A 144179-nucleotide genomic window follows, 5' to 3' on the forward strand; every position below is an offset into this window, starting at 1 on the left:
ACAGTAGATCTAGCTGGTCTGTCATAATATAATAGAGACAGTAGATCTAGCTGGTCTGTCATAATATAATAGAGACAGTAGATCTAGCTGGTCTGTCATAATATAATAGAGACAGTAGATCTAGCTGGTCTGCCATAATATAATAGAGACAGTAGATCTGGCTGGTCTGTCATAATATAATAGATACAGTATATTTACCTGGTCTGTCATAATATAATAGAGACAGTAGATCTGGCTGGTCTCTCATAACGTAATAGAGACAGTAGATCTAGCTGGTCCGTCATAACGTAATAGAGACAGTAGATCTGGCTGGTCTCTCATATTGTAATAGAGACAGTAGATCTAGCTGGTCTCTCATAACGTAATAGAGACAGTAGATCTAGCTGGTCTCTCATAACGTAATAGAGACAGTAGATCTAGCTGGTCCGTCATAATATAATAGAGGCAGTAGATCTAGCTGGTCTGTCATAATATAATAGAGACAGTAGATCTAGCTGGTCTGTCATAATATAATAGAGACAGTAGATCTAGCTGGTCTGTCATAATATAATAGAGACAGTAGATCTGGCTGGTCTCTCATAACGTAATAGAGACAGTAGATCTGGCTGGTCTCTCATAACGTAATAGAGACAGTAGATCTGGCTGGTCTCTCATAACGTAATAGAGACAGTAGATCTAGCTGGTCTGTCATAATATAATAGAGGCAGTAGATCTAGCTGGTCTGTCATAATATAATAGAGACAGTAGATCTAGCTGGTCTGTCATATTATAATATAGACAGTAGATCTCGATGGTCTGTCATAATATAATAGAGACAGTAGATCTAGCTGGTCTGTCATATTATAATAGAGACTGAAGATCTCAATGGTCTGTCATAAGATAGACAGTAGCTCAAGCTGGTCTGTCATAATATAATTGAGACAGTAGATCTAGCTGGTCTGTCACAATATAATAGAGGCAGTAGATCAAGCTGGTCTGTCATAATATAATAGAGACAGTCGATCTAGCTGGTCTGTCATAATATAATAGAGACAGTAGATCTAGCTGGTCTGTCATAATATAATAGATACAGTATATTTACCTGGTCTGTCATAATATAATAGAGACAGTAGATCTGGCTGGTCTCTCATAACGTAATAGAGACAGTAGATCTAGCTGGTCCGTCATAACGTAATAGAGACAGTAGATCTGGCTGGTCTCTCATATTGTAATAGAGACAGTAGATCTAGCTGGTCTCTCATAACGTAATAGAGACAGTAGATCTAGCTGGTCTCTCATAACGTAATAGAGACAGTAGATCTGGCTGGTCTCTCATAATATAATAGAGACAGTAGATCTAGCTGGTCTGTCATAATATAATAGAGACAGTAGATCTAGCTGGTCTGTCATAATATAATAGAGACAGTAGATCTAGCTGGTCTGTCATAATATGATAGAGACAATAGATCTGGCTGGTCTCTCATAATATAATAGAGACAGTAGATCTAGCTGGTCTGCCATAATATAATAGAGACAGTAGATCTGGCTGGTCTGTCATAATATAATAGATACAGTAGATCTGGCTGGTCTTTCATAATATAATAGAGACAGTAGATCTAGCTGGTCTGTCATAATATAATAGAGACAGTAGATCTAGCTGGTCTGTCATAATATAATAGAGACAGTAGATCTAGCTGGTCTGTCATAATATAATAGAGACAGTAGATCTAGCTGGTCTGTCATAATATAATAGAGACAGTAGATCTAGCTGGTCTGCCATAATATAATAGAGACAGTAGATCTGGCTGGTCTGTCATAATATAATAGAGACAGTAGATCTGGCTGGTCTCTCATAATATAATAGAGACAGTAGATCTAGCTGGTCTGTCATAATATAATAGAGACAGTAGATCTAGCTGGTCTGTCATAATATAATAGAGACAGTAGATCTAGCTGGTCTGTCATAATATGATAGAGACAATAGATCTGGCTGGTCTCTCATAATATAATAGAGACAGTAGATCTAGCTGGTCTGCCATAATATAATAGAGACAGTAGATCTGGCTGGTCTGTCATAATATAATAGATACAGTAGATCTGGCTGGTCTTTCATAATATAATAGAGACAGTAGATCTAGCTGGTCTGTCATAATATAATAGAGACAGTAGATCTAGCTGGTCTGTCATAATATAATAGAGACAGTAGATCTAGCTGGTCTGTCATAATATAATAGAGACAGTAGATCTAGCTGGTCTGTCATAATATAATAGAGACAGTAGATCTAGCTGGTCTGCCATAATATAATAGAGACAGTAGATCTGGCTGGTCTGTCATAATATAATAGATACAGTATATTTACCTGGTCTGTCATAATATAATAGAGACAGTAGATCTGGCTGGTCTCTCATAACGTAATAGAGACAGTAGATCTAGCTGGTCCGTCATAACGTAATAGAGACAGTAGATCTGGCTGGTCTCTCATATTGTAATAGAGACAGTAGATCTAGCTGGTCTCTCATAACGTAATAGAGACAGTAGATCTAGCTGGTCTCTCATAACGTAATAGAGACAGTAGATCTAGCTGGTCCGTCATAATATAATAGAGGCAGTAGATCTAGCTGGTCTGTCATAATATAATAGAGACAGTAGATCTAGCTGGTCTGTCATAATATAATAGAGACAGTAGATCTAGCTGGTCTGTCATAATATAATAGAGACAGTAGATCTGGCTGGTCTCTCATAACGTAATAGAGACAGTAGATCTGGCTGGTCTCTCATAACGTAATAGAGACAGTAGATCTGGCTGGTCTCTCATAACGTAATAGAGACAGTAGATCTAGCTGGTCTGTCATAATATAATAGAGGCAGTAGATCTAGCTGGTCTGTCATAATATAATAGAGACAGTAGATCTAGCTGGTCTGTCATATTATAATATAGACAGTAGATCTCGATGGTCTGTCATAATATAATAGAGACAGTAGATCTAGCTGGTCTGTCATATTATAATAGAGACTGAAGATCTCAATGGTCTGTCATAAGATAGACAGTAGCTCAAGCTGGTCTGTCATAATATAATTGAGACAGTAGATCTAGCTGGTCTGTCACAATATAATAGAGGCAGTAGATCAAGCTGGTCTGTCATAATATAATAGAGACAGTCGATCTAGCTGGTCTGTCATAATATAATAGAGACAGTAGATCTAGCTGGTCTGTCATAATATAATAGATACAGTATATTTACCTGGTCTGTCATAATATAATAGAGACAGTAGATCTGGCTGGTCTCTCATAACGTAATAGAGACAGTAGATCTAGCTGGTCCGTCATAACGTAATAGAGACAGTAGATCTGGCTGGTCTCTCATATTGTAATAGAGACAGTAGATCTAGCTGGTCTCTCATAACGTAATAGAGACAGTAGATCTAGCTGGTCTCTCATAACGTAATAGAGACAGTAGATCTGGCTGGTCTCTCATAATATAATAGAGACAGTAGATCTAGCTGGTCTGTCATAATATAATAGAGACAGTAGATCTAGCTGGTCTGTCATAATATAATAGAGACAGTAGATCTAGCTGGTCTGTCATAATATGATAGAGACAATAGATCTGGCTGGTCTCTCATAATATAATAGAGACAGTAGATCTAGCTGGTCTGCCATAATATAATAGAGACAGTAGATCTGGCTGGTCTGTCATAATATAATAGATACAGTAGATCTGGCTGGTCTTTCATAATATAATAGAGACAGTAGATCTAGCTGGTCTGTCATAATATAATAGAGACAGTAGATCTAGCTGGTCTGTCATAATATAATAGAGACAGTAGATCTAGCTGGTCTGTCATAATATAATAGAGACAGTAGATCTAGCTGGTCTGTCATAATATAATAGAGACAGTAGATCTAGCTGGTCTGCCATAATATAATAGAGACAGTAGATCTGGCTGGTCTGTCATAATATAATAGATACAGTATATTTACCTGGTCTGTCATAATATAATAGAGACAGTAGATCTGGCTGGTCTCTCATAACGTAATAGAGACAGTAGATCTAGCTGGTCCGTCATAACGTAATAGAGACAGTAGATCTGGCTGGTCTCTCATATTGTAATAGAGACAGTAGATCTAGCTGGTCTCTCATAACGTAATAGAGACAGTAGATCTAGCTGGTCTCTCATAACGTAATAGAGACAGTAGATCTGGCTGGTCTCTCATAACGTAATAGAGACAGTAGATCTAGCTGGTCTGTCATAATATAATAGAGGCAGTAGATCTAGCTGGTCTGTCATAATATAATAGAGACAGTAGATCTAGCTGGTCTGTCATAATATAATAGAGACAGTAGATCTAGCTGGTCTGTCATAATATAATAGAGACAGTAGATCTGGCTGGTCTCTCATAACGTAATAGAGACAGTAGATCTGGCTGGTCTCTCATAACGTAATAGAGACAGTAGATCTGGCTGGTCTCTCATAACGTAATAGAGACAGTAGATCTAGCTGGTCTGTCATAATATAATAGAGGCAGTAGATCTAGCTGGTCTGTCATAATATAATAGAGACAGTAGATCTAGCTGGTCTGTCATATTATAATATAGACAGTAGATCTCGATGGTCTGTCATAATATAATAGAGACAGTAGATCTAGCTGGTCTGTCATATTATAATAGAGACTGAAGATCTCAATGGTCTGTCATAAGATAGACAGTAGCTCAAGCTGGTCTGTCATAATATAATTGAGACAGTAGATCTAGCTGGTCTGTCACAATATAATAGAGGCAGTAGATCAAGCTGGTCTGTCATAATATAATAGAGACAGTCGATCTAGCTGGTCTGTCATAATATAATAGAGACAGTAGATCTAGCTGGTCTGTCATAATATAATAGATACAGTATATTTACCTGGTCTGTCATAATATAATAGAGACAGTAGATCTGGCTGGTCTCTCATAACGTAATAGAGACAGTAGATCTAGCTGGTCCGTCATAACGTAATAGAGACAGTAGATCTGGCTGGTCTCTCATATTGTAATAGAGACAGTAGATCTAGCTGGTCTCTCATAACGTAATAGAGACAGTAGATCTAGCTGGTCTCTCATAACGTAATAGAGACAGTAGATCTGGCTGGTCTCTCATAACGTAATAGAGACAGTAGATCTAGCTGGTCTGTCATAATATAATAGAGGCAGTAGATCTAGCTGGTCTGTCATAATATAATAGAGACAGTAGATCTAGCTGGTCTGTCATAATATAATAGAGACAGTAGATCTAGCTGGTCTGTCATAATATAATAGAGACAGTAGATCTGGCTGGTCTCTCATAACGTAATAGAGACAGTAGATCTGGCTGGTCTCTCATAACGTAATAGAGACAGTAGATCTGGCTGGTCTCTCATAACGTAATAGAGACAGTAGATCTAGCTGGTCTGTCATAATATAATAGAGGCAGTAGATCTAGCTGGTCTGTCATAATATAATAGAGACAGTAGATCTAGCTGGTCTGTCATATTATAATATAGACAGTAGATCTCGATGGTCTGTCATAATATAATAGAGACAGTAGATCTAGCTGGTCTGTCATATTATAATAGAGACTGAAGATCTCAATGGTCTGTCATAAGATAGACAGTAGCTCAAGCTGGTCTGTCATAATATAATTGAGACAGTAGATCTAGCTGGTCTGTCACAATATAATAGAGGCAGTAGATCAAGCTGGTCTGTCATAATATAATAGAGACAGTCGATCTAGCTGGTCTGTCATAATATAATAGAGACAGTAGATCTAGCTGGTCTGTCATAATATAATAGAGACAGTAGATCTGGCTGGTCTCTCATAACGTAATAGAGACAGTAGATCTGGCTGGTCTCTCATAACGTAATAGAGACAGTAGATCTGGCTGGTCTCTCATAACGTAATAGAGACAGTAGATCTAGCTGGTCTGTCATAATATAATAGAGACAGTAGATCTAGCTGGTCTGTCATAATATAATAGAGACAGTAGATCTAGCTGGTCTGTCATAATATAATAGAGACAGTAGATCTAGCTGGTCTATCATAATATAATAGAGACAGTAGATCTAGCTGGTCTGCCATAATATAATAGAGACAGTAGATCTGGCTGGTCTGTCATAATATAATAGATACAGTATATTTACCTGGTCTGTCATAATATAATAGAGACAGTAGATCTGGCTGGTCTCTCATAACGTAATAGAGACAGTAGATCTAGCTGGTCCGTCATAACGTAATAGAGACAGTAGATCTGGCTGGTCTCTCATATTGTAATAGAGACAGTAGATCTAGCTGGTCTCTCATAACGTAATAGAGACAGTAGATCTAGCTGGTCTCTCATAACGTAATAGAGACAGTAGATCTGGCTGGTCTCTCATAACGTAATAGAGACAGTAGATCTAGCTGGTCTGTCATAATATAATAGAGGCAGTAGATCTAGCTGGTCTGTCATAATATAATAGAGACAGTAGATCTAGCTGGTCTGTCATAATATAATAGAGACAGTAGATCTAGCTGGTCTGTCATAATATAATAGAGACAGTAGATCTGGCTGGTCTCTCATAACGTAATAGAGACAGTAGATCTGGCTGGTCTCTCATAACGTAATAGAGACAGTAGATCTGGCTGGTCTCTCATAACATAATAGAGACAGTAGATCTGTCTGGTCTCTCATAACGTAATAGAGACAGTTGATCTGGCTGGTCTCTCATAACGTAATAGAGACAGTAGATCTGTCTGGTCTCTCATAACGTAATAGAGACAGTAGATCTGGCTGGTCTCTCATAACGTAATAGAGACAGTAGATCTAGCTGGTCTCTCATAACGTAATAGAGACTGAAGATCTCAATGGTCTGTCATAATAGAGACAGTAGCTCAAGCTGGTCTGTCATAATATAATTGAGACAGTAGATCTAGCTGGTCTTTCACAATATAATAGAGGCAGTAGATCAAGCTGGTCTGTCATAATATAATAGAGACAGTCGATCTAGCTGGTCTGTCATAATATAATAGAGACAGTAGATCTAGCTGGTCTGTCATAATATAATAGAGACAGTAGATTTAGCTGGTCTGTCATAATATAATAGAGACAGTAGATCTGGCTGGTCTCTCATAATATAATAGAGACAGTAGATCTAGCTGGTCTGTCATAATATAATAGAGACAGTAGATCTAGCTGGTCTGTCATAATATAATAGAGACAGTAGATCTAGCTGGTCTGTCATAATATGATAGAGACAATAGATCTGGCTGGTCTCTCATAATATAATAGAGACACTAGATCTAGCTGGTCTGCCATAATATAATAGAGACAGTAGATCTGGCTGGTCTGTCATAATATAATAGATACAGTAGATCTGGCTGGTCTTTCATAATATAATAGAGACAGTAGATCTAGCTGGTCTGTCATAATATAATAGAGACAGTAGATCTAGCTGGTCTGTCATAATATAATAGAGACAGTAGATCTAGCTGGTCTGTCATAATATAATAGAGACAGTAGATCTAGCTGGTCTGTCATAATATAATAGAGACAGTAGATCTAGCTGGTCTGCCATAATATAATAGAGACAGTAGATCTGGCTGGTCTGTCATAATATAATAGATACAGTATATTTACCTGGTCTGTCATAATATAATAGAGACAGTAGATCTGGCTGGTCTCTCATAACGTAATAGAGACAGTAGATCTAGCTGGTCCGTCATAACGTAATAGAGACAGTAGATCTGGCTGGTCTCTCATATTGTAATAGAGACAGTAGATCTAGCTGGTCTCTCATAACGTAATAGAGACAGTAGATCTAGCTGGTCTCTCATAACGTAATAGAGACAGTAGATCTGGCTGGTCTCTCATAACGTAATAGAGACAGTAGATCTAGCTGGTCTGTCATAATATAATAGAGGCAGTAGATCTAGCTGGTCTGTCATAATATAATAGAGACAGTAGATCTAGCTGGTCTGTCATAATATAATAGAGACAGTAGATCTAGCTGGTCTGTCATAATATAATAGAGACAGTAGATCTGGCTGGTCTCTCATAACGTAATAGAGACAGTAGATCTGGCTGGTCTCTCATAACGTAATAGAGACAGTAGATCTGGCTGGTCTCTCATAACGTAATAGAGACAGTAGATCTGGCTGGTCTCTCATAACATAATAGAGACAGTAGATCTGTCTGGTCTCTCATAACGTAATAGAGACAGTTGATCTGGCTGGTCTCTCATAACGTAATAGAGACAGTAGATCTGTCTGGTCTCTCATAACGTAATAGAGACAGTAGATCTGGCTGGTCTCTCATAACGTAATAGAGACAGTAGATCTAGCTGGTCTCTCATAACGTAATAGAGACAGTAGATCTGTCTGGTCTCTCATAACGTAATAGAGACAGTAGATCTGGCTGGTCTCTCATAACGTAATAGAGACAGTAGATCTGGCTGGTCTCTCATAACGTAATAGAGACAGTAGATCTAGCTGGTCTCTCATAACGTAATAGAGACAGTAGATCTAGCTGGTTGGGGATCATTCAATATTCCCTTTCTTTTGTTGTTCAGTGAAATCATCCCATGTGAGGAGTCAACACATTTAATTAAAGTTCAATTCATAACTAAATCGTTTTTTAAATTTCTATTGGAAGGATTTTATAATTTGCTATTATGTCTTCTTATGATGAGGTAAAAGGTTTATGTTTCTGTCTCCATATGATATGGTAAATATATCCAAAGCAAAAAAACATCTACATTTAAATGGTATTAATATTAATTTGCATATATTTCCATTAATTCCCATATATTCCCGTTAATTCCCACGGAAAGTTTCCACCTCTGAATATTCCCATAAATGTGCAACCCTAGTCCAAACACATCAAGACAGTTGTGAGGAGGGCACAACAAAGCCTATTTATTCCCCCTCAAGAGACTGAAAAGATTATCCTCAAAAGATTCTACAGCTGCACCACTGGTTGCATCACTGCCTGGTATGGCAATTGCTCGGCCTCTGACCGCAAGGCACTACACAGGGTAGTGCTTATGGCCCAGTACATCACTGGGGCCAAGCTTCCTGCCATCCAAATCAAATCAAAACAAATTTTATTTGTCACATACACATGGTTAGCAGATGTTAATGCGAGTGAAGCGAAATGCTTGTGCTTCTAGTTCCGAAAATGCAGTAATAACCAACGAGTAATCTAGCTAATAATTCCAAAACTACTACCTTATACAGACAAGTGTAAAGGGATAAAGAATATGTACATGAAGATATATGAATGAGTGATGGTACAGAGCGGCATAGGCAAGATGCAGTAGATGGTATTGAGTACAGTATATACATATGAGATGAGTATGTAAACAAAGTGGCATAGTTTCAAGTGGCTAGTGATACATATATTACATAAAGATGCAGTAGATGATATAGAGTACAGTATATACGTATACATATGAGAAATAATGTAGGGTATGTAAACATTATATTAAGTAGAATTGTTTAAAGTGGCTAGTGATTTATTGTACATCAATTCCCATCATTAAAGTGGCTGGAGTTGAGTCAGTGTGTTGGCAGCAGCCACTCAATGTTAGTGGTGGCCTTGAGATAGAAGCTGTTTTTCAGTCTCTCGGTCCCAGATTTGATGCACCTGTACTGACCTCGCCTTCTGGATGATAGCGGGACTTGTATACCAGGCGGTGTCAGAGGAAGGCCCTAAAAATTGTCAAAGACGCCAGCCACCCTAGTCATAGACTGTTCTCTCTACTACCGCACAGCAAGCGGTACCGGAGCGCCAAGTCTAGGTCCAAGAAGCTTCTAATCAGCAAAATGCTTCTTAATAGCTTCTACCCCCAAGCCATAAGACTCCTGAACAGCTAATTAAAGGGCTACCCAGACCCCTCTTTTACACTGCTGCTACTCTCTGTTTATCATCTATGTGTAGTCACTTTAATAACTCTACCTACATGTACATATCACCTCAACTAACCGGTTCCCCCGCAAATTGATACTGTACCGATACCCCCTGTATATTGCCTCCACATTGACTCTGTACCGGTACCCCCTGTATATAGCCTCCACATTGACTCTATACCGGTACCCCCTGTATATAGCCTCCACATTGACTCTGTACCGTAATACCCTGTATATAGCCTCCACATTGACTCTGTACCGTAATACCCTGTATATAGCCTCCACATTGACTCTGTACCGTAATAACCTGTATATAGCCTCCACATTGACTCTGTACTGGTACCCCCTGTATATAGCCTCCAAATTGACTCTGTACTGGTACCCCCTGTATATAGCCTCCACATTGACTCTGTACCGGTACCTCCTGTATATAGCCTCCACATTGACTCTGTACCGGTACCCCCTGTATATAGCCTCCACATTGACTCTGTACCGTAACACCCTGTATATAGCCTCCACATTGACTCTGTACCGTAATACCCTGTATATAGCCTCCACATTGACTCTGTACCGTAATACCCTGTATATAGCCTCCACATTGACTCTGTACCGTAATACCCTGTATATAGCCTCCACATTGACTCTGTACCGTAATACCCTGTATATAGCCTCCACATTGACTCTGTACCGTAATACCCTGTATATAGCCTCCACATTGACTCTGTACCGTAATACCCTGTATATAGTCTCCACATTGACTCTGTACCGGTACCCCCTGTATATAGCCTCCACATTGACTCTGTACCGTAATACCCTGTATATAGCCTCCACATTGACTCTGTACCGTAATACCCTGTATATAGCTTCCACATTGACTCTGTACCGTAATACCCTGTATATAGCCTCCACATTGACTCTGTACCGTAATACCCTGTATATCGCCTTGCTATTGTTATTTTAAGCTGCTGTTTAATTATTTGTTACTTTTATTTATTATATTTTTTCTACTTATATATTTTTTTACTTCCTCATTTTTTTCCCCATCCATCATAAACACCGGCTCTTAGAGCCAGCTCTTATAAAACCACTAAACTACGTGAATATTATATTAGGGGCGTGTTATTCCAGGTATGGATTATTTTTTTAAATACATTTTGTCATTATTTTGTTTTCTGCCACGCGATGCCCAATTTGGAAACCATAAACGAGAACTAGTTGATAGACAAATTATAAAACCATTAATTTCCTGTTTGACCGAGATTAAAGTAAATACGATTTATCCATAAACACAAAGGACCCTCCACCGATGGACTCCATGGCTGCGGTTCAAACTCTTAAAAGACACACTCTCGTCCACCGCCTTATGCTCTTGGGGGAATCCCCGTCACCATCTTGGAGGGTGGTCCAAATGATTAGCCAAGCAAGGGAAGTTTGTAACGTAAGCCCTCAGCCATCGTTTTTAGTCGGATTTGTGAGTGTACTAGTGATGGGTCATTTGCAAATGAGTCGGTTCTAAGAGCCGGCTCTTGTAGGTGAATGTTTGGAGCCAGCTCGCATATCAGCAGAGTCAAATCTATTTATAAAAATATACAAAAATTAAGATTTGAATAATCAAAACATTTAAATGAATAGAATTAATTCAAAGAACAATTTTTTTTAAATAATAATATAGGCCTAATTGCTCAAGCGCACACATTCGTTTTGACTGTCTGCTCAGACTAACAGCCGCACCTGTTGTTCCTGTCAATCAGACACGCAGTGTCAACCAATGAACCAAATATGTGTGAGGGAGGGCGGAGCCAACTCACTCAGTCACACACTTAGCAACCGAGGAGAGAGAGAGGAAGGACAGCTGTGTGAGGGAGGGCCGAGCCAACTCACTCAGTCACACACTTAGCAACCAAGGAGAGAGAGAGGAAGGACCGCTGTGTGAGGGAGGGCCGAGCCAACTCACTCAGTCACACACTTAGCAACCGAGGAGAGAGAGGAAGGACAGCTGTGTGAGGGAGGGCCGAGCCAACTCACTCACAGTCACACACTTAGCAACCGAGGAGAGAGGAAGGGCAGCTGTGTGAGGGAGGGCCGAGCCAACTCACTCAGTCACACACTTAGCAACCGAGGAGAGAGAGAGGAAGGACAGCTGTGAAAACAACAGCTGGAAAATGAGTGGAAGCACAATAGCATTTGGATGCATTTTAATAATGTAGACAATGTTTGAGCACAGTGTAGAATTTTCTAAAACAAAATCTCATTTCAAGCCGGTTCAATGCACAACCTACATCGTTATATGAGAACTGTGCACCCAACTGCGAAGATATCTGTAGCGGATCTTCAAGAAACTAGCGGGCCTGCTAGTGATAGTGGTGGAGCCAGCACCTCCACACGTGGAGATGTATCCACTCAGTCAAGTAGGCCTACTCCACGACCCACAGCAACGCAGTCTTCTATGGACCAGTTTATGCCAAAGTCTATGTCTGTAGCAAAACAAGGCTAAATTAATATTGCATTGGCTAAAATGATTGCCACCGATTTCCAGCCATTTTTTATCGTGGAGGACAGAGGTTTTTAGAAATTATAGCAAAGTCTAAATCCAATGTACACAATTCCAAGCAAGAAAACCCTTTCAAAATCACTTATTCCACAACTGCATGAGAGCACACAGGCTTCAGTGTGGGAAAGAGTCCAAAAAGCTACTGCAGTTTGCCTTACCACTGACTGCTGGACATCAAGGGTAACCACTTCTTACACGTCAGTTACGTGTCACTTCATTGAAGATTTTTCGATGTCTAGCTGTCTTCTAGACTGCTTTGAGTTCAGCGACAGACACACCTCAGAGAACTTGGCAGAGGAACTGTTGAGTGGCCAGAGAATGGCAAGTAGATGGAAAAGTGGTCGGTTGTGTTAGCGACAATGCAGCTAACATAACCAAAGCCATGAACATTTTAAAATGGAACCATCATCCATGTCTTGCCAACACAATCATCCTGATTGTAAGAGATGCTCTGAGGGTGATGAAGTCCACTGTGGACAAAGTGAAATCAGCTGTGGAATACTTCCACAGGAGCACAGTAGGTGCTGAAAAGCTAAAGTCGACACAACGCCAGATGGGGATGCCTGAGCTGAGGCATCAACAAGACTGCACTACAAGGTGCAATTCAACATCGAATATGTTGAAGTGGTTTCTTGAGTCAAAGGATGCCATCATCTCTACCCTGGCCATTGTCAATTCACCTGTTGATGCTCTGACCCAAGAGGAATGGGAGGTGGTGGAGGAGGAGTCTTGGAACCCTTTGAGCAGGTCACTATGGAGATCAGTGGAGAGAGGTACAGTAAGCAGTTATTACTACATCATTATTTAATCCAGTAGTATATATGTATATGAGCAGTAGATGAGAATGTAGTATCAGTAGACAAAATATGAACCTGAACTAATAAGTTACTGTTCTCTCTTTTCAGCTATGTGACAGCCACAAAAATGATACTCCTGTGTAAGGGTCTGCAGCGACTCACAGCCAGCTGCCAGAGAGAAGCAAATGTAACCACGGGACATGCGGCAGAGTTGATGGACACCCTATGTTCATCAATGGACAGAAAGTTCCACAGAATGGAATATAATCACGTGCTATCAGAAACCGCTGCACTTCACCCCAGGTTTAAGAAGTTTGCCTTCAGTGACGCCAGAGCGATTGACGAGGCTCTTCAAAGAATATCCTCAGCAGCAGGGAGGGACAGCCCCAGCAGCCAGCTGGCTCAGGCACCAGGGCAACAGGAAGAAGAGGGATCAGATGGAGCAGAAGCACCAGCAGTAGTGCCACAAACGTCTGCTGTTTGACAAGAGAGCAACTGGGGGATGCAGCACGAAGGAATCCCTCAGCAGATGCCATAATGGAGGTCCGATCCTGTTTGGAGGAGCCCCTCCTCCAAAGATCTGCAGATCTTCTGAGCTGGTGGAAGAACAAGGCCTCTGTCTCCCCACGGCTTACTAAAGTCACGACAGGGAGACTCTGCATAGTGGCCACATCCGTTCACTCTGAGAGGGTCTTCTCGAAAACGGGACAAATTACGGAGAGAAGAAACCGCATCAGCCCCTTGAAAGTCGGGCAGCTTGCATTTCTGAATGCAAATCTCCCATAAAATAAAAATCTGGTCAGCGTTGCTGTGTGCTGCTGGTTATAACATGGCAATGAAGAAGAGAGAGAAAAGAGGGACCAGTTGAATGTTTTAACTGGGATGCTGCAGTTTTGCACATTGTTATGTATTTTTCTTTGATATCGTGCAATATTCTATTATTATGTTCAGATTGTATTAGTTTTGAATGGTCAGATTTATATGCACTTTGTTTATATACATTAAACAGTTATGTTTTAAATGCACATGTTTAATAGCATTATTTTTTTTATAACAAACCAAATGCATTTTTAAATACATTGTGGTCAAGGTATGATTTCATGTAATAATTTAATTAGAATTGTTTTAACACCAATCATAGTCAAACTATCGCAAACTGTTTGACTTGAAAAAATACAAAACATATATTTTTTAAAGAGCCGTTTGGGATCCAAAAGAGCCGGCTCACTGAAAAGGTCCGGAAAGCCACTCCGGGGCCTGAAACTCCCCAGAATTCAATTCGTGACGATTGAACATCCGCTAAGAAAAGTCTGCGAAAACTTAAAAACAACATCAATGGTGAAGTCAACATACAAGTGTAAATAAAAACGAATGCAAATCATTTCGAAATGTTGCTACTACGTAAAAAAGTAAATATGTTTTTGTTTGGTTATCTTTCGGAAATTGTAGAAATAAAACATTTCCCTTCAGAAGTTCCAGCTAGGCAGGATGACGTTGGTTGGCTAGCTATCATACAGTATGCATATATTAATAATTATATATTTAATATAAGTAGACATGCACTCATAATTGATTGTAGCGCTTATGAAGTGATATTTAATATAAGTAGACATGCACTCATAATTGATTGTAGCGCATATGAAGTACCCACAAGCTACCAGTGGCTGAAAACACAATCATGGCGGGATGTCGAGTGACGAATTTCCGGGCAAGGCCGGTCCATTTAAAACCCATTCATCCCTCCCCCTGCAAGTGTAAACTCGTCAGACGTCATGATACATCATCAGAAGTGTCCACTTAATTTGAGGGCTAAGGGGAGAAGGGGTGTCTTTTTAAGTGTTTGAACTTCAGACCATTTCTTTGTTGTGGCTTGTGGAAATCAAATCAAAGTTTATTGTTCGCATACAAATATTTGCAGGTGTTATAGGTGCAGCGAAATGCTTGTCTTTCTAGAAACATTTTTTTTATCAAGATACTTTTTCACGTGTTAAACTGCCCATTGTTTTACCTTTCTGTATTTCTACATTGGCCTTGTTTCTTTCTAAAACTGTTTTTAGAATTGTGCTAAAATAAACTTTAGAATGTATCAGCTATGAATCTAAGGTCTTTCTTTCAGCCAATTGGAAGCAAGCTATACCTTAAATCCCTCCCACCTCTGCAAAAAAACGGAAATTAGGACCACTAACACAAATCTGCTAGTTGTGTCAAGTTGGATTATATTTCTCTGAGACATAACTAAATCAGGTGGGCTATCTATTACAAACATCGTTTTCATTACAGCAGAAATATTAATATTTTGATGGCCAAGATATCATTTGACGGGTTAGCTAACCATTCATAAATGTAGCTTTTCAGTAGAGTCACGTGCTATTTGCTAATCGGGATAAACTATTTTAGTTTATATCAATTATTTGATAAATAATACAGCTATGTGTCAAAAAACGTTTTTTTTTAAATTATAGTTTAAGGGATGATCTATGGTTTGATGTCCCATCTTAATCGGATAACCGACAGGACACTGACACTGCAGTCAGGTGACGGGACAGCGAGGTGCTTTTACCAACGCGGGTGTATAAAACACTAGGAACACGTGTTCTTTCCCCGACGATTGACCAGGTGAGCGCTATGATCACTTCAATCAGTGTAGATGAAGGGGAGGAGACAGGTTGGAGACACATTTGTACAATATACACATAATATTACATTTGTAATGTCTTTTTTCCTTTGGAACTTCTGTGAGTGTAATGTTTACTGTTCATTTTTGTTTATTTCACTTTTGTATATTATCTCACGTTAACATGTTTACCATGCCAATAAAGCCCCTTGAATTGAATTAAAGAAAGAGTGCTTAAGACACACCCTCGCCTTATGCCCTTGGGGGAAACCCCGTCGCCATCATCTTGGAGGTACAAATGATTCGTGGCCATCTTGTCTAACAACGTTACTTAGCCAGTTAGCCCTATTGAGTTATAATGGGCTTGCGATATACAGGTAAACAGGCCAAAATTAACACAGCATGTATTTATTAAAGTATCAAGATACAATATTGTAGTCAAGCAACATAGATGTGAATAGGCAACATTTACTCTCGCTTTCAGCTCAAAAAATGTCCGCCATTGATTTCAATATATTTGCATAATTTTTTACGTGTTTGCGTCATATTTATTTGCATACTTTAGGCTGAAGCTTGCGTCGATGTATGCTTCAAAATATTTAAAAAGGGACTATGCATTTGAGAAGTACCCTCCGTGCTCCGGTTCTCATAGTTTGATTTGGACCCCGACCATCCTGTGCTCAGCACGGTAATATGTATTTTGAGAAACATTGATTGTGTATTTGTGCAACTGGGTTGCAACGTGCCATTCATAGAGTGAATGTGCAATACAAAATATTTAAGTGCCTTTGAACGGGGTATGGTAGTAGGTGTCATGTTAAAATCTTCCCGGTGTGAAGTACTTCCTATTTTGTGTGTGTGTGTGTGTGTGTGTGTGTGTGTGTGTGTGTGTGTGTGTGTGTGTGTGTGTGTGTGTCTGTGTGTGTGTGTGTGTGTTCTGAATGTGACATCATGCTGTAAAAATTCTCCAGGTGTGAAAATGTTCCCAAGTTGTCCAAAATTGAAGGGTTATCCAGATCGTTTTATGTCTCGTTATCACTTGACTTACCCCCCTAAAATTGTAAAAAGGACTTAGATAAGATTTTTCATAATTGTATTTGGAGGAGCAATCCTCCCTATCTACAGAAATATATTCTCAGTTATACCCAAGAACAAGGAGGTTTTGAGGTTGAAATAATACTTATAAAATAAATTGGATTCTGAAGTATATTTGAAGCAGAACAGTATTTGGAATGTCTTCCCTAAGTATTTATTTGACTGTTGGTGTTTAGAATTTCTGCTTCGGTGTAATTTTGATGTTGATAAAATCCCAGTAAAATTGGCCAAATTCCATAAGCAGGCACTTTTAGCTTGGATGTTAGCGTATAAAGTTTCCCCCTCACAGATACTTTCTATGGAACAACAAAGATATCCAATTTGTATAGTCTCTTTTTTTTTAAAATTATTATTATTTTTACTTATGTGAGAATACAATTATTTTGGTTGGTCAGTTACTGAATGAGGATGGATATCTACTCTCATATGGGGAATTTTTTGATACATTTAGAATTCCAATAAACCCGAAAGAATATGCAATTGTTTTTGATGAATTCCTCTGTGGTTGATGTAAGTAACATTTGATTTACATGATAATATATGAATTGGCAATATTAACAATCTCAAAGATACATGTAGTAATAAACAGATTAGGAGTATTGTTAGTGATACTACACTTCCCCCAGCAAGATTATTTTGGTTGAATATCTATGGTGATATATAATTGGGGTTTTAGCAAATATTGTATCAGTAAAGGAAGTTTCCATGGTAACAAGGTAAAGGAAGTTTAATTTAAAAATGTTACATATTTATCCTGTGAAACATGTTTTGGAAAGATTTCAAGCTGAATATTGACTGTAATTGTGATTTCTGTGGAATGGAGAAGGAGACCATTTTTCATTAGTTTTTTACCTGTATTTATAGTGTCATTTTTGTGATTGACATACAGGTCTTTGTTACAAAGGAAACAGGGCAGGTTGTACAATTTAATGGTTTTGATATGTTTATTTTAGGAATTCTGACATTGATAAGATGTAGTATATTTAATTCAACTGCTAATAATATTAGGTCCATTTCATATTCACAAACTCAAATGGTCTAATTCAAAACCTAACTTTTTTTCACTTTGAAAATGAATTTAAACAATATGGAAAACATCAACTACAAAAAGGAAATTAAAACTTGTTTTATTAATGAATATGATTTTTTTGTTTAGATCCCTGGCAATGTAAATGGTTTGCATGTGACTATTCCTCGTTTGTTTGTTTATTTGTTTGTAAAAAAAAAAAAAAATGTATTTATTGACGGCCTCTCTTTTAAATTGCATATTCAACAATTTACAAAAAAATTGAAGCTGAAATTGGGATTTTATTTTAGGAATGAGGCCTGTTTTTCTTTTGAAGCCAGAAGGAGGCTAGTATCGTCTACATTTATGCCTTTACTAGACTATGGGGATATTTTATATAGGAATGCTTCCGCTCAGTGTTTGAGATCAATTGACACTCTTTACCATGGCACTTTGAGATTTATTTTAAACTGCAAAACCCTTACGCACCACTTTGTATACCAGGGTTGGCTGGCCTTCTCTAGTCACTCGTAGGCTCAGTCACTGGTATACTTGTATTTACAAAGCCATTTTGGGTTTATTACCTTTTTATTTGGGCATTTTTATTGTTCAGAAATGTGGTGGGTACTCTCTTCGTTCGCTGGACTTTATCCTGCTAACTGTTCCAAATGTCCCAACTGAATTTGGTAAAAGGGCTTTTATGTCCTCTGCGCCATCGTCTTGGAACACCTTACAAAATACTTTTAAACTGGAAGAACTTGTCCCGATTGGTGTTTTTAAATCACTGATGAAGGATTTTGAGACTGATTCCCTGACCTGTCAATGTTTAATTTGCTGTTTTTGATTTTGTTATACTCTTGTGAATTCTATGGTTTTTACTAGATTACTTGTAGTTTTTCATGTTGTTTGTCTGTAATTTTTGTAATGACTTGGTGCTGCCTATCTCGGCCAGGACAATCTATTGAAAAATAGATTCTAAATCTCAATGAGCCCTTCCTGGTTAAAATAATAATAATACTGTCACACTCTGACCATTATTTGCATTGTTTGTTTCTATGTTTTGTTTGGTCAGGGTGTGATATGAGTGGGCATTCTATGTTGGATGTCTAGTTTGTCTGTTTCTATGTGTTTTGGCCTGATATGGTTCTCAATCAGGGGCAGGTGTTTGTCGTTGTCTCTGATTAGGTAGCCTGTTTTGTATTGTGGTTTGTGTGTTATTGTCTCGTTGGGCATAGCGTTACGTTCGTTTTGTTGAGCTGTTCGTCCTTCAATAAAAGAAGAACGTATTCTAATCACGCTGCACGTTGGTCTCCTCTTAACGACGATCGTGAGAAATACATTTTTAAAAAAGTACAACAAATTATGTCACAATCACACCACCATCATAACGAGTAGGAGCTATTTCACGCTGGGAAGATTTTTTTTTACACGACACCAGGCACACCAGGTTTGAGTGTGTCAAGAACTGCAACGCTGCTGGGTTGTTTACGCTCAACAGCATCCTGTGTGTATCAAGAATGGTCCACCACTCAAAAGACATCCAGACAACTTGACACAACTGTGGTTGTAGTCAACATGGACCAGCATCCCTGTGGAATGCTTTCGACACCTTGTAGAGTCCACATGGACCAGCATCCCTGTGGAATGCTTTCGACACCTTGTAGAGTCCATGCCCCGACGAATTGAGGCTGTTCTGAGGGCAAAAAAGGGGGGCAACTCAATATTACTAAAGTGTTCCTAATGTTTTGTACACTCAGTGTACACTAGCGTTGTTTTCAACAGTATTTGGTTGCACAAAAACAGTACCTGGGAATCCATAAGTTAAATACAATTCCTTTTCACATTTGGAAAGTCTGTTTAATAATACAAACCTTTTAGATATTTTGTCTCAAATTCCCCCCTGTCATAATAACCACCGTCCTGCCCACTGGCACAGTAAGTTGACATGGAATTGTATTTAACTTGTGGCTTCTCAGGGACGGTTTTTGTACTGCAACCCAGTACAATTGAAAGCAACACAATGCATTCAGAAAGTATTCAGACCCCTTCCCTTTTTCCACATTTTGTTACTCTACAGCCTTATTCTAAAATGGATTAAATGAATACAAATTCCTCATCAATCTACACACTATACCCCATAATGACAAAGCGAAACAGGTTTTTAGAAATGTTTGCAAATGTCTAAAAAAAAAACTAAAACAGAAATACGTTATTTACATAGGTATTCAGACTCTTTGCTGTGAGACTCGAAACTGAGTTCAGGTGCATCTTGTTTCCATTGATCATCTTTGAGATGTTTCTACAACTTGATTGGAGTCCACCTGTGGTAAATTCAAATGATTGGACATGATTTGGAAAGACACACACCTCTATATAGGTTCCCACATTTGACAGTGCATGTCAGCAAAAACCAAGCCATGAGTACCAAAGCCATGAGTACCAGAGAAATGTCTGCAGTATTGAAGGTCCCCTAGAACACAGTGGACTCCATCATTCTTAAATGGAAGTAGTTTGGAAGCACCAAGACTTCCTAGAGCTGGCCGCCCGGCCAAACTGAGAAATCGGGGGGAAGGGCCTTGGTCAGGGAGGTGACCCACGATCCCTCTGACAGAACTCCAGAGAGAAGGACAACCATCTCTGCAGCACCCCACCTATCAAATCAAACAATTTGTCACATGCCCCGAATACAACAGGTTCCTTAGAGTGAAATGCTTACTTACAGGCCCTTAACCAACAATGCAGTTTTAAGAAAAAAGAAATAAAAGTAACAAATAATTAAAGAGCAGCAGTAAAATAACAATAGCGAGGCTCTATACAGGGGGTACCGGTTTACTGAGTGTCTTCCGTCTGGCCTTTATGGTAGTGGCCACTCCTCAGTAAAAGTCACATGACAGCCCGCTTGGAGTTTGCCAAAATTGCACCTAATGGACTCTGACCATGAGAAACCAGATTCTCTGGTCTGATTAAACCAAGATTTCTTTGGATTGAATGCCAAGCGTCACGTCTGGAGGAAACCTGGCAGCATCCCTACGGTGAAGCATGGTGGTGGTACCATCCCTACTGTGAAGCATAGTGGTGGCAGCATCATGCTGTGGGGATGTTTTCCAGCGGCAGGGACTGGGAGACCAGTCAGAATCGAGGGACAGATTAACGGCGCAAAGTACAGAGACAAGTACAGAGCTCTCAGGACTTCAGACTGGGGTGAAGGTTCACCTTCCAACAGGACAACGATCCTAAGCACACAGCCAAGACAACGCAGGAGTGGCTTCTGGACAAGTCTCTGAATGTCTTTGAGTGACCCAGCCAGAGCTCGGACTTGAACCCGATCGAACATCTCTGGAGAGACCTGAAAATAGCTGTGCAGCAACGCTCCCCATATAACCTGACAGAGCTTGAGAGGATCTGCAGAGAAGAATGGAAGAAACTCCCCAAATACAGGTGTGCCAAGCATGTAGTGTCATAAAAAAAATAACTATTTAATCCATTTTAGAATAAGGCTGTAACGTAACAAAATGTGGAAAAGTCAAGGGGTCTGAATACTTTCCGAATGCACTGTATGTAAATACACTGGTGTTGCTGAAAGTACCTATCAGAAGCAAGACCACCACCAAGGACACAGAGTCTGTTGATGGGGGTTGGGAGGGAGATGTGTTGCTATTGGCTGGTGTAAGTACCTTGGAATGATGAGTGGTAGGTAGGTTGTAGCATAGACAAATACTCTATATAAAGGGCTTAACCTTTTAACCCTGGCAATTTGACTGCTAAACTAATGCACTCACTATGGCTGCCAGTCCACCCATTATACCATCAGTGATTTGAATGGAGAGGCCTGTTAGATGATATTTCTATGATTCGTAGTGTGTAGACTACAAGACTGTCAGCTCTCACTGTTGTCTCTGTATGTATTGCAGGGCAGACCAGTGTCTGAGTTTATGGATGATAGACGGGGTGCCAGAGTAGACTCTGGTGGGGTGTGACTGACTACCATGTTTGGGTTGAACTCTGGTGGGGTGTGACTGACTACTATGTTTGGGTTGAACTCTGGTGGGGTGTGACTGACTACCATGTTTGGGTTGAACTCTGGTGGGGTGTGACTGACTACCATGTTTGGGTTGAACTCTGGTGGGGTGTGACTGACTACCATGTTTGGGTTGAACTCTGGTGGGGTGTGACTGACTACCATGTTTGGGTTGAACTCTGGTGGGGTGTGACTGACTACCATGTTTGGGTTGAACTCTGGTGGCGTGTGACTGACTACCATGTTTGGGTTGAACTCTGGTGGGGTGTGACTGACTACCATGTTTGGGTTGAACTCTGGTGGGGTGTGACTGACTACTATGTTTGGGTTGAACTCTGGTGGGGTGTGACTGACTACCATGTTTGGGTTGAACTCCGGTGGGGTGTGACTGACTACCATGTTTGGGTTGAACGGTAGGATTTAAGGAGACTGTCGGCTCTTACTGTGTTGTCACTATTGAAGGGCAGACACTAGACAGACCAGTAGGTTATTGAAGGGCAGACACTACACAGGTTGGCTGATATTTGGGGAGACCTCTTCTATGATATGCTCCTCATGATGTGCAATATAATTGTTTTGCACCATTAATGACTAAATCATTCCAGACTGTAATTATTTTGCTTATTTATGATATAATAGTCGCCCTGTCATTTAAGTAATCTTCGTAAGGTGAAAAAACAAGGCTTTGCCTAGTGAATTAATTTAGACTTCCTTTGACATTGATACAGCCTGAAACTGATAAACTGCACCGTTTTGGATTTGTGAAGTTCAAATAAGTATATTTTTGTAATTCCTGATATATCATCTTGCACATCACTATATCATCAATGTCAAATATCATGATATTGAATTTAATCATATCGGCCCAACCCTACAGACCAGTGCCATGGCTGCTGACATCACTATCCGAAGATACCAGGAAGATGACAAGGAGATCGTGAAGGAGATCTTCACCATGGGGATGAGCGAGCACGTCCCCTCCTCCTTCATGCACCTCCTCAAACAGCCCCTGACCCAGATGATCCTGATGGTCACGTTCTGCGCCCTGCTGGCCAGCTCCAAGTCCGTCCTGCTACCTGTAGTAGGGGTCACTCTCCTCCTGGCCGGGGCCAAGCAGCTGGTGGGCTACCTCTTCAACAGCTACATCGACACCTCCCTGAGGAAGGACCTCGGCCGCATCCAGGAGACCTACCTGGAGAACAAGGACTCGTGTTTCTGGGTGGCTGAGAGCGACGGCCGGGTGGTGGCAACGGTGGCCTGCCTGCCCGCGGAGAGGGAACCAGGCTGCATGGAGCTGAAGAGGTTGTCTGTACGTCGTACACACCGGGGGATGGGCATCGCCAAGGCCCTCAGCAGGACAGTGGCAGACTTCAGCAGGGAGAGGGGCTTCCCTGCGGTCGTCCTCTACACATCTGTAGTGCAGACTGATGCACAGAGGCTGTATGAGAACGTGGGCTACACACGGGTCAGAGAGTTCGTCATCCCTGAGCCCATCGCCAAAATCACCAACTTTACCCTGATAGAGTACAGACTTGACTTACTGCAGGGGGGAAAATAGGAAGAGGACTAGACTTACTGCAGAGGGGAAATAGGAGGACTTACTGCAGGGGGGAAATAGGTTGAGGACTTATTGCAGGGGGGAAATAGGTTGAGGACTTATTGCAGGGGGAAAATAGGAGGACTTACTGCAGGGGGGAAATAGGTTGAGGACTTACTGCAGAGGGGAAATAGGAGGAGGACTGGACTTACTGCAGAGGGGAAATAGGAGGACTTACTGCAGGGGGGAAATAGGAGGACTTACTGCAGGGGGGAAATAGGTTGAGGACTTATTGCAGTGGGGAAATAGGTTGAGGACTTATTGCAGTGGGGAAATAGGTTGAGGACTTATTGCAGGGTGGAAATAGGTTGAGGACTTATTTCAGGGTGGAAATAGGAGGAGGACTGGACTTACTGCAGAGGGGAAATAGGTTGAGGACTTATTGCAGTGGGGAAATAGGTTGAGGACTTATTGCAGGGTGGAAATAGGTTGAGGACTTATTGCAGTGGGGAAATAGGTTGAGGACTTATTGCAGGGTGGAAATAGGAGGAGGACTGGACTTACTGCAGAGGGGAAATAGGAGGACTTACTGCAGGGGGGAAATAGGAGGACTTACTGCAGGGGGGAAATAGGAGGACTGGACTTACTGCAGGGGGGAAATAGGAGGACTGGACTTACTGCAGGGGGGGAAATAGGAGGACTGGACTTACTGCAGGGGGGGAAATAGGAGGACTGGATTACTGCAGGGGGGGAAATAGGAGGACTGGACTTACTGCAGGGGGGAAATAGGAGGAGGACTGGACTTACTTCAGGGGGGAAATAGGAGGACTGGACTTACTGCAGGGGGGGAAATAGGAGGACTGGACTTACTGCAGGGGGGAAATAGGAGGAGGACTGGAAGGACAGTAGGACGGACACCCACGCTGGCACACACACACACATCTACAGTACATTTGGAATGTATTCAGACCCCTTGACTTTTCCTTATTCTAAAATGGATCCCCAAAAAATGTTCCTCATCAAATCTTCACACAGTTCCCCACAATGACAAAGTAAGAAGAGGTATTTAGATTTTATTTTGCCAATTTATTAAAAATAGAAAACTGAAATCACGTTTACATAAGTATTCAGACCTTTTACTCAGTACTTTCTTGAAGCGTCAAAGAAGTATAAGGTTTTAAAGTGAAACATGAAAATGAAAAACAATGTATTTTTAAACAATTTTTATGTTCGCTTGAGTGTTACCTTTTATTCATTTAATGTGATTGTTAAATTAACCTAAAAAAATAATAATTCGGTGCGACCATGAATAAAAAAAATATATATATAAGGTTTTCACACTGTTATTTCAAGCAAATAAGAGTAAAATATTAAAATTAAAGAAGTTATAAGGTACAGTATAATAAATATTATTCACGTTTCACTGGACAAATCTTCATTTTGAATGACTGTTAACTACAACTTCTGTTAAATAAATGAAAAGCGTATAACATTTTGCTGAAATGCGTGTTTTATTTTATAGACTGAGCTTCTCTGCATTTTTGAGACTTTAGCATAATTGAATTGTTTTTTTTTAATATTAAAAACACTGGTTGATCATTGCTGGTCACTCCGCCTGACTATTTTGTTATGATGTCATTTTTTAAGGCAGATCTCTCTCTCTGTTTCCCTCTTAATCAAACACACAAATTAAGATGTGACGTGGTTTCTTATTCAACAACAATTTAATAATTAATAAAATACCAAAAAATGTGGAGACGCGTTCTGTCTTCGAGAGATGAAGGTACTTTGGTGCGAAAAGTGCAAATCAATCTGATAAAATAATTTATATGTTTAAAGATAATGATTAAATAATTCCACTCTGAAACCATATAATTGTATGAAATGTATTAGAGTCATAAAACTATAATTTGATGATTTGTGTAGTTTTAGTCAGAATTAGAACAAGGGCCTTTTGTTCCTTTTTAGTATGTAAGCAGGGTGCATGTGGGAAACAAATGATAAGAGGAGCTATCGACAGACAAGCTGGACCACTGTGTTCCTTACAGGATATTCTGTCTCCACCCGTGGAGGGGAGAAACTGTTAGGCTTGCAGAAAATTGTGTGGATATATTGAAGCAACATCTCAAGACATTAGTCAGGAAGTTAAAGCTTGGTTGCAAATGGGTCTTCCAAATGGACAATGACCCCAAGCATACTTCCAAAGTTGTGGTAAAATGGCTTAAAGACAACAAAGTCAAGGTATTGGAGTGGCGTTCACAATGCTACCAAATACTAATTGATTGTATGTAAACTTCTGACCCACTGGGAATGTGATGAAAGAAATAAAAGTTTAAATAAATCATTCCCTTGTCACGCCCTGATCTTAGTGTTTTGTGTTTTCTTTAATATTTTGGTCAGGCCAGGGTGTGACATGGGTTTATTATGTGGTGTGTTTTGTCCAGGGTTTTTTGTAGGTTATGGGATTGTGGTATAGTGGGGTTGTCTAGAATAGTCTATGGCTGCCTGGAGTGGTTCTCAATCAGAGGCAGGTGTTTATCGTTGTCTCTGATTGGGAACCATATTTAGGCAGCCATATTCTTTGAGTGTTTTGTGGGTGATTGTTCCTGTCTCTGTGTTAGTTTGCACCAGAATAGGCTGTTTAGGTTTTCACGTTACGGTTGTTGTTTTGTATTGTTCGTGTTTATCTTTATGAAAGATGTGTGAAGATAACCACGCTGCATTTTGGTCCCTGCTACACCTCCTCTTCAGAGGAGGAGGAAGAAGAAAACCTTAACATCCCTCTACTATTATTCTGACATTTCACATTCTTAAAATAAAGTGGTGATCCTAACTGACCTAAAACAGGGAATTATTACTAGGATTAAATGTCAGGAATTGTGAAAAAAAAAGTTTCAATGTATTTGTCTTAGGTGTATGTAAAGTTCTGACTTCAACTGTATGTTTTATATTTTTTAAAAATGTTCAAGCTATAGTTTTAATATTGCATGGTACAGTTTTTTAGTAGTAAATATGTTTAAAGGTCTGTACAGTAGCCATTTCCGGATTAACATTTTGGAAGAAAATATATTTAATTATATCTTACCCATAAGGAATTAAATCTCTCTCTCTGTATCTGTCTGTCTTGCCGATATGTTTCTCTCTACACACGAGCCATGGCGGGGTGTGTGTGTGTGTGTGTGTGTGTGTGTGTGTGTGTGTGTGTGTGTGTGTGTGTGTGTGTGTGTGTGTGTGTGTGTGTGTGTGTGTGTGTGTGTTGAAGGTCTATGAAATAACTGTCTTTAAACAGTGGGGTCCTGTGACGTCCGAGGATCTCATGACCTCTGAACTTCCAAAAGACTTCTCGGCATATCCACATGTAGGGTCAGCAACAATTAAAAACAATGTCAGAAACCATTTTTTAGTTATTCTCGTGAGGTCTTCTGGGGTGGCTGTCTCGATCAATCACGCCATCCTCTTTTTGAAATGGTAATTGTTCTCTTTAAGATGGGCCCTATACTGATGGGCCCTATACTGACGGGCCCTATACTGACGGGCCCTATACTGACGGGCCCTATACTGACGGGCCCTATACTGACGGGCCCTATACTGACGGGCCCTATACTGACGGGCCCTATACTGACGGGCCCTATACTGACGGGCCCTATACTGATGGGCCCTATACTTATGACGGGCCCTGTACTGATGGGCCCTATACTTATGACGGGCCCTATACTGATGGGCCCTATACTGATGGGCCCTATACTGACGGGCCCTATACTGACGGGCCCTATACTGATGGGCCCTATACTGACGGGCCCTATACTGACGGGCCCTATACTGACGGGCCCTATACTGATGGGCCCTATACTTATGACGGGCCCTGTACTGATGGGCCCTATACTTAAACAGATCTGTTATACCCCCTTTAATAGCGTTTTGATACACAGGGATAAATCAGGGGCACACAGAGTGTTTGATGGCCATCAGCCCAGAACAGTATGAAGACCGAACAGCTAAAACAATCCTTCCTTCCTCATGGATATTTTTGAAGGTGAGTTGAATATTTAATGGGATGTTTGTATATAGATGTATATTATTTAAGAATGATATGTATTAATTGTTTTCATTGACGGATGTTTTTATTTTAATGAATGCTATTTATCCATTGAGCAGTAGCCATTGTTTTTATTTATACTGTTTATAAACAATAGCTTCTGCCTTCTTAGGGTCTATTAGAAACTATGATTAGAAACTTTGATTAGAAACGATCATTAAAAACTATGGCTAACTATGTTCAAACTATGATTATAAACAATCATAAGAAACTATGGCTAACTATGATAATAAACTATGAAGCCCTGTCTGTCTGTCTGCCTGCCTGAACTGTCTGTCTGTCTGTCTGTCTGTCTGTGATGATCTAATATTTCATTGTGTAATATTACTCCCAATGTATACCATTTCTCTCAATTTATACCATTTCTCTCAATGTATACCATTTCTCTCAATGTATACCATTTCACTCAATGTATTCCAAGGTAGCAAATATTTAACAACATTTCAGCGTTTTGTATTGCAACAGTTATGAAAGACAATGACATCAAATTTTTAGGCAATTATTAATATAATGTGTTGCATAGTGTGCATCTGTGATAGCTTTATGTAATAGATCCTCTCTCGCTCTCTCTCTCTGTCTGTCTGTCTCTCTCTCCCTCTCTGTCTGTCTGTCTGTCTGTCTCTCTCTCTGTCTGTCTCTCTGTCTCTCTCTCCTCTCTCTCTCTCTCTGTCTCTCTCTCTGTCTGTCTCTCTCCTCTCTCTCTCTCTCTCTCAGGCTATGAAAAAGACATGACATTGACTCCTGAGTGTTGAACTTTTGCCCACTCCATAGCCACCCAGGTTATTATATGACCCTGATGGTCATCTACGCAGGTTGGAACATTTTGAACATGTACTCTTTAATGTCCACTCAGCACAGCCCTCGGAGCATGGTACCGCTCTAGGTTTAACTCTTCTAGGGAGTGTTTCCTAGAGGCTGTGCTTCGGCATATCCACTGATAGACTTTTAGACTGGGTATCTGTAAACCACTTGTGTGACAACTGCTTATGCAAAAAGGGGTTTTAAGAAATACATTTGGTTGATTGACAGATTTGTATTATTACAAAAATAATATAACAATATTATTATAATTATTATTATTATGTTACAGGTGAGACGTACCCAGAAATGTCAACGTCATGTCAAGTGCTCAAATCTGTACACCAGCCCCATACAATCACGTACAGTAGCTCCAACTTACAAGAATGTGTTTACAAGACAGTGATGAAAACAGTTTATATGAGCTCTAATTCAGACATAGAATTTATATATATATTTTGATACCCTTACCCATTCAAAACTGTTGTTACAAAATCACTTCTCGTTGTGTTCATTTCAAGGTTACAAAATCACTTCTCGTGTTCATTTCAAGGTTACAAAATCACTTCTCGTTGTGTTCATTTCAAGGTTACAAAATCACTTCTCGTTGTGTTCATTTCAAGGTTACAAAATCACTTCTCGTTGTGTTCATTTCAAGGTTACAAAATCACTTCTCGTTGTGTTCATTTCAAGGTTACAAAATCACTTCTCGTTGTGTTCATTTCAAGGTTACAAAATCACTTCTCGTTGTGTTCATTTCAAGGTTACAAAATCACTTCTCGTTGTGTTCATTTCAAGGTTTCACAAACCGAAAACAACTACGTAGTTATGTTTCTCGGACTAACACGCTGGGGAGTTTCCTATTTACTAAAGAACAATCATTAAGTCAAAACACAAACAATTATAATATCATTTGTGTACGTGTCATTCTATACTGAAAACAGGTACATTCTGAAAGATTTGATAACATGTGATAACACATGTTTTGTTCATGTCTCAATTTAGCATAATACTGTTTATTTTATATTTTACTTCAATTGTAATCTTTTTGTTGTCTCATACCATGCTAATACACTAACAAGCAACGCAAACAGATGTGGAATTAACCCCCCCCAAAAACAATTGTGTGTCTTTATGGATCAAGGATTGATCAAGAATACTAATAGGCAGGATCAGATCCTCTTTCCTATTCAGGCATCATATAATACACAGCCACATGCAAATCCATCAACTCCACCAATAAAACATTGAAAACGTTAACATGACTGCTGGCAATGTCATTATTTTTGTCACCATCCATCGATGGTTGAATTGTGTTATTGTTCTTTGCACCGAGCTTCCAGTGGCTGGAGCCAATCAACGTGGCAAATTAAAAATACCCAAAATAAAACGTATGCGAAAAGCTGTGCTGTTTTTCGTTGTTATTTTTTTGTTGTTGTTACAACAACCATGTCTTCCTAACATTTGCCATAACTAGTAAGTCTTACATCCTGAATGCATATGGGCTACCAAATATGCACCTGGGGACACATGGGAGGGGTGGGAACACATGCCCTTCTAAGTAATTGACCCATAAGAGAACACATGACCAAAGCAAGACATGATCCATATATAATTAAATTACATTATTATTAATTAGAAATATCTCATTAATAAACAAATGTTTGCATAACCAAAGAAATGAAAAATATCTCCAATATGGTTTTTAGCTACTGTATATTATCATACAATACTACACTTTAATTCCCCTTAAAATGCTTACATGTATAATATATCTTTCTAAATATATATATATATATTTTTAAACTGTTTTCATATAAAATAAGGCATTTTTCTCCTTGATCAGGATTCTCTCTCTGTGTGTCAACCCACAGCTCGTAACCTGACACCTACCCTGCAGCCTGGACACACACACACACACACACACCCTACCTTTGAGGTACGTAGACAGAGAGCCTGATATTTCATTCAATGTAAATTACATTTTTGAAATCTTTAGTACCGAAATGAATACATATTACACGTTATTATTGAACCACACTAAATATACGTGTTTATATGTAATTATTTTTGTATTCCTTTCTTAGAGAAAAGGGCCTTGTTGTAAACCAACATCCGTCTCGTATGTTTTCTTTTCTATGATAGATCAACCTTCTTAAGGCCAAGTTATGTCTTGACGACAGCAGACGTTAATGTTCACGATGTTGGAAAAGATTTTCCCCTCGTTTCATTATTTCAAGGACTTCAAAATAATCTCCCCATCTAAAGCAGAAAATACCAATTAAGTGATTTGGTTGCATTTGAACTATTTAATTCGGCACAACCTAAAATTGTCACTTTGGAGTCTGGACTATATGCCACTGAAGAGATTCTTATGGCATTCAAATCATCTCGACCGCAGACTCCCTCTTCCCCAATGCGTACCCTGGCAGGGATGTTCCACTCAGGGCCTGTTTGATTTGACATAGAGCAAGTCTTATCTCAAGCCATTCTCTCATCTGCAAGGCGGCATAAAAACTCCCTGTTTTTGGTTGAAAAAGGGTGCTGAGGCAGCTGTTTGTGAAAACCTTCACCGCTGAATGTACCCCCATATGTCCGTCCGTCGTATCCAGCACACCATTAAAACAATCAGGGGCCTCACAAAGAATGGCATCGATGGTTTTGTCATTGTGTTCATGACACGAAGGACACAATACACCGACAATGTGTCTAGGAGCCATGTTTTATGTAGATTATCTCTCCTGAGGTTTCTTGGCGCTCGTAGTGTTCACAGCTCTTACTTTTACTGAGACATACCCTAACCCCAGAAATGACTGTTTCATATACAGGCTCCCCAAACAGCAGATCCATAAGTTCACTACAACATTTCCCAACTCTTTCAAATGTTCAACACACATTCCACAGTTCAACAAGGTCACATCAATCATCAGGAAAGCTTTATTGCAAAGACATGCTTTACCCTAACCAGCTGCTCTATCAGGTTACATAAGCACTCACTCGATAGCGTGAGAACATCCGGACAGGATGTACATAAATGGACATAACCACGTGATACATAAAATAGGTCATCAATCACTTTTGGACACATGCCATCTACTGTATTCTCGCTCTCGTGTTTCTTGGCCCAAGCGAGTCTCTTCTTCTTATTGGTGTCCTTTTAGTAGTAGTTTCTTTGCAGCAATTCGACCGTGAAGGCCTGATTCACACAGTCTCCTCTGAACAGTTGATGTTGAGATGTCTGTTACTTGAACTCTGTGAGACATTTATTTGGGCTGCAATCTGAGGTGCCGTTAACTCTAATGAACTTATCCTCTGCAGCAGAGGTAACTCTGGTTCTTCCTTTCCTGTGGCGGTCCTCATGAGAGCCAGTTTCATCATAGCTCTTGATGGTTTTTGCGACTGCACTTGAAGAAACTTTCCAAGTTCTTGAAATTTTCCAGACTGACTGACCTTCATGTCTTAAAGTAATGACGGACTGTTGTTTCTTGTTGTTTCTCATTGTTTCTCGTTGTTTCTCGTTGCTTATTTGAGCTGTTCTTGCCATAATATGGTATTTTACCAAATAGGGCTATCCTCTGTACACCGCCCCTACCTTGTCACAACATAACTGATTGTCTCAAACGCATTAAGAAGGAAAGAAATTCCACAAATTAACTTTTAACAAGGCACACCTTTAACAAGGTTCATTGAAATGCATTCCAGGTGACTAACTCATGAAGCTGGTTGAGAGAATTCCAAGCGTGTGCAAAGCTGTCATCAAGGCAAAGGGTGGCTACTTTGAAGAATCTCAAATCTAAAATATATTTTGATTTGTTTAACACTTTTTTGGTTGCTACATGATTCCATATGTGTTATTTCATAGTTTTGATATCTTCAGTATTATTCTACAATCTAGAATATAGTCAAATTAAAGAAAAAACCCTTGAGTATGAGTAGGTGTGTCCAAACTTTTGACTGGTGCAGTAGGTGTTCCTTTTGTCCAGATGGGGAAGGGAAGTGTGGAGTGCAATTGAGATTGTGTCATCTGTGGATCTGTTGGGGCGGTATACGAATTGGAGTGGGTCTAGGATTTTCGGGATTTGATGGTGTTCATGTGAGCCATGACCAGCCTTTCTCACTTCTTTGTCCACAATAATGCAAAGTTTAAAACAACTAGGCACTTGGAACTGGAAAATCTCTGACTACAGTGCGTTCAAGACAACTGGGAACTCGGGAAAAAACGAGATCCGACTGGATTTGATTTTTTTGGCACGGTTATCCAACTCGGAATTCCAACTCGGGCCTCTTTCTAGCTCCTACTTTCCGACCTGAAGATGACATCATATTAGACCTAGTTTTTTTTTCTGAGTTTCCAGTTGTATTGAAAGCACCGTAATAATCTCATCGTGTCGGCTATACGTGCGCTCTAGCCAACAGTGTGCAGATCGAGATGTTGTCTAGAGCACACTTGCAGTTGTGGAAACTCAATTCTCATACTTTAATAAAAGTAAAGATACCTTAATAGAAAATGACAAGTAAAAGTGAGTCACCCAGTAAAATACTACTTGAGTAAAAGTCTAAAAGTATTTGGTTTTAAATATACTTAAGTATCAAAAGTAAAAGTAAAAGTATGACTCATTTAAAATTCCTTATATTAAGCAAACCAGACGACATAATTGTCTTTTTTATTTTTTATTTACGGATAGCCAGGGTCACACTCCAACACTCAGACATCATTTAAAAACAAAGCATTTTTGTTTAGTGATTCCGCAGAGGCAGTAGGGACGACCAGGGATGTTCACTTGACAAAAGTGTAGAACTGAACCATTTTCTGTCCTGCTAAGCATTCAAAATGTAACGACTACTTTTGGGTGTCAGGGAAAATGCATGGAATGAAAAGTGCTGTAACGGTTTTCTTGGTGAGAAGGAGAGTCGGACCAAAATGCAGCGTGTAGATTGCGATCCATGTTTATTCAACAAACGAAACACGAATCTAAATACAAACGTAACGAAAACCAAAACAGCCTATACTAGTGTAAACTAACACAGAATAAGGACATCAAGACACTAAGGACAATCACCCACGACCAACTCAAAGAATATGGCTGCCTAAATATGGTTCCCAATCAGAGACAACGATAAACACCTGCCTCTGATTGAGAACCACTCTAGGCAACCATAGACTTTGCTAGATAACCCCACTAGCTACAATCCCAATACATACACACCAACACCCCAAGACAAAACACACCACAATACAAAAACCCCATGCCACACCCTGGCCTGACCCAATACATGAAGAAAAACACAAAATACTTAGACCAGGGCGTGACAAGTGCTGAATTTTCTTTAGGGATATAGTGGAGTAAAAGAACAGATACCCCCAAAGAACTACTTAAGTAGTCATTTAAAGTATTTTTACTGAAGTACTTTACACCACTGTGCACTTGCCAATACCTGTGAGAGAGAAATGAACATGTTTACCTGTTTTGTTTAATATTAACAACTATACTTAACAAAAATTGATTTATGCCATAGAATGAGTTGGTGTTTCTGTACTGTGAGGTACCAGGGATGAGATAAGAGCCTCGTCTTGGGGGCCAAACTCTGGTTTCCATACAATGAGAACAGTCTTTACCGCAGATACTGTCTGCTGTGAATTAGTCATTTCTTTCATACAAAATCTAACCCTTTTGACCCATTCCACACATCTGTTGTTTGTCATGAACATTCAGGAGGATGTACTTTGCTGTAAAATGCTGTGGCTCAAATATGCTCGTTGGGCTCTCAACGATTCATCTAAGGGTGGTTTGTCGACCAGCTTCATTATTGCAATAATTAATCGCCGTTATAAGATCTGAATAAAGTAATTGCCTGATTGGTGATTGGCCTTGTCTCTCCTCATTATTGATTAGTATTTCCATGACATACCAGAGTGGGTACACTCGCTATATAACGCAAAAAAAATTTGTGAGAAAATCATCGGTAGAGTTTAAAATGCGATGAAAACCTATTTACCTTCTCCGCTATGCAATCTGGTTTCCGAGCTGGTCATGGGTGCACATCAGCCACGCGCAAGATCCTAAACGATATCAGAACCGGCATCGATAAAAGACATTACTGTGCAGCCGTATACATTGACCTGGCCAAGGCTTTCGACTCTGTCAATCGCTTGTATTTTTTATTCACTACATGGGAATTTATTCGCAAAAAAGTATTTTCAAATGCACTATGTCATCACGCACAGCCTTTTATCTGCCACAAGTTCATTTGATGGATACACATGTCTGGTAGGAAAATTAGAATTTTTTTTAAAAATGAGGATTTTTGAATATTCGCATGAAAATCGGTTGCCAGTTGGATGGAAACAAAGTTTTAGAAACAATTTATTTGCAACTCTTTAATTGGGGCAGCAGGGTAGCCTAGTGGTTAGAGCGGTGGGCCAATAACTGTAAAGGTTGCTTGATCAAATCCCCAAATCCCTGAACAAGGCAGTTAACCTACTGTTCCTAGGCTGTCATAAATCAAATCAAATGTATGTACATCAGCTGATATCTTAAAGTGCTGTACAGAAACATAGCCTAAAACCCCAAACAGCAAGCAATGCAGGTGTAGAAGCACGGTGGCTAGGAAAAACTCCCTAGAAAGGCCAAAACCTAAGAAGAAACCTAGAGAGGAACCAGGCTATGTGGGGTGGCCATACATAGCCTCTTCTGGCTGTGCCGGGTGGAGATTATACTAAATAAGAGATCATACTAAATAAGAATTTGTTCATAATTGACTTGCCTAGTTAAATAAAAGGTCAATTACATGTCTTCCTCTCTGGCTGGTTGCCACAACATTGAAATTGTCTATATTGTAAAAATGTATGAAAACTAAGATTGGCTTTCTTTTTTTCTATTGTAAGGTTAAGCATAAGGTTAGCAGTGTGGTCAAGGTCAGGTTAAGCATAAGGTTAGCAGTGTGGTCAAGGTCAGGTTAAGCATCACATTTTTAAGACAAATGTATGAAACTAAAATGAGCTTTTTTTTTCTTAATGTAAGGTTAAGCATAAGGTTAGCAGTGTGGTCAAGGTCAGGTTAAGCATCACATTTTTAAGAAGATAAAATCTATAAATAGGCGAGGGCGGGGCTATGACTTTGTGCTTGTGGTAACTAGTCGACTACTAGGCTAGTTTCGGTTCTCCTCGGAGCAGAGGGGAAATGAACACGTATGGAGGAGGTGTGTGGGGGGGGTGACTTTGTGGCTGTGGTAACTAGTGACTACTAGGCTAGTTTCGGTTCTCGGAGCGGAACGGACACGTATGGAGGGGGGTATGACTTTGTGGCTGGGGTAACTATGGAAGGGGGCGGTTCGCTACGCAGCAACGTGTTGGCGTCATGTTAAATGGTCGATGAGTCATGACAACGCGGAAAAAGAGGAACAAGGAAGACGTTGAGTTTCAAAAGGAGTCTGTTTCTGCCTAATCAACCACCACAAATTAATCAAATCATAAAATGTCTCACTTTAGAAAGAGAGATTGGAAACCAGGTAAGATTGATGATGAGCTAGCTTGAAATTGTCAGTTTCGTCGCGTAACCAAGGATAGGTAGCTAGCTATATAACACCAACGTTAGCTAGCTAACGTTAGGCACTACTGAATTTAAGGTAACCTTATTAAGTTAACAAACTTCAGCTCCAGTTTTCTTCAGCTTGTGCACTAGCGTGTAGGAAGGAGCAGGTGGCTCTAGGACGAGGTGGTAACACGTAAACATCAACCACGCACGTTAATAGAAAATTGTTGTCATTCTGAACATAATTAGCTAGCTATGCCATTTAACGTTAGTTGTCGAAGATGCGCACATAGACATGTGGTAACATTTCCTGAAGTCTCTGATCATATTTTCTCTTCACATCATCAGATCATGTCATCATGCAGGAGAATCCACACATTTTGCATACACACGTGAGTTGTGTGTGTGTGGTTCCCAGCTACTGTATTTAGTTAGCTATATAGCCTCATGGGTCCCAGCTACAGTATATAGTTAGCTATATAGCCTCATGGTTCCCAGCTACTGTATATAGTTAGCTATATAGCCTCATGGTTCCCAGCTACTGTATATAGTTAACTATATAGTCTCATGGTTCCCAGCTACTGTGACCAAAATCAACTTGAATCTCTCTCACCGACAGGAAGCTATGGTGGATCTGATAAATGGACGAACCACTAATTACACCTTTATGGACGCCTTTAACTATGGCCTGTTGGGTAAGAACATACAGTTCTGAGTGGTACTCTGTTCCCTATAAATGTCTAGATTGATAAGAAATACTGTTTAGATAGTACATTTTTGTTAAGAAATCTTTGAATGATTCAAGTCATATGCTGTTGCTGATAGCAAGGTCATGTTCAGGTCAACTCAGAGGCTGTGTCCAAAACGACACCCTGTTCTCTATGTAGTGCACTACTTTAGACAAGAGCCATGTGGACCCTGGTCCCCTATGCAGTACACTACTTTAGACAAGAGCCATATGGACCCTGGTCCCCTATGTAGTACACTACTTTAGACAAGAGCCATATGGACCCTGGTCCCCTATGTAGTACACTACTTTAGACAAGAGCCATATGGACCCTGGTCCCCTATGTAGTACACTACTTTAGACAAGAGCCACATGGACCCTGGTCCCCTATGTAGTACACTACTTTAGACAAGAGCCATATGGACCCTGGTCCCCTATGTAGTACACTACTTTAGACAAGAGCCACATGGACCCTGGTCCCCTATGTAGTACACTACTTTAGACAAGAGCCACGTGGACCCTGGTCCCCTATGTAGTACACTACTTTAGACAAGAGCCATGTGGACCCTGGTCCCCTATGTAGTACACTACTTTAGACAAGAGCCACGTGGACCCTGGTCCCCTATGTAGTACACTACTTTAGACAAGAGCCACGTGGACCCTGGTCCCCTATGTAGTGCACTACATTGGGAATAGTGTTATTTGGAACGTTGACCTAATGAAAGGCCAGGTGAGGGGACCTACATGTCTGGACTTGTCTGCCTTGTAAGGATGTAGACCTAATGTGAATTGTCATTACACAATACTATATATTGATTTAGTTCAGCATTTCCTGGTCCCGGGGACCGCAATTAGTACACATTCTATTTTTTCTCTCGCTAGCTCTACACAGCTGACTCAAATAATCAAAGCTTGATGATGTTGATTATTTGAATCCCCCTGTATAGTGCTACTAAGGACAAATATGTGCACTCTTTTGGGTCCCCAGGACCAGGATAGCTCCTTTGGGTCCCCAGGACCAGGATAGCTCCTTTGGGTCCCCAGGACCAGGATAGCTCCTTTGGGTCCCCAGGACCAGGATAGCTCCTTTGGGTCCCCAGGACCAGGATAGCTCCTTTGGGTCCCCAGGGCCAGGATTGCTCCTTTGGGTCCCCAGGGCCAGGATTGGGAAAGACTGCTTTAGTTCATCAACAGATATGAATTATTGTTGTCCATTGCCATGCATTTCACCTCATATTTGATTTCCAGGTCTTGATATTGTCAACCCCTTCGTGGGTGACTATATTGACGATGAATACGACGATGACAACGACTATTATGATGACAAAAAACGCAAAGATAAAAAAGCCTATTGCGGTTTTACACACAATTTTTTAGGGCACAGTAGCTCGAAGCTACCCTTAACCCCCCACCCATGTATAAGACAACTCACTCCTGAGGTAAGATGCCAAACAACTTTTTCAGTCAATCACATCATTTTGTATTACATTCAACATAGAGGATGTTTTTACTGAGAATAACTTTCCTTTTTAGGAGGCTGAAAAAAACGGCAGGGAACTAATAGAAGAAGAGAGCAAACTAAAAGAAAAGGCAGAAAAGAAAAGACTTAAAAAGAAGGTTAGTGTCTGTCTGTAGTGTCTGTCTGTAGTGTCTGTCTGTAGTGTCTGTAGTGTCTGTCTGTAGTGTCTGTAGTGTCTGTCTGTAGTGTCTGTCTGTAGTGTCTGTCTGTAGTGTCTGTAGTGTCTGTCTGTAGTGTCTGTCTGTAGTGTCTGTCTGTAGTGTCTGTCTGTAGTGTCTGTCTGTAGTGTCTGTCTGTAGTGTCTGTCTGTAGTGTCTGTCTGTAGTGTCTGTCTGTCTGTAGTGTCTGTCTGTAGTGTCTGTCTGTAGTGTCTGTCTGTAGTGTCTGTCTGTCTGTAGTGTCTGTCTGTCTGTAGTGTCTGTCTGTCTGTAGTGTCTGTCTGTCTGTAGTGTCTGTCTGTCTGTAGTGTCTGTCTGTCTGTAGTGTCTGTCTGTCTGTAGTGTCTGTAGTGTCTGTCTGTCTGTAGTGTCTGTCTGTAGTGTCTGTCTGTAGTGTCTGTCTGTCTGTCTGTAGTGTCTGTCTGTCTGTAGTGTCTGTCTGTCTGTAGTGTCTGTCTGTCTGTAGTGTCTGTCTGTCTGTAGTGTCTGTCTGTAGTGTCTAGTGTCTGTCTGTCTGTAGTGTCTGTCTGTAGTATCTGTCTGTAGTATCTGTCTGTAGTGTCTGTCTGTAGTGTCTGTCTGTCTGTAGTGTCTGTCTGTCTGTAGTGTCTGTTTGTAGTGTCTAGTGTCTGTTTGTAGTGTCTAGTGTCTGTCTGTAGTGTCTAGTGTCTGTCTGTAGTGTCTGTTTGTAGTGTCTAGTGTCTGTTTGTAGTGTCTAGTGTCTGTCTGTAGTGTCTAGTGTCTGTCTGTAGTGTCTAGTGTCTGTCTGTAGTGTCTGTCTGTAGTGTCTAGTGTCTGTCTGTAGTGTCTGTCTGTCTGTAGTGTCTGTCTGTAGTGTCTGTCTGTAGTGTCTGTCTGTAGTGTCTGTCTGTAGTGTCTGTCTGTCTGTAGTGTCTGTCTGTCTGTAGTGTCTGTCTGTCTGTAGTGTCTGTCTGTCTGTAGTGTCTGTCTGTCTGTAGTGTCTGTCTGTCTGTAGTGTCTGTCTGTCTGTAGTGTCTGTAGTGTCTGTCTGTCTGTAGTGTCTGTCTGTCTGTAGTGTCTGTCTGTCTGTAGTGTCTGTCTGTCTGTAGTGTCTGTCTGTCTGTAGTGTCTGTCTGTAGTATCTGTCTGTAGTATCTGTCTGTAGTATCTGTCTGTAGTATCTGTCTGTAGTATCTGTCTGTCTGTAGTGTCTGTCTGTAGTATCTGTCTGTCTGTAGTATCTGTCTGTCTGTAGTGTCTGTCTGTCTGTAGTGTCTGTCTGTCTGTAGTGTCTGTCTGTCTGTAGTGTCTGTCTGTCTGTAGTGTCTGTCTGTCTGTAGTGTCTGTCTGTAGTGTCTGTCTGTCTGTAGTCTGTCTGTTTGTAGTGTCTAGTGTCTGTCTGTAGTGTCTAGTGTCTGTCTGTAGTGTCTGTCTGTCTGTAGTGTCTAGTGTCTGTCTGTCTGTAGTGTCTAGTGTCTGTCTGTTTGTAGTGTCTAGTGTCTGTCTGTCTGTCTGTCTGTCTGTCTGTAGTGTCTAGTATCTGTCTGTAGTGTCTGTCTGTCTGTAGTGTCTGTCTGTTTGTAGTGTCTAGTGTCTGTAGTGTCTAGTGTCTGTCTGTCTGTAGTGTCTAGTGTCTGTCTGTAGTGTCTGTCTGTAGTGTCTGTAGTGTCTGTCTGTCTGTCTGTAGTGTCTAGTGTCTGTGTAGTGTCTAGTGTCTGTCTGTTTGTAGTGTCTAGTGTCTGTCTGTCTGTAGTGTCTGTGTAGTGTCTAGTGTCTGTCTGTAGTGTCTAGTGTCTGTGTAGTGTCTAGTGTCTGTGTAGTGTCTAGTGTCTGTTTGTAGTGTCTAGTGTCTGTCTGTTTGTAGTGTCTAGTGTCTGTCTGTTTGTAGTGTCTAGTGTCTGTCTGTTTGTAGTGTCTAGTGTCTGTCTGTAGTGTCTGTCTGTAGTATCTGTCTGTAGTATCTGTCTGTAGTATCTGTCTGTAGTATCTGTCTGTAGTATCTGTCTGTCTGTAGTGTCTGTCTGTAGTATCTGTCTGTCTGTAGTATCTGTCTGTCTGTAGTGTCTGTCTGTCTGTAGTGTCTGTCTGTCTGTAGTGTCTGTCTGTCTGTAGTGTCTGTCTGTCTGTAGTGTCTGTCTGTAGTGTCTGTCTGTCTGTAGTCTGTCTGTTTGTAGTGTCTAGTGTCTGTCTGTAGTGTCTAGTGTCTGTCTGTAGTGTCTGTCTGTCTGTAGTGTCTAGTGTCTGTCTGTCTGTAGTGTCTAGTGTCTGTCTGTTTGTAGTGTCTAGTGTCTGTCTGTCTGTCTGTCTGTCTGTCTGTCTGTCTGTAGTGTCTAGTATCTGTCTGTAGTGTCTGTCTGTCTGTAGTGTCTGTCTGTTTGTAGTGTCTAGTGTCTGTAGTGTCTAGTGTCTGTCTGTCTGTAGTGTCTAGTGTCTGTCTGTCTGTAGTGTCTGTGTAGTGTCTAGTGTCTGTCTGTAGTGTCTGTAGTGTCTGTCTGTCTGTCTGTAGTGTCTAGTGTCTGTGTAGTGTCTAGTGTCTGTCTGTTTGTAGTGTCTAGTGTCTGTCTGTCTGTAGTGTCTGTGTAGTGTCTAGTGTCTGTCTGTAGTGTCTAGTGTCTGTCTGTCTGTAGTGTCTGTGTAGTGTCTAGTGTCTGTCTGTAGTGTCTAGTGTCTGTGTAGTGTCTAGTGTCTGTGTAGTGTCTAGTGTCTGTTTGTAGTGTCTAGTGTCTGTCTGTTTGTAGTGTCTAGTGTCTGTCTGTTTGTAGTGTCTAGTGTCTGTCTGTAGTGTCTGTCTGTAGTGTCTAGTGTCTGTCTGTGTAGTGTCTAGTGTCTCTGTCTGTCTAAATCAAATCAACATTTATTTGTCACATACACATGGTAAGCAGATGTTAATGCGAATGTAGCTAAATGCTTGTGCTTCAAGTTCCGACCGTGCAGTAATATCTTAACAAGTAATCTAACCTAACAATTTCACAACAACTACCTTATACACACACGTGTAAAGGAATAAATGAGAATTTGTACATATAAATGAGCGATGGCCGAACGGCGTAGGCAAGATGCAGTAGAGACAAATGAGATGAGTAATGTAGGGTATGTAAACATTATATAAAGTGGCTAGGGATACATGTATTACATTAAGATGGCAAGATGCAGTAGATAGTATAGAGTACAGTACATACCCTACATTACTCATCTAATATGTATGTAAACATTATATAAAGTGGCTAGTGATACATGTATTACATCAATATGCAGTAGATGGTGTAGAGTACAGTATATACATATGAGATGAGTAATGTAGGGTATGAAAACAGTATATAAAGTGGCATTGTTTAAAGTGGCTAGTGATACATTTATTACATACATTTTTCCATTATTAAAGTGGCTGGAGTTCAGTCAGTATGTTGGCAGCAGCCACTCAATGTTAGTGATGACTGTTTAACAGTCTGATGGCCTTGAGATAGAAGCTGTTTTTCAGTCTCTCGGTCCCTGCTTTGATGCACCTGTACTGACCTCGCCTTCTGGATGATGGCAGGGTGAACGGGCAGTGGCTCGGGTGGTTGTTGTCCTTGATGATCTTTGGCCTGCCTGCCTGTGATATGGCCTTCATATCACACTTCCTGTGATATTGGGTGCTGTAGGTGTCCTGGAGGGCAGGTAGTTTGCCCCTGGTGATGCGTTGTGCAGACCTCACTACCCTCTGGAGAACCTTACGGTTGTTGGTGTCTGTCTGTCTAGTGTCTGTCTGTCTGTAGTGTCTGTCTGTCTATTGTCTCTGTCTGTCTAAATCAAATCAAATTTTATGCCAGGGTTCTCCCCCAGATCTGGTCACTCTGCCAGGGTTCTCCCCAGATCTGGTCACTCTGCCAGGGTTCTCCCCAGATCTGGTCACTCTGCCAGGGTTCTCCCCAGATCTGGTCACTCTGCCAGGGTTCTCCCCAGATCTGGTCACTCTGCCAGGGTTCTCCCCAGATCTGGTCACTCTGCCAGGGTTCTCCCCAGATCTGGTCACTCTGCCAGGGTTCTCCCCAGATCTGGTCACTCTGCCAGGATTCTCCCCAGATCTGGTCACTCTGCCAGGGTTCTCCCCCAGATCTGGTCACTCTGCCAGGGTTCTCCCCCAGATCTGGTCACTCTGCCAGGGTTCTCCCCAGATCTGGTCAATATGCCAGGGTTCTCCCCTGATCTGGTCACTATGCCAGGGTTCTCCCCTGATCTGGTCACTATGCCAGGGTTCCCTCCAGATCTGGTCACTATGCCAGGGTTCTCCCCCAGATCTAGTCACTATGTCAGGGTCCTCCCCAAATAAGAGGGGTTGCTGTGTCACCTTGTTGGCTTGGCTGTGCCACTATGTAAAGATTTCACAGCAAATTAAACTGATATTTAGTAATAATAGGCTGCACATTTGGACACAGCGTGCTCAGGATGCTGTCAGGTTCACCTTGGGGTCATGATAGGGGCTGAACCAAATGTTTGATGTATTATAATAATTGATTATGCTTATGTTGTATTAATAGAAGGGGAAGGGTTATAAGACCCCTCCCCCTTACATGTATAGGGTTCTAGACTACAGATTAACTATATATGTATATATGCATTATAAGGTTTAATAATGTTCCACAGTTGTTTTCTAGTCTCTGCCTCTTATAAAGAAACGGTCTGAGAGATGTGTGACTGAGACAGAACTCTGCAGGGGAGTGAAAGAGATAAGAGACTAGTTAGACATTCTACTGTAAATCCACTTGGGGAGTGGACATTAACTGCTGAGTCTTCAGATAACACTGAAACTATTGTTTGAAAAGCTGTGTAGGCGTGGGTTTGGTCTCATGAGTAGAAGGTAATGACTTAGGCAGTGACAACACTAAGATATGACTGCAGGCATTATAAAACAACTTGGACCCTTTACTATTTTGCAGAACTCACTCGGAAACATGTGTGCTATGTTCCTGTTGTCAACCACTGTCTGCAATTGCATTTATTAAAGGTTTTTGATTTGATTTCCTTAACTTCTCTAGGATATGTGGGATGGTAGAGTCCTGGCAAACGTCCAGTGGAAATGCAGAACGCCAAATTCAAATAAATTACTATAAAAATCACACATGCAATACACCAAATTAAAGCTACACTTGTTGTGAATCCAGCCAACAGGTCAGATTTCAAAAAGGCTTTACGGCGAAAGCAGACGATGCTATTATCGGAGTAGCCTCAGCAAACAAACATGGACAATCATACTTCGCCCCGCCAGGCGCGACACAAAACTCAGAAATAACGATATAATTCATGCCTTACCTTTGAAGATCTTCCTCTGTTGGCACTCCAATATGTCCCATAAACATCATAAATGGTCCTTTTGTTTGATCATTTCCGTTGATATATATATATATATCCAAAATGTCAATTTATTTGGCGCGTTTGATTCAGGAAAAACACCGGTTCTAACACGCGCGACATGGCTACAAAATATCTCAAAAGTTACCTGTAATCTTCGTATCACGAAAGTTGTTTGAAATGTTTGGACAACTTAAGGTATTTTTTTAAAATGTAAATAATCAATAAAATGTAAAACGGAATAAACAGCGTATACCGGAGGAAAACAAAGTGGAGCGTGCTTTTCAGGTCACGCGCCTCTAACAAAGAGGTCACTTCCTTCAAGCCTCGTTCTGATCAGTGCTACTTCTTCATTTCTCAAAGGAAAAACCTGAACCAATTTCTAAAGACTGTTGACATCCAGTGGAAGCGATAGGAACTGCAAGCCAGAAAACATTCTGAATGGTTTGTCATTGGGGTTTCGCCTGCCAAATAAGCTCTGTTATACTCACAGACATCATTCAAACAGTTTTAGAAACTTCAGAGTGTTTTCTATCCAAATCTACTAATAATATGCATATCTTAGTTTCTGGGCCTGAGTAGCAGGCAGTTTACTTTGGGCAAGCTTTTCATCCTGACGTGAAAATACTGCCTCTTATCCCAATGAAGTTAAAGATATTGTCTGAATGCTAATTTCACCAATGAGCCAATGATTGACAAGGAACAAACCCCAACAATGCACAGAGTATAGCGTTGTACAATTTCTCTGTAACGGCTGTCAAACAAAAGTCAAATGACCAAAGTTGCTAAACTTGCCAGATAACCTCCAACGAATTACAGAATATCTCCTATATTTACCTAAATCTAGTTGATTATACTCCGAGTTGCGCAGCGATCTAAGGCACTGCATCTCAGTGCTAGAGGCGTCACTACAGACACCCTGGTTCGAATCCAGGCTGTATCACAACCGGCCGGGATTGAGAGTCCTGTAGGGCGGCGCACAATTGGCCCAGCATCGTCCGGGTTTGGCCGGGGTAGGTCGTCATTGTAAATAAGAATTTGTACTTTGACTTGCCTAGTAAAATTAAAAGTAAAATTAAATACTGCCTGTAGTGTCTGTCTGTCCCGCCTGTAGTGTCTGTCTGTCCCGTCTGTCTGTCCCGCCTGTAGTGTCTGTCTGTTCCGCCTGTAGTGTCTGTCTGTCCCGCCAGTCGTGGGATGCAAGTGGTCTTCACCCTCCAGAGAACCACCTGTTGTTCTCATGCAGGTATTTCTCTCTGTTCTCACCTCCCACAGCGACAGAAGGAGAGGAGACGTGCAGGAAAAGAAAAGGAGCCTGTAAGTATGTTTCTGTTCCACTTTCACTATACTGCACCCCACTAGTGGAGAGTCTTTCACTATACTGCACCCCACTAGTGGAGAGTCTTTCACTATACTGCACCCCACTAGTGGAGAGTCTTTCACTATACTGCACCCCACTAGTGGAGAGTCTTTCACTATACTGCACCCCACTAGTGGAGAGTCTTTCACTATACTGCACCCCACTAGTGGAGAGTCTTTCACTATACTGCACCCCACTAGTGGAGAGTCTTTCACTATACTGCACCCCACTAGTGGAGAGTCTTTCACTATACTGCACCCCACTAGGGGAGAGTCTTTCACTATACTGCACCCCACTAGGGGAGAGTCTTTCACTATACTGCACCCCACTAGTGGAGAGTCTTTCACTATACTGCACCCCACTAGTGGAGAGTCTTTCACTATACTGCACCCCACTAGTGGAGAGTCTTTCACTATACTGCACCCCACTAGTGGACTCCTTGACTTTATGCACATATTGTTACATTACAACCTTTTTCTAAAATTTATTAAAATACACATTTTCCTCCTCAATCTACATACAGTGCCCCATAATGACATCACAGTGCCCCATAATGACATCACAGTGCCCCATAATGACATCGCAGTGCCCCATAATGACATCACAGTGCCCCATAATGACATCACAGTGCCCCATAATGACATCACAGTGCCCCATAATGACATCACAGTGCCCCATAATGACATCGCAGTGGCCCATAATGACATCGCAGTGCCCCATAATGACATCACAGTGCCCCATAATGACATCACAGTGCCCCATAATGACATCGCAGTGCCCCATAATGACATCACAGTGCCCCATAATGACATCACAGTGCCCCATAATGACATCACAGTGCCCCATAATGACATCGCAGTGCCCCATAATGACATCGCAGTGCCCCATAATGACATCGCAGTGCCCCATAATGACATCGCAGTGCCCCATAATGACATCGCAGTGCCCCATAATGACATCACAGTGCCCCATAATGACATCACAGTGCCCCATAATGACAAGTGAAAACAGCTCTCCAGACGTTTTTGCAAATGTATAAATAAAAAAATATATACAGTGGAAGTCATTAAAACTCTTTTTTTCAACTTCTCCACAAATGTATTGTTAACAAACTAGTTTTGGCAAGTTGTTTAGGACATCTACTTGGTGCATGAGACAAGTAATTTTTCCAACCATTTTTTACAGACAGATTATTTAACTTGTAATTCACTGTATCACAATTCCAGTGGGTCAGAAGTTGTCATACACTAAGTTGACTGTGCCTTCAAACTGCTTGGAAAATTCCAGAAAATAGTGTTATGGCTTTACAAGCTTCTGATAGGCTAATTGACAACATTTGAGTCATTTGGAGATGTACCTGTGGATGTATTTCAAAGCCTACCTTCAAACTCAGGGCCTCTTTGCTTGACATCATGGTAAAATCAAATGAAATCAGCCAAGACTTCAGAAAAAAATTTGTAGACCTCCACAAGTCTGTTTCATCCTTGGGAGCAAATGCCTGAAGGGTACCACGTTCATCTGTCCAAACAATAGTACGCAAGTATAAACACCATGGGACCACTCAGCCGTCATACCGCTCAGGAAGGAGATGCGTTCTGTCTCCTAGAGATGAACGTACTTTGGTGCGAAAAGTGCATATCAATCCCAGAACAACAGCAACGGACCTTGTGAAGATGCTGTAGGAAACAGGTACAAAAGTATCTATATCCACAGTAAAACGAGTCCTATATTGACATAACCTGAACGGCCGCTCAGCAAGGAAGAAGCCACTGCTCCAAAACCCCCATTAAAAAAAACTATGGTTTGCAACTGCATATGGGGACGAAGATGGTACTTTTTTGGAGAAATGTCCTCTGGTCTGATGAAACAAAAATAGAACTGTTTGGCCATAATGACCACCGTTATGTATGGAGGAGGGAGGGGGGGGGCTTGCAAGCCGAAGAACACCATCCCAACCACGAAGCACAGGGTTGGGATGGTGGCTTCATGAGGAAGAAAATTTATGTGGATATATTGAAGCAACATCTCAAGAGATCAGGTTAAAGCTTGGTCGCAAATGGGTCTTCCAAATGGACAATGACCCCAAGCATACTTCCAAAGTTGTGGCAAAATGGCTTAAGGACCACAAAGTCAAGGTATTGGAATGGCCATCACAAAGCCCTGACCTCAATCCTGTAGAAAATGTGTGGGCAGAACTGAAAAAGCGTGTGCGAGCAAGGAGGCCTACAAACTGGACTCAGTTACACCAGCTCTGTCAGGAGGAATGGGCCAAAATGGGCCAACTTATTGTGGGAAGCTTGTGGAAGGCTACCCCGAAATGTTTGACCCAAGTTAAACATTTTAAAGGCAACGCTACCAAATACTAATTGAGTGTATGTAAACTTCTGACCCACTGGGAATGTGATGAAAGAAATAAAAGCTGAAATAAATAATTCTGTCTACTATTAATCTGACATTTCACATTCTTTAAATAAAGTGGTGATCCTAACTGACCTGAGACAGGGAATATTTACCAGGATTAAATGTCAAGGATTGTGAAATACTCAGTTTAAATGTATTTGGCTAAGGTGTATGTAAACTTCCCACGTCAACCGTACATATCTTATTTGCATAAGTATTCAGACCCTTTATTAAGAGACTCGAAATTGAGCTCAGGTGCATCCTGTTTCCATTGATCATCCTTGATGTTTCTACAATTTGATTGGAGTCTACCTGTGGTAAATTAAATTAATTGGACATGATTTGGAAAGACACACACCTGTCTATATAAGGGCCCACAGTTGACAGTGCATGTCAGAGCAAAAACCAAGCCATGAGGTCGAAGGAATTGTTCGTAGAGGTCTGAGACAGGATTGTGTCGAGGCACAGATCTGGGGAGGGTACCAAAACATTTCTGCAGCATTGAAGGTCCCCAAAAAAACAGTAGTCTCCCTTATTCTTAAATGGAAGAAGTTTGGAACCATCCAGACTATTTCTAGAGCTGGTCGCCCAGCCAAACTGAGCAATCGGGGAGACGGGCCTTGGTCATACTAATATAAATGTGATATTTATTTAATTTATTTTAAAAAACAGTTTTGTGGGGTATTGTGTGCAGATTGAGGGATAAAATGATGTAATACATATAGAATAAGACTAATATAACAAAATGTGGAACAAGTCAATGGGTCTGAATACTTTCTGAATGCCCTGACTATAGGTACGTTTATGTATTCCAAATGGCAACCTATTCCTTTTATAGTGCACTATAGGGCCCTGGCCAAAAGCTGTGCCCTATGTTGTAAATGTGGTTATTTTTGGGACGCTTCCCTTGTATCTTGGATATGAGTTTGTACACGGAACATAATTGCCTTTTTTATGCCTCCTAGGAGAATCAAGGGCCAGGGAGGCCCAGCCGCTCGGAGAAACAGGGAGGAGATTTAAACATTGAGCGAGAGCAGCAGGGGGAGAAGGAGTTTACAGAGGAGCGCCTTGGTCCGGGACCTGGTGGTACTGCAGCCTCTAGCAGGCAGCAGGAGGCGCAGGATTCTCCTTTGGAGGAGAACTGTGGTAGCAGTAATGAGGACCAGGAGGACGTGGGAGACGAGGACTTAGCCAGGGAGCCAGAGGTTTGTTTTGGTTCCTTTAGCTCCCTTATGTGTCATTTTCATTCTACAGTGCACCCTGCTTACAGGCCTCCCCATTCAAGTCAATGGTGGCATAATGGTTAGACTGACAGCTTTATGGAGTGTACTCTTGAATTCACCAGTCAAATTGCTAGGCTAAGAGGTTCCAAGCCCTAATCAACTGTTTACAGTGTTTCAATTGTCCTCCACGGATGTGATCACTGTGAGAGGAGTGTACTGTATTACTGGTGAAACTCCATTAACGCATGTTATAACGCTCTACTATGTCATTAACACATGTTGTAACGCTCTGCTATGTCATTAACGCATGTTGTAACGCTCTGCTATGTCATTAACGCATGTTGTAACGCTCTGCTATGTCATTAACGCTCTGCTATGTCATTAACGCATGTTGTAACGCTCTGCTATGTCATTAACGCATGTTGTAACGCTCTGCTATGTCATTAACGCTCTGCTATGTCATTAACGCATGTTGTAACGCTCTGCTATGTCATTAACGCATGTTGTAACGCTCTGCTATGTCATTAACGCTCTGCTGTCATTAACACATGTTGTAACGCTCTGCTATGTCATTAACGCTCTGCTGTCATTAACGCGTGTTGTAACGCTCTGCTATGTCATTAACACATGTTGTAACGCTCTGCTATGTCATTAACGCTCTGCTATGTCATTAACGCATGTTGTAACGCTCTGCTATGTCATTAACGCTCTGCTATGTCATTAACGCATGTCGTAACGCTCTGCTATGTCATTAACGCTCTGCTATGTCATTAACGCATGTTGTAACGCTCTGCTATGTCATTAACGCATGTTGTAACGCTCTGCTATGTCATTAACGCTCTGCTATGTCATTAACGCATGTCGTAACGCTCTGCTATGTCATTAACGCTCTGCTATGTCATTAACACATGTTGTAACGCTCTGCTGTCATTAACACATGTTGTAACGCTCTGCTATGTCATTAACGCTCTGCTGTCATTAACGCATGTTGTAACGCTCTGCTATGTCATTAACGCTCTGCTGTCATTAACGCATGTTGTAACGCTCTGCTATGTCATTAACGCTCTGCTATGTCATTAACACATGTTGTAACGCTCTGCTATGTCATTAACGCATGTCGTAACGCTCTGCTATGTCATTAACGCATGTTGTAACGCTCTGCTATGTCATTAACGCTCTGCTATGTCATTAACACATGTTGTAACGCTCTGCTATGTCATTAACGCATGTCGTAACGCTCTGCTATGTCATTAACGCATGTTGTAACGCTCTGCTATGTCATTAACGCTCTGCTATGTCATTAACACATGTTGTAACGCTCTGCTATGTCATTAACGCATGTCGTAACGCTCTGCTATGTCATTAACGCTCTGCTATGTCATTAACGCATGTCGTAACGCTCTGCTATGTCATTAACACATGTTGTAACGCTCTGCTATGTCATTAACGCATGTTGTAACGCTCTGCTATGTCGTTAACGCTCTGCTATGTCATTAATGACAACGCTCTACTATGTCATTAATGCATGTTGTAACGCTCTGCTATGTCAATAACGCATGTCGTAACGCTCTGCTATGTCATTAACGCATGTTGTAACGCTCTGCTATGTCATTAACGCTATGTCATTAGCGCATGTCGTAACTCTCTGTTATGTGATTAACGTATGTTGTAACGCTCTGCTATGTCATTAACGCTCTGTCATTAACGCTATGTCATTAACGCATGTCGTAACTCTCTTATGTCATTAACGCATGTCGTAACGCTCTGCTATGTCATTGTACATATGTGTACTAGTAATTTAACCTTTTATTTAAGAACAAATTATTATTTACAATGATGGCCTACCCCGGCCAAACCCGGACGGCGCTGGGCCAATTGTGCGCTGCCCTATGGGACTCCCAATCACGGTTGGTTGTAATACAGCCTGGAATCGGACCACGGTCTGTAAGTGAGGCCTCCAGCACTAAGATGAAGTGCCTTAGACCGCTGCGCCATTCGGCAGCCCTGTAATATTCATTATTGACATTAGTTAATGATTCATGTAGAGAATGTCACTGGAAGGAAGTAACCTGCACATTCTGTATATTTGTAAAATACAATTCTTCATAATTCTGTATAACTAATTTCACTTAGACAATTGCATCTAATAGTTCCATCAAATAAATACAAATCCATTCATATTCCCCTTAGCACTGTAAGTTACTGACATTTTTTTTGAACAGCTTCTGTCTACCCAGTGAGTGAAGTTTAGTGGATAACTGTTAGTGTTCCTCCATCTTGGATCTGTCCCCATAGAGGAGTTGGATATGAGTAGCTGCTTCTAGTGTGTAACTGCTCCTCCATCTTGGATCTGTCCCTATACAGGAGTTGGATATGAGTAGCTGCTTCGTCTCTACGGCTGCCTGTATTGCTAAACGACAACTAGAGCAGAACCCCAAACCAGAGAAGAAAATTATTATCCAGCAGCCTCAGAAGCCAGTGGTGGAACAGGAGAAGGAACAGAAGCAGGAGAAGGAACAGAAGCAGGAGAAGGAACAGAAGCAGGAGAAGGAACAGAAGCAGGAGAAGGAACAGCAGCAGGAGAAGGAACAGCAGCAGGAGAAGGAACAGCAGCAGGAGAAGGAACAGCAGCAGGAGAAGGAACAGCAGCAGGAGAAGGAACAGCAGCAGGAGAAGGAACAGAAGCAGGAGAAGGAACAGAAGCAGGAGAAGGAACAGCAGCAGGAGAAGGAACAGCAGCAGGAGAAGGAACAGCAGCAGGAGAAGGAACAACAGCAGGAGAAGGAACAGCAGCAGGAGAAGGAACAGCAGGAGGTTATTGTCAGGAAAAAGGAGGTGATTTTGAAAAAAAAAAAGTACCTTTTTGATCATGTTGAACATAAGCATGTACTATTTCTGTTTAGTACGGTCTGTCTGTAGTGTCACGCCGTAGACCTCCTGCACTGTGACGTACTAACTATGACACTATGCGTCCCAATAGAAAAAGGTGGAGGCCAATGTTGATGATATTCTTAAAAGAAGCACAGAGCTCGCCCGTAAGTCCTAACTCCATTCATACCTGTAATGTCAATCACAATGTTTGTCCCAAATGCCACGCTCTACTCTATACAGTGCACCAGGACCCATAGAGCTTTGCTCAAAAGTAATGCACTATGTAGGGAATAGGGTCATTTGGGACACATCCAAGCTCCTACTGATCTGAAAAATCTGGTTTATTTCCAGTATTTAAACTACAAATGCCATGTTTTTAAGTCTCTCTCCTCTCCCCAGTCATAGGAAACCAGTTCGCAGCCTGTGGCCAGCTGGAAATGGCAGTCAAGTATTTCACTGACGCTATTAAACACAATCCTACAGAATTTAAGTGAGTATGAAAGTCAATGACACTGGTTGGCACTCGGCTTATGTATGATATGAGTAAATAACTGTGATCTGCATCCATAATGGCACCCTATTCCCTGTCTAGTACACAACTCTATTCTGGAATGGCACCCTATTCCCTCTCTAGTGCACAACTCTTATTCTGAAATGGCACCCTATTCCCTGTTTAGTGCACAACTCTTATTCTGAAATGGCACCCTATTCCCTGTTTAGTGCACAACTCTTATTCTGAAATGGCACCCTATTCTCTGTTTAGTGCACAACTCTTATTCTGAAATGGCACCCTATTCCCTGTTTAGTGCACAACTCTTATTCTGAAATGGCACCCTATTCCCTGTTTAGTGCACAACTCTTATTCTGAAATGGCACCCTATTCCCTGTTTAGTGCACAACTCTTATTCTGAAATGGCACCCTATTCCCTGTTTAGTGCACAACTCTTATTCTGAAATGGCACCCTATTCTCTGTTTAGTGCACAACTCTTATTCTGAAATGGCACCCTATTCCCTGTTTAGTGCACAACTCTTATTTTGAAATGGCACCCTTTTCTCTGTTTAGTGCACAACTCTTATTCTGAAATGGCACCCTATTCCCTGTTTAGTGCACAACTCTTATTCTGAAATGGCACCCTATTCCCTGTTTAGTGCACAACTCTTATTCTGGAATGGCACCCTATTCCCTGTCTAGTACACAACTCTATTCGGAAATGGCACCCTATTCCCTGTCTAGTACACAACTCTATTCTGGAATGGCACCCTATTCCCTGTCTAGTACACAACTCTATTCTGAAATGGCACCCTATTCCCTGTCTAGTACACAACTCTTATTCTGAAATGGCACCCTATTCCCTGTCTAGTACACAACTCTATTCTGAAATGGCACCCTATTCCCTGTCTAGTACACAACTCTATTCGGAAATGGCACCCTATTCCCTGTCTAGTACACAACTCTATTCTGGAATGGCACCCTATTCCCTGTCTAGTACACAACTCTATTCTGGAATGGCACCCTATTCCCTGTCTAGTACACAACTCTATTCTGGAATGGCACCCTATTCCCTGTCTAGTACACAACTCTATTCTGGAATGGCACCCTATTCCCTGTCTAGTACACAACTCTATTCTGAAATGGCACCCTATTCCCTGTCTAGTACACAACTCTATTCTGGAATGGCACCCTATTCCCTGTTTAGTGCACAACTCTATTCTGAAATGGCACCCTATTCCCTGTCTAGTGCACAACTCTTATTCTGAAATGGCACCCTATTCCCTGTCTAGTACACAACTATATTCTGGAATGGCACCCTATTCCCTGTTTAGTGCACAACTCTATTCTGGAATGGCACCCTATTCCCTGTCTAGTACACAACTCTATTCGGAAATGGCACCCTATTCCCTGTCTAGTACACAACTCTATTCTGGAATGGCACCCTATTCCCTGTCTAGTACACAACTCTATTCTGAAATGGCACCCTATTCCCTGTCTAGTACACAACTCTTATTCTGAAATGGCACCCTATTCCCTGTCTAGTACACAACTCTATTCTGAAATGGCACCCTATTCCCTGTCTAGTACACAACTCTATTCGGAAATGGCACCCTATTCCCTGTCTAGTACACAACTCTATTCTGGAATGGCACCATATTCCCTGTCTAGTACACAACTCTATTCTGGAATGGCACCATATTCCCTGTCTAGTACACAACTCTATTCTGAAATGGCACCCTATTCCCTATATCGTAGTGCACCGGTACCACGATAATATCACAGTACCAAAATGTAATAATAATTATAAATACATTTTATAATACCGTTTCACATGATGCTACCACCTTTCTTCTCGCCGGGTTGTAAAACCTGCTGCTGCCTGCTATAAGGTGTTTATAAAGACAGCTTAAATGTTACATTTGTTCAGCAACAGCATCTAGTCTTTATCTTGTATGCTCCGGTCCAGTAATGGCAACTTTACAGCTACCACGTGATATGAATCAGCTCGTCACATCCCCCCCTACCAGCGCTCACCCCCCCCCCCCCTACCAGCGCTCACATCCCCCCCCTACCAGCGCTCACATCCCCCCCTACCAGCGCTCACATCCCCCCTACCAGCGCTCACATCCCCCACCTACCAGCGCTCACATCCCCCCCCTACCAGCGCTCACACCCCCCCCCCCCCCCTACCAGCGCTCACACCCCCCCCCCCCCTACCAGCGCTCACACCCCCCCCCCTACCAGCGCTCACACCCCCCCCCTACCAGCGCTCACATCCCCCCCCTACCAGCGCTCACATCCCCCCCCTACCAGCGCTCACATCCCCCCTACCAGCGCTCACATCCCCCCCTACCAGCGCTCACATCCCCCCCTACCAGCGCTCACATCCCCCCCTACCAGCGCTCACATCCCCCCCTACCAGCGCTCACATCCCCCCCTACCAGCGCTCACATCCCCCCTACCAGCGCTCACATCCCCCCCCTACCAGCGCTCACATCCCCCCCTACCAGCGCTCACACCCCCCCCCCCCCCACCAGCGCTCACACCCCCCCCCTACCAGCGCTCACACCCCCCCCTCTACCAGCGCTCACATCCCCCCCTACCAGCGCTCACATCCCCCCCCCTACCAGCGCTCACATCCCCCCCCCTACCAGCGCTCACATCCCCCCCTACCAGCGCTCACATCCCCCCCTACCAGCGCTCACATCCCCCCCTACCAGCGCTCACATCCCCCCCTACCAGCGCTCACATCCCCCCTACCAGCGCTCACATCCCCCCCTACCAGCGCTCACATCCCCCCCCTACCAGCGCTCACACCCCCCCCCTACCAGCGCTCACATCCCCCCCCCTACCAGCGCTCACACCCCCCCCCCCTACCAGCGCTCACATCCCCCCCCTACCAGCGCTCACATCCCCCCCCTACCAGCGCTCACATCCCCCCCTACCAGCGCTCACATCCCCCCCTACCAGCGCTCACATCCCCCCCTACCAGCGCTCACATCCCCCCCCTACCAGCGCTCACATCCCCCCCTACCAGCGCTCACATCCCCCCCCTACCAGCGCTCACATCCCCCCCTTACCAGCGCTCACATCCCCCCCTTACCAGCGCTCACATCCCCCCCTACCAGCGCTCACATCCCCCCCTACCAGCGCTCACATCCCCCCCTACCAGCGCTCACATACCCCCCCTACCAGCGCTCACATACCCCCCCTACCAGCGCTCACCCCCCCCACCAGCGCTCACATACCCCCCCTACCAGCGCTCACCCCCCCCACCAGCGCTCACACCCCCCCTACCAGCGCTCACCCCCCCCCCCCCCCCCCCCCCTACCAGCGCTCACATCCCCCCCTACCAGCGCTCACATCCCCCCCCTACCAGCGCTCACAACCCCCCCCCCTACCGGCGCTCACACCCCCCCCCCCCTTCCAGCGCTCACATCCCCCCCCCCCCCCCCCCCCCCCGCCCTACCGGCGCTCACATCCCCAGGTGTGTTCATGGTGTCCCCCCCATTCTACTAGACTTCAGATCATCATGCATATTCCTGGGGCCAGATCACAGCCTTTACAAACAGCAAATCAGCCATCTGATGTACTGTTATTCCATGTGTTATGTTGAGTGGTGTGAATATCATTAACAGGTTTCTGTGTAGCAGAAGGGAACCGGTGTTGGGGGGGGGGGGGGAGACAGGACGCTAGGCCACTCTGATGTTTTCTGAACACAGCCCTGATGTCCTGTTGTAGGCTGTTTGGGAACCGGTCCTTTTGTTATGAGAAGATGCAGCAGTATGATCGGGCCTTGAGTGATGCCGATCTGGCCCTCTCCATGGAGCCTGGTTGGATTAAAGGACTATATAGGAAGGGGAAGGCTCTGTCTGGACTCAAGGTACACAACATTATAATACTTTATGCAATTCAACTTCAGGATTTTATCTCCTATCTTTTTGTGTAATGTTTGTCGATCTCACTATGTGCTGCCTCCCTCTGTCCTCCCTCTCTGTGTCCTCCCTCTCTCTCTCTCTCTCTGTCCTCCCTCTCTCTGTCCTCCCTCTCTCTCTCTGTCCTCCCTCTCTCTCTCTCTGTCCACCCCCTCCCTCTCTCTGTCCAGAGGTACTTTGAGGCATGCCAGACCTATAAGGAGGTATTAATGCAGGACAGTTTGTGTTCAGATGCTGCTCAGGAGTTGATGAAAGTTCAGATCATGCAGCTGATGGTATGTACGGACGCCTCTCTTAACATAACATGCAGTAATATTATAATAATTTTGATTCTACGTAGGTTGAAAGAAAATCTAAATGTATTTTCACCTACGTTACTATTATTACGATTATTTGAAGAGGGCCAGCGTACATTATAACATATAGTACCAGTCCAAAGTTTGGACACCTACTCGTTGAAGTTATTTGTTGTTATTACTTGTATAGTAATAGTGCAGATGTCACAACTATGAAATAACACATATGGAATCATGTAGTAACCAAAAAAGCATTAAACAAATCAAAATATATTTTATGTTCTTCAAAGTAGCCTTGATTTGCACACTCTTGGCATTTTACAATTTATTTTATTTTACCTTTATTTAACCAGGCAAGTCAGTTAAGAGCAAATTCTTATTTTCAATGACGGCCTAGGAACAGTGGGTTTAACTGCCTGTTCAGGGGCAGAATGACAGATTTGTACCTTGTCAGCTCGGGGGTTTAAACTTGCAACCTTACTAGTCCAACGCTCTAACCACTAGGCTAACCTGCCGCCCCATTCTCTCAACCAGCTTCACCTGGAAGGCTTTTACAAAAATATTGAAGTGCTCAAGTGCTGAGCACTTATTGGCTGCTTTTCCTTCACTTTGCGGTTCAACTCATCCCAAACCATCTCAATTGGGTTGAGGTTTTGTTATTGTGGAGACCAGGTCATCTGATGCAGAACTCATCACTCTTCTTCTTGGTCAAATAGCCCTTACACAGTCTGGAAGTGTGTTTTGGGTCATTGTCCTGTTGAAAAACAAATGATAGTCCCACTAAGCACAAACCAGATGAGATGGTGTATCCCTGCAGAATGCTGTGGTAGCCATGCTGGTTAAGTGTGCCTTGAATTCTAAATTAATCACTGACAGTGTCACCAGCAAAGCACCATCCTCCTCCATGCTTCACGGTGGGAACCACACATGTGGAGATCATCCATTCACCTACTCTGCGTCTCACAAAGACACGGCGTTTGGATCCCAAAATTTCAAATTTGGACTCAGACCAAAGGACAGATTTCCACTAGTCTAATGGCCATTGCTTGTGTTTCTTGGCCCAAACAAGTCTCTTCTTATTGGTGTCCTTTAGTAGTGGTTTCTTTGCAGCAATTTGACCGTGAAGACCTGATTCACGCAGTCTCCTCTAAACAGTTGATGTTGAGATGTGCCTGCTACTTGAACTCTGAAGCATTTATTTGGGCTGCATTCTGAGGTGCCGTTAACTCTAATGAACTTATCCTCTGCAGCAGAGGTAACTCTGGGTCTTCCTTTCCTGTGGTGGTCCTCATGAGAGCCAGTTTCATCATAGCGCTTGATGGTTTTTGCAACTGCACTTGAAGAAACCTTAAGTTCTCTAAATGTTCCTTATTGACTGACCTTCATGTCTTAAAGTAATAATGGACTATAGTTTCTTTTTGCTCATTTGAGCTGTTCTTGCCATAATATGGACTTGGTCTTTTACCAAATAGGGCTTTCTTCTGTATACCCCCCCTACCTTGTCACAACACAACTGATTGGCTCAAACGCATAAAGAAGGAAAGAAATTCCACAAATTAACTTTTATCAATTGAAATGCATTCCAGGTGACTACCTCATGAAGCTGGTTGAGAGAATGCCAAGAGTGTGCAAAGCTTTCAAGACAAAGGGTTGCTAATTTTGAAGAATCTAAATATATCATTTTTGATTTTGTTTAACACTTTTTTTGGTTACTACATGATTCCATATGTGTTATTTAATAGTTTTGATGTCTTCACTATTATTCTACAATATAAAGAAACCCTTGAATGAGTAGGAGTGTCCAAACTTTTGACTGGTATTGTAAGTCTCACTACAGCAGCTAATTATTATTATTATTATTTTTTTAAAACTCTGTTACACACACACACACACACACACACACACACAGACAAGACAAAGCAATATCAATAATATACTCAACTAGAAAAAAAATACAAATAAAAATACAAATAAAAAAATAGCTTTAAAGATACCATACTTTAGACAAGTTAAACACACCAGGCAGAAGGCTACAGAGGTTAAAGGGGCAATCTATAGTACAGGGACAGAGCAAACACCTCACCATTGTTCCTGTAAGCAGTCAAGGGATAAGGGTGGAGAAATGCAACCACTCACAGAGAGTCATGGCCACAGACCGACCATCCACTGGACAACAAAAAAGTTTACAATGCTTTAAAAAATATATATATATATATATAATATTATTATTCATGTAGGCGTGAACGAAATGTAAAAATAACTGGGAAAAACAAGCTCACACTTCAGTCTCTGCCTGGGCAAGATGAACAAGGCATCTGCGGATCACAATCAATAAGCACATGGACCTTAATGCCCCCCCCCAGCAAAAACACAGAGAGAAGCTCCTCCAACCCTTAAGTCACAGACTTATTTTAATATTAATTGGAATGCCATCAGAGGATGGACTGTTTAAAGTAAGACCGGAATGGAGCCCAAGCCTCATCAAACAGTTTGGGGTTCCCACGTGAATTGAATTTAATTTTTTCTAGTTTCAGAGAGCACAACACATCCCTCACCCAATATTTATAAGATGGGGGAGCTGCCATCTTCCAGTTCTGTAGTATTCGCCGTCTAGCTAAAATAGTTGTATAAGCAACAGTGTCCGACTGGATTCTTGATAGGGGGGTACCCATGGGCAGTACTCCAAAAGGGGCTGTAAAGGGGAGACGTATCTATAACAGTGTCATATATATCAGAGAAACATTTAAATATTAATTCCCAGAAACCTGACAGTTTATGACAGCCCCAAAACATATGCAACAGTGTGGCTGGTTCCACCTTACATCTGACACAGGTAGGATCAAAATCAGAGAATATTCTTCCAAGTTTGGCCCCCGACCAGTGGATACGGTGAACCACCTTGAATTGAATGACGCTGTGTCTAGTGCTAAAAGAGGACGAATGCACCCTGTGCAGCACAGATTCCCAGGCGTCTTCCCCAAGTTCCTCCCCCAAATCCTTTTCCCATCGAGTCTTTAAAGGCACCAAAGAAGGGTTCTGTAAGTCATGAATGATTGCATATACATCTGAAATTGCGCCCCTAGGAAGCTTGTTCAGCTCCAAGATGCTCTCTATAGCTGTATTCGCAGGCCTATTGGGAAATTCAGGTGGTTTAGCCCTGACAAAGTTTCTAGTCTGGAGATAGCGGAAAAAGTGGGATTGGGGGAGATTGAACTTTTTCTGCAGCTGAGAAAAAGAGGCAAATGTATCATCAAAGAATAATTGGGCTAGCGAGGAAAGGCCTAGTGAGTGCCAAATGCCAAAAGCCCCATCATTCAAAGATGGAGGAAATAAAATGTTCTGATTGATTGGGCCTGATAGAGAAAAGCCTCGGAGGCTAAAGGCTAAACGGAACTGATTCCAAATTTTAAGAGACTGCTTTACAAGCTTTTGCCTAGGGACACTGGGAGAGACGAGCACAGCACAGAGGAAAGTGCTGCAGGTTTACACGATTCAGACTCCATCTGGGCCCAGAGTGGTCTAGGGCCAGTAGGATCAGTCTGCAGCCAGTACAGAATTTGCAGCCCAGTAGTATGTCTGAAAATTTGGTAGAGCTAAACCCCCCCAATGACTTAGGCTTCTGTAAATGTTTTCTACCAATCCGTGGTACCTTGCCATCCCAAATAAAATGCATGAATGTTTGATCCAGTGAAATAAAAAAAGATTTTGGAATAAAAATGGGTAAACATTGAAATAAATATAAACATTTGGGCAACACATTCATTTTAATGACATTAATCCTTCCGATAAGAGAAAGGGGTAGCGAATTCCAAAAAGTAAAAGATTGTTTCAATCTGTCTGCTAGAGCAACAAAGTTTTCCTGAAATGAATTTGAATATTTCCTTGTCACTTTTACTCCCAAGTCGGTGAATTGATCCCGGACAATCCTAAACTGAGAACTTGTAAAAGAGCACTTTAAAGCAGCCTTGTTTACCGGAAAAAGCTCACTCTTGCCTAGATTCAGCTTGTACCCTGAGATTGATCCAAACTTTTTAAGAACAGATAGGGCACGTGGCAATGAGGTATCGGGGTTGGAGATAAACAAAAGGTCGTCGTCAGCATATAGCGAGACTCTCTGCTCCCAGCCCGCCCTGATTATGCCTTGAATGGCATCATTAGAGCGTAGTGCAATGGCGAGAGGCTCGATTGCCAAAGCAAACAACAAGGGGGAGAGTGGGCAACCCTGTCTGGATCCGCGGTGCAAGGGAAAATAGTCAGAGGACAAGTTATTAGTCCGTATCGAAGCCATGGGGGAAAAATAAATAATCTTTATCCACGCAATGAATTTGGGGCCAAAGCCAGCAGCTAATTTTTTGTCTGCAATAAAATCACATTTTATTTGTCACGTGCAGATGTTATTGCAAGTGTAGAGAAATGTGTTTCTAGCTTCAACAGTGTAGTAGTGTCTAATAATTCACAACAATATACACACAACCTAAAAGTAAAATAGGGGGTTAACTGTCTTGTTCAGGGGAACAGTGGGTTAACTGCCTTGTGCAGAACGACAGATTTTTTTACCTTGCCATCTCGGAGATTCGATCCAGCAACCTTTCGGTTATTGACCCCACACTTTCACCACTAGTCTACCTGCCACATGTTCAGGCTATAGGATATTTTATAATGCTTTCTGTAGTGCAGCATCTCTTCCATTACCTACCATAGGGTGTCATTAAGTAAGATAGAATATCTCGGTCTCTCTCTTTCCACCTGCATAGGTGTGTGTGTGTGTGTGTCCACGCTTGTGTACCTACTTAGTTGACTAATGAATGACTGCACTGCCCACAACCACAGGCCTCTCCAAAGGGTGGTGCGGTCTGCCCAACGCATCAGTGTTATAACATCTCTCTCTCTAACGTGCTGATTGAATGTGTGATGGGTTTTTTTTATCCTAGGAAATGGGATTTACTCGTGAGCAGAGCTCTAATGCGCTGATTGTCCATGGAGACTTTGAGAAGGCGGTTAATGTCCTGTCTGGTATTGAAGGTAAACAACTAGACTTGACAGTAGCCTGAGTCCCACATCAGTTTGTGCTGTCTTGCCAATATGCCAAGTGACAATGCGTTGTCACAACGGCACAAACAGATCTGTGACTCAGGCTACTGTTAATATCCTCCAATTCATAAAGACGTTTTGAATATGTGGTGTTATGACTTCTGTCTCTCTCTCTGTGTGTGTCTCCCCGTAGATGAATATGGTAGTAATGACTTTCCTGCGGCTGCCACCTCAGCAGAGGACAGTGCGACGTGGGAGGGAGTGGGACCCAGGCCTAAACCTCTCCTCCAAACCAGACCTAAACCCAGATCCACTACCCCAGGCCCTGAACCCAGATCCACTACCCCAGGCCCTGTACACCACGTTGCACCGGGAGGGAGCACAAGGTGAGATACAGTACCAGTCAAAAGTTTTAGAACACCTACTCATTCAAGGGTTCTAGAACACCTACTCATTCAAGGGTTCTAGAACACCTACTCATTCAAGGGTTCTAGAACACCTACTCATTCAAGGGCTTTTCTTTATTTTTTTACTATTTCCTAAATTATAGAATAATAGTGAAGACATCAAAACTATGAAAGAACACATATGGAATCATGTAGTAACCAAAAAAGTGTTAAATTAATCAAAATATATTTTTCAAAGTAGCCACCGTTTACCTTGATGACAACTTTACACACTCTTGGCATTCTCTCAACCAGCTTCACGAGGTAGTCACCTGGAATGCATTTCAATTATCAGGTATGCCTTGTTAATTTGTGGATTTTTTTCCCTTAACCTCTCTCGGGTACGTAGGACGCTAGCTAGCGTCCCATCTGGCCAACATCCAGTGAGGTTGCAGAGCGACAAATTCAATTACAGAAAACAAAACATGTTTTACATAGGTTTAAAGATGAACTTCTTGTTAAACCAACCACAGTGTCATATTTATAAAATGCTTTTCGGAGAAAGCATACCTAGCCCAGAACATAGCCCAGTTGACAAATTATTACAAACAGTAACCAGCCAAGCAGAAGCGTTACAAAACCTCAGAAATAGAGATAAAATTAATCCCTTACCTTTGATGATCTTCATATGGTTGCAATCAGAAGACATTCATTTACTCAATAAATGTTCCTTTTGATCGATGAAGTCTCTTTATATCCAAAAACCTTTTGTTAATCCACAGGCTCAAACTCAGTCAAAACAATCAGACAAAAAATCCAAATTGTATCCGTAAAGTTCATGGAAACATGTCTAACGATGTTTATATTCAATCCTCAGGTTGTTTTCTTTAGCCTACATGATCTATAATATTTCAACCGGACAATAACGTCGTCAATATAAAAGGTAAACAAGAAATGAACATGCGCCTGAAAAAGCTCTTCGACATGTTAGGGTCCACTCGTTCAGACTGGTCTTACTCCCTCATTTATAAGAATACAAGCCTGAAACGATTTCTAAAGACTGTTGACATCTAGTGGAAGGCATAGGAACTGCAAATGGAGTCCTAAGTCAATTGATACTGTAATGGCATTGAATAGAAAACTACAAAAAAAAAAAAAAACTACTTCCTGAATGGATTTCTCTCAGGTTTTCGCCTGCTAAATCAGTTCTGTTATACTCACAGACACTATTTTAACAGTTTTGGAAACTTTAGAGTGTTTCCTATCCAAATCTACCAGTTATATGCATATCATATCTTCTGGGCCCGAGTAGCAGGCCGTGTATTTTGGGCATGCTTTTCATCCAAAATTCCGAATGCTGCCCCCTACCCTAGAGAGGTTAATGCGTTTGAGCCAATCAGTTGTGTTGTGACAAGGTAGAGGTGGTATACAGAAGATAGTCCCATTTGGTAAAATACCAAGTCTGTATTATGGTAAGAACAGCTGAAATAAACAAAGAGAAATGACAGTCCATTACTTTAAGACATGAAGGTCATACCTAGAGGTATATTGATATACTATATTGATATACTAAAAGCTCCATTGTTTGATTATTACAACTATTACAACTACTATAGAAATGGTAGTCTGTCAGGTACTCAGCAGGAAGGTCTGAATTTTCTCTAATATTATAACAAGACCCAGATGGCAAATATAAAGACCCGGCCTATCTAAAAAACTGGAGGCACCTTACACTTCAATGTTGTGTTGCAAAAATACTAGCGACATGCATAGCACGACAACTACTAGAAATAATAGAACATCGTAAACATCATCTTCTGAAAATAGACAAGATCCTGCAACCATGGAGAGGTAAATGCCTGTCTATTTATGGAAAAATGGGTTCTGATTAACTCCTCAGTCATATCTCAGTTTTCTCACTTACTTATGGAGCTGATGATTTGTTTTTCTAATCATATGAGCAAAAAATATTTTTCGCTTTATCTGGGACGCTGAAGCAGACAAAATAAAGCGTGTAGATTACTAAGAAAAGCTCGTCCATTGTTTAAAAATAGCCTTTTTGCCTTTGTGCAGATTGCCATGTCTCATTTTAGATTAATTGAAAATGAAACCTTTTTCAAAGTATCTCTTTTTATTACCAGCATTGCAGAGCTGGTTACAATTAGAATTTCATCCCCCTGAAAAGAGAGAACAAATATTATGGCTGAACTCAATGTGCTGGTTGATAAAATACCTGTGTTTATGGGAAAGATGTTTGAAAATGGTATTTTGATATTAAATGATTGTAAATTGGAATGGTGGAGTTGTCATTCGGGGAGTTTTGTGCTTTTCAGCTAAGATTATTATATAGAATTCTTGCCACCAACAAAATGTTGAATATTTGGGGCATAAAATCATCGAAGCTCTGCAGATTTTGTTGTGAGGATACAGAATCAATAGACCCAAGAGGGGCAACTCTTGGGGAAATGTGGGGGGTATCTTGGGAGGGTTGGTGGGAGATCTGTCGACGTGACCTTGAGCAGGGCGTTGGCCCAGGTTACTTCTGTGTGTCGCTCTGGAGACGTGACCTTGAACAGCACTGTTTGAATGGTTACTCTGGCGAGCCCTGTTTGAATGGTTACTCTGGCGAGCCCTGTTTGAATGGTTACTCTGGTGAGCCCTGTTTGAATGGTTACTCTGGCGAGCCCCGTTTGAATGGTTACTCTGGCGAGCCCCGTTTGAATGGTTACGCTGGCGAGCCCTGTTTGAATGGTTACGCTGGCGAGCCCTGTTTGAATGGTTACTCTGGTGAGCCCTGTTTGAATGGTTACTCTGGCGAGCCCCGTTTGAATGGTTACTCTGGCGAGCCCTGTTTGAATGGTTACTCTGGCGAGCCCTGTTTGAATGGTTACTCTCGCGAGCCCCGTTTGAATGGTTACTCTGGCGAGCCCTGTTTGAATGGTTACTCTCGCGAGCCCTGTTTGAATGGTTACTCTGGCGAGCCCCGTTTGAATGGTTACGCTGGCGAGCCCCGTTTGAATGGTTACTCTGGCGAGCCCCGTTTGAATGGTTACGCTGGCGAGCCCCGTTTGAATGGTTACGCTGGCGAGCCCCGTTTGAATGGTTACGCTGGCGAGCCCCGTTTGAATGGTTACGCTGGCGAGCCCCGTTTGAATGGTTACGCTGGCGAGCCCCGTTTGAATGGTTACGCTGGCGAGCCCCGTTTGAATCGTTACGCTGGCGAGCCCCGTTTGAATCGTTACTCTGTCGAGCCCTGTTTGAATGGTTACGCTGGCGAGCCCTGTTTGAATGGTTACGCTGGCGAGCCCCGTTTGAATCGTTACGCTGGCGAGCCCCGTTTGAATCGTTACTCTGTCGAGCCCTGTTTGAATGGTTACGCTGGCGAGCCCTGTTTGAATGGTTACGCTGGCGAGCCCTGTTTGAATGGTTACGCTGGCGAGCCCTGTTTGAATGGTTACTCTGGCGAGCCCTGTTTGAATGGTTACTCTCGCGAGCCCCGTTTGAATGGTTACTCTGGCGAGCCCCGTTTGAATGGTTACGCTGGCGAGCCCTGTTTGAATGGTTACTCTGGCGAGCCCCGTTTGAATGGTTACGCTGGCGAGCCCCGTTTGAATGGTTACTCTGGCGAGCCCCGTTTGAATGGTTACGCTGGCGAGCCCCGTTTGAATGGTTACGCTGGCGAGCCCCGTTTGAATGGTTACGCTGGCGAGCCCCGTTTGAATGGTTACGCTGGCGAGCCCCGTTTGAATCGTTACGCTGGCGAGCCCCGTTTGAATCGTTACTCTGTCGAGCCCCGTTTGAATGGTTACGCTGGCGAGCCCTGTTTGAATGGTTACGCTGGCGAGCCCCGTTTGAATCGTTACGCTGGCGAGCCCCGTTTGAATCGTTACTCTGTCGAGCCCTGTTTGAATGGTTACGCTGGCGAGCCCTGTTTGAATGGTTACGCTGGCGAGCCCTGTTTGAATGGTTACGCTGGCGAGCCCTGTTTGAATCGTTACTCTGGCGAGCCCTGTTTGAATGGTTACGCTGGCGAGCCCTGTTTGAATGGTTACTCTGGCGAGCCCTGTTTGAATGGTTACTCTGGCGAGCCCTGTTTGAATGGTTACGCTGGCGAGCCCTGTTTGAATGGTTACGCTGGCGAGCCCTGTTTGAATGGTTATGCTGGCGAGCCCTAGCATGGCTATCATACAGTAAGAGTCTAGGGCTGTCTGTTATAGCACACTGTTGTCAATATAATGTGTACTGTTGTTTTGTAGAATTGAGTCTGATAGCTGGGTACTGTTGATTTGTAGCTTTGAGTCTGATAGCTGGGTACTGTTGGTTTGTAGCATTGAGTCTGATAGCTGGGTACTGTTGGTTTGTAGCATTGAGTCTGATAGCTGGGTACTGTTGATTTGTAGCTTTGAGTCTGCTAGCTGGGTACTGTTGATTTGTAGCTTTGAGTCTGATAGCTGGGTACTGTTGATTTGTAGCTTTGAGTCTGATAGCTGGGTACTGTTGGAATTACTTTTCATTGGACTTCCTGCCACTGAAGATGTTTCTCTCTCCACAGCAGTCTGTTTCCTGTATATGTTGGCTGTTTGGGGCCCAACACAACACAACCAATGCTACACAGCCTCTTCAGCAGGTAGGAACATCCTCCTCCTCTCCTGTCTCCACCCCCTCTCCTGTCTCCACCCCCTCTCCTGTCTCCTCCTGTCCTCTCCTGTCTCCTCCTCCTGTCCTCTCCTGTCTCCACCACCTGTCCTGTCTCCACCACCTGTCCTGTCTCCACCACCTGTCCTGTCTCCACCACCTGTCCTGTCTCCACCACCTGTCCTGTCTCCACCACCTGTCCTGTCTCCACCACCTGTCCTGTCTCCTCCTCCTCTCCTGTCTCCTCCTCCTCTCCTGTCTCCACCTCCTGTCCTCTCCTGTCTCCACCTCCTGTCCTGTCCTGTCTCCACCTCCTCTCCTGTTCTTCTCCTGTTCCTCTTTCTTCCACCTCCTTCCCCTTCTCTAGCAGCACATAACCACCCTGTTCAGCTGAGGCAACACGTCTTGGCCCTGGATTCTATATATATATATATATATATATATATATATATATATATATATATATATATATATATATATATATATATATATATATATATATATATATATATATACTGTAACATAAGACAGTACGATGACTAGAAGACTGTTAATGGGTTGTATTGTCTCTCTGTCAGTGCTGGGACGATCCACAGTATCAAAATCTTGCGCTCTTCCAACTGTGCATTTATCAACTACACCAACATGGACCACTGTGAAAGAGCCATCAGGACTCTAAATGTAAGTCTCTGCCTGTACCTCTCTGCCTCTACCTCTCTGCCTGTACCTCTCTGACTGTTCCTCTCTGACTGTTCCTCTCTGTCTGTACACTACACCACTTTTAAAATCGTAATAACAGGGTCACCCACTAAACGATGTGGTAGAGACTGGGTCACCCACTAAACGATGTGGTAGAGACTGGTCACCCACTAAACGATGTGGTAGAGACTGGGTCACCCACTAAACGATGATACTGGGTCACCCACTAAACGATGTGGTGGAGACTGGGTCACCCACTAAACGATGTGGTGGAGACTGGGTCACCCAGTAAACGATGTGGTGGAGACTGGGTCACCCAGTAAACGATGTGGTGGAGACTGGGTCACCCAGTAAACGATGTGGTGGAGACTGGGTCACCCACTAAACGATGTGGTGGAGACTGGGTCACCCAGTAAACGATGTGGTAGAGACTGGGTCACCCACTAAACGATGTGGTGGAGACTGGGTCACACCCTAATAAACGATGTGGTAGAGACTGGGTCACCCACTAAACAATGTGGTAGAGACTGGGTTTCCCACTAAACGATGTGGTGGAGACTGGGTCACCCACTAAACGATGTGGTAGAGACTGGTTCACCCACTAAACGATGTGGTGGAGACTGGGTCACCCACTAAACGATGTGGTGGAGACTGGGTCACCCACTAAACGATGTGGTGGAGACTGGGTCACCCACTAAACGATGTGGTGGAGACTGGGTCACCCACTAAACGATGAGACTGGGTCACCCACTAAACGATGTGGTGGAGACTGGGTCACCCACTAAACGATGTGGTGGAGACTGGGTCACCCACTAAACGATGAGACTGGGTTACCCACTAAACGATGTGGTAGAGACTGGGTCACCCACTAAACGATGAGACTGGGTCACCCACTAAACGATGAGACTGGTTCACCCACTAAACGATGAGACTGGGTCACCCACTAAACGATGTAGTAGAGACTGGGTCACCCACTAAACGATGTGGTGGAGACTGGGTCACCCACTAAACGATGTGGTGGAGACTGGGTCACCCACAAAACGATGAGACTGGTTCACCCACTAAACGATGAGACTGGTTCACCCACTAAACGATGAGACTGGGTCACCCACTAAACGATGTGGTGGAGACTGGGTCACCCACTAAACGATGTGGTAGAGACTGGGTCACCCACTAAACGATGTGGTGGAGACTGGGTCACCCACTAAATGATGTGGTGGAGACTGGGTCACCCACTAAACGATGTAGTAGAGACTGGGTCACCCACTAAACGATGTGGTGGAGACTGGGTCACCCACTAAACGATGTGGTGGAGACTGGGTCACCCACAAAACGATGAGACTGGTTCACCCACTAAACGATGAGACTGGTTCACCCACTAAACGATGAGACTGGGTCACCCACTAAACGATGTGGTGGAGACTGGGTCACCCACTAAACGATTTGGTAGAGACTGGGTCACCCACTAAACGATGTGGTGGAGACTGGGTCACCCAGTAAACGATGTGGTGGAGACTGGGTCACCCAATAAACAATGTAGTAGAGACTGGGTCACCCACTAAACGATGTGGTGGAGACTGGGTCACCCACTAAACGATGTGGTGGAGACTGGGTCACCCACTAAACGATGTGGTGGAGACTGGGTCACCCACTAAACGATGTGGTGGAGACTGGGTCACCCACTAAACGATGTGGTGGAGACTGGGTCACCCACTAAACGATGTGGTGGAGACTGGGTCACCCACTAAACGATGTGGTGGAGACTGGGTCACCCACTAAACGATGTGGTGGAGACTGGGTCACCCACTAAACGATGTGGTGGAGACTGGGTCACCCACCAAACGATGAGACTGGGTCACCCACTAAAGGATGTGGTGGAGACTGGGTCACCCACCAAACGATGAGACTGGGTCACCCACCAAACGATGAGACTGGGTCACCCACTAAACGATGTGGTAGAGACTGGGTCACCCACTAAACGATGTGGTGGAGACTTGGTCACCCACTAAACGATGTGGTAGAGACTGGGTCACCCACTAAACGATGATACTGGATTTTTCTCTGGCTATTGCTGTTCATCGTTCTCAAAATGTGTCGCTGCTCAGCTCCACCTTCAAGATCTTTGCAGATTTTATGCTGATAAAATCAAACCTGTTAGAAAATATCAGGACATCTGAGACTGCTCAAAGATGCCTTTTTCTGCCTGTTGCTACTGTCTGTTGCTGCCTGCTACTGTCTATTGCTGTACGCCTGTTGCTGCCTATTGCTGCCTGCTACTGCCTGTTGCTGTCGGTTACTGTCTGTTGCTGTCTGTTACTGTCTGCCTATGGCTGGACTCCTTTTACGGTCTGTTGCCGCTGTACGTCTGCCAGTGTCTGTTACTATCGGTCTGTCATATATATACTAGAGGTCGACCGAATATGATTTTTCAACGCCGATACCGATTATTGGAGGATCAAAAAAGCCGATACTGATTAATCGTCCGATGTTTCTTTAAAAAAAATATATATATTTATTTGTAATAATGACAATTACACCAATACTGAATGAACACTTATTTTAACTTAATATGATACATCAATAAAAATCTATTTAGCCTCAAATAAATAATGAAACATGTTCAATTTGGTTTAAATAATGCAAAAACAAAGTCTTGGAGAAGTAAAAGTGCAATATGTGCCATGTAAAAAAGCTAACGTTTCAGTTCCTTGCTCAGAACATGAGAACATATGAAAGTTGGTTGTTCCTTTTTAACATGTGACTTCAATATTCCAAGGTAAGAAGTTTTAGGTTGTAGTTATAGGAATTATAGGACTATTTCTCTCTCTACCATTTGTATTTCATAAACCTTTGACTATTGGATGTTCTTATAGGCACTATAGTATTGCCAGTGTAACAGTATAGCTTCCGTCCACCTCCTCGCCCCTACCTGGTCTCGAACCAGGAACACATCGACAACAGCCACACTCGAAGCAGCGTTACCCATCGCTCCACAAAAGCCGCGGCCCTTGCAGAGCAAGGGGAATAACTACTCCAAGTCTCAGAGCGAGTGACGTTTGAAACTCTATTAGCGCACACCCAGCTAACTAGCTAGCCATTTCACATTGGTTACACCAGCCATTAGGCTGATAGGCTTGAAGTCATAAACAGCGCTGGGCTTGCGAAGAGCTGCTGGCAAAATGCACAAAAGTGCTGTTTGAATGAATGCTTACGAGCCTGCTGCTGCCTACCACCGCTCAGTCAGACTGCTCTATCAAATTATAGACTTAATTATAACATAATAACACACAGAAATACGAGCCTTAGGTCATTAATATGGTTGAATCCGGAAACTATCATCTCGAAAACAAGACGTTTATTCTTTCAGTGAAATACGGAACCGTTCCGTATTTTATCTAACGGGTGGCATCCATCAGTCTAAATATTCCTTTTACATTGTACAACCTTCAATGTTGTCATAATTACGTACAATTCTGGCAAGTTAGGCAGCCCAAACTGTTGCATATACACTGACTCTGCATGTAATGAACGCAAGAGAAATGACACATTCACCTGGTTAATATTGCCTGCTAACCTGGATTTCTTTTAGCTAAATATGCAGGTTTAAAAAGATATACTTCTGTGTATTGATTTTAAGAAAGGCATTGAGGTTTATGGTTAGGTACAGTCGTCCAACGATTGTGCTTTTTTCGCAAATGCGCTTTTGTTAAATCATCCCCCAGCGTTGCATCGATTATATGCAACGCAGGACACGCTAGATAAACGAGTAATATCATCAACCCTGTGTAGTTATAACTAGTGATTTATGATTGATTGTTTTTTATAAGATAAGTTTAATGCTAGCTAGCAACTTACCTTGGCTTCTACTGCATTCGCGTAACAGGCAGGCTCCTCGGAGTGCAATGAGAGGCAGGTCATTATTGCGTTGGCTTAGTTAACTGTAAGGTTGCAAGATTGGATCCTCCGAGCCGACAAGGTGAAAATCTGTCGTTCGGCCCCTGAACAAGGCAGTTAACCCACCGTTCCTAGGCCGTCATTGAAAATAAGAATGTGTTCTTAACTGACTTGCCTAGTTAAATAAAGGTATAACAAAAATTAATCGGCGCCCAAAAATGCCGATTTCCGATTTGTTATGAAAACTTGAAATCGGCCATTCTGATTAATCGGTCGACCTCTAATATATATATTGTTCTCTGTCATATATCAGCCTGTCAACACTAGATTTTCAGAGATAGAACTTGGTTCTATCAGCCTGCACTGAGTCTCCAGCTGTTTAAAGTCTGTCTCTGTGTCTTGTCTGTCAGGGTGAGATGTTGAACGGAGTGATGCTGGCTGTCCGTCACCCCGATAGAGTGATGCAGAAGAAACTGGGCTTGTCCCAATTAGCTTTCACCCTCACCAACGCACCGTGAGTAGAAAACACACACCCAGCCTCTTGTTGTCGTGACGTGTCTATCATTCATGTGATGACGGCTATTTTATCACATCAACTAACTATGTTTAGTTATTACGGGATTAAATGAATCATGTAACAATTAACTCATTAGTAACTTGGGGCACCACGGATAAAGTTTGTTTAATGAGTTACCGTTTCCCGAATGAACTCCAAGAATATATCAGAATATATCATTATCATACCAGTCATCTATTAATCAATATTACCTCATATCAGTCTCATTCTGAACGTGGCAAAATTATTGGATATCTGCACGAACCCTAGTCTAAATGATGATTCAGCGATACACAAATTGGCTTAAATACATAAACACACACGTTGAATTGATTACTAACATAATGCAATGAAAAGTCCCTAGTGGACTAACCCGATATGATGGCTTGTTACACAATGGTAAGATAAAGAGAGAGGGAGAGACAAAGTGGGCTGGTACATACATGTGGAAGCTATGCTCATGAAAAATTAATAGTTTGCACATGAACGACCGCTCATTCGAAAAGAAATGCCACATATATTTACACTTCTTTGCCGTTGTCATCTCTCTGTTGAAACCACTTGTCCGTCTCTGGAGAGTAGGTCGACATAAGTCTCTGGTTGCCCACTAGAGTTCACAATATCCTCAGTTGTAGTAGGCTTCTTTGTCTCTTGAGTTCGTTAGACTGGATTCGTCAGTGGTACGCACTCGGTGGTTCTCAGCCGAGTTTACTAGACTAAAGTACTTAGACAGCTGCAGACAGAATGTTCCGATGTAGTCTATCTTCTTCACTCAAGAGTTTTGAGTCTTACCATTTTCTGTTCTGGTAGTTTTAAACCATTTCAATATGTAGCCACTGCTCCACACGGTCCTGGTGTAAATATCGTTAGCAGTCCTTTTATGCACTCTTTAAAAAGGGGGCGTTCCATCCTTTTGGCAGAATGTCTGTGTTCACGTGGGTGTGGTTACTGACAGGGTAAAACTGTATATGATAACAATTATCTCATTCTAGAAGGCTAAATTCACATTCTTTTAGCGTAGTTTCATATTTAATCATATAAGTTTTACAACATTTCGATGTTATGACATCACAGCATGCTAAATGATATGACATAATTATTGTTTCCATCCCCACCAACCATTTCCCACATTCTTTATGTTAGAAATATTGTTTCATTATCCACTTTTGGATGTTGGAGTTTTGGCGCCGCGTTCTCTTCTCTACACACACACACATCAGATTCCTTTGTTCCGCAGGTCCAGAGAGAGTTTACGACCGGTCGTTAGTCATAAGACCCCCCCCTCCTTCCTCTCTGGTGGGGGGGGGGGGGTTCTCTGTTTGATCCTCAACCAGGAAGGAAAGTCGTGACTGTATTTATATTGTGGAGGCCTAGCAGCAGTCCCAGTTCTGACGCCTCAGCTTCTTCCCCGGAGAGTAATCTCTCTGCAATAATGGTCAGACATGGCGCGTAAATGTCAAGTGAGAGCTTTTCTGAGAAAACTTCTGACAACATTCCCCAGGACAACCTGGGAGGGGGAGGGTGATTGGCATCCGACGCGGTCAGAGCTCCGAAATCTGATTCACATAGAGAGACTCATACAAAGTCTGAACTCATCATGAGGGGCCACAGTTGTGCAGACCCCACCACATTTGGAGTGGAGAGATTATTATTTTATTTGTAGAGTTCATTTCTACACATTTTACCATGGGGTGGAGAGAAGATTCAGCATTTTACCATGGGGTGGAGAGAAGATTCAGCATTTTACCATGGGGTGGAGAGAAGATTCAGCATTTTACCATGGGGTGGAGAGAAGATTCAGCATTTTACCATGGGGTGGAGAGAAGATTCAGCATTTTACCATGGGGTGTAGAGAAGATTCAGCATTTTACCATGGGGTGGAGAGAAGATTCAGCATTTTACCATGGGGTGGAGAGAAGATTCAGCATTTTACCATGGGGTGGAGAGAAGATTCAGCATTTTACCATGGGGTGGAGAGAAGATTCAGCATTTTACCATGGGGTGGAGAGAAGATTCAGCATTTTACCATGGGGTGGAGAGAAGATTCAGCATTTTACCATGGGGTGGAGAGAAGATTCAGCATTTTACCATGGGGTGGAGAGAAGATTCAGCATTTTACCATGGGGTGGAGAGAAGATTCAGCATTTTACCATGGTGTGGAGAGAAGATTCAGCATTTTACCATGGGGTGGAGAGAAGATTCAGCATTTTACCATGGGGTGGAGAGAAGATTCAGCATTTTACCATGGGGTGGAGAGAAGATTCAGCATTTTACCAAATGTCATGCAGTTCTATACATTTTGACTTTAGAGGAAATGTTTGCAGTTTTTAGTGATGTGACTATCAAAATCAATGAGGGCCCTCCGGTCGGTAGTTCGACCATGCTTAGATAGCCGGCTAGGCTAATTTACCAATCTGAAACCATGTTAGCTGACATGGCTAATTGACTGATTGTCAGTGACTGACATAACAAGAGGAACTGCTGATGCACAACGACATTTCAAAATTGCACCTTGTGTGTTTTACTATTCTAACGGACCCCCCCCCCCCCCCCCCCCCGCCTGAGTTTCTGAAAACCCAATGTTTATTTATAAAGCCTTTTTTACATCGGCAGCTGTCTCTAGGTAACGTTTCAGTCTGTGTATTCTGAAAGCTCTTGTCCGTGTGTTACAGAGAGAAGAGTCAGGAGTGTTACTTCTGGAGAACCACAGGCTGTGTCCGACACAATACCTGCATCTTCAGACACGTGCCACAACACAAGGGCATCGACAGGGACAAGGTCAACAAGTGAACAGCAGACAACCATACACCAATAACCTGGTCCTGGAAGCTGGATCAATGAGGTCTCCCCTCCCAGGCTTACCTTTCAAAAATGATTTTTTTATTTTTATTAAAAAGTTATATAAGTAGACGTAAAATTCGTTAAGCTATAATTGACTCAACCAATAAACAAATATATATATTTTTTTTTATCAACTAGAAAATGTAGTTAAATATGTCGCTGTTGTTTTTCAAAGTTAGCTAGCTAATTTGCTAATCCTGTTTTTTGGAATGGACCGCTGGGACAGAATCACAGCTTCTACTGACATGTTCCCTGGACTGACATGTTCACTGGACTGACATGTTCCCTGTACTGACATGTTCCCTGTACTGACATGTTCCCTGTACTGACATGTTCCCTGGACTGACATGTTCCCTGGACTGACATGTTCCCTGGACTGCTATGTTCTCATTCACTTTATATTGGAGAAAGGCTTGATATAGTGATTGCCTGTTGCCTGTATGGATGTTATTGTCAAACGACATGACATAAGTCCTCATCAGGGCCACACAGGGAGTTATGTAGATTCATTATGGAAGATGGAGAAGTTTGTTTTTCTTATTATTTTTTTTCCACAAGCTAGATTTCCATCCAGTTGGTGACAAAAACAAAACACGCATTTTCCTACCGGAGATGTGTTTCCATCAAATTGACTAGTTGTAGATAACGGGCTGTGTTTCCATCAAATTGACTAGTTGTAGATAACGGGCTGTGTTTCCATCAAATTGACTAGTTGTAGATAACGGGCTGTGTTTCCATCAAATTGACTAGTTGTAGATAACGGGCTGTGTTTCCATCAAATTGACTAGTTGTAGATAACTGGCTGTGCGTGATTACATAGTGAACACAAAAAACTTTTTTGCGATTTGACGGGAGTTTTTTTTTTCATAAAAGTTTTGGTTATAAAGCGTGTACCCCCTCTGGTATTGATACGTTCTAGCCAACAGCTGGCAGTGTGCAGATACAGGGCCGCTGGATGGAGCGCACCTATAGACCTATAGCCTAGCTAACAGCTGGCAGTGTGCAGATACAGGGCCGCTGGCTGGAGCGCAACTATAGACCTATAGCCTAGCCAACAGCTGGCAGTGTGCAGATACAGGGCCGCTGGATGGAGCGCACCTATAGACCTATAGCCTAGCTAACAGCTGGCAGTGTGCAGATACAGGGCCGCTGGCTGGAGCGCAACTATAGACCTATAGCCTAGCCAACAGCTGGCAGTGTGCAGATACAGGGCCGCTGGCTGGAGCGCACCTATAGACCTATAGCCTAGCTAACAGCTGGCAGTGTGCAGATACAGGGCCGCTGGGTGGAACGCACCTATAGACCTATAGCCTAGCCAACAGCTGGCAGTGTGCAGATACAGGGCCGCTGGCTGGAGCGCACCTATAGACCTATAGCCTAGCTAACAGCTGGCAGTGTGCAGATACAGGGCCGCTGGCTGGAGCGCACCTATAGACCTATAGCCTAGCCAACAGCTGGCAGTGTGCAGATACAGGGCCGCTGGCTGGAGCGCACCTATAGACCTATAGCCTACATGAGATGTGTTATTATTATGGACAAAAGAGAATCATTGTATTTGTCAAACAGCAGTTAAGCATAGATCTTCATGTCAGCAGATTAAGACCCTCAATATTTATTGGAAAGAAGCATCAAGCTCATCACCGTGGACTTTCACCACCCTGGAGTTCATAACGTATGTTATTACTTTCATAAACTGTACGGGTTCCCATTGAGTCGTAGTGGGAGGACCACACAACTGTGACTCCCAAGTTAACTTAGAAATTATGGTTATTATATCAATATTTGCTTCATAAATTCTGGCTGGTTTCATGTTTCGTCGACATTTGGAAAGTTTACCGAAAAATGTTTGTTAGCATCAGACCTGTGTTTGTTTTTGTTTTTTTAGAAAAGACGTGTACTTTACACTCGTGAAAAGATTGGATGGAAACAAATATGGTTGAATCAACAGGTTTCCTTGATGTAGTGTTATCAGGAATGGTCTCCTTCTGTTTGTCATTACTTCAACGTGTTGAAGAGTATGAGAGGAGCGTTGTTAAATTGTGTTTGGTGTTTATAGTGTCCGTTTTCACATCAAAGTGGCACCACTTTTTATTGTAAAGACTTTATTTTGCGACTTAAAGGAGTGTATTAATGTATAATCAAGAGAAGACGCCGAAGGTAGAGCTGGGTGGGCGATGGGAACACCACTAAACTAGCTGAAAGCCATAATACACAGTGATTTTAGACCAGGTGTGTCTTGTTTTTCATTTTTCTGTTGACACTGTCATTTCAGTACTGCTATTGTCCACCAGATGGCAATGTTTAGCAGTTTAACCTCGGTCTCCTGTTCTACCATGGCTGCCTGCAAAATAGGTTTTCTGAACACTTTAATTTGCTATCTGTTGACCTGACTTTACCTGCTTTGATCTGAATGGCATAATGTCATTGCTTGACTTGTTTCTGTGTTTCAAATCTTTTGGTTACAGACACATTCCATGAATCATTAAAATGATCTTTCAGATTATACTTTTAGATGTATTTTGTTTGTGGTGTTTAATTAGTGGTGTAATATCACACTGACATGTACGAAATATACATTTCAGTTCAGACCTCTCATGTCTAATTACATCATGTCTAATAAAATTTTATTTGGTGTGTGTGTGAGCTGCCATAGGTCACAGCCATAGACTGGTGGCGAGTTGAAAGGTCGCAGGTTAATACCTGGGGCAAATTCAAGACTGCATTCCTCTGGTCATTTCTCTCTGAAGACTGAGGGGACAGGGCGAAGAGGCTTCAAGGCCAAAAAGAGAGCATCCAAGACTTTGCTTGCCAGTGCAGAGTTCTGTGTACGTTCTGGAAGCCTGGTCCCGCTGAAAAAGGAAATGGTCAATCTCATACTTGGAAATTGTAACCCGAAATAGTCCAGCAGTCTCAGAAGGGCAGCCCACACAGTTGATGAGCTGGTGCGGCTTGGGACCCTCATATAAGCTGACTTGTCAGGCAGGCCAGACCACCCACTAGAACTGGGTAAATGCCGTCTCAGGCAGGCCAGACCACCCACTAGAACTGGGTGAATGCCGTCTCAGGCAGGCCAGACCACCCACTAGAACTGCGTGAATGCCGTCTCAGGCAGGCCAGACCACCCACTAGAACTGGGTGAATGCCGTCTCAGGCAGGCCAGACCACCCACTTGAACTGGGTGAATGTCGTCTCAGGCAGAGAGCAGTTAAAGCCAGAGGTCCAGCAAGGACCAGGAGAAGCGGCCACCAGATGGAGGCAATGGAACTTGATCCACAGTCCATCTGAATACAGTGCCCTGAACACATGAGTAACCAAGGAAAACCCAAGGTGTCCATTCACTGTGTTGCAGGAATCACAATCTCCAACTCCATGTTCTGAGCAAGTATTTGTCTTAGCAGATGGACAAAGCCATACGTCCTGTGGACATGCCAAGCTGCTCTCCACTTAGTGATACACAAGTTACACCTGGCCTTCCCTGCCGTGCTGGGTCTGGCCTTCCTTACCTTGCTGGGTCTGGCTCAACTTCCAGACAGGCGTGCAACATGACGGATGGCAGGAGTACCATCCTTTTCTCCAGGGAAATGTCAGATCGGAAGAGCCCAGCTGTGAAGCATTGTCAGCGGTATGGCTGTATCTTGCAGTGCCCCCCAGTGACCATCTGATGGACAGGCACAGCGCTCCTCAGTGGCCATCTGAGGGACATCAAGGCTGCTGTGGACACATCCACCAAGGAAGCATAATGTCCTGCACCAATGGCCAAAGGTATGTGTAGACAGGTGGTGACCCACACCATCCTTAACACAGATGAACAGCCAATCAGGAAGAAGGCTTATCGCCTATCATCAATACAGCTGGTTGATTCTGTGTTGACTACCGAGGTCTGAATTAAAAACATCCGGATTCCCATCCCATGCCTAACCTCCAGGAAATCCTTGAGTCGCTGCATGGAGCAAAGGTCTTCAGTTCCATGACCATCTAACGGCTACTGGAAGATGGATCCTGCTAGCGAGCAGAAGGACAGCCTTTGTGACACCTTGGGGCCTATTCAAAATCAAGTATATACAGTACCAGGCAACATCTACTCATTCCAAGGTTTTTCTTTATTTCTTACTATTTTCTAGGTTGTAGAATAATACTGAAGACATCAAAACTATGAAATAACACATATGAAATCAGGTAGCAACCAACTAAAATGTTAGATTTTAGTTTCTTCAAAGTAGCCACACTTTACCTTGATGACAGCTTTGTACACTCTTGGCATTCTCTCAACCAGCTTCATGAGGTAGTCACCTGGAATGCATTTCAATTAACAGGTGTGCCTTAAGTTAATTTGTGTAATTGCTTTCCTTCTTAATGCGTTTGAGCCAATCAGTTGTTTTGGTATACAGAAGATGGTATATTACCAAATAGGTTCTAAGTCCACATTAGGGTAAGAACAGCTCAAATATGCAAAGAGAAATGACAGTCCATCATTACTTTAATAAATGAAGATCAGTCAATCCAGAAAATGTCAAGAACTTTGAAAGTTTCTTCAAGGTCAGTCGCAAAAATCATCAAGCGCCATGATGAAACCTCTCATGAGGACCGCCACAGGAAAGGAAGATCAGGAGTTACCTCTGCTGCAGAGGATTAGTTCATTAGAGTTCACTACACCTCTGATTGCAGCCCAAAGAAATGCTTCACAGAGTTCAAGTAACAGACACATCTCAACATCAACTGTTCAGTGGAGACTGTGTGAATCAGGCCTTCATGTTCGAATTGCTGCAAAGAAACCACTACTAAAGAACTCCTTCAAGACTGTTGGAAAAGCATTCCAGGTGAAGCTGGTTGAGAGAATGCCAATAGTGTGCAAAGCTGTCATCAAGGCAAAGGGTGGCTACTTTGAAGAAATATAACATATATTTGATTTGTTTAACACCTTTTTGTGGGTACTACATTATTCCATAATATTGAATCATGTAGTAATCATAGTTTTGATGTCTTCACTATTATTCTACAATGTAGAAAATAGTAAAAAATAAAGAAAAACCCCTTGAATGAGGAGGTGTGTCCAAACTTTTGACGGAGCCAGTTATCTACAGTCCCAAAGTCAGAAACGAGGTCATTCAGAAACGAGGTCATACACAAAACTGTCTGCCAGCATTACAAGCCCATGTGCTGGAAACCAGCCAGACTCCCCCAGTTCACTGCCGTGAGGGACCCGGATGAGATGCTGGATCTGATGGGACCCTTCCCAAGAAGCGAAAATGGTGACCACTACCTGCTCGTCATTGTTGACTGCGGTTCAAAGTGGGTTGAACGCTTCCCACTGCAGGATGCTAAGACTCCCAAGATAGTCAACATACTCAGGCAGGAGATCTTCCTTCGATGGGGTACCCCATAGTTCCTCTTATATACATTTGGGCCGCAGTTCACAAGTCAGCTGCTGAAGGAGCTCTGCAACCATTGGGGCTTGTTCAGAAACTTACTACCAGCTACCATCCCCAAACTAACTTGACGGTGAGGGTTAACCAGACCCTAAAGACGATGTTAGCCGCTCACGTCAAGGTTAATCACCAGAACGGAGATCTGTGGCTGGTAGAGTTCTGTTCTACCATGAGAGCACAGGCTTCTCTCCGGCCGAGGTCGCTCTGGGAAGAAAACTGAAGGGTCCTCCAGATCAGTGATTCTCAAACTTGTTATAGTCCCGTACCCCTTCAAACATTCAACCTCCAGCTGCGTACCCCCTGGGTCACCAGGGTCAGCCCACTCTCAAATGTTGTTTTGTTTTGACATTGTAAACACGCCACACACACACACTATACATTTATTAAACATAAGAATGAGTTTGAAGTGACAAAGAGCTCTTATAGGACCAGGGCACGAATAATACAATAATAGTATTCAATAAGAAAGTGTTTAGTCATCTTACATGTAAAACCTTGTTTGTTCATCTAAAATGGTGAATAACTCACCACAGGTCAATGAGAAGGGTGTGCTTGAAAGGATGCACGTAACTCTGCAATGTTGGGTTGTGTTGGAGAGAGTCTCAGTCTTTAATCATTTTCCACACACAGTCTGTGCCTGTATTTAGTTTTCATGCTAGTGAGGGCCGAGAATCCACTCTCACATAGGCACGTGGTTGCAAATGGCATCGGTGTCTTAACAGCGCGATTTGCCAAGGCAGGATACTCTGAGCGCAGCCCTATCAGGAAATCTGTCAGTGGCTTCTGATTAAATTACATTTTCACAGAACCACTTGTTGCAATCTTGATGAGGCTCTCTTGTTCAGATATCAGTAAGTGGACTGGAGGCAGGGCATGAAAGGGATAATGAATCCAGTTGTTTGTGTCATCCGTTTCGGGAAATTACCTGCGTAATTGCGAACCCAGCTCCCTCAGGTGCTTCGCTATATCACATTTGACGTTGTCTGTAAGCTGGAGTTCATTTGCACACAAAATAAATCATACAATGATGGAAAGACCTGTGTGTTGTCCTTGTTAATACAGACAGAGAAGAGCTCCGACCTCTGAATCATAGCCTCAATTTTGTCCCGCACATTGAATATAGTTGTGGAGAGTCCCTGTAATCCTAGATTCAGATCATTCAGGCGATAAAAACATCACCCAGATAGGCCAGTCGTGTGAGAAACTGGTCATCATGCAAGCGGTCAGATAAGTGAAAATTATGGTCAGTATAGAACATTTAAGCTTGTCTCTCAATTTAAAAAAATCTGTCAATTTGACCTTTTTTTGACCTAGGCTAGTCAGTTAAGAACAAATTCTTATTTACAATGACGACCTAGGAACAGTGGGTTAACTGCCTTGTTCAGGGGCAGAACAACAGATTTTGACCTTGTCAGCTCGGGGACTTGATCTTGCAACCTTTCGGTTACTGGTCTAACACTCTAACCACTAGGCTACCTGCCGCCCCAATACTTTGCACATTGATAACCAGCACACTTCTGTATGTTGTAAAAGCGTTACATGGTCGCTGCCCATATCATTGCATAATGCAGAAAATAGACAAAAGTTCAGGGGCCTTGCTTTAACAAAGTTAACCATTTTCACTGTAGTGTCCAAAACGCCTTTCAAGCTGTCAGGCTTTCCCTTGGCAGCAAGAACCTCTCGGTGGATGCTGCAGTGTACCCAAGAGCCTCTCGGTGGATGCTGCAGTGTACCCAAGAGCCTCTCGGTGGATGCTGCAGTGTACCCAAGAGCCTCTCGGTGGATGCTGCAGTGTACCCAAGAGCCTCTCGGTGGATGCTGCAGTGTACCCAAGAGCCTCTCGGTGGATGCTGCAGTGTACCCAAGAGCCTCTCGGTGGATGCTGCAGTGTACCCAAGAGCCTCTCGGTGGATGCTGCAGTGTACCCAAGAGCCTCTCGGTGGATGCTGCAGTGTACCCAAGAGCCTCTCGGTGGATGCTGCAGTGTACCCAAGAGCCTCTCGGTGGATGCTGCAGTGTACCCAAGAGCCTCTCGGTGGATGCTGCAGTGTACCCAAGTGGCGTCGGAAGCAACTGCTTACACACGTATTACCACTCCACTATGTCTCCCTGTCATGGCTTTTGCACCATCAGTACAGATACCAACACATCTTGACCACCAAAGTCCATTTGATGTCACAAAGCTGTCCAGTACTTTAAAAATATCCTCTCCTGTTGTCCTGGTTTCCAGTGGTTTGCAGAAGAGGATGTCTTCCTTAATTGACCCCCCCCCCCCCCAAAAAAAAACGTAACAGACATATACCAGGAGCCCACGTCTGTTGACCAGCTGTAACGCATAGAATTCACTGGCTTGTATGTGAAGCAGTAATTGTTTCAAAACATATCCTGCCATGTCACAGATGGGTCGTGAAACAGTGTTGTTTGATCAAGGCATTTTCTGTATAGTTTTTTTTTTGCCTTTTTCCCCCAGCATTGTCCCAGCCATATCCGTGGCAGCAGGAATAATGAAGTCCTCCATAATAGTATGGGGCTTGCCTCTCCCAGCCACTCAGTAGCTCACCATATAATACGCTTCTAGCCCCTTCTTATTAATGGTATCTGTTGCTTTTATACATGTCAGTTAATAAAGACCTAGAGATTTATTTTCCTTACTGATGGGGTTTTGTTATTCCAAGATAAATATCTGTCTAATCAAAATTATAAACTGGGTGGTTCGAGCCCTGAATGCTGATTGGCTGACGACGGGTATGACAAAACAGTTATTTTTTACTGCTCTAATTTTGTTGGTAACCAAAATAATAGAAATAAGGAACCTCGGGGGGTTTGTGATATATGGCCAATTTACCACGGCTAAGGGCTGTGTCCAAGCACTCGGTGTTGCGTCGTGCCTAAGAACAGCCCTTAGCCGTGGTATATTGGCCATTTACCACACCCCCTCAGGCCTTATTGCTTAATTATATGCTGGTACAAAATACATGTTCAACAGTGATTGTGACTGTGACCTTAGGATGTGTTTGCTATTTTAAAAAGCCTATTTCCTCTTTGCAGAAGATCTCACCGTTGTCATAGGAGCTGGGTGTAGTGGTGTGAAGTACTATACATATGGGTTGCAGTGAACATGGCTGCTGTCAGACGTAGGAGCACAGCGTTTCATTTGTAATATTGGGAGGTCGTAAATAAACAGGTCATATTTTTGTTTGGATATGAGTTACGAGAGACGCCAGAAAAAAAGACGTCTCTTAGGCAGGTCGCATTCCTTGTTGAATATGGACGTTTTTACATTTTCTCTTTAGAAGTCTAGAAGACGTCGTATTGATGTCTAAAGAAATTACTCTTAAAAAAAACCTTTCAAAAACAACCACAATCTGCCCGTCGTACAACGACCTGTGCCTGCTGGGTTGTGTCTGATTAGGAGTTGGAGATATTTTCTCTCTCTGTGTCTCTCCCCCCCCCCCCCCCCCCCCCCTGTGGGTGCAGTATGTTTTACTCTCTCTGTGTCCCCCCCCCCCCCCCCCCCTCCCTCCCTCCCTCCCTCCCAGTGGGTGCAGTATGTTTTACTCTCTCTGTGTCCCCCCCCCCCCCCCCCCCCCCCCCCCAGTGGGTGCAGTATGTTAAGGATATGCTGCATCCTACTGGCTGGATAGAATCGTGCTGATACAACAATGCAGCACCAAGCCGCCAACACATTGCATTTTCACACGGCTGCCTGCCAGGAACAGGGGTTTGTGGGATATGCTGCAGTGCTGCTCAGTGTCTGACCTATATGTAAGGTGTGTGCTCTGTATGTATATATATATATATATATACACTGTAATTAACATACGGTCTATGCCCACAAACAACATATATATACCCCAGATCACTGGGAGAATTATTATTCTGGTGAAGAACATCGCCTGAACGTCGCCTGTACTGTTATCTATAGTCTACACATAACATCACGCTGGATGGGTCACTATATCAGAGGAAGGCAGGAAGAAGCTCTTCTACTTTAGTAATAAAGAGGTCACCAAAGCCTACAAGACATGCTTTTGTTTGACCCCACGCTAGAATAATTCAATCACATTGTATAAAAATATAAAACAATTTTACGCAATCATTTGCAGTTCAGTTATGTAATTTTATTCAGCAAGTTGCTGGCCCTTACAGGTATACCACGCATACAGTATAAGGTGCAGACTTGGGATAGTTTCAGATCTAGGATCAGTCGGCGTACATATGCACAGCAAAGAGCTTGAGATACCAGGCTGGAAACTTCTGTTACCAGGCTAAGTTGTTCTTCAGTTGTTTAACTATTTACTTGTAGCTTGTAGGTTCAGACCAGTCTGAAATCCAGACGTGTTTTGTGCTACCATTCCACCCCTTGTACTCCGTGTCATATGACAAACATGTTTGGTATGACAAGGGGCGGAATGTTAGCACAAACAGACTGGTACCCAGGCTAGGTTCGGAAGGTCTTACAGAACAGAAAAGGGCTAACAGAAGATAACAGAGTTATTTCTCTAAGATCACAGGGAGAAACCTGTGAAACTAAGCTCTTAATAATGCAGTCTTACATGACATTTCCTGACACACAGCTTGTCATTCCTACGGCAAGAGACCGCTTGGCTTAGTATTTGTTTCATAAACAACATGTCTTATCTTCGCCTGACTGAAGCTTGTGGAAATTTGATAAGAGGATGGAAATATCATGAAAGAGTAACAGAGAAGGTAAGGTCAATAAACTTTAAAGGTTACTGTTCCACCGGTTACAGAACCTGGGGTGCTGATCAGTTCAGGATCAATATCCTGTTGACAGAGCTCCACATCAATATATTCCTAATCAATACGCCCACAACAGCTTTCTATCAGCATGAGAACAACACACAGATACAATCCAAGCATCCAAAGCTAAATTACATTTTAATAAAGTCCTCCTTTACAAACAATTGGTCAAATGTTTGCACAATGGGGGAGGGGATAGTCAAATGAAATACTGAGCCTGATGCTTGGATATCATGGCGATGTAGCCCAGATCTGTTTCTGCTGGTGTGACAGAGACCATAAGCCGATGACATGGCAGCACAAACTGATCTGGGACCAGGCTAACAGAGATGGGGAACTCTAGCAGGAGGATATTGCTCACAGGCTGAGCTGTATGAGCTAATGCAGTGCAGCGTATCTCAGCAGTCTTCTGCCTGGCGGCCATTTTGTTGATGTATGATGTCACAACATCAGTGTGGAGAAGAAGGGGGACCTCTTCATCGTGGACCTCTTGTGTAGAACAAGGGCACATCTGTCTTCGGAAGGGTGACGTTCAGGACGCTTAGGGGGGTTTGTTCAAGATTAGGGTGGTACTAGATTAGGGTGGTGCTAGATTAGGGTGGTACTAGATTAGGGTGGTACAGTGGGGATGAGTTATGGGGAGGAAGGTAAGGGTGGGGTGGGGTAGTATGGGGTTTAGGTAAGGGTGGGGTGGGGTAGTATGGGGTTTAGGTAAGGGTGGGGTACTATGGGGTTTAGGTAAGGGTGGGGTAGTATGGGGTTTAGGTAAGGGTGGGGTACTATGGGGTTTAGGTAAGGGTGGGGTAGTATGGGGTTTAGGTAAGGGTGGGGTAGTATGGGGTTTAGGTAAGGGTGGGGTAGTAAGGGGTTTAGGTAAGGGTGGGGTAGTATGGGGTTTAGGTAAGGTTGGAGTAGTAAGGGTGGGGTAGTATGGGGTTCAGGTAAGGGTGGGGTACTATGGGGTTTAGGTAAGGGTGGGGTAGTATGGGGTTTAGTTAAGGGTGGGGTAGTATGGGGTTTAGGTAAGGGTGGGGTAGTATGGGGTTTAGGTAAGGGTGGGGTAGTATGGGGTTTAGGTAAGGGTGGGGTAGTATGGGGTTTAGGTAAGGGTGGGATAGTAAGGGGTTTAGGTAAGGGTGGGGTAGTATGGGGTTTAGGTAAGGGTGGGGTAGTATGGGGTTTAGGTAAGGGTGGGGTAGTATGGGGTTTAGGTAAGGGTGGGGTAGAATGGGGTTTAGGTAAGGGTGGGGTAGTATGGGGTATAGGTAAGGGTGGAAGGAGGACCAATGGTAGGGCTATAAGACTAAAGAGTATGGTTTAGGTTAGGGTATAGGCTATTGAGATATTGGGGTTCGGGGTTATTGGGGTTCAGTGTGAAGAGGATTTAGTTCAGGGCAGAGAAGGTCAGCCTGAATTCTTCTCCCTCCAGCAGTTTCCTGTGAAGAAAATATATATTAAATTGTTGGTCGTATCAATGTGTTGGTCGTATCAATGTGTTGGTCGTATCAATGTGTTGGTCGTATCAATGTGTTGGTCGTATCAATGTGTTGGTCGTATCAATGTGTTGGTCGTATCAATGTGTTGGCCGTATCAATGTGTTGGTCGTATCAATGTGTTGGTCGTATCAATGTGTTGGTCGTATCAATGTGTTGGTCACATCAATGTGTTGGTCGTATCAATGTGTTGGTCGTATCAATGTGTTGGTCGTATCAATGTGTTGGTCGTATCAATGTGTTGGTCGTATCAATGTGTTGGTCGTATCAATGTGTTGGTCGTATCAATGTGTTGGTCGTATCAATGTGTTGGTCGTATCAATGTGTTGGTCGTATCAATGTGTTGGTCGTATCAATGTGTTGGCCGTATCATTGTGTTGGTCACATCAATGTGTTGGTCGTATCAATGTGTTGGTCGTATCAATGTGTTGGCCGTAGCAATGTGTTGGTCGTATCAATGTGTTGGTCGTATCAATGTGTTGGTCGTATCAATGTGTTGGTCGTATCAATGTGTTGGTCGTATCATTGTGTTGGTCACATCAATGTGTTGGTCGTATCAATGTGTTGGTCGTATCAATGTGTTGGCCGTAGCAATGTGTTGGTCGTATCAATGTGTTGGTCGTATCAATGTGTTGGTCGTATCAATGTGTTGGTCGTATCAATGTGTTGGTCGTATCAATGTGTTGGTCGTATCAATGTGTTGGTCGTATCAATGTGTTGGTCGTATCAATGTGTTGGTCACATCAATGTGTTGGTCGTATCAATGTGTTGGTCACATCAATGTGTTGGTCACATCAATGTGTTGGTCGTATCAATGTGTTGGTCGTATCAATGTGTTGGTCGTATCAATGTGTTGGTCGTATCAATGTGTTGGTCGTATCATTGTGTTGGTCACATCAATGTGTTGGTCGTATCAATGTGTTGGCCGTATCAATGTGTTGGTCGTATCATTGTGTTGGTCACATCAATGTGTTGGTCGTATCAATGTGTTGGCCGTATCAATGTGTTGGTCGTATCATTGTGTTGGTCACATCAATGTGTTGGTCGTATCAATGTGTTGGCCGTATCAATGTGTTGGTCGTATCATTGTGTTGGTCACATCAATGTGTTGGTCGTATCAATGTGTTGGCCGTATCAATGTGTTGGTCGTATCATTGTGTTGGTCACATCAATGTGTTGGTCGTATCAATGTGTTGGCCGTATCAATGTGTTGGTCGTATCAATGTGTTGGTCGTATCAATGTGTTGGTCGTATCAATGTGTTGGTCGTATCAATGTGTTGGCCGTATCAATGTGTTGGTCGTATCAATGTGTTGGCCGTATCAATGTGTTGGTCGTATCATTGTGTTGGTCACATCAATGTGTTGGTCGTATCAATGTGTTGGCCGTATCAATGTGTTGGTCGTATCAATGTGTTGGTCGTATCAATGAGTTGGTCGTATCAATGTGTTGGCCGTATCAATGTGTTGGTCGTATCAATGTGTTGGTCGTATCAATGTGTTGGCCGTATCAATGTGTTGGCCGTATCAATGTGTTGGCCGTATCAATGTGTTGGTCGTATCAATGTGTTGGTCGTATCAATGAGTTGGTCGTATCAATGTGTTGGCCGTATCAATGTGTTGGTCACATCAATGTGTTGGCCGTATCAATGTGTTGGTCGTATCAATAGGTTGGTCGTATCAATGTGTTGGTCACATCAATGTGTTGGTCGTATCAATGTGTTGGTCGTATCATTGTGTTGGTCGTATCAATGTGTTGGTCGTATCAATGTGTTGGTCACATCAATGTGTTGGCCGTATCAATGTGTTGGTCGTATCAATAGGTTGGTCGTATCAATGTGTTGGTCACATCAATGTGTTGGTCACATCAATGTGTTGGTCGTATCAATGTGTTGGTCGTATCAATGTGTTGGTCGTATCAATGTGTTGGTCGTATCAATGTGTTGGTCACATCAATGTGTTGGCCGTATCAATGTGTTGGTCGTATCAATAGGTTGGTCGTATCAATGTGTTGGTCACATCAATGTGTTGGTCACATCAATGTGTTGGTCGTATCAATGTGTTGGCCGTATCAATGTGTTGGTCACATCAATGTGTTGGTGGTATCAATGTGTTGGTCGTATCATTGTGTTGGTCACATCATTGTGTTGGTCGTATCAATGTGTTGGTCACATCAATGTGTTGGCCGTATCAATGTGTTGGTCGTATCAATGTGTTGGTCGTATCAATGTGTTGGTCGTATCAATGTGTTGGTCGTATCAATGTGTTGGTCGTATCAATGTGTTGGCCGTATCAATGTGTTGGCCGTATCAATGTGTTGGTCGTATCATTGTGTTGGTCGTATCAATGTGTTGGCCGTATCAATGTGTTGGTCGTATCATTGTGTTGGTCACATCAATGTGTTGGTCGTATCAATGTGTTGGTCGTATCAATGTGTTGGTCGTATCATTGTGTTGGTCACATCAATGTGTTGGTCGTATCAATGTGTTGGTCGTATCAATGTGTTGGTCGTATCATTGTGTTGGTCGTATCAATGTGTTGGTCGTATCAATGTGTTGGTCGTATCAATGTGTTGGTCGTATCAATGTGTTGGCCGTATCAATGTGTTGGCCGTATCAATGTGTTGGTCGTATCATTGTGTTGGTCACATCAATGTGTTGGTCGTATCAATGTGTTGGTCGTATCAATGTGTTGGTCGTATCATTGTGTTGGTCACATCAATGTGTTGGTCGTATCAATGTGTTGGTCGTATCAATGTGTTGGTCGTATCATTGTGTTGGTCACATCATTGTGTTGGTCGTATCAATGTGTTGGTCACATCAATGTGTTGGTCACATCAATGTGTTGGTCGTATCAATGTGTTGGTCGTATCAATGTGTTGGCCGTATCAATGTGTTGGCCGTATCAATGTGTTGGTCGTATCAATGTGTTGGCCGTATCAATGTGTTGGTCACATCATTGTGTTGGTCGTATCAATGTGTTGGTCGTATCAATGTGTTGGCCGTATCAATGTGTTGGTCGTATCAATGTGTTGGTCGTATCATTGTGTTGGTCGTATCAATGTGTTGGTGGTATCAATGTGTTGGCCGTATCAATGTGTTGGTCGTATCATTGTGTTGGTCGTATCAATGTGTTGGTGGTATCAATGTGTTGGCCGTATCATTGTGTTGGTCGTATCAATGTGTTGGTCGTATCAATGTGTTGGCCGTATCAATGTGTTGGTCGTATCATTGTGTTGGTCACATCAATGTGTTGGTCGTATCAATGTGTTGGCCGTATCAATGTGTTGGTCGTATCAATGTGTTGGTCGTATCAATGTGTTGGCCGTATCATTGTGTTGGTCGTATCAATGTGTTGGTGGTATCAATGTGTTGGCCGTATCATTGTGTTGGTCGTATCAATGTGTTGGTCGTATCAATGTGTTGGCCGTATCAATGTGTTGGTCGTATCATTGTGTTGGTCACATCAATGTGTTGGTCGTATCAATGTGTTGGCCGTATCAATGTGTTGGTCGTATCAATGTGTTGGTCGTATCAATGTGTTGGTCGTATCATTGTGTTGGTCGTATCAATGTGTTGGTCGTATCATTGTGTTGGTCACATCATTGTGTTGGTCGTATCAATGTGTTGGTCGTATCAATGTGTTGGTCGTATCAATGTGTTGGTCACATCAATGTGTTGGTCGTATCAATGTGTTGGTCGTATCAATGTGTTGGCCGTAGCAATGTGTTGGTCGTATCAATGTGTTGGTCGTATCAATGTGTTGGTCGTATCAATGTGTTGGTCGTATCAATGTGTTGGTCGTATCAATGTGTTGGTCGTATCAATGTGTTGGTCGTATCAATGTGTTGGTCGTATCATTGTGTTGGTCACATCATTGTGTTGGTCGTATCAATGTGTTGGCCGTGTCAAACACAAGTTGTTGTAGATCCAGATTGACATGTTTGAAAGTAAAGCATTTCGTTGTGTTGTGTATTTCTTGCTGCATACTGTGCGTATGACAAATGAACCTTGATGTATTTTGATACTGGCTGATAGTGGCTGATAGTGGCTGATAGTGGCTGGTAGTGGCTGACCAAGGTTAAGGTTACCTGTATGCCGCGATCTCAATGTCCAGAGCCATTTTAACATTGAGAAGGTCCTGGTACTCTCTGAGGTACCGAGACATCTCCTGCTTTGCCTCGTTGATGTCGCACTCCAGAACGTTTATCCTCACCTGAAACAACAGACCATTTATCCTCACCTGAAACAACAGACCATTTATCCTCACCTGAAACAAACAGACCATTTATCCTCACCTGAAACAACAGACCATGTATCCTCACCTGAAACAAACAGACCATTTATCCTCACCTGAAACAACAGACCATTTATCCTCACCTGAAACAACAGACCATTTATCCTGAAACAAACAGACCATTTATCCTCACCTGAAACAACAGACCATTTATCCTCACCTGAAACAAACAGACCATTTATCCTCACCTGAAACAACAGACCATTTATCCTCACCTGAAACAACAGACCATTTATCCTCACCTGAAACAACAGACCATTTAACCTCACCTGAAACAACAGACCATTTATCCTCACATGAAACAACAGACCATTTATCCTCACCTGAAACAACAGACCATTTATCCTCACCTGAAACAATATCACAATATCAAAAATCAGGTCCATTAAACAGCAAGGGCCTGTGTTCCAAATGACACCCTAACTGTTCCCTATGTAATGCATTACCCTGGACCAGAGCCCTGTGTAGTACACTATATGGGAAATTGGTGGTATTGAGATGCAGCCCAGGTCTCAGACCAGATCTTTATTATTCTAAATATAGAAACAGTGGAAGGACATATTCAGCTGAATGACAGCTTTGGTATGACCTTCCTCTGTCATTTTGTCTCCTTATGGAGGTGTCCATGAATACTGACAAACCTGGGAGACCATCACCTCTACACAATGACCACGACGACTCCCTGCACAGACTGATCTATTACTACTGAGGAGAGAGAGGAGGAGATGGGGAGGAGGTGGGGAGGATTGGAGTGGATAGGTCGGGGGAGGAGGAGAAGTGGGGGGAGGAGGAGATGTGGGGGAGGGGAGGAGAGAGAGGAGCAGGTGGGGAGGAGTGGAGTGGACAGGTGGGGAGGAGTGGAATGTATAGGTGGGGTGAGGTGGGGGTTGGGGAGGAAAGGTGGGGGTTGGAGAGGTGAGGTGGAGGTAGGAGAGGAGAGGTGGGGGTCGGAGAGGAGAGGTGGGGGTCGGAGAGGAGAGGTGGGGGTCGGAGAGGAGAGGTGGGGGTAGGAGAGGAGAGAAGGGGGTTGGGGAAAGCTGGTGCAGTGAAACACTCTCCATATAGAGTCGGGACCAAATCAGAGTCACAGCAGCATCAGAGTAAGCTACCCCGTGTGCTGCTAGCAGCCTGCTACTGCTCTTTCACATGATCACATCTATATCTACAAGAGTTTTTGGCTATGTTCTTACCCCAGTTTGAAATGGTCACATTATGACATCTATACCTTTGTCACTGTGTACCGTATCTCCCTCTCAGACCATGTACCTCTCCCCCCTGGTGCTATACCTCTCCCCCCTGGTGCTATACCTCTTCCGCCCGGTGCTATATATACCTCTCCCCCCTGGTTCTATACCTCTCCCCCCTGGTTCTATACCTCTCCCCCCTGGTTCTATACCTCTCCCCCTGGTTCTATACCGCTCCCCCCTGGTTCTATACCTCTCCCCCCTGGTTTTATACCTCTTCCCCCTGGTTCTGATTGATTGAGTGGTTCTGTACCTGGTACTTCGTGACCTCTTCCCCCTGGTTCTGATTGATTGAGTGGTTCTGTACCTGGTACTTCGTGACCTCTCCCCCTGGTTCTGATTGATTGAGTGGTTCTGTACCTGGTACTTCGTGACCTCTCCCCCCTGGTGCTCTTCCAGCTCCTCCAGCTGTTTGTTCAGCGACTCGATGACGTTCCGCAGGGCCTCGATCTCAGAGGAGCGTGATTGGAGCAGCCGGCGGTATTCCATGGTCTCCTCCCGGATGGAGCGCACCGCCTCGTTGTTCTTCGATGCCATCTCCGCCACGGACTCAAACTTCCCCCGGTACCAGTCCTCGGCCGCCTGCATGTTCTTATTGGCCAGCCGCTCGTACTGCGCCCGGATCTCCTTGAGTGCCGCAGACAGGTCTGGCCTGCTCACCTCCATGTCAACACACACGTTAGCCGCCACAACCTGGGCCTGCAGCTCCGCCTGCTCCTCCACAAACACCTTCTTCAGGAAGCCCATCTCCTCGGCCAGGGAGACAACGCTGGCCTCTGCATCGCAGTTAGACAGCATGGCCCGCCCCACTTCTTCCCGGGCCCTCTGCAGGGCCTCCTCCGCATCCACACGGCACTGCGCCTCCTCCTCATAGCGCTCCTTCAGCTGCCCGTACACGTCCCTCAGGTAGTCCCTCTCTGCCTCCATGCGCATCTTATCTCCTGTCTTCTGGTCGATTGCAGCCCTGAGGCTCCGGGCTTCACCCTCGTAGAGCCCCTGAAGACGAGACGGGTCCCTCTGTCTCCGCCTGAGAGCCTCCAGCTCTGCCAGAAGGGCCCGGTTCTGCTGCTCCAGGCGCCTCACCTTGTCGATGTAGGTGGCGAAGCGGTCGTTGAGGCCCACCAGCTGCTCCTTCTCCTGACTGCGGAGCCCCAGCAGCTCTGTGTTGAGGCTGGAGGCCTCGGCCAGGTCCATCCGTGCAGACGCATCCGGCAGTGAGGAAGAGGCGGGTGGACGCTGCTTCCCAGCCGCCAGGCCCAGGGCTCGGGAGGAAGAGGAGGAGTAGAGAGGGGAGTACATGAAGGATTTGGTGGTGGAAGGTCGAGAAGAGCCTCGGTAGCTGTCCCAAGTGCGGCGGTAGGAGATATAAGGATCGTAGCTCATGATGGATTTTTTGTTGTTTTGTTGTTTTTTTCAAGATTTTTTTTTGTTAATGTAGGATGTTTTTTTTTGTTTCAGATGTTATTTTTTTTTAAAGTCCCCCTCGTTCTGCAGACCATCGGTGAGGATGAGCGAGTGTCTTGCACTGCACCAGCTCAGCGACGCTGCAGAGCCCTCGTTTATATACAGCCAGCCAGCCCCCTCTCCTTCCCCCTGACCCCCCCCCCCCCCCCACCACCAGTGTCTGTGTGTGTGAAGCATCAGGAATGTCAGCGCCACAACGACCAATAGGAAAGTGCTGCAGTGAGATCACAGGGAGATTGGTATTCTGTCTCACACTCAGCACGATGAAGCAGAGGAGATGTGGAAGGGCATGTTTTTACATTTGCTGCAATATACATATTGAGAGAGAGAGAGAGAGAGAGAGAGAGAGAGAGAGAGAGAGAGAGAGAGAGAGAGAGAGAGAGGCTATATGTGTACACAATCTAGATAAGTTTAAAAAATAGTTTAGCCAATATCATGAATCTGTAAGTCAGGGTTCCCCAACTGGTGGCTGAATTTGGCCCGGGAGTGGTTTTATTTGGGCCCCCGAGTTTTCTGAGCAAAATATAACAATGTTTTTGTGCCAAATTTTTATTATTGGCCATAAAATACTGTAAAAATCACCAGGAAATCAGCTCCACGTGATTTTTATTTAAGAAATATTTTCTTAAGTATTCCCACGCATAGTAGAGCGACACAATGTGATTGTATAGAAATGTTTGAAATTACTATGTTTTAGACAAACGTATCAAGTTATTACCAGAAGGACCCAGGGAATCCGTCTTCTTGCCCCCCGTGGAGGCGTACTCGTCGCGTCTGTCAGGGGGAGGAAGTCCCGCACCGACCCGAAGGCTAAGTCCAGAGAGGGGTACATCAAAACACCAAGTCCCGTAGATCCGATTGAGACAGTGGTCCTCAGACCTGATCAAGAGGGCGATAAAGTAATGTACCCCATTCATAGACTCTGACTACCTTTAGCGAGGGATGTGACAAATGGACTACATTGCAAAGCTGACATTTTTATCCAGTGTTCTGTTAAAACAATAACAGACAAACATACAATTCCATATTAATGTACAATGCTGAATAATGGTCACAACAGGTCACAGAACACAGCTACAGTAATGTAGTGATATCTACCACAACCCTTTACAGACAGAACACAGCTACAGTAATGTAGTGATATCTACCACAACCCTTTACAGAACACAGGTACAGTAATGTAGTGATATCTACCACAACCCTTTACAGAACACAGCTACAGTAATGTAGTGATATCTACCACAACCCATTACAGACAGAACACAGCTACAGTAATGTAGTGATATCTACCACAACCCTTTACAGAACACAGCTACAGTAATGTAGTGATATCTACCACAACCCTTTACAGACAGAACACAGCTACAGTAATGTAGTGATATCACCACAACCCTTTACAGACAGAACACAGCTACAGTAATGTAGTGATATCTACCACAACCCTTTACAGACAGAACACAGCTACAGTAATGTAGTGATATCTACCACAACCCTTTACAGACAGAACACAGCTACAGTAATGTAGTGATATCTACCACAACCCTTTACAGAACACAGCTACAGTAATGTAGTGATATCTACCACAACCCTTTACAGACAGAACACAGCTACAGTAATGTAGTGATATCACCACAACCCTTTACAGACAGAACACAGCTACAGTAATGTAGTGATATCTACCACAACCCTTTACAGACAGAACACAGCTACAGTAATGTAGTGATATCTACCACAACCCTTTACAGACAGAACACAGCTACAGTAATGTAGTGATATCACCACAACCCTTTACAGACAGAACACAGCTACAGTAATGTAGTGATATCTACCACAACCCTTTACAGAACACAGCTACAGTAATGTAGTGATATCTACCACAACCCTTTACAGAACACAGCTACAGTAATGTAGTGATATCTACCACAACCCTTTACAGACAAGTTAAATGTGATGGACGTTAGTCCCGTTTCAGAAGCCTTACAGATCTGTAGTGTACCCTAACAGACAGCCAAACAAATAATGCCATAACCGAGGCGCTTACAAGGGGCCAACTTCCATTTATGTCTGAAAAGGATAATCGATAAAGGCTACTGTGATTTCATATTATGAGGCAAAAACTAAGAGTAGGCTACCCCATCCTCGCAAGACTGGCCCGAAGATATATTCCGGAGACATCGGTGCCATGAATAGGAAGGAGAGAGAGGTAATCTGCATCTCGTCATGTATTGTCTTGCGTGCCTTTCAAATTCACCAGAGTAGCCTAAAGTTCGCCCTAAAGTTCACCTATCCTATTTCATTTGAATTACACAACTTTCTCAGGCCTTTTTATTGACTATTACACATAAAATTATATGTTTCGTGATAACTGCATTGTGATTTTTAATTCAGGGAATTTGTCTTAACGTTAAGGATCTCAACTTCGTTTTATCGTTTAAATGTTCACACCCCAACCTTTAGTGCCTGCTGAGGATAGTATTGTAAGGACCTGACTAGATCATAAAGGAACAATTGTCCAGACAGAGGATTGAGGTAACGAATTGACGGGTTTATTAAACCAACTTTACACAGGCTACTGTTTGGCGAACACTGGGTACTGGTAAGTACAACACAACCACCTACTAGCCTAACACATAACACAGGTCGCTACAGTATCTTCTGTCCTGGGGAGTTTTGCCTGCTGAGGATCTTCTGTCCTGGGGAGTTTTGCTTGCTGAGGATCTTCTGGCCTGGGGAGTTTTGTTAAGAGCCCTGAGCTTGCTCTAAAGTTAATATGCATCTTTTGCCAGTACGTTTATGGAAACATCTACCAAGGTCAAATTAGTTTTATATTTCATATTTGCTGGATATTTGGTTTTCTATATAGCTACAGTGCCTTGCGAAAGTATTCGGCCCCCTTGAACTTTGCGACCTTTTGCCACATTTCAGGCTTCAAACATAAAGATATAAAACTGTATTTTTTTGTGAAGAATCAACAACAAGTGGGACACAATCATGAAGTGGAACAACATTTATTGGATATTTCAAACTTTTTTAACAAATCAAAAACTTAAAAATTGGGCGTGCAAAATTATTCAGCCCCTTTACTTTCAGTGCAGCAAACTCTCTCCAGAAGTTCAGTGAGGATCTCTGAATGATCCAATGTTGACCTAAATGACTAATGATGATAAATACAATCCACCTGTGTGTAATCAAGTCTCCGTATAAATGCACCTGCACTGTGATAGTCTCAGAGGTCTGTTAAAAGCGCAGAGAGCATCATGAAGAACAAGGAACACACCAGGCAGGTCCGAGATACTGTTGTGAAGAAGTTTAAAGCTGGATTTGGATACAAAAAGATTTCCCAAGCTTTAAACATCCCAAGGAGCACTGTGCAAGTGATAATATTGAAATGGAAGGAGTATCAGACCACTGCAAATCTACCAAGACCTGGCCGTCCCTCTAAACTTTCAGCTCATACAAGGAGAAGACTGATCAGAGATGCAGCCAAGAGGCCCATGATCACTCTGGATGAACTGCAGAGATCTACAGCTGAGGTGGGAGACTCTGTCCATAGGACAACAATCAGTCGTATATTGCACAAATCTGGCCTTTATGGAAGAGTGCAAGAAGAAAGCCATTTCTTAAAGATATCCATAAAAAGTGTCGTTTAAAGTTTGCCACAAGCCACCTGGGAGACACACCAAACATGTGGAAGAAGGTGCTCTGGTCAGATGAAACCAAAATTGAACTTTTTGGCAACAATGCAAGACGTTATGTTTGGCGTAAAAGCAACACAGCTGAACACACCATCCCCACTGTCAAACATGGTGGTGGCAGCATCATGGTTTGGGCCTGCTTTTCTTCAGCAGGGACAGGGAAGATGGTTAAAATTGATGGGAAGATGGATGGAGCCAAATACAGGACCATTCTGGAAGAAAACCTGATGGAGTCTGCAAAAGACCTGAGACTGGGATGGAGATTTGTCTTCCAACAAGACAATGATCCAAAACATAAAGCAAAATCTACAATGGAATGGTTCACAAATAAACATATCCAGGTGTTAGAATGGCCAAGTCAAAGTCCAGACCTGAATATAATCGAGAATCTGTGGAAAGAACTGAAAACTGCTGTTCACAAATGCTCTCCATCCAACCTCACTGAGCTCGAGCTGTTTTGCAAGGAGGAATGGGAAAAAATGTCAGTCTCTCGATGTGCAAAACTGATAGAGACATACCCCAAGCGACTTACAGCTGTAATCGCAGCAAAAGGTGGCGCTACAAAGTATTAACTTAAGGGGGCTGAATAATTTTGCACGCCCAATTTTTAAGTTTTTGATTTGTTAAAAAAGTTTGAAATATCCAATAAATGTCGTTCCACTTCATGATTGTGTCCCACTTGTTGTTGATTCTTCACAAAAAAATACAGTTTTATATCTTTATGTTTGAAGCCTGAAATGTGGCAAAAGGTCGCAAAGTTAAAGGGGGCCGAATACTTTCGCAAGGCACTGTATATAGCATGCCATGGCTGTGAAAAGAGTATATTCTGAATCGAGGGTGGATGGAGAACAATCCACAATCCTCATTTCTATCAACATGTTAAATGTGCAACCAGGGGGAAACAATTCTAGACCACCTGTACTCCACACAGAGACGCATAAAACGCTCCGACCAAATCTGACCACAACTCTGTCCTCCTGATTCCCGCTTACAAGCAAAACTTAAAGCAGGAAGCACCAGTGACTCGGTCTATAAAAAAAGTGGTCAGATGAAGCAGATGCTAAACTACAGGACTATTTTGCTAGCACAGACTGGAGCATGTTCCGGGATTCTTCCGATGGCATTGAGGAATACACCACATCAGTCACTGGCTTTATCAATAAGTGCATTGAGGATGTCATCCCCACAGTGACTATACTTACATACCCCAACCAGAAGCCATGGATTACAGGCAACATTCATACAGAGCTAAAGGGTAGAGCTGCCGCTTTCAAGTTGCGGAACTCAAACCCGTAAGCTTACAAGAAATCCTGCTATGCCCTGCGACGAACCATCAAACAGGCAAAGCGTCAACACAGGGCTAAGATTGAATCGTACTACACCGGCTCCGACGCTCGTCGGATGTGGCAGGGCTTGCAAACTATTACAGACTACAAAGGGAAGCACAGTCGCGAGCTGCCCAGTGACACAAGCCAACCAGACGAGCTAAATCACTTCTATGCTCGCTTCGAGGCAAGCAACACTGAGGCATGCATGAGAGCATCAGCTGTTCCGGATGACTGTGTGATCACGGTCTCCGTAGCCGACGTGAGTAAGACCTTTAAACAAGTCAACGTACACAGGCCGCAGGGCCAGACAGATTACCAGGACGTGTGCTCCGGGCATGTGCTGACCAACTGGCAGGTGTCTTCACTGACATTTTCAACATGTCCCTGATTGAGTCTGTAATACCAACATGTTTCAAGCAGACCACCATAGTTCCTGTGCCCAAGACAAAGGCAACCTGCCTAAATGACTACTGCCCCGTAGCACTCACGTCAATAGCCATGAAGTGCTTTGAAAGGCTGGTCATGGCTCACATCAACGGCATCCTCCCGGATACCCTAGACCCACTCCAATTCGCATACCGCCCCAACAGATCAACAGATGATGCAATCTCTATTGCACTCCACACTGCCCTTTCCCACCTGGACAAAAGGAACACCTATGTGAGAATGCTATTCATTGACTACAGCTCAGCGTTCAACACCATAGTGCCCTCAAAGCTCATCACTAAGCTAAGTATCCTGGGACAAAACACCTCCCTCTGCAACTGGATCCTGGACTTCCTGATGGGTCGCCCCCAGGTGGTGAGGGTAGGTAGCAACAAAAAAACTATTTTACGCTATAAAAGTAGCGAGGCTACATACAGACACCGGTTAGCTAGGCTGATTGAGGTAGTATGTACATGTAGATTTGGTTAAAGTGACTATGCATATATGATGAACAGAGAGTAGCAGTAGCGTAAAAGAGGGGTTAGTGGGTGGTGGGTGGTGGGACACAATGCAGATAGCCCGATTAGCCAATGTGCGGGAGCACTGGTTGGTCGGGGCAATTGAGGTAGTATGTACATGAATGTTTAGTTAAAGTGACTATGCATATATAATAAACAGAGAGTAGCAGCAGCATAAAAGAGGGTTTGGGGAGGGTTGGCGGGGGGAACACAATGCAAATAGTCCGGGTAGCCATTTGATTACCTGTTCAGGAGTCTTATGGCTTGGGGGTAAAAACTGTTGAGAAGCCTTTTTGTCCTAGACTTGGTACTCCGGTACCGCTTGCCATGCGGTAGTAGAGAGAACAGTCTATGACTGGGGTGGCTGGAGGTCTTTGACCATTTTTAGGGCCTTCCTCTGACACCGCCTGGTATAGAGGTCCTGGATGGCAGGCAGCTTAGCCCCAGTGATGTACTGGGCTGTACACACTACCCTCTGTTGTCAGCTTTGTCGTGCCCTCTTCATGACTGTGTTGGTGTGTTTGGACCATGTTAGTTTGTTGTTGTGGACACCAAGGAACTTGAAGCTCTACCTCAGTGGTCACCAACCGCTTGACTGGTCAATCTCCAAGGCATTAGTAGTCGATCTGCAAGGCATTAGTAGTCGATCTGCAAGGCATTAGTGGTCAATCTGCAAGGCATTAGTAGTCGATCTGCAAGGCATTAGTAGTCGATCTGCAAGGCATTAGTAGTCGATCTGCAAGGCATTAGTGGTCAATCTGCAAAGCATTAGTAGTCGATCTGCAAGGCATTAGTAGTCGATCTGCAAGGTATTAGTAGTAGATCTGCAAGGCATTAGTGGTCGATCTGCAAGGCATTAGTGGTCAATCTGCAAGGCATTAGTAGTCGATCTGCAAGGCATTAGTAGTTGATCTGCAAGGTATTAGTAGTCGATCTGCAAGGCATTAGTAGTCGATCTGCAAGGTATTAGTAGTCAATCTCCAAGGCATTAGTAGTCGATCTACAAGGTATTAGTAGTCGATCTCAAGGTATTTGTAGTCGATCTGCAAGGCATTAGTGGTCGATCTGCAAGGCATTAGTAGTCGATCTGCAAGGCATTAGTGGTCAATCTGCAAGGCATTAGTAGTCGATCTGCAAGGCATTAGTAGTCGATCTGCAAGGCATTAGTAGTCGATCTGCAAGGTATTAGTAGTCGATCTGCAAGGCATTAGTGGTCAATCTGCAAGGCATTAGTAGTCGATCTGCAAGGCATTAGTAGTTGATCTGCAAGGTATTAGTAGTCGATCTGCAAGGCATTAGTAGTCGATCTGCAAAGCATTAGTAGTCGATCTGCAAGGCATTAGTAGTCAATCTCCAAGGCATTAGTAGTCGATCTGCAAGGTATTAGTAGTCGATCTCAAGGTATTTGTAGTCGATCTGCAAGGCATTAGTGGTCGATCTGCAAGGCATTAGTAGTCGATCTGCAAGGTATTAGTAGTCAATCTCCAAGGCATTAGTAGTCGATCTGCAAGGTATTAGTAGTCGATCTCCAAGGCATTAGTAGTCAATCACATTTTAGTACTGTTAGTGGTAGATGCACTTGATTTAGCATCCCTAGTGCCGGGACAGACACATTAACCAGTTCATGTGTCTGAGTGTAGAATTCTGCCCAGAGAGAAAATCAAGTGCACCTATTGGCCTAACGCTGGTCAATCAGATAGCTCAAATCATCGTGTCTGCACAGTTTCCTCGAACCATAGGCTGTAATAAGAAGCCTCTAGTACACAGCAAAGTTGAAACTGTGAGATTCCAAAACTTTTTAAACCGTGACTAGAGAGAGACTCAACGAATACAGGACAGAGCTGTTGTTTTTCTGAGTGAGGTCATGTTTAAGTTGTTATTCTGCACTGTCAACACTTTAATAAGCCATAAAATGCACATTCTCCCTACTTCCACTGACACTACAACCAGCACTGCAGTAGAAATTAATGAGAATAGGACAGGGTTTACAATAAGCTTGCTATTATTTTTTAATATTGAGGAATATTTCACCTTCTCTGGTTACAGGAGTAACAGCATGAATTGATGCATGAGGCAGAAATAATGCAGTGCTACTTGAGTTTCGCCATCAGCTGGAAGACGGTCCCCTTTTCTCAGCGGAGGGAGGGAGGGAAGGTTGGGAGATGGGGGGGACGGTGAGTCAGATGAGAGGCAGTCTCACCGCTGCCCCCCCCCTCCCCTCAGACTGGCCATCAGCTGGAAGATGGTCCCCTTTTCTCATCGGAGGGAGGGAGGGAGGGTTGGGAGATGGGGGGGACGGTGAGTCAGATGAGAGGCAGTCTCACCGCTGCCCCCCCCCTCCCCTCAGACTGGCCATCAGCTGGAAGACTGTACCCTTTTCTCATTGGAGGGAGGGAGGGAGGGTTGGGAGATAGGGGGGACGGTGAGTCTTAAACACTGCCCCCATCCCTCCCGGTAATTTGGCCACTTTTGCAAAAAAAATATAAATATTGTCTGAGTGAGGGAAATGCTGAAAATTAAGAGCTCTGTGCTTTTTTGAATGATGAGACGTTGAGGATTATAGTCCATACAGGCCAATTTAGCCCCCTATCCATACAGGCCAATTTAGCCCCCTATCCATACAGGCCAATTTAGCCCCCTATCCATACAGGCCAATTTAGCCCCCTATCCATACAGGCCAATTTAGCCCTATCCATACAGGCCAATTTAGCCCTATCAATACAGGCCAATTTAGCCCCCTATCCATACAGGCCAATTTAGCACCCTATCCATACAGGCCAATTTAGCCCCCTATCCATACAGGCCAATTTAGCCCCCTATCCATACAGGCCAATTTAGCCCTATCCATACAGGCCAATTTAGCCCTATCCATACAGGCCAATTTAGCCCTATCAATACAGGCCAATTTAGCCCCCTATCCATACAGGCCAATTTAGCCCCCTATCCATACAGGCCAATTTAGCCCCCTATCCATACAGGCCAATTTAGCCCTATCCATACAGGCCAATTTAGCCCTATCAATACAGGCCAATTTAGCCCCCTATCCATACAGGCCAATTTAGCCCCCTATCCATATAGGCCAATTTAGCCCCCTATCCATACAGGCCAATTTAGCCCCCTATCCATATAGGCCAATTCCCACGAGTGCAAAGGGTTAAACAAAGTGTGGCTTGACTATGATACACTACATACACTATATGACCAAACATATATGGACACCTGCTCATCAAACATCTCTTTCCAAAATCATGGCCATTAATATGGAGTTGGTCCCTCCACTCTTCTGGGAAAGGTTTCTACTAGATGTTGGAACATTGCTGCAGGGACTTGCATCCATTCAGCCACAAGAACATTAGTGAGGTCGGGCACTGATGTTGGGTGATTAGGGCCGGGCTCGCAGTCAGCGTTCCAATTCATCCCAAAGGTGTACAATGGGGTTGAGGTCAGGGCTTTGTGCAGGTCAGTCAAGTTCTTCCACATATATCTCGACAAACCATTTCTGTATGGACATCGCTTTGTGCACGGGGGCATTGTCATGCTGAAACAGGAAAGGGCCTTCCCCAAACTGTTGCCACAAAGTAGGAAGCACAGAATTATCTACAATTTCATTGTATGCTGTAGCGTTAAGATTTCTCTTCACTGGAACTAATGGGACTAGCCCAAACTTGGAAAAACAACCCCAGATCATTATTCCTCTTCCTCCAAACTTTACAGTTGGCACTCTGCATTCGGACCGGTAGCGTTCTCCTGGCAGCTGCCAATCTCAGATTCGTCTGTCGGCCTCCTCCTGAGTCCAATGGCGGCGAGCTTTACACCACTCCAGCCGACGCTTGGCATTGCGCATGGTGATATTAGGCTTGTGTGCGGCTGTTCGGCCATGGAAACCCATTTCATGAAGCTCCCACCGAACAGTTTTTGTGCTGACGTTGTTTCCAGAGGCAGTTTGAAACTCTTCAGTGAGTGTTGCAACCCTCAAATTAAAGCAGACAGTCTGCACTTTAACCTCATAGTCATTGTACAATTTAAAATCCAAAGAGCTGGAGTACAGAGACAGAACAACAAACATGTTTTACTGTTCCAATAATTACGAATTAATTACTATTCAGATACATTGACTGTTACCAACATTTTTCTTTGTTACAGCCTTATTTTAAAATGCAAAGCAATAAGCAGGTTTTTAGAAATGTTTGTAAATGTATTCAAAATAAAAAAAACAGAAAGACCTTATTTACATTTCTTTAGAAGGTTTAGCAAATTTAATGTAAGGTTTAATTTTTATTTTATTTTTATAAGTATTCAGACCCTTTGCTATGAGATTCAAAGTTGAGCTCAGGTGCATCCTGTTTCCCATTGATCATCCTTGAGGTGTTTCGACAACTTGATTGGAGTCCACCTGTGGTAAATTCAATTCATTGGACATGATTTGGAAAGGCACACACCTGTCTATACAAGGTCCCACAGTTCACAGTGCATGTCAGAGCAAAAACCAAAGCCATGAGGTCGAAACAATTGTCCAGGATTGTGTTGAGGCAGAGATCTGGGGAAGGGTACCAAAACATTTCTGCAGCATTGAAGGTTCAAGAACACAGAAGCCTCCATCATTCTTAAATGGAAGAAGTTTGGAACCACCAAGCCTCATCCTGGAACTGGCCGTCCAGCCAAACTGAGCAATCAGGGGAGAAGGGCCTTGGTCAGGGAGGTGACCAAGAACCAGATGGTCTCTCTGACAGAGCTCCAGAGTTCCTCTGTGGAGATGGGAGAACCTTCCAAAACGACAGCAGCACTCCACCAATCAGGCCTTTATGGTAGAGTGACCAGACGGAAGCCACTCCTCAGTAAAAGGCACATGACAGCCCGCTTGGAGTTTGCCAAAAGGCACCTAAAGACTCTCAGACCATGAGAAACAAGATTCTCTGGTCTGATGAAACCAAGATTGAACTCTTTGGCCTGAATGCCAAGCGTCACGTCCTCAGGTAACCAGTAAGACTGCCAGATGGTGAAGTGTGATTCATCACTCCAGAGAACGTGTTTCCACTGCTCCAGTCCAATGACGGCGAGCTTTACACCACTCTAGCCGACGCTTAGCATTGAGCATGGTGATCTTAGGCTTGTGTGCGGCTGCTTGGCCATGGAAACCCATTTCATGAAGGTCCCGGCGAGCAGTTCTTGTGCTGAAGTTGCTTCCAGAGGCAGTTTGGAACTCTGTAGTGAGTGTTGCAACCGAGGACAGATGAGTTCTACTTGCTTCAGCACTCGGCGGTCCCGTTCTGTGAGCCTGTGTAGCCCACCACTTCTTGGAAAGGTGGCATCCTATGACGGTGCCACGTTGAAACTCACTGAACTCTTCAGTAAAGCCCGCGTTTGTCTGTGGAGATTGCATGGCTGTGTGCTCAATTTTATACACCTGTTAGCAACGGGTGTGGCTGAAATAGCCAAATCTACTAATTTGAAGGGATGTCCACATACATTTGAATATATACTGTTCGTTTCTTTATATATTTTGTCTAAAATTCCCCTTGTCATAAAGACAAACCATAAACTGTTTTTGTACAACCCAATACAATAGGGAGTTACGGTAGTGTAAATACACCCTCGTTGCTAAAAGCAGCTAGGGCAGATCCATTGCTCCATTTTGAAGTAGTACATTTTCTTCTTGAACTACTTATATGAGTTGGCAAATAAACTGAAAGGGTGCACACTGCCCTCTGGAGGGTGTTGTCTGAACAGGTTTAAAGACAAGGTTGGGGATTTACTGCCCTCTGGAGGGTGTTGTCTGAACAGGTTTAAAGACAAGGTTGGGGATTTACTGCCCCCTGGAGGGTGTTGTCTGAACAGGTTTGAAGACAAGGTTGGGGATTTACTGCCCTCTGGAGGGTGTTGTCTGAAGAGGTTTAAAGACAAGGTTGGGGATTTACTGCCCTCTGGAGGGTGTTGTCTGAACAGGTTTAAAGACAAGGTTGGGGATTTACTGCCCCCTGGAGGGTGTTGTCTGAACAGGTTTGAAGACAAGGTTGGGGATTTACTGCCCCCTGGAGGGTGTTGTCTGAACAGGTTTAAAGACAAGATGGGGATTTACTGCCCCCTGGAGGGTGTTGTCTGAACAGGTTTAAAGACAAGGTTGATGATTTACTGCCCCCTGGAGTGCTGCCCCCGTGAAAGTTGAAGCCAACAGCCCAGTCGTGAGGCCCAGGTGACAGCATACTTCCCGGGTCATGATCTAGTGATGCTTTCAGGACAGCTGGGAACTGGTAAAAACGATGAAATGACATCAGTGATGTCACAGAGTTTCTGTCTTGGAATTTATTGTTTTTAGGACCTTTTACCAACAGGCTTATTGATTTTAGAGAGCATGCACTTGTCTATGACTTACCTGAAAATTCAGCACTCCAGAGGCCTGGCCTGCTGCTTTTAATACGCAGTACCATCTTGATTTTATTTGTGATCCTATGCCGCTACCTAGCTACATTTTAAAGGTACTGCATGCAAAGAACACATTTTATTGAGACATTGAAAGGGCACACAGGAACTAAATAGTTTACTTTAACCCTACCGAATATAAAACCTAACATGCTTAGTTTAACCCACCAGTAACCCTAATCTGCTTAGTCTAACCCACCAGTAACCCTAACCTGCTTAGTCTAACCCACAAGTAACCCTAATCTGCTTAGTCTAACCCACCAGTAACCCTAACCTGCTTAGTCTAACCCACAAGTAACCCTAATCTGCTTAGTCTAACCCACCAGTTACCCTAACCTGCTTAGTCTAACTCACCAGTAACACTAACCTGCTTAGTCTAACCCACCAGTAACCCTAACCTGCTTAGTCTAACTCACCAGTAACACTAACCTGCTTAGTCTAACCCACCAGTAACCCTAACCTGCTTAGTCTAACTCACCAGTAACACTAACCTGTCTAACCCACCAGTAACCCTAACCTGCTTAGTCTAACCCACCAGTAACCCTAATCTGCTTAGTCTAACCCACCAGTAACCCTAACCTGCTTAGTCTAACCCACCAGTAACCCTAACCTGTCTAACCCACCAGTAACCCTAACCTGCTTAGTCTAACCCACCAGTAACCCTAATCTGCTTAGTCTAACCCACCAGTAACCCTAACCTGCTTAGTCTAACTCACCAGTAACACTAACCTGTCTAACCCACCAGTAACCCTAACCTGCTTAGTCTAACCCACCAGTAACCCTAACCTGCTTAGTCTAACCCACCAGTAACCCTAACCTGCTTAGTCTAACCCACCAGTAACCCTAACCTGCTTAGTCTAACCCACCAGTAACCCTAACCTGTCTAACCCACCAGTAACCCTAACCTGCTTAGTCTAACCCACCAGTAACCCTAACCTGCTTAGTCTAACCCACCATTCCTGCCGCAAGCTTTGGACCATTACACAGGATCATCGCAGCTAGCTAGCTAAAACCCAGTGCCTACCGTCTCAGTCCCGACGCAAGCACCAGTTAGCCTTGAGCTAGCCTCGAGCTAGGCCCATCTCCCGGCCAGCCGACTGAGTATACCAGCTAACTCTTGGGCTACAATAGCGCTTTTGCCAATTGGCTTTGACCCTTTATTGCCGACACGGAGCCCCGCCGATCCATCATGACTGGTCTGCCGATGTAATCGTCCGATGTGGTTTCAACAGAAGTTTCCATTGTGATGTCACCAAAGACCCATCTGCTAGCCCCGGCCCGCTAGCTTTCTGAACGCGGTGTCTCCAGCTCGCCTAACGTAGTAGCAACTACTGAACGGCTCCGACTCACCTATTGCTGCTCATTGGACTCTATGATCACTCGACTACACAGCTGATGCCTGCTGGTCTGTTCATTAACACTGCACCTCTTTTAGTTTATCTGTCGGCCCCAGACTAGACTCAGGTCCTGTGTGTACCTAACTGACCCACTCTGCCCATTCATCCCCATTTACCTGTCAGCCCCAGCCTAGAACTCAGGTCCTGTGTGTACCTAACTGACCCACTCTGCCCATTCATCTCCATTTACCTGTCAGCCCCAGCCTAGAACTCAGGTCCTGTGTGTACCTAACTGACCCACTCTGCCCATTCATCTCCATTTACCTGTCAGCCCCAGACTAAAACTCAGGTCCTGTGTGTACCTAACTGACCCACTCTGCCCATTCATCCCCATTTACCTGTCAGCCCCAGACTAGAACTCAGGTCCTGTGTGTACCTAACTGACCCACTCTGCCCATTCATCCCCATTTACCTGTCAGCCCCAGACTAGAACTCAGGTCCTGTGTGTACCTAACTGACCCACTCTGCCCATTCATCCCCATTTACCTGTCAGCCCCAGACTAGAACTCAGGTCCTGTGTGTACCTAACTGACCCACTCTGCCCATTCATCTCCATTTACCTGTCAGCCCCAGACTAAAACTCAGGTCCTGTGTGTACCTAACTGACCCACTCTGCCCATTCATCTCCATTTACCTGTCAGCCCCAGCCTAGAACTCAGGTCCTGTGTGTACCTAACTGACCCACTCTGCCCATTCATCTCCATTTACCTGTCAGCCCCAGCCTAGAACTCAGGTCCTGTGTGTACCTAACTGACCCACTCTGCCCATTCATCTCCATTTACCTGTCAGCCCCAGCCTAGAACTCAGGTCCTGTGTGTACCTAACTGACCCACTCTGCCCATTCATCTCCATTTACCTGTCAGCCCCAGCCTAGAACTCAGGTCCTGTGTGTACCTAACTGACCCTCTCTGCCCATTCATCTCCATTTACCTGTCAGCCCCAGCCTCGAACTCAGGTCCTGTATGTACCTAACTGACCCTCTCTGCCCATTCATCACCATTTACTCGTTGTCGTCTTAGCTCTCCCGACCAACACCCCATGATTGCTTTACGCCTATCTCTAATGTCAATATGCCTTGTTTACTGCTGTGTTGGTTATTTACTATTGTTTTATTTCACTGTAGATCCCCCAGTCCCGCTCAACATGCCTTAGATAGCTCTTTTGTCCCACCCCCATGCATGCAGAGACCTCACCTGGCTTAACTGGTGCCTCCAGAGATGCAACTTCTCTCATCGTCATTCAATGCCTAGGTTTACCCCCACTGTACTTGCACCCTACCTTACCCTTGTCTGTACATTATGCCCTGAATCTATCCTACCACGCCCAGAAATGTGCTCCTTTTATTCTCTGTTCCCAACGCACTAGATGACCAGTTCTTATAGCCGTACCCTCATCCTACTCCTCCTCTGTTCCTCTGGTGATGTAGAGGTTAATCCAGGTCCTGCAGTGCCTAGCTCCACTCCTATTCCCCAGGTGCTCTCATTTGTTGACTTCTGTAACAGTAAAAGCCTTGGCTTCATGCATGTTAACATTAGAAGCCTCCACCCTAAGTCTGTTTCATTCACTGCTTCAGAACACTCCGCCATCCCTGATGTCTGAGCCTTGTCTGAATCCTGGTTTAGGAGGTCCACCAAAAATTATGACATTTCCATCCCCAACTACAACATTTTCCGTCAAGATAACAGATCGCTGCCCACACCTGCCCACCCGTCCAGCATCACTACTCTAGACGGCTCTGACTTAGAATACGTGGACAACTACAAATACCTAGGTGTCTGGTTAGACTGTAAACTCTCCTTCCAGACTCACATTAAGCATCTCCAATCCAAAATTAAATCTAGAATCGGCTTCCTATTTCGCAAACAAAGCCTCCTTCTCTCATGCTGCCAAACATACCCTCGTGAAACTGACCATCCTACCGATCCTCGACTTCGGCAATGTCATTTACAAAAGAGTCTCCATCACTCTACTCAGCTAATTGGATGCAGTTTATCACAGAGCCATCCGTTTTGTCATCAAAGCCCCATATACTACCCACCACTGTGACCTGTATGCTCTCGTTGGCTGGCCCTCGCTACATATCCGTCGCCAAACCCATTGGCTCCAGGTCATCTACAAACCTTTGCTAGGTAAAGCCCCGCCTTATCTCAGCTCACTGGTCACCATAGCAGCACCCACTCGTAGCACGCGCTCCAGCAGGTATATCTCACTGGTCACCTCCAAAGCCAATTTCTCCTTTGGTCGTCTTTCGTTCCAGTTCTCTGCTGCCCATGACTGGAACGAATTGTAAAAATCTCTGAAGCTGGAGACTCACATCTCCCTCAATAACTTTAAGCACCAGCTGTCAGAGCAGCTTACAGATCACTGCACCTGTACATAGCCCATCTGTAAACAGCCCATCTATCTACCTACCTCATCCCCATACTGGTATTTATTTATTTATCTTGCTCCTTTGAACCCAGTATCTCTACCTGCACATTCATCTTCTGCCGATCTACCATTCCAGTGTTTAATTGCTATATTGTAATTACTTCACCACCATGGCCTATTTATTTACTTAACTTACCTCATTTGCACTCACTGTATATAGACTTTTTGTTTTCTTTTGTTCTACTGTATTATTGACTGTATGTTTTGTTTATTCCATGTGTAACTCTGTGTTGTTGTATGTGTCGAATTGCTATGCTTTATCTTGGCCAGGTCGCAATTGTAAATGAGAACTTGTTCTCAACTGGCCTACCTGGTTAAATAAAGGTGACTATATTCCCTCTTTTTGAAACACTTCTGCTTCATCATGTTAATTTGATAGATGTTGTTGTTTCTAAATATACATGTATAAGTAGCTATCCCCAGCCTAGTGTACAGTACAGACCTTTCCTTTGAATGGCTGAAACTATTCTAACCTCTACCATAAAGGCCTGATTGGTGGAGCCCTGCAGGGATGGTTGTCCTTCTGGAAGTTTCTCCCTTCTCCACAGAGGAACTCTGGAGCTCTGTCAGAGTGACCATCGGGTTCTTGGTCACCTCCCTGACCAAGGCCCTTCTCCCCGAATTGCTCAGTTTGGCAGGACGCCCAGCTCTAGGAAGAGGCTTGGTGGTTCCAATCTTCTTTCAGAATGCACTGTATAGGACTTGATTTATTTATTTAGTTGACTATGTGTTTTTCCATGTATGAATCTGTTATTGAATGCGGCTTAGACTCTAGGTCATTTCTTTCTGATTGAGCCGACATCTGAAATGTGTCATCCCCAACACGGTAACATTGCCTTAAAGATGCATGATCTACATGCCTGATCAGATTAAATCCAAGGATGCAAAGCTTTTCACTATAATATAATGTATCAGCTGTGAGCTCAAGATTTCTACGCTGACTTCACAACAGGTTTTTTGAAAATGTTGACGTTTCCAAGTCTTAAAGTCAGATACAGATATACTATTCTACTATTCTTGGCACCCCAGAACAGAAACTCTCTGGTATTCTTGGCACCCCAGAACAGAAACTCTCTGGTATTCTTGGCATCCCAGAACAGAAAATCTCTGTTATGTTACTTTCTATCCACAAGAAATGACAGTACATCAACACATGTTTCACTATTCTTGACTGATTGGCTTATTTGGTAATGCAGGTAGTATGTTAGCGTCTTGGTAATGTATTAGGTTCCTGTGTTGTTTTAAAGGTAATGTATTAGGTTCCTGTGTTGTTTTAAAGGTAATGTATCAGGTTCCTGTGTTGTTTTAAAGGTAATGTATTAGATTCCTGTGTTGTTTTAAAGGTAATGTATCAGGTGTCTGTGTTGTTTTAAAGGTAATGTATCAGGTGTCTGTGTTGTTTTAAAGGTCATGTATTAGATTCCTGTGTTGTTTTAAAGGTAATGTATTAGATTCCTGTGTTGTTTTAAAGGTAATGTATCAGGTTCCTGTGTTGTTTTAAAGGTAATGTATTAGGTTTCTGTGTTGTTTTAAAGGTAATGTATCAGGTTCCTGTGTTGTTTTAAAGGTAATGTATTAGGTTTCTGTGTTGTTTTAAAGGTAATGTATCAGGTTCCTGTGTTGTTTTAAAGGTAATGTATTAGATTCCTGTGTTGTTTTAAAGGTAATGTATCAGGTGTCTGTGTTGTTTTAAAGGTAATGTATCAAGTGTCTGTGTTGTTTTAAAGGTAATGTATCAGGTGTCTGTGTTGTTTTAAAGGTAATGTATCAGGTTCCTGTGTTGTTTTAAAGGTAATGTATTAGGTTCCTGTGTTGTTTTAAAGGTAATGTATTAGGTTCCTGTGTTGTTTTAAAGGTAATGTATTAGGTTCCTGTGTTGTTTTAAAGGTAATGTATTAGGTTCCTGTGTTGTTTTAAAGGTAATGTATCAGTTTCCTGTGTTGTTTTAAAGGTAATGTATCAGGTTCATGTGTTGTTTTAAAGGTAATGTATTAGGTTCCTGTGTTGTTTTAAAGGTAATGTATCAGGTTCCTGTGTTGTTTTAAAGGTAATGTATCAGGTTCCTGTGTTGTTTTAAAGGTAATGTATCAGGTTCCTGTGTTGTTTTAAAGGTAATGTATTAGATTCCTGTGTTGTTTTAAAGGTAATGTATTAGGTTCCTGTGTTGTTTTAAAGGTAATGTATCAGGCTCCTGTGTTGTTTTAAAGGTAATGTATCAGGTTCCTGTGTTGTTTTAAAGGTAATGTATCAGGTTCCTGTGTTGTTGTAAAGGTAATGTATTAGATTCCTGTGTTGTTTTAAAGGTAATGTATTAGGTTCCTGTGTTGTTTTAAAGGTAATGTATTAGGTTCCTGTGTTGTTTTAAAGGTAATGTATCAGGTTCCTGTGTTTTAAAGGTAATGTATTAGGTTCCTGTGTTGTTTTAAAGGTAATGTATTAGATTCCTGTGTTTTAAAGGTAATGTATCAGGTTCCTGTGTTGTTTTAAAGGTAATGTATTAGGTTCCTGTGTTGTTTTAAAGGTAATGTATCCAAAGGTATACAGACACACAACACAGTCAGTCAGTCAGTCTGTTGTTTAATGTATAATAGCCTAATGAATATCCCTTATCTCAGTCTGGCATAATAATCCTTTAGCACCTGGAAACACTGGACAATAAATACATTCACAAATATGATTCACTTTCAGGTCTGTGCTGTATCAGGCCGAATCTGACCCGAGGTAAGAGCTCGTAAATGGAACGTTATTCCCTTTTCATGTACCCTGTCTGTGTATTCTGACCTTGAACATCAGCATGAGAATAGCACCCTGTCTGTGTATTCTGACCTTGAACATCAGCATGAGAATAGCACCCTGTCTGTGTATTCTGACCTTGAACATCAGCATGAGAATAGCACCCTGTCTGTGTATTCTGACCTTGAACATCAGCATGAGAATAGCACCCTGTCTGTGTATTCTGACCTTGAACATCAGCATGAGAATAGCACCCTGTCTGTGTATTCTGACCTTGAACATCAGCATGAGAATAGCACCCTGTCTGTGTATTCTGACCTTGAACATCAGCATGAGAATAGCACCCTGTCTGTGTATTCTGACCTTGAACATCAGCATGAGAATAGCACCCTGTCTGTGTATTCTGACCTTGAACATCAGCATGAGAATAGCACCCTGTCTGTGTATTCTGACCTTGAACATCAGCATGAGAATAGCACCCTGTCTGTGTATTCTGACCTTGAACATCAGCATGAGAATAGCACCCTGTCTGTGTATTCTGACCTTGAACATCAGCATGAGAATAGCACCCTGTCTGTGTATTCTGACCTTGAACATCAGCATGAGAATAGCACCCTGTCTGTGTATTCTGACCTTGAACATCAGCATGAGAATAGCACCCTGTCTGTGTATTCTGACCTTGAACATCAGCATGAGAATAGCACCCTGTCTGTGTATTCTGACCTTGAACATCAGCATGAGAATAGCACCCTGTCTGTGTATTCTGACCTTGAACTACAGCCTGAGAATAGCACCCTGTCTGTGTATTCTGACCTTGAACATCAGCATGAGAATAGCACCCTGTCTGTGTATTCTGACCTTGAACATCAGCATGAGAATAGCACCCTGTCTGTGTATTCTGACCTTGAACAACAGCATGAGAATAGCACCCTGTCTGTGTATTCTGACCTTGAACATCAGCATGAGAATAGCACCCTGTCTGTGTATTCTGACCTTGAACATCAGCATGAGAATAGCACCCTGTCTGTGTATTCTGACCTTGAACATCAGCATGAGAATAGCACCCTGTCTGTGTATTCTGACCTTGAACATCAGCATGAGAATAGCACCCTGTCTGTGTATTCTGACCTTGAACTACAGCCTGAGAATAGCACCCTGTCTGTGTATTCTGACCTTGAACATCAGCATGAGAATAGCACCCTGTCTGTGTATTCTGACCTTGAACAACAGCATGAGAATAGCACCCTGTCTGTGTATTCTGACCTTGAACATCAGCATGAGAATAGCACCCTGTCTGTGTATTCTGACCTTGAACATCAGCATGAGAATAGCACCCTGTCTGTGTATTCTGACCTTGAACAACAGCATGAGAATAGCACCCTGTCTGTGTATTCTGACCTTGAACATCAGCATGAGAATAGCACCCTGTCTGTGTATTCTGACCTTGAACTACAGCCTGAGAATAGCACCCTGTCTGTGTATTCTGACCTTGAACATCAGCATGAGAATAGCACCCTGTCTGTGTATTCTGACCTTGAACATCAGCATGAGAATAGCACCCTGTCTGTGTATTCTGACCTTGAACAACAGCATGAGAATAGCACCCTGTCTGTGTATTCTGACCTTGAACATCAGCATGAGAATAGCACCCTGTCTGTGTATTCTGACCTTGAACATCAGCATGAGAATAGCACCCTGTCTGTGTATTCTGACCTTGAACAACAGCATGAGAATAGCACCCTGTCTGTGTATTCTGACCTTGAACATCAGCATGAGAATAGCACCCTGTCTGTGTATTCTGACCTTGAACATCAGCATGAGAATAGCACCCTGTCTGTGTATTCTGACCTTGAACATCAGCATGAAAATAGCACCCTGTCTGTGTATTCTGACCTTGAACATCAGCATGAGAATAGCACCCTGTCTGTGTATTCTGACCTTGTACATCAGCATGAGAATAGCACCCTGTCTGTGTATTCTGACCTTGAACAACAGCATGAGAATAGCATCCTGTCTGTGTATTCTGACCTTGAACATCAGCATGAGAATATCAACGCTATTCGTTTGGGTTGGAGATCTAAGACATGAGATGTGTCTACAGATACGCTGTATTCTAACATTAAAAGGTACACAGTATTTAAAGGGATGGCTTCAGATATGCTGTATTCTAACATTAAAAGGTTTGCAGTATTTAAAGGGATGGCTTCAGATACGCTGTCTTCTAACATGAAAAGGTGTGCAGTATTTAAAGGGATGGCTTCATATAAATATACTGAAAACCCTATTGAATAAAAACTCCATGAGAAAATCTGTTGGGCAGCAAGTGGGAGGGTTTTCCTCGGTTGAATGACTTTATTCAGAGCGCAAGGGAACCACGCCTGCAGAGCGCAAGGGAACCACCGCAAGGGAACCACGCCTGCAGAGCGCAAGGGAACCACGCCTGCAGAGCGCAAGGGAACCACGCCTGCAGAGCGCATTACGAGAATGAATAAGCAAAGTCTGAATACCAAATTCTGAGAAGCGTGTAGGAAAGGCCTGCGGGGGGAAAGTGTAAATTCCTACATCGGAATCGTCCCCTTTGCGTAAAAGCAAATCCAAACTATATCCCCATAGGAGATCCACAACCAGCTGAAATCATAAGAGACCACTAGGTCCCACTAGGTCTCACTAGGTCTGAGCACCGTGTTAAAACACCCGGTGGTACAATCAGGCACAATGACACACTGACTAGGGATGGATGGTTTAACACTTGACTAGGGGTGGATGGTTTAACACTTGACTAGGGGTGGTTTAACACTTGACTAGGGGTGGATGTTTAACACTTGACTAGGGGTGGATGGTTTAACACTTGACTAAGGGTGGATGGTTTAACACTTGACTAGGGGTGGATGGTTTAACACTTGACTAGGGGTGGTTTAACACTTGACTAGGGGTGGATGGTTTAACACTTGACTAGGGGTGGATGGTTTAACACTTGACTAGGGGTGGATGGTTTAACACTTGACTAGGGGTGGTTTAACACTTGACTAGGGGTGGATGGTTTAACACTTGACTAGGGGTGGATGGTTTAACACTTGACTAGGGGTGGATGGTTTAACACTTGACTAGGGGTGGTTTAACACTTGACTAGGGATGGGTGGTTTAACACTTGACTAGGGGTGGTTTAACACTTGACTAGGGGTGGATGGTTTAACACTTGACTAGGGGTGGTTTAACACTTGACTAGGGGTGGTTTAACACTTGACTAGGGGTGGTTTAACACTTGACTAGGGGTGGATGGTTTAACACTTGACTAGGGGTGGTTTAACACTTGACTAGGGGTGGTTTAACACTTGACTAGGGATGGATGGTTTAACACTTGACTAGGGGTGGATGGTTTAACACTTGACTAGGGGTGGATGGTTTAAAACTTGGCTAGAGGTGGTTTAACACTTGACTAGGGGTGGATGGTTTAACACTTGACTAGGGATGGATGGTTTAACACTTGACTAGGGGTGGATGGTTTAACACTTGACTAGGGGTGGTTTAACACTTGACTAGGGGTGGTTTAACACTTGACTAGGGGTGGGTGGTTTAACACCTGACTAGGGTTGGATGGTTTAACACTTGACTAGGGGTGGTTTAACACTTGACTAGGGGTGGTTTAACACTTGACTAGGGGTGGATGGTTTAACACTTGACTAGGGGGGGTTTAACACTTGACTAGGGGTGGATGGTTTAACACTTGACTAGGGATGGATGGTTTAACACTTGACTAGGGGTGGATGGTTTAACACTTGACTAGGGGTGGATGGTTTAACACTTGACTAGGGGTGGATGGTTTAACACTTGACTAGGGGTGGATGGTTTAACACTTGACTAGGGGTGGATGGTTTAACACTTGACTAGGGGTGGATGGTTTAACACTTGACTAGGGGTGGATGGTTTAACACTTGACTAGGGGTGAATGGTTTAACACTTGACTAGGGGTGGATGGTTTAACACTTGACTAGGGGTGGATGGTTTAACACTTGACTAGGGGTGGATGGTTTAACACTTGACTAGGGGTGGATGGTTTAACACTTGACTAGGGGTGGATGGTTTAACACTTGACTAGGGGTGGATGGTTTAACACTTGACTAGGGGTGGATGGTTTAACACTTGACTAGGGGTGGATGGTTTAACACTTGACTAGGGATGGATGGTTTAACACTTGACTAGGGGTGGTTTAACACTTGACTAGGGGTGGTTTAACACTTGACATGGGGTGGATGGTTTAACACTTGACTAGGGGTGGATGGTTTAACACTTGACTAGGGGTGGTTTAACACTTGACTAGGGGTGGTTTAACACGTGACTAGGGGTGGTTTAACACTTGACTAGGGGTGGATGGTTTAACACTTGACTAGGGGTGGATGGTTTAACACTTGACTAGGGGTGGTTTAACACTTGACTAGGGGTGGATGGTTTAACACTTGACTAGGGATGGTTTAACACTTGACTAGGGGTGGTTTAACACTTGACTAGGGGTGGATGGTTTAACACTTGACTAGGGGTGGATGGTTTAACACTTGACTAGGGGTGGGTGGTTTAACACTTGACTAGGGGTGGATGGTTTAACACTTGACTAGGGGTGGATGGTTTAACACTTGACTAGGGGTGGATGGTTTAACACTTGACTAGGGGTGGATGGTTTAACACTTGACTAGGGGTGGGTGGTTTAACACTTGACTAGGGGTGGGTGGTTTAACACTTGACTAGGGGTGGTTTAACACTTGACTAGGGGTGGATGGTTTAACACTTGACTAGGGGTGGATGGTTTAACACTTGACTAGGGGTGGTTTAACACTTGACTAGGGGTGGTTTAACACTTGACTAGGGGTGGATGGTTTAACACTTGACTAGGGGTGGGTGGTTTAACACTTGACTAGGGGTGGATGGTTTAACACTTGACTAGGGGTGGATGGTTTAACACTTGACTAGGGGTGGATGGTTTAACACTTGACTAGGGGTGGTTTAACACTTGACTAGGGGTGGATGGTTTAACACTTGACTAGGGGTGGGTGGTTTAACACTTGACTAGGGGTGGATGGTTTAACACTTGACTAGGGGTGGATGGTTTAACACTTGACTAGGGGTGGGTGGTTTAACACTTGACTAGGGATGGATGGTTTAACACTTGACTAGGGGTGGTTTAACACTTGACTAGGGATGGGTGGTTTAACACTTGACTAGGGGTGGATGGTTTAACACTTGACTAGGGGTGGTTTAACACTTGACTAGGGGTGGATGGTTTAACACTTGACTAGGGGTGGATGGTTTAACACTTGACTAGGGGTGGATGGTTTAACACTTGACTAGGGGTGGATGGTTTAACACTTGACTAGGGGTGGTTTAACACTTGACTAGGGGTGGATGGTTTAACACTTGACTAGGGGTGGATGGTTTAACACTTGACTAGGGGTGGATGGTTTAACACTTGACTAGGGGTGGATGGTTTAACACTTGACTAGGGGTGGTTTAACACTTGACTAGGGGTGGATGGTTTAACACTTGACTAGGGGTGGGTGGTTTAACACTTGACTAGGGGTGGATGGTTTAACACTTGACTAGGGGTGGATGGTTTAACACTTGACTAGGGGTGGGTGGTTTAACACTTGACTAGGGATGGATGGTTTAACACTTGACTAGGGGTGGTTTAACACTTGACTAGGGATGGGTGGTTTAACACTTGACTAGGGGTGGATGGTTTAACACTTGACTAGGGGTGGTTTAACACTTGACTAGGGGTGGATGGTTTAACACTTGACTAGGGGTGGATGGTTTAACACTTGACTAGGGGTGGATGGTTTAACACTTGACTAGGGGTGGATGGTTTAACACTTGACTAGGGGTGGTTTAACACTTGACTAGGGGTGGATGGTTTAACACTTGACTAGGGGTGGATGGTTTAACACTTGACTAGGGGTGGATGGTTTAACACTTGACTAGGGGTGGTTTAACACTTGACTAGGGATGGATGGTTTAACACTTGACTAGGGGTGGTTTAACACTTGACTAGGGATGGATGGTTTAACACTTGACTAGGGGTGGATGGTTTAACACTTGACTAGGGGTGGTTTAACACTTGACTAGGGGTGGTTTAACACTTGACTAGGGGTGGATGGGTTAACACTTAAGAATTAGATCTTCACTATGATCTATAGTAGAACTGCATGGAGATCAAAGAGGTTGATAAAGGAGGTGTCTTTACATCTGAGCCATAACAGCTTTTGTGACAGCATGGGCGGCACCATTGAGGACATTCTCTATGACTTCTATGAGTCGGTTAACAAACATGCATACTGCCCCCTGGAGGCTGTGTCTTTACAGGTATAAAGACAAGGTTGGGGATTTACTGCCCCCTTGGAGGGTGTTGTCTGAACAGGTATAAAGACATGGTTGGGGATTTACTGCCCCCTGGAGGGTGTTGTTCGAACAGGTATAAAGACATGGTTGGGGATTTACTGCACCCCTGGAGGGTGTTGTCTGAACAGGTATAAAGACATGGTTGGGGATTTACTGCCCCCTGGAGTTACGGAATGTTTGCTCAGGAGTATAATTCATTGGCTGATCCCTCCTGATGACCTGGGCGGAATCATGTGATCCTTCCTTAACCAATAGGAAGTCCCACCCAGTTGACTACTTCAGTATGGTGAAAGTCCTCAATGGCGCTGCTGTGCTTTAGGGCTTTAGGGCACTAGAGCTGTCTATCCAAGTCTATGAGGAGAGGCAGTAGAATGGTTCTCTGACTGATGCCTCATGCTGTTAGAAAAATTAGGTCTTCTCCTGGAGCACCTTTCAAAACTAGACTGGCTATAAAAATAAAACTTCATTCAGAACTTAAACAAAACATGAATGAAAAAGGTTGCATATCAATAAATCATACATTAAGACTAGTTGTATGAAAGCTTATGAATTGTTCTTCTGTCACGCAATGTAACATAATATACTCACATTTGAACAAAACATCTAAAGTAAGTTTGTTTTTGAAAACAAAGCACTGAGTATTCCAGTATAATATAATAATAATACTAACTGAGACACACACCAACACATTCACAATACAACATGACTTTGGCATGGATCCTTCAGATCAGACTGCTGCCTTGTGGAATTTAGGCGTGTGATTGGTTGGTTGCTTTGTGATGTGATGATAAATGGTTGGTTCTGATAGGTAGCTAGGTGATGAAGGGTGATTGGTTGTCCCATTGTTTAGCATGGTGAAAGGCATCAGCCCTCCTCGTTGGCTTGTACATGGGTCTGGAACAGATTGGTGTATTGCTAGGAGGATTATGAGATCTGATTGTTGAACTGCCCTGGGTACTTCTCAAACCTCCTCTCTGCCTCCTCACTGAAGGCATCACCTGTAGGGGCAATGACACAACAGAACACAATAGTCAGAGACAGAAAGCAATGGAAGAGTCTGGAACAAGAGACAGAAAGCAATGGAAGAGTCTGGAACAAGAAACAAAACGTAAGAAGAGTCTGGTACAAGAGACAAAAGGCAATGGAAGAGTCTGGAACAAGGGACAACAGGTAAGAAGAGTCTGGTACAAGAGACAGAAGGTAAGAAGAGTCTGGAACAAGAGACAAAAGGCAATGGAAGAGTCTGGAACAAGAGACAAAAGGCAATGGAAGAGTCTGGAACAAGGGACTACAGGTAAGAAGAGTCTGGTACAAGAGACAGAAGGTAAGAAGAGTCTGGAACAAGAGACAAAAGGCAATGGAAGAGTCTGGAATAAGAGACAGAAGGTAAGAAGAGTCTGGAACATGAGACAAAAGGCAATGGAAGAGTCTGGAACAAGGGACAAAAGGTAAGAAGAGTCTGGTACAAGAGACAGAAAGCAATGGAAGAGTCTGGAACAAGAAACCAAAGGCAATGGAATAGTCTGGAACAAGAGACAGAAAGCAATGGAAGAGTCTGGAACAAGAGACAGACAGCAATGGAAGAGTCTGGTACAAGAGACAGAAAGCAAGGGAAGAGTCAGGAACAAGAGACAGAAAGCAATGGAAGAGCCTGGAACAATAAATAAAAGGTAATGGAAGAGTTTGGTACAAGAGACAGAAGGCAATGGAAGAGCCTGGTACAAGAGACAGAAAGCAATGGAAGAGTCTGGACACTTAACACGTACGTCTGAAATGGCACCCTATTCTCTATATAGTGCGCTAGACAAAAAGTAGTGCACTATATAGGTAACAGGCTGCCCTTATAGATCCAGGTCAGTAACAGGATGCCCTTATAGACCCAGGTCAGTAACAGGCTGCCCTTATAGACCCAGGTCAGTATCAGGCTGCCCTTATAGACCCAGGTCAGTAACAGGCTGCCCTGTAAGTTCCAGGTCAGTAACAGGCTGCCCATATAGACCCAGATCAGTAACGGGATGACCTTATAGACCCAGGTCAGTATCAGGCTGCCCTTATAGACCCAGGTCAGTAACAGGCTGCCCTTATAGACCCAGGTCAGTATCAGGCTGCCCTTATAGACCCAGGTCAGTAACAGGCTACCCTTATAGACCCAGGTCAGTATCAGGATGCCCTTATAGACCCAGGTCAGTATCAGGCTGCCCTTATAGACCCAGGTCAGTAACAGGATGACCTTATAGACCCAGGTCAGTAACAGGATGCCCTTATAGACCCAGGTCAGTATCAGGCTGCCCTTATAGACCCAGGTCAGTAACAGGCTGCCCTTTCAGACCCAGGTCAGTAACAGGCTGCCCTTATAGACCCAGGTCAGTATCAGGATGCCCTTATAGATCCAGGTCAGTAACAGGATGCCCTTATAGACCCAGGTCAGTAACAGGATGCCCTTATAGACCCAGGTCAGTATCAGGCTGCCCTTATAGACCCAGGTCAGTAACAGGCTGCCCTTTCAGACCCAGGTCAGTAACAGGCTGCCCTTATAGACCCAGGTCAGTAACAGGCTGCCCTTATAGACCCAGGTCAGTAACAGGCTGCCCTTATAGACCCAGGTCAGTATCAGGCTGCCCTTATAGACCCAGGTCAGTAACAGGATGCCCTTATAGACCCAGGTCAGTAACAGGCTGCCCTGTAAGTTCCAGGTCAGTAACAGGCTGCCCTTATAGACCCAGATCAGTAACAGGATGACCATATAGACCCAGGTCAGTAATAGGCTGCCCTTATAGACCCAGGTCAGTAACAGGCTGCCCTTATAGACCCAGGTCAGTATCAGGCTGCCCTTATAGACCCAGATCAGTAACAGGATGACCATATAGACCCAGGTCAGTAACAGGCTGCCCTTATAGACCCAGGTCAGTAACAGGCTGCCCTTATAGACCCAGGTCAGTATCAGGCTGCCCTTATAGACCCAGGTCGGTAACAGGATGCCCTTATAGACCCAGGTCAGTAACAGGCTGCCCTGTAAGTTCCAGGTCAGTAACAGGCTGCCCATATAGACCCAGATCAGTAACAGGATGACCATATAGACCCAGGTCAGTAACAGGCTGCTCTCTTATAGACCCAGGTCAGTAACAGGCTGCCCTTATAGACCCAGGTCAGTAACAGGCTGCCCTTATAGACCCAGGTCAGTATCAGGATGACCTTATAGACCCAGGTCAGTATCAGGATGACCTTATAGACCCAGGTCAGTAACAGGCTGCCCTTATAGACCCAGGTCAGTAACAGGATGCCCTTTCAGACCCAGGTCAGTAAGTCAGTAACAGGCTGCCCTTATATACCCAGGTCAGTAACAGGATGACCTTATATACCCAGGTCAGTAACAGGCTGCCCTTATAGACCCAGGTCAGTTTTCCATAACAAATATAGAGGTAGAGCTTCTCACCCATATGGCAATTGTGAAGCCAGATCCGGTGTCCGTCGTATTTGCAATTGCATTTCATGGCATTGTTGGTGAAGTCACTCTCTGCCACTTCAAAGTTTGGATTGATCACAATCTGAAATGATGGAACATCAAACACAATGAGTAAATAATATTGAGTTCACATCATTAAGCCACTGTTCTTCTGTCACTCCGTAGTCTGCACTTAGTCTGACTTTTCAAAGGGTCCAATTAAATGCAGACAGAATATCAGCAGCACAAGTTTGATTTTGATACTTTTTGGGGAAGCACGGTTTGACAACTCATATGTGTAGTTTGCAATATTTATAACCTCCAGTTCTTCGATGTTTAGTCGATGTTTAGTCTGATTCAGGGCCTCCCCACGATGTTTTAACAGCAATAGAAAACAAGGTTGTTCACCTGTAAGATGTAGTTTCCTGGTTTGATGTCGGTGATGTCGATCCACTGGCAGTCGATGTCATGGCGATACAGGTCCCAACACCCCACGGTGATGCCCTGCTCTCCGAAGTTAGCACACTCATACCTCTTAGAGATACCTGGAGAACACAGAACCCTCATACCTCTTAGAGATACCTGGAGAACACAGAACCCTCATACCTCTTAGAGATACCTGGAGAACACAGAACACTCATACCTCTTAGAGATACCTGGAGAACACAGAACCCTCATACCTCTTAGAGATACCCAGAGAACACAGATTACACCAATTAGACTTCTACCACCAACAATTACACATCCTCCAAAACAGGATACAGAATGTTCCACTTTGAATGTTGGATGAGATATCCCTGATCCTAACACCCAAATAAAGACGGTTTGATTGGCTGGCCATCTAGTGGAGTATGTTTTGATTGGCTGGACCTCCAATAGTCTACTCTGATTGGCTGGACCTCCAGTAGACTCTGTTCTGATACGTTTCCCTCCCAGACTCACCTTCGTGACACTCAGTGTCCTCCAGACAGAAGGAGGCCTTGTGTCCCTCAGCCACCTTGGTCCCGTTGGACGACAGCAGGTCATAGTGGGTGAAGATATCCATGCTGTGGTAGTGGCTGCATAGGGAACATAATACAGTTGAACCTCAGATCTGAGAGTGTAGGTCAGGGCTATCTGATCTGAGAGTGTAGGTCAGGGCTATCTGATCTGAGAGTATAGGTCAGGGCTATCTGATCTGAGAGTATAGGTCAGGGCTATCTGATCTGAGAGTATAAGTCAGGGGTATCTGATCTGAGAGTATAGGTCAGGGGTATCTGATCTGAGAGTATAGGTCAGGGCTATCTGATCTGAGAGTATAGGTCAGGGGTATCTGATCTGAGAGTATAGGTCAGGGGTATCTGATCTGAGAGTATAGGTCAGGGATATCTGATCTGAGAGTATAGGTCAGGGGTATCTGATCTGAGAGTATAGCTCAGGGCTATCTGATCTGAGAGTATAGGTCAGGGCTATCTGATCTGAGAGTATAGGTCAGGGCTATCTGATCTGAGAGTATAGGTCAGGGGTATCTGATCTGAGAGTATAGGTCAGGGGTATCTGATCTGAGATTAGAGGTCATCGGTATCTGATCTGAGAGTATAGGTCAGGGGTGTCTGATCTGAGAGTATAGGTCAGGGGTATCTGATTTGAGAGTATAGGTCAGGGATATCTGATCTGAGAGTATAGGTCAGGGGTATCTGATCTGAGAGTATAGGTCAGGGGTATCTGATCTGACAGTATAGGTCAGGGGTATCTGATCTGAGAGTATAGGTCAGGGGTATCTGATCTGAGAGTATAGGTCAGGGGTATCTGATCTGAGAGTATAGGTCAGGACTATCTGATCTGAGAGTATAGGTCAGGGGTATCTGATCTGAGAGTATAGGTCAGGGGTATCTGATCTGAGAGTATAGGTCAGGGGTATCTGATCTGAGAGTATAGGTCAGGGGTATCTGATCTGAGAGTATAGGTCAGGGCTATCTGATCTGAGAGTATAGGTCAGGGGTATCTGATCTGAGAGTATAGGTCAGGGGTATCTGATCTGAGAGTATAGGTCAGGGATATCTGATCTGAGAGTATAGGTCAGGGGTATCTGATCTGAGAGTATAGCTCAGGGCTATCTGATCTGAGAGTATAGGTCAGGGCTATCTTATCTGAGAGTATAGGTCAGGGCTATCTGATCTGAGAGTATAGGTCAGGGGTATCTGATCTGAGAGTATAGGTCAGGGGTATCTGATCTGAGATTAGAGGTCATCGGTATCTGATCTGAGAGTATAGGTCAGGGGTGTCTGATCTGAGAGTATAGGTCAGGGGTATCTGATCTGAGAGTATAGGTCAGGGGTATCTGATCTGAGAGTATAGGTCAGGGCTATCTGATCTGAGAGTATAGGTCAGGGGTATCTGATCTGACAGTATAGGTCAGGGCTATCTGATCTGACAGTATAGGTCAGGGCTATCTGATCTGAGAGTATAGGTCAGGGCTATCTGATCTGAGAGTATAGGTCAGGGCTATCTGATCTGAGAGTATAGGTCAGGGATATCTGATCTGAGAGTATAGGTCAGGGGTATCTGATCTGAGAGTATAGGTCAGGGCTATCTGATCTGAGAATATAGGTCAGGGGTATCTGATCTGACAGTATAGGTCAGGGATATCTGATCTGAGAGTATAGGTCAGGGCTATCTGATCTGAGAGTATAGGTCAGGGGTATCTGATCTGAGAGTATAGGTCAGGGGTATCTGATCTGAGAGTATAGGTCAGGGCTATCTGATCTGAGAGTATAGGTCAGGGGTATCTGATCTGAGAGTATAGGTCAGGGGTATCTGATCTGAGAGTATAGGTCAGGGATATCTGATCTGAGAGTATAGGTCAGGGGTATCTGATCTGAGAGTATAGGTCAGGGGTATCTGATCTGAGAGTATAGGTCAGGGCTATCTGATCTGAGAGTATAGGTCAGGGCTATCTGATCTGAGAGTATAGGTCAGGGCTATCTGATCTGAGAGTATAGGTCAGGGGTATCTGATCTGAGAGTATAGGTCAGGGGTATCTGATCTGAGAGTATAGGTCAGGGCTATCTGATCTGAGAGTATAGGTCAGGGGTATCTGATCTGAGAGTATAGGTCAGGGATATCTGATCTGAGAGTATAGGTCAGGGGTATCTGATCTGAGAGTATAGCTCAGGGCTATCTGATCTGAGAGTATAGGTCAGGGCTATCTGATCTGAGAGTATAGGTCAGGGCTATCTGATCTGAGAGTATAGGTCAGGGGTATCTGATCTGAGAGTATAGGTCAGGGGTATCTGATCTGAGATTAGAGGTCATCGGTATCTGATCTGAGAGTATAGGTCAGGGGTGTCTGATCTGAGAGTATAGGTCAGGGGTATCTGATTTGAGAGTATAGGTCAGGGGTATCTGATCTGAGAGTATAGTTCAAGGGTATCTGATCTGAGAGTATAGGTCAGGGATATCTGATCTGAGAGTATAGTTCAAGGGTACCTGATCTGAGAGTATAGGTCAGGGGTATCTGATCTGACAGTATAGGTCAGGGGTATCTGATCTGAGAGTATAGGTCAGGGGTATCTGATCTGAGAGTATAGGTCAGGGGTATCTGATCTGAGAGTATAGGTCAGGACTATCTGATCTGAGAGTATAGGTCAGGGGTATCTGATCTGAGAGTATAGGTCAGGGGTATCTGATCTGAGAGTATAGGTCAGGGGTATCTGATCTGAGAGTATTGGTCAGGGATATCTGATCTGAGAGTATAGGTCAGGGCTATCTGATCTGAGAGTATAGGTCAGGGGTATCTGATCTGAGAGTATAGGTCAGGGCTATCTGATCTGAGAGTATAGGTCAGGGGTATCTGATCTGAGAGTATAGGTCAGGGGTATCTGATCTGAGAGTATAGGTCAGGGGTGTCTGATCTGAGAGTATAGGTCAGGGGTATCTGATTTGAGAGTATAGGTCAGGGATATCTGATCTGAGAGTATAGGTCAGGGGTATCTGATCTGAGAGTATAGGTCAGGGGTATCTGATCTGAGAGTATAGGTCAGGGGTATCTGATCTGAGAGTATAGGTCAGGGCTATCTGATCTGAGAGTATAGGTCAGGGGTATCTGATCTGAGAGTATAGGTCAGGGGTATCTGATCTGAGAGTATAGGTCAGGGCTATCTGATCTGAGAGTATAGGTCAGGGGTATCTGATCTGAGAGTATAGGTCAGGGGTATCTGATCTGAGAGTATAGGTCAGGGATATCTAATCTGAGAGTATAGGTCAGGGGTATCTGATCTGAGAGTATAGGTCAGGGCTATCTGATCTGAGAGTATAGGTCAGGGCTATCTGATCTGAGAGTATAGGTCAGGGCTATCTGATCTGAGAGTATAGGTCAGGGGTATCTGATCTGAGAGTATAGGTCAGGGGTATCTGATCTGAGATTAGAGGTCATCGGTATCTGATCTGAGAGTATAGGTCAGGGGTGTCTGATCTTAGAGTATAGGTCAGGGGTATCTGATTTGAGAGTATAGGTCAGGGATATCTGATCTGAGAGTATAGGTCAGGGGTATCTGATCTGAGAGTATAGGTCAGGGGTATCTGATCTGAGAGTATAGGTCAGGGCTATCTGATCTGAGAGTGTAGGTCAGGGGTATCTGATCTGAGAGTATAGGTCAGGGCTATCTGATCTGAGAGTATAGGTCAGGGGTATCTGATCTGAGAGTATAGGTCAGGGGTATCTGATCTGAGAGTATAGGTCAGGGGTATCTGATATGAGAGTATAGGTCAGGGGTATCTGATCTGAGAGTATAGGTCAGGGGTATCTGATCTGAGAGTATAGGTCAGGGGTATCTGATCTGACAGTATATGTCAGGGCTATCTGATCTGAGAGTATAGGTCAGGGATATCTGATCTGACAGTATAGGTCAGGGCTATCTGACCTGAGAGTATAGGTCAGGGCTATCTGATCTGAGAGTATAGGTCAGGGCTATCTGATCTGAGAGTATAGGTCAGGGCTATCTGATCTGAGAGTATAGGTCAGGGCTATCTGATCTGAGAGTATAGGTCAGGGGTATCTGATCTGAGATTAGAGGTCATCGGTATCTGATCTGAGAGTATAGGTCAGGGGTGTCTGATCTGAGAGTATAGGTCAGGGGTATCTGATTTGAGAGTATAGGTCAGGGATATCTGATCTGAGAGTATAGGTCAGGGGTATCTGATCTGAGATTAGAGGTCATCGGTATCTGATCTGAGAGTATAGGTCAGGGGTGTCTGATCTGAGAGTATAGGTCAGGGGTATCTGATTTGAGAGTATAGGTCAGGGATATCTGATCTGAGAGTATAGGTCAGGGGTATCTGATCTGAGAGTATAGGTCAGGGGTATCTGATCTGAGAGTATAGGTCAGGGCTATCTGATCTGAGAGTGTAGGTCAGGGGTATCTGATCTGAGAGTATAGGTCAGGGCTATCTGATCTGAGAGTATAGGTCAGGGATATCTGATCTGAGAGTATAGGTCAGGGCTATCTGATCTGAGAGTATAGGTCAGGGCTATCTGATCTGAGAGTATAGGTCAGGGCTATCTGATCTGAGAGTATAGGTCAGGGATATCTGATCTGAGAGTATAGGTCAGGGGTATCTGATCTGAGAGTATAGGTCAGGGGTATCTGATCTGAGAGTATAGGTCAGGGCTATCTGATCTGAGAGTGTAGGTCAGGGGTATCTGATCTGAGAGTATAGGTCAGGGCTATCTGATCTGAGAGTATAGGTCAGGGGTATCTGATCTGAGAGTATAGGTCAGGGGTATCTGATCTGAGAGTATAGGTCAGGGCTATCTGATCTGAGAGTATAGGTCAGGGGTATCTGATCTGAGAGTATAGGTCAGGGGTATCTGATCTGAGAGTATAGGTCAGGGATATCTGATCTGAGAGTATAGGTCAGGGCTATCTGATCTGAGAGTATAGGTCAGGGGTATCTGATCTGACAGTATAGGTCAGGGGTATCTGATCTGAGAGTATAGGTCAGGGGTATCTGATCTGAGAGTATAGGTCAGGGGTATCTGATCTGAGAGTATAGGTCAGGGGTATCTGATCTGAGAGTATAGGTCAGGGGTATCTGATCTGAGAGTATAGGTCAGGGGTATCTATGAGATTTCTGTAAAAACAAAACAAAGATAAAGCATTGTGTTCCTATTTTTTTATTATTAATCTCAGGCTGTTGGCGGTAGGTGCACCTGATTCAGCTGCCCTGTGTGCCGGGTAGGCGAACTGTTGCTATTTGGAACCATTTCATGTGTCTGAATGTACAAATTCTGCATTCCCGGTGGGCCCAGAGGGCAAATCAAGTGCACTATAGGCCTACCGCTGGCTAAGATGTCCGTGTCTGCAGTAACGTAACAGGCTTAAACGAAAGCTATATCAAAGTTGATACTGTGATACTGTTCAAAACGTTTAAAACCACGACTAGAGAGAGACTGTCAACGACTACAGCACAGTGCTGCTGTTTCTAAATGTTTAAAACCATCACTAGAGAGAGACTGTCAACGACTACAGCACAGTGCTGCTGTTTCTAAATGTTTAAAACCATCACTAGAGAGAGACTGTCAACGACTACAGCACAGTGCTGCTGTTTCTAAATGTTTAAAACCACGACTAGAGAGAGACTGTCAACGACTACAGCACAGTGCTGCTGTTTCTAAATGTTTAAAACCATCACTAGAGAGAGACTGTCAACGACTACAGCACAGTGCTGCTGTTTCTAAATGTTTAAAACCATCACTAGAGAGAGACTGTCAACGACTACAGCACAGTGCTGCTGTTTCTAAATGTTTAAAACCATCACTAGAGAGAGACTGTCAACGACTACAGCACAGTGCTGCTGTTTCTAAATGTTTAAAACCATCACTAGAGAGAGACTGTCAACGACTACAGCACAGTGCTGCTGTTTCTAAATGTTTAAAACCATCACTAGAGAGAGACTGTCAACGACTACAGCACAGTGCTGCTGTTTCTAAATGTTTAAAACCATCACTAGAGAGAGACTGTCAACGACTACAGCACAGTGCTGCTGTTTCTAAACGTTTAAAACCATCACTAGAGAGACTGTCAACGAAAGTAATGTCATGTTAAAGGTAAGGTAAAGGTAATGTATTGTTAATGATAATGTATTCTTAACGGTAATGTAAAGGTAATGTATTGGTATAGGTAATGTAGTGGTAAATGTAATGTAAAGGTAATGTATTGGTATAGGTAATGTAGTGGTAAATGTAAGGTAAATGTAATGTATTCTTAATGGTAAGGTAAAGGTAATGTATTGTTAAAGGTAATGTATTCTTAACGGTAAGGTAAAGGTAATGTATTGTTAAAGGTAATGTATTCTTAACGGTAAGGTAAAGGTAATGTATTGTTAAATGTAAGGTAATGGTACGGTAAATGTAATGTATTGTAAAAGGTAATGTATTGTTAAATGTAATGTATTGTTAAAGGTATATGTAAAGGTAATGTATTGGTATAGGTAATGTATTGTTAAATGTAAGGTAAAGGTAATGTATTGGTATAGGTAATGTATTGTTAAATGTAAGGTAAAGGTAATGTATTCTTAACGGTAAGGTAAAGGTAATGTATTGGTATAGGTAATGTAGTGGTAAATGTAAGGTAAATGTAATGTATTCTTAATGGTAAGGTAAAGGTAATGTATTGTTAAAGGTAATGTATTCTTAATGGTAAGGTAAAGGTAATGTATTGTTAAAGGTAATGTATTCTTAATGGTAAGGTAAAGGTAATGTATTGTTAAAGGTAATGTATTCTTAACGGTAATGTAAAGGTAATGTATTGTTAAAGGTAATGTATTCTTAACGGTAAGGTAAAGGTAATGTATTGTTAAATGTAAGGTAAAGGTAATGTATTCTTAACGGTAAGGTAAAGGTAATGTATTGGTATAGGTAATGTAGTGGTAAATGTAAGGTAAATGTAATGTATTCTTAACGGTAAGGTAAAGGTAATGTATTGTTAAATGTAAGGTAAAGGTAATGCATGGTTAAAGGTAATGTAATGTTAAGGTAATGCATGGTTAAAGGTAATGTAATGTTAGGGGAATGTAAAACTACTTATTATACCGTAAATACTCCCAATTGTTATAATTTATTTTATTTTATTGAAAATAATTGGCGGACCACCTGCAGCACCCCTGCGGACCACAGGTTGGAAACCACTGCGCTAGATGACTAGGTTGCCATAGTTACCCGTGACAGGCGTGCCAGACCCAGGAGTGGCGTCCAGCCTTGGGCCTGAAGTCGGCCCGTCCGATGTTGTGGATCTGAGAGGAGAACCGTAGCAGGCGGCGGTGTCCGTAGGGCCAGTTAGCACTAGCAGCAGACTTAGACAGACAGTTCTCCTCCGCTGCGCAGTACAGCATGTGGAGCGGGCGGTCCTCAATGTACACGGACTGCTGGACCAGGGGAGCATTCGGGACCAGGTCAGACGCAGCTGGGAGGAGAGAGGAGGAGAGGAGGAGGAGGGGGAGGAGGAGAGAGGAGGAGAGGAGGAGGAGAGAGGAGGAGAGGAGAAGGAGAGGAGGAGAGGAGGAGGAGAGAGGAGGAGAGAGGAGGAGAGGAGGAGGAGAGACGAGGAGAGGAGGAGGAGGGGAGGAGGAGGGGGAGGAGGAGAGAGGAGGAGGGGGAGGAGGAGAGAGGAGGAGGGGGAGGAGGAGAGAGGAGGAGAGGAGGAGGAGAGAGGAGGAGGAGAGGAGGAGGGGGAGGAGGAGGGGGAGGAGGAGAGAGGAGGAGAGGAGGAGGAGAGAGGAGGAGAGAGGAGGGGAGGAGGAACGGTCAAACTGTCAACATGTACTGAGCAGTAGTTTCCATTGCCACTTGTTTTATGTTGGCTGTTTAGAACAGTGGGGTCAGTTTAGCTAAACCCAGGGTGCATCAGAGTGGGGTCAGTTTAACTAAACCCAGGGTGTGTCAGAGTGGGGTCAGTTTAACTAAACCCAGGGTGTGTCAGAGTGGGGTCAGTTTAGCTAAACCCAGGGTGCATCAGAGTGGGGTCAGTTTAACTAAACCCAGGGTGTGTCAGAGTGGGGTCAGTTTAACTAAACCCAGGGTGCGTCAGAGTGGGGTCAGTTTAACTAAACCCAGGGTGTGTCAGAGTGGGGTCAGTTTAACTAAACCCAGGGTCAGTTCAGGGTGGGGTCAGTTTAGCTAAACCCAGGGTGCGTCAGAGTGGGGTCAGTTTAACTAAACCCAGGGTGTGTCAGAGTGGGGTCAGTTTAACTAAACCCAGGGTGTGTCAGAGTGGGGTCAGTTTAACTAAACCCAGGGTGCGTCAGAGTGGGGTCAGTTTAGCTATTTGCCGTGCGCGTTGCTATTTGCCGTGTGCGTTGCTATTTGTCGTGCTCGTTGCTATTTGCGTTGCGCATTGCTATTTGCCGGGCGCGTTGCTATTTGCCGGGCGCGTTGCTATTTGCCGTGCGCGTTGCTATTTGTCGTGCGCGTTGCTATTTGCCGTGCTCGTTGCTATTTGCCGTGCGCGTTGCTATTTGTCGTGCTCGTTGCTATTTGTCGTGCGCGTTGCTATTTGTCGTGCTCGTTGCTATTTGCCGTGCGCGTTGCTATTTGCCGTGCGCGTTGCTATTTGTAGTGCTCGTTGCTATTTGTCGTGCTCGTTGCTATTTGCCGTGCGCGTTGCTATTTGTCGTGCTCGTTGCTATTTGCCGTGCGCGTTGCTATTTGTCGTGCGCGTTGCTATTTGTCGTGCGCGTTGCTATTTGCAGCGATCGTTGCTATTTGCCGCGCTCGTTGCTATTTGTCGTGCTCGTTGCTATTTGTCGTGCTCGTTGCTATTTGTCGTGCTCGTTGCTATTTGTCGTGCTCGTTGCTATTTGTCGTGCGCGTTGCTATTTGCCGTGCGCGTTGCTATTTGCCGTGCGCATTGCCCAAAATGCGGGCTTAAAACAATCCACATTAAAAAAATGATCCTCTGTTGCCAAATCATGCTATCTGGTACAGTATTTTGAATGATTTTATTTATGTATGTATGTACGAGTAATTATATAGCTAATTTTGGCTAATTGAATTCAATTTACTTTAGGGGAAGCTTATCTTCCTATTGGACGCGCTGCCTACGCCGACATCAATGTGAAAGTAACTGATGCATAAAACATCTGGTGACACTGCCTGTAGTAATGTGTGGATCTCTTTATTAGTGAAGTACCAGTCATGTTGTTGCTCTGTCATGTAGACAGGGCTCTAACTCATCTAGATCCACAATGTGATAGGGTGCAGGCCAGGCAGCAGGCTGTTAGCCAGCTTAGTGTCTGCAACTAGCACAGTCAGTGTAGTCAGCTCAGCTATCCCCATTGAGACCGTGTCTGTGCCTCGATCTAAGTTGGGAAAAACTAAACATGGTGGTGTTCGCCTTAGCAATCTCACTGGGATAAAGACCTCCTCTTTTCCTGTCATTATTGAAAGAGATTGTGATACCTCACATCTCAAAATAGGGCAACTTAATGTTAGATCCCTCACTTCCAAGGCAGTTATAGTCAATGAACTAATCACTGATCATAATATTTATGTGATTAGCCTGACTGAAACATGGCTTAAACCTGATTAATTTACTGTGTTAAATGAGGCTTCTCCTCCTGGTTACATTAGTGACCATATCCCGCGCGCATCCCGCAAAGGTGGAGGTGTTGCTAACATTTACGATAGCAAATTTCAATTTACAAAAAAGAAAATGACTGCGTTTTCGTCTTTTGAGCTTCTAGTCATGAAATCTATGCAGCTCAACTCAATCACTTTTTATAGCTACTGTTTACAGGCCTCCTGGGCCCTATACAGCGTTCCTAACTGAGTTCCCTGAATTCCTATCGGACCTTGTAGTCATAGCAGATAATATTCTAATTTTTGGTGACTTTAATATTCACACGGAAAAGTCCACAGACCCACTCCAAAAGGCTTTCGGAGCCATCATCGACTAAGTGGGTTTTGTCCAACATGTCTCTGGACCCACTCACTGTCACAGTCATACTCTGGACCTAGTTTTGTCCCGTGGAATAAATATTGTGGATCTTAATGTTTTTCCTCATAATCCTGGACTATCGGACCACTATTTTATTACGTTTGCAATCGCAACAAATAATCTGCTCAGACCCTAACCAAGGATAATCAAAAGCTGTGCTATAAATTCTCAGACATCCCAAAGATTCCTAGATGCCCTTCCAGACTCCCTCCAGCTACCCACGGAGGTCAGAGGACAAAAATCAGTTAACCATCTAACGGGGGATCTAAATGTAACCTTGTGTAATACCCAGGATGCAGCCTGACCCCTAAAAACAAAAAACATTTGTCATAGCCTGGTTCCTCTCTAGGTTTCTACCTAGGTTTTAGCCTTTCTAGGGAGTTTTTCCTAGCCACCGTGCTTCAACACCTGCATTGCTTGCTGTTTGGGGTTTTAGGCTGGGTTTCTGTACAGCACGTTGAGATATCAGCTGATGTAAAAAGGGCTTTATAAATACGTTTGATTAATTGATTGACATTAGAACTCATCCATTATATAATTCACTGTTGTATTTCCACTTTTTCAGAATTAAACACACTCTTGGTTAAAACAATTGCCAAGCAATACCTTAAAATGCCTTAGCCCATTCACTGTGCCATGCCGTTCCTGCTCTATGTGGTTATTAAACCAACTCAATCTGTCGTCCGTGCCCTTACAAACACCTGGAACACATGGAGCTAAGAAGCCCTGAAGAATATCCAGCCCAACAGGTCCTTCAGGAACTCACTCTCTGAGCAGATGACCCCAGCAGAGAACTTGGCAGCAGTCTTCTGACAGCTGACAGTCCTGTGATGCTGGCAGTGGCTCAGAGACATCTCGTTTCCTATACAAAGGGAAGGGGATGTTATTAGACACTTTTCTGAAATTTACCACTAATCTAATCTGATTTTTTTTTTAATTTTCAAGGATTTTAAGGAATTTTCATAACATGTAAACTATATAAATACGTTTTTTTGTTTAATATTTGGTAAATTACCAGGAGTTTCACAATCCTACCTGTACATTTCACTCCACTCATCACCATCTCGGTCACGTTACTACTGTCCCAGTACCATGTTTCCTTGGCAACAGGGGAAACACAAACAAATAGCAGGAGGTTATCATCAAACCTTGATTTATCCAGGAAGTCCCATTGAGACCTATTTTACAAGGGACACTTGGCAATAGGTTATGATAATAATAATAATAATTGATTGGAGTGCTTTTCCTGTAGCTCAAAGAGCTTTATGTAGTAATGGGAAAACCTCTTCCTCTACCAATGTGTAGCACCTATCTGAAAGGTGCCAAAACGATCACCACACACCAGCTATCTTGGTGGAGAGGTGAGGAGTGAAACGATCACCACACACCAGCTATCTTGGTGGAGAGGTGAGGGGTGAAACGATCACCACACACCAGCTATCTTGGTGGAGAGGTGAGGAGTGAAACGATCACCACACACCAGCTATCTTGGTGGAGAGGTGAGGGGTGAAACGATCACCACACACCAGCTATCTTGGTGGAGACGTGAGGGGTGAAACGATCACCACACACCAGCTATCTTGGTGGAGAGGTGAGGAGTGAAACGATCACCACACACCAGCTATCTTGGTGGAGAGGTGAGGAGTGAAACGATCACCACACACCAGCTATCTTGGTGGAGAGGTGAGGAGTGAAACGATCACCACATACCAGCTATCTTGGTGGAGAGGTGAGGGGTGAAACGATCACCACACACCAGCTATCTTGGTGGAGAGGTGAGGGGTGAAACGATCACCACAAACCAGCTATCTTGGTGGAGAGGTGAGGGGTGAAACGATCACCACACACCAGCTATCTTGGTGGAGAGGTGAGGGGTGAAACGATCACCACACACCAGCTATCTTGGTGGAGAGGTGAGGGGTGAAACGATCACCACAAACCAGCTATCTTGGTGGAGAGGTGAGGAGTGAAACGATCACCACACACCAGCTATCTTGGTGGAGAGGTGAGGGGTGAAACGATCACCACACACCAGCTATCTTGGTGGAGAGGTGAGGGGTGAAACGATCACCACACACCAGCTATCTTGGTGGAGAGGTGAGGGGTGAAACGATCACCACAAACCAGCTATCTTGGTGGAGAGGTGAGGGGTGAAACGATCACCACACACCAGCTATCTTGGTGGAGAGGTGAGGGGTGAAACGATCACCACACACCAGCTATCTTGGTGGAGAGGTGAGGGGTGAAACGATCACCACACACCAGCTATCTTGGTGGAGAGGTGAGGGGTGAAACGATCACCACACACCAGCTATCTTGGTGGAGAGGTGAGGGGTGAAACGATCACCACACACCAGCTATCTTGGTGGAGAGGTGAGGGGTGAAACGATCACCACACACCAGCTATCTTGGTGGAGAGGTGAGGGGTGAAACGATCACCACACACCAGCTATCTTGGTGGAGAGGTGAGGGGTGAAACGATCACCACACACCAGCTATCTTGGTGGAGAGGTGAGGGGTGAAACAATCACCACACACCAGCTATCTTGGTGGAGAGGTGAGGGGTGAAACGATCACCACACACCAGCTATCTTGGTGGAGAGGTGAGGGGTGAAACGATCACCACACACCAGCTATCTTGGTGGAGAGGTGAGGAGTGAAACGATCACCACACACCAGCTATCTTGGTGGAGAGGTGAGGGGTGAAACGATCACCACACACCAGCTATCTTGGTGGAGAGGTGAGGAGTGAAACGATCACCACACACCAGCTATCTTGGTGGAGAGGTGAGGGGTGAAATGTCAAATAGGTTAGCATAGCTAGGTTTCCATCCAATTGGCAACACATTTTCACATGAATATTCTAAAGTCTGCATGAAAACAATATTCTCATTTTACCCCAAGAGTTGTGTTTCCATCAAATTGTCTTGTTGCGGATAAAAGGCTGTGTGTGATGGCGTAGTGCACATAAAAATACCGTTTGCGGTTAAATTCCCATGTCCCAAGTTAAATAGGTTTCCATCTCATTTTAAACTCTACTGATGGTTTTGTCTACAGCGAATGTCACCTCTGGTCTTGACACTGGCGCTCTATGATGACATCACTGGCGCTCTAGTCAGATACAGGGGGGTATAGTCTACATGATGACATCACTGGTGCTCTAGTCAGATACAGGGGAGTATAGTCTTCATGATGACATCACTGGTGCACAAGTCAGAAACAGGGGGGGTATAGTCTACATGATGACATCACTGGTGCTCTAGTCAGACACAGGGGGGTATAGTCTACATGATGACATCACTGTGCTCTATGATGACATCACTGGCGCTCTTGTCAGATACGTTGGGGTAACCTACATGATGACATCACTGGCGCTCTAGTCAGATACAGTGCTGGTAGCCTACCTACATGATGACATCACTGGCGCTCTATGATGACATCACTGGCGCTCTAGTCAGATACAGTGTGTGGAGCCTACCTATATGATGACATCACTGACGCTCTATACTACCTATCCCAGCTCTATACTACCTGTCCCGGCTCTATACTACCTGTCCCATCTCTATACGACCTGTCCCAGCTCTATACTACCTGTCCCTGCTCTATTCTACCTGTCCCAGCTCTATACGACCTGTCCCAGCTCTATACTACCTGTCCCAGCTCTATAGTACAGTATCATACTTCCAACACACATCATACTGTGAAGGAATTGATTTCTGCTTCTCCCAGTCTTACTCACAGTGATGGCATGCATGGAGTATCCCAGGCCTAGCTGTCTGCAGACTACCATGGCCTCTTTAGTGGTCCAGCTGGCAGAACACACCGTGCCCCACCGCGCCCCCACCTGAACCTCCACACGGCCCTCATAGTACGTCCTGCCTCCCACGATACGCACCTGCAGAAGGGCCCTAGGGGAAGTCAGTGAGAGGGCACCTCCTGTCTCAACTCCAGTCCTGGAATAACCCCAACAGTACTGGTTGTTGCTGTAGCCTCGGACCACCTGATTAAACTAGTAAGTTAATCATCAAGCCCTTGACTAGTTGAATCAGAGGTGTTTGTTCGGGATAGTCGAGGACTGGAGATGAGAAACACTGCTGTAGCCTGTCTGTGCTTCCTCCAAAGTCTAGTCTGTGCACAGTCCTGAGGGTCAGGGGTTTGCTGATGCAGCAGCAGCTGTGGGGTTTGTTCATAGACTCACAGAATAACATGTCAGGGTGAACATGTCAGGGTGAACATGTCAAGGTGAACATGTCAGGGTGAACATGTCAGGGTGAACATGTCAGGGTGAACATGTCAGGGTGAACATGTCAAGGTGAACATGTCAGGGTGAACATGTCAAGGTGAACATGTCAGGGTGAACATGTCAGGGTGAACATGTCAAGGTGAACATGTCAGGGTGAACATGTCAGGGTGAACATGTCAAGATGAACATGTCAGGGTGAACATGTCAGGGTGAACATGTCAAGGTGAACATGTCAGGGTGAACATGTCAGGGTGAACATGTCAGGGTGAGTCATGGAGCGGGGAGCCACATTGGTTCCTTCCTGGTGGGTTGGGAGAACCAATGAGATGTCGTTACCTGGCATGTTATGGTTGGCTGTTATGGTTAACACTCTCGTGATGAGGTAGCCTGAGAGGTTAACACTCTCGTGATGAGGTAGCCTGAGAGGTTAACAATCTCGTGATGAGGTAGCCTGAGAGGTTAACAATCTCGTGATGAGGTAGCCTGAGAGGTTAACACTCTCGTGATGAGGTAGCCTGAGAGGTTAACACTCTCGTGATGAGGTAGCCTGAGAGGTTAACAATCTCGTGATGAGGTAGCCTGAGAGGTTAACACTCTCGTGATGAGGTAGCCTGAGAGGTTCACACTCTCGTGATGAGGTAGACTGAGAGGTTAACACTCTCGTGATGAGGTAGCCTGAGAGAGGAGTCCAAATGTCACCCATGTTTAAGACGGTTCTCCAACCATGAGGATATCGTCTTGGTCCAGTTTTTAAGACTAGTGGTATTCAAACGTTTTCAGCGGGGACCCAGTATTTCATGGAACCCCATTATTTCTACAGTTATTTTTCTGCACCCCAAATCTACTGAAACAACCTTCAAATCAGTACATTTGGATTTTTACGTCGACAAATAAACCTTTTTATCAAAAAGAAAAACAAACCAATAAATATATTTACTCAATAAAGTTGTATCTTTCAAAATATCTTTCTCAAAAACATTTGTATATTGTTCCTTACAATAATATGTACTCTTATAAAAGGTATTATATATATATATATATATATATATATATATATATATATATATATATATATATATACTAAACTAAAATATAAACATGTAAAGTGTTGGTCGCATGTTTTATTCGCACAAAAAGCTTATTTCTCTCAAATTTTGTGCAGAAATGTGTTTACATCCCTGTTAGTGAACCTTTCACCTTTGCCAAGATAAGCCAGCCACCAGGTGTGGCATATCAAGAAGCTAATTGAACAGCATGATCATTACAGAGGTGCACCTTGTGCTGGGGACAATAAAAGGTCACTCTAAAATGTGCAGTTTTGTCACACAACACAATGTCACAGATGTCTCAAGTTTTGAGGGAGTGTGCAACTGGCGTGCTGACTGCAGGAATGTCCACCAGAAGTGTAGTTTTAGAGAATTTGGCGGTACGTTCAACCGGCCTCACAACCGCAGACCACATGTAACCACCCAGGACCTCAACATCCGGCTTCTTCACCTGCGGGATCGTCTTAGACCAGCCACCCGGACAGCTGATGAAACTGAGGAGTATTTCTGTCTGTAATAAAGCCCTTTTGTGGGGAAAAACTCAGCCGACTTTGAATACCACTGTTTGAGACAGAGGTTTGAGGTTTGAGACAGAGGTCCCTAGCCATGAGGTCCCTAGCCATGAGGTCCCTAGCCATGAGGTCCCTAGCCATGAGATCCCTAGCCATGAGATCCCTAGCCATGAGGTCCCTAGCCATGAGATCCCTAGCCATGAGATCCCTAGCCATGAGGTCCCTAGCCATGAGATCCCTAGCCATGAGATCCCTAGCCATGAGGTCCCTAGCCATGAGATCCCTAGCCAGAGGTCCCTAGCCATGAGATCCCTAGCCATGAGGTCCCTAGCCATGAGATCCCTAGCCATGAGATCCCTAGCCAGAGATCCCTAGCCATGAGATCTGCGGAACAAATCCGAGGTTGGAGATTCATGGTAATTGTAGTCCATGGTTATAACCTGGTTTAAGCATGTTCTATTAGCACTGTACAAGCTGTTAGCTTGGTTAATACACCTACTTGCAGGCCGTGGTTAGCGTAGCCTAGCCCCAGCTGTCTGCAGGCCACCATGGCCTCCTTGGTGCCCCAGGCCCCTCCACATATCAGGCCCCAGCTCCTGGTCCCGTTAGCCTCTGTGCTCAGCACCTCCACCCGCCCCTCATACCGCGTACGGCCCCCTGTCAGGCGGATCTGTGGTTGGGCAGACGGGTTAGGAAGCGGAGGGCAGGGGGAGTGTGTGGATTGGGGTTAGTATGGGCGATTACGGTCTGGCTGAACACAGGGCGTTTATCCAGACATACAGCACTTTGATTCAATCAGTTCTGCCTTAACCCTTCGATAACCGACAACTGCATAGCAGTTTCATTGTTTTTATTTAGGCGATGTCGGAACTACGTTAAATCAGCAAGCAGTTCCCGGCGTTATCCCTATTGCGGACGTTGCCATTGGATGTTGCCATTGGATGTTGCCATTGGACGTTGCCATTGGATGTTGCCATTGGATTAGTAATAATCCCACATAGCCTTCATACAATTTAGAACAGTGGAATGTTGTAAGCTTTAACACAGTTCCACCTCTGTCACAGCAATGCAGGAGTCAGCTACAGTGCCTTGCGAAAGTATTCGGCCCCCTTGAACTTTGCGACCTTTTGCCACATTTCAGGCTTCAAACATAAAGATATAAAACTGTATTTTTTTGTGAAGAATCAACAACAAGTGGGACACAATCATGAAGTGGAACGACATTTATTGGATATTTCAAACTTTTTTAACAAATCAAAAACTGAAAAATTGGGCGTGCAAAATTATTCAGCCCCCTTAAGTTAATACTTTGTAGCGCCACCTTTTGCTGCGATTACAGCTGTAAGTCGCTTGGGGTATGTCTCTATCAGTTTTGCACATCAAGAGACTGACATTTTTTCCCATTCCTCCTTGCAAAACAGCTCGAGCTCAGTGAGGTTGGATGGAGAGCATTTGTGAACAGCAGTTTTCAGTTCTTTCCACAGATTCTCGATTGGATTCAGGTCTGGACTTTGACTTGGCCATTCTAACACCTGGATATGTTTATTTTTGAACCATTCCATTGTAGATTTTGCTTTATGTTTTGGATCATTGTCTTGTTGGAAGACAAATCTCCGTCCCAGTCTCAGGTCTTTTGCAGACTCCATCAGGTTTTCTTCCAGAATGGTCCTGTATTTGGCTCCATCCATCTTCCCATCAATTTTAACCATCTTCCCTGTCCCTGCTGAAGAAAAGCAGGCCCAAACTATGATGCTGCCACCACCATGTTTGACAGTGGGGATGGTGTGTTCAGGGTGATGAGCTGTGTTGCTTTTACGCCAAACATAACGTTTTGCATTGTTGCCAAAAAGTTCAATTTTGGTTTCATCTGACCAGAGCACCTTCTTCCACATGTTTGGTGTGTCTCCCAGGTGGCTTGTGGCAAACTTTAAACGACACTTTTTATGGATATCTTTAAGAAATGGCTTTCTTCTTGCCACTCTTCCATAAAGGCCAGATTTGTGAAATATACGACTGATTGTTGTCCTATGGACAGAGTCTCCCACCTCAGCTGTAGATCTCTGCAGTTCATCCAGAGTGATCATGGGCCTCTTGGCTGCATCTCTGATCAGTCTTCTCCTTGTATGAGCTGAAAGTTTAGAGGGACGGCCAGGTCTTGGTAGATTTGCAGTGGTCTGATACTCCTTCCATTTCAATATTATCGCTTGCACAGTGCTCCTTGGGATGTTTAAAGCTTGGGAAATCTTTTTGTATCCAAATCCGGCTTTAAACTTCTTCACAACAGTATCTCGGACCTGCCTGGTGTGTTCCTTGTTCTTCATGATGCTCTCTGCGCTTTTAACGGACCTCTGAGACTATCACAGTGCAGGTGCATTTATACGGAGACTTGATTACACACAGGTGGATTGTATTTATCATCATTAGTCATTTAGGTCAACATTGGATCATTCAGAGATCCTCACTGAACTTCTGGAGAGAGTTTGCTGCACTGAAAGTAAAGGGGCTGAATAATTTTGCACGCCCAATTTTTCAGTTTTTGATTTGTTAAAAAAGTTTGAAATATCCAATAAATGGCGTTCCACTTCATGATTGTGTCCCACTTGTTGTTGATTCTTCACAAAAAAATACAGTTTTATATCTTCATGTTTGAAGCCTGAAATATGGCAAAAGGTCGCAAAGTTCAAGGGGGCCGAATACTTTCGCAAGGCACTGTATCTGTTAAGGCTTGATCTGATTGAATCTCTGCCATCCAAATGGCACCCTATTCCCTATATAATGTACTACTTTTTACCAGGGCCCATAGGGCTTTGATCAAAAGTAGTGCACTTTGTAGGGATTAGGGTGCATTTGTGATGGATACTTTGATTTATGGGTTAAAGGCATGTGTTTGATGAGAGTAAAGGACGTCATTACACACATCACATAGTCAGGATGCATCCAGGTTTACGTCTCTCATCACAATACTACTAACATTGTATTGAACATTACTGAGGCAAACACTCCTGCTCGATCAGGAATCTATTACCAATGTCAACACGTCATTGATCAATAAACAGTTTAAGATTCACAGTAAACAATATATCCCCCTCTTTGCTAAACTAAATTGCTTGACTAAACTTTTACTTAGTTTGTTCTCTATGATCATATTAACATCATTTTATCAGTAAAACAGGATATGACAATGACTGCAATGAATAGAATAGAACATAATAGAATAGAACAGAATAGAACAGAATAGATCAGAACATAATAGACTAGAACAGAATAGAACAGAATAGAATAGAACAGAACATAACAGAATAAATAAGAACATAATAGAATAGAATAGAACAAAATAGAATAGAACATAATAGAACAGAACATAATAGAACAGAATGGAATAAAACAGAACATTATAGAACAGAACAGAATATAACATAATAGAACAGAACAGAACATAATAGAACAGAATAGAACAGAATGGAATAAAACAGAACAGAACATAATAGAACAGAACATAATAGAACAGAACGGAACATAATAGAACAGAACAGAACATAATAGAACAGAATAGAACAGAATGGAATAAAACAAAACAGAACATAGTAGAACAGAACATAATAGAATAGAACAGAACATAATAGAACAGAACATGGTAGAACAGAACATAATAGAATAGAACATAATAGAATAGAACAGAACATAATAGAATAGAACATAATAGAATAGAACAGAACATAATAGAACAGAACATAATAGAACAGAACATAGTAGAACAGAACATAATAGAATAGAACATAATAGAATAGAACATAATAGAATAGAACATAACATAATAGAATAGAACAGAACAGAATAGAACATAATAGAATAGAATAGAACATAATAGAACAGAACATAGTAGAACAGAACATAATAGAACAGAACATAGTAGAACAGAACAGAAGATAATAGAATAGAACATAATAGAATAGAACAGAACATAATAGAATAGAACATAACATAATAGAACAGAACATAGTAGAACAGAACAGAATAGAACAGAACAGAATAGAATAGAACATAATAGAATAGAACATAACATAATAGAATAGAATAGAACAGAACATAATAGAATAGAACATAAGAGTTGAGTCACTGATGTGATCTTCCTGTCTGGGTTGGCGCCACCCCTTGGGTTGTGGCGTGGCGGAGATCTTTGTGGGCTTTACTCGGCCTTGTCTCAGGATGGTAAGTTGGTGGTTGAAGATATCCCTCTAGTGGTGTGGGGGCTGTGCTTTGGCAAAGTGGGTGGGGTTATATCCTTCCTGTTTGGCCCTGTCCGGGGGTATCATCGGATGGGGCCACAGTGTCTCCTGACCCCTCCTGTCTCAGCCTCCAGTATTTATGCTGCAGTAGTGTATGTGTCGGGGGGCTAGGGTCAGTTTGTTATATCTGGAGTACTTCTCCTGTCCTATTCGGTGTCCTGTGTGAATCTGTCCTATTCGGTGTCCTGAAGTGTGCGTTCTCTAATTCTCTCCTTCTCTCTTTCTTTCTCTCTCTCGGAGGACCTGAGCCCAGGACCATGCCTCATTACTACCTGGCATGATGACTCCTTACTGTCCCCAGTCCACCTGGCCATGCTGCTGCTCCAGTTTCAACTGTTCTGCCTGTGATTATTATTATTTGACCATGCTGGTAATTTATGAACATTTGAACATCTTGCCGTGTTCTGTTATAATCTCAACCCGGCACAGCCAGAAGAGGACTGGCCACCCCACATAGCCTGGTTCCTCTCTAGGTTTCTTCCTAGGTTTTGGTTTTCCTCTCTAGTTTTTCCTAGCCACAGTGCTTCTACACCTGCATTGCTTGCTGTTTGGGGTTTTAGGCTGGGTTTCTGTACAGCACTTTGAGATATCAGCTGATGTACAAAGGGCTATATAAATACATTTGATTTGAATAGAACAGAACATAATAGAATAGAACAGAACAGAACATAATAGAACATAATAGAACAGAACATAATAGAACAGAACATAGTAGAACAGAACATAGTAGAACATAATAGAACAGAACAGAACATAATAGAACATAATAGAACAGAACATAATAGAATAGAACATAATAGAACAGAACAGAACAGAATAGAACAGAACATAATAGAACATAATAGAACAGAACAGAAGAGAACATAGTAGAACAGAACATAGTAGAACATAACATAATAGAACAGAACAGAACATAATAGAACAGAACATAATAGAACATAATAGAACATAATAGAACAGAATAGAACAGAACATAATAGAAAAGAACAGAACAGAATAGAACATAATAGAACAGAACATAATAGAACATAATAGAACATAATAGAACAGAATAGAACAGAACATAATAGAAAAGAACAGAACAGAATAGAACATAATAGAACAGAACATAATAGAACATAATAGAACAGAACAGAACAGAACAGAACAGAGATAAGTAGATAGTCTCTGACCGAGTTCTCCAGAGCCATGTATGGCGTGTTGCACCTCACAGCGGCGTCTTCGACATGTTGGCAGTCCTCTGAGGTTATGTTCTTAAAGCCACAGTTCCACATCGACTTCTCCGTCCCCAGACACAGGACCTCATTCATGTGGATAGGACCCATCCCTAAAGACACACACAGACACTTCAGTGGCGGTCGCCGACGTTTAAGATGAGGGAGGATATCGGATGACTGTCATTCATATTCCATTCACCCAGTTC

At 43.5% G+C, this 144179-nt stretch overlaps 4 protein-coding genes and 1 long non-coding RNA gene across 14 annotated transcripts in view; 3 read left to right on the forward strand and 2 right to left on the reverse strand.

Annotated features, from left to right (window-relative positions):
• Positions 1–15345: 15345 nt before the first annotated feature.
• On the forward strand, positions 15346–25099 carry nat8 (N-acetyltransferase 8). Of its 6 annotated transcripts, XR_005037840.1 has the most exons (4): positions 15346–15472; positions 15691–15844; positions 22839–23807; positions 23929–25099. XR_005037840.1 is itself a non-coding variant. In XM_021574950.2 (3 exons), exon 3 carries the CDS (start codon positions 22848–22850, stop codon positions 23517–23519), a length of 672 nt encoding a protein of 223 aa, XP_021430625.2. In that variant the 5' UTR covers positions 15346–15472; positions 15691–15844; positions 22839–22847; the 3' UTR covers positions 23520–25099. The 6 variants fall into 6 exon arrangements, 5 of the variants coding, with proteins under 5 accessions (XP_021430625.2, XP_036811310.1, XP_036811309.1 ...); XM_021574950.2 differs by having other exon boundaries at positions 22839–25099; XM_036955414.1 differs by having other exon boundaries at positions 15388–15472; positions 15743–15844; positions 22839–25099.
• A 2244-nt stretch (positions 25100–27343) lies between these two features.
• LOC118941380 lies at positions 27344–29955 on the forward strand. The gene is made up of 3 exons (XR_005037611.1): positions 27344–27531; positions 28309–28878; positions 29156–29955. It is a non-coding gene; the product is annotated as an uncharacterized LOC118941380 (long non-coding RNA).
• Positions 29956–35740: 5785 nt separating this feature from the next.
• LOC110498315 (nuclear receptor corepressor 2) lies at positions 35741–76753 on the forward strand. The gene is made up of 19 exons (XM_036953841.1): positions 35741–35901; positions 36273–36316; positions 36544–36619; positions 37900–38090; positions 38185–38268; positions 44893–44934; positions 48343–48582; positions 50965–51216; positions 51289–51435; positions 51581–51635; positions 51871–51961; positions 55707–55848; positions 56071–56175; positions 61128–61218; positions 61421–61613; positions 66166–66240; positions 66827–66929; positions 71252–71355; positions 74070–76753. Exons 1-19 carry the CDS (start codon positions 35868–35870, stop codon positions 74185–74187), a joined length of 2187 nt encoding a protein of 728 aa, XP_036809736.1. The 5' UTR covers positions 35741–35867; the 3' UTR covers positions 74188–76753.
• Positions 76754–83763: 7010 nt separating this feature from the next.
• On the reverse strand, positions 83764–93001 carry si:dkey-33c12.3 (uncharacterized protein LOC335380 homolog). Of its 2 annotated transcripts, XM_036955418.1 has the most exons (3): positions 91820–93001; positions 90010–90134; positions 83764–85864 (listed from the first exon to the last, which is right to left on the reverse strand). In XM_036955418.1, the coding sequence occupies exons 1-3, from the start codon at positions 92840–92842 to the stop codon at positions 85813–85815; spliced, it is 1200 nt and encodes a 399-aa protein (XP_036811313.1). In that variant the 5' UTR covers positions 92843–93001; the 3' UTR covers positions 83764–85812. The 2 variants fall into 2 exon arrangements, with proteins under 2 accessions (XP_036811313.1, XP_036811314.1); XM_036955419.1 differs by lacking the exon at positions 83764–85864 and having other exon boundaries at positions 90005–90134; positions 91767–93001.
• A 24880-nt stretch (positions 93002–117881) lies between these two features.
• The window catches only part of LOC110498419 (lysyl oxidase homolog 3B), a 104489-nt gene continuing 78191 nt past the window's right edge, over positions 117882–144179 (reverse strand). For 2 of the 4 annotated variants that reach the window (XM_036955421.1, XM_036955420.1), the window contains 9 exons: positions 143929–144083; positions 138970–139140; positions 133705–133768; positions 133436–133531; positions 129894–130137; positions 122639–122754; positions 122105–122241; positions 121688–121799; positions 117882–119252 (listed from right to left, as the gene is read on the reverse strand). In XM_036955421.1, the coding sequence (XP_036811316.1) occupies positions 119179–119252; positions 121688–121799; positions 122105–122241; positions 122639–122754; positions 129894–130137; positions 133436–133531; positions 133705–133768; positions 138970–139140; positions 143929–144083 (1169 nt within the window). In that variant the 3' untranslated portion in view covers positions 117882–119178. Of the gene's footprint in view, positions 119253–121687; positions 121800–122104; positions 122242–122290; positions 122353–122638; positions 122755–129893; positions 130138–133435; positions 133532–133704; positions 133769–136408; positions 136565–138969; positions 139141–143928; positions 144084–144179 lie in introns of those variants that run through there. The other 2 variants (XM_036955423.1, XM_036955422.1) reach the window with 2 other exon arrangements.

Source organism: Oncorhynchus mykiss, chromosome 19 (assembly GCF_013265735.2).
Source record: "Oncorhynchus mykiss isolate Arlee chromosome 19, USDA_OmykA_1.1, whole genome shotgun sequence".
Lineage (NCBI taxonomy): Eukaryota > Metazoa > Chordata > Actinopteri > Salmoniformes > Salmonidae > Oncorhynchus > Oncorhynchus mykiss.

What these genes read in the sequence shown, in the direction of transcription:
- nat8 (XM_021574950.2), top strand. Translation starts at nt 22,848, where the DNA reads ATGGCTGCTGACATCACTATCCGAAGATACCAGGAAGATGACAAGGAG.
- LOC110498315 (XM_036953841.1), top strand. Translation starts at nt 35,868, where the DNA reads ATGTCTCACTTTAGAAAGAGAGATTGGAAACCAG. An exon ending in TTATTGTCAGGAAAAAGGAG is followed by an intron (nt 51,436 to 51,580) that starts GTGATTTTGAAA and finishes GCGTCCCAATAG; the next exon opens with AAAAAGGTGGAGGCCAATGT. An exon ending in CACAATCCTACAGAATTTAA is followed by an intron (nt 51,962 to 55,706) that starts GTGAGTATGAAA and finishes GTCCTGTTGTAG; the next exon opens with GCTGTTTGGGAACCGGTCCT.
- si:dkey-33c12.3 (XM_036955418.1), bottom strand. Translation starts at nt 92,842, where the DNA reads ATGAGCTACGATCCTTATATCTCCTACCGCCGCACTTGGGACAGCTAC. An exon ending in GAGAGGTCACGAAGTACCAG is followed by an intron (nt 90,135 to 91,819) that starts GTACAGAACCAC and finishes CTGTTGTTTCAG; the next exon opens with GTGAGGATAAACGTTCTGGA. An exon ending in ATTGAGATCGCGGCATACAG is followed by an intron (nt 85,865 to 90,009) that starts GTAACCTTAACC and finishes TTTTCTTCACAG; the next exon opens with GAAACTGCTGGAGGGAGAAG.